This window comes from Vanellus vanellus (assembly GCF_965231255.1).
Source record: "Vanellus vanellus genome assembly, chromosome: 11".
In the NCBI taxonomy this organism is placed as follows: Eukaryota; Metazoa; Chordata; class Aves; order Charadriiformes; family Charadriidae; genus Vanellus; species Vanellus vanellus.
This window is the reverse complement of record NC_138916.1, coordinates 20,477,829-20,622,007: the sequence shown is the minus strand read 5'-3', so window position 1 is coordinate 20,622,007 and position 144,179 is coordinate 20,477,829. Positions and strand designations below refer to the sequence as shown.

The window sequence follows — 144,179 nt, the reverse complement described above, 5'->3', positions numbered from 1 at the left end:
CTGAGTGCAGGGGAAAGATTGAAAAGACGAAAAATATACCATTGTTTATATGTTGCTAATACCTGGTTTTGTACCACTATAAAGATTTTATGCAACTGCTCTAAGTGGCCTTTTCAGTTCTTTGGAGATGACTTGTACCCATATTTCTGTGATCGGAACACGTTACTGCATGTATTTAATATGTGTATTTTCTTATTGCAGCCTTTATTCTGTAGTTAGTTGATTCCAGCCCTGGCCATGAATCACTGGAACTGGATTTTCTGAGTAATGTCTCTCCGGTCTCTCTATTCTCACAGTATACTGGGCAAAAGAAATCAGGTCTTGTATAGGCTGCTTAAGCATTTGAAGTCAGCTGTTTGAAAGACCGTACCAAAGTTCAGACCATTAAAATGCAGTATTTTAAAAATTCTGTCATGTAGAGGGATTAACATTCCAAAAATGACTGTTTTTTTCTGTCTTTGTGGATAAATTTAGACAGCTAATTTTTTCAGTGGTTGGCTGGGGGAAAACACTCCCTTCCTCCTGGGTTCTGTTCAAAACTAAGCTTTTTTCCCCCTTTTCTTTCTGAAACATTATTTTATGTGAAGGATGTTCTAAAAAAGCAGAAACAGTATAAAAAAAAAAAGGAAGGATCGAGTATCGTTTTATAAGGAGAGAAAGAATCTTTAAAAAAAATATTTATCCCACACTTGGCAACCTTTTGCTCGCCCGCATGTGACTGGCGGGGTGCCAGCCTTGGCAGGGGCCAGTGCCTCAGCTTGCCAGAAGCCTTCCTCTTCTGGCTGCGTTTTCACTCCCTGTGACTGTTTATTCACCTGATTTTTCTGTTTCAGCAATGCTGAAGTTATGGCGTCTTGGAGATAAGAACACTTTGTCTGTCCAAACTGTACAATAGCCGTGATGTCAACTCAGAGTGTTTGCAGTGAGCTTTAGCTTTGTGCACACTTCAATAGCAGGAGGTAGGAGATGTCAGACAAACTTACTACCACCTCCTTAGCGTGAGGCTGTCCAAAAAGGAACTGCTGTAAATACAGGGAGATGATTTGTTTCTTGCTTTTTTTGGAGAGTTGTGTTTGAGGATTTCCCAACCTTGCTTTGTGTTTGCAATTTTGGTTTAGCATCTTGGGGATTTTAGTTGAGAATAATGAGTCTCTGAGTCAGATTCTCTTGGAGCTCCTCTTGTTTGTATGATCTTTGCATTTAGTTAAAAGTGATCTCCTTTCTGTGTGTTAGGACTGAATCTGGTCTGCTTAGTAAGTGGGCATCTTGAAATGAAATATTTTGCCTTTTTTGCGAGTGATTATAGTATCTTAATAGCATTTGGAAAAAATTTCTATTTGTTGACAAGGAAAACTTCTCATTTGAAGAAATCAAAGAGAAGATGAAGCATGGATGGTCAAAGAAGCTACTTTGGTTGGTTTTGCTGTTGGTTTTGCTCCTGTAAATTTGATTTGTGGCTACTGGTACTCTTGCAATGTCCTTCTCTGAAGATCTGGTGATTATTCAGGACTTCCACTCCCTAAATGTAGATAGACGCTCCGGTCTAGGCAAGCCTCCATCACCTCTTTAATAAAGTCACGAAACTGCTTAAGGGTCTGCCCTTCTCCAGGTCTTGCTCTGACTTCCTTCTTCCATGGCTGCCCTCCAAAGTCTCTGAAATTTTCCATTATCTTGGTAGCTCCGCGTGATGACAATTAAGCAGTTTTTTCCCTTGTGCTTGTCAGCAAGGATTTGTTTGGGGGTTTGCGTTTTGTTTTTTTTTTTGTATACAGTCATCAGCCTTCAGGATCCAAGGCACTGTTGTACCTGGCTGATCAATTCTGTCCCCAAAGTCAGCCCACTATTTGCTTATATTTGTCTCTCTAATGTTCTTGCAGACTAAAGTCAACAAGTCGTTGAGCGTATTTCAGGGTTGGTTTTGGCAAAAGTATTTTGGAACCTGCATTTTAAATGTTTTGGTACAAATGTAGCAGCCCAGGTAGCACAGTTTGGGAGGGTGGTGGGGAGGATAGATGGGGCTGGATTGTAAGGCCAGCCAGTGTCTTTTAGTAAGATTTTTATAATGGGGATATCTGAGGGAACTAGCATGTGAGACAGATAAGACTTTTTGTAGTTCACAATATATCCCCCCCTACACACAATAGTTCTTGTTCAGCCTCTTCAAAGAAACAGGATACCCGTATTGGCTCCAGGCTGAAAACTCTGCCAACGTTAGCAAGAACACGGAGAAAATAGGACTGAGATAAAAGTGAGGTTGCTGATCTTTTAAAAAATTATCTTTAAAACATTTCAAGAGTTCTTGTTAAAATGGTTGCGATTAAAATATTACTATACTTTTGAAAACCTGTTTCACTGATTGCCTTTTGCATGTGAACTTGCATACCCTTCAGTGCTTCAATTATATTTCTGCAGATGAGAGTCAGCAGATTTACCAGGAGACGCAGGGAATCCTATTTATATAGCAGACTGTTCATGAATGGCAGAGGCATTAAGGGAATACAAAAGTCTTTCCCAAGAATGAAATAAACTCAGTCTTTTTCTACTATATTTTTCTGAATACTTAATGTAGCAGTGTTTGCTTTTTAGCAAATTGTCGAGATGAAAACAAAAAAATCATGCAGTTAATCGGTACATCTGGTAATGAACTTCGTGGAGGCATGGGATGTGTGTAGTTTTTTTCTTAGTAGGGCTTTGAACTGGAAATGCAGCTACCACATGAAATCTGAATTCTGGCACCCGCTCAGAACAGCAGTCCATCTGCTAGCAAAACACATCAATTTTTTATCCTTTTAATCCCTTAGTAGTCACAAATACAAGCAGAATTTTATACCTTAAGGTGAGAGGCAGTTTGTGGTGCATTGCTAAGGTGGCATCTGGGCAGACTTTACTCCTTTTACACTGGTGCAGGTTACCATCAAAAAAAGAATATACATCTGTATGCTTGTTTATTTTTGTGTAAGGGTTTGGTGTGTATGGTTTTCGTCCTTTTCAAGACAAAAAAAAAAATCTAGCATCTTTACGCAGTACATTATTTAGCAGTGATTTCCTCTGCATTCCTGCTCTCAGTAGTCTTACAAGTAACTGGCTCTGCAAAAAATTTCTTAATTGGGCCTGCATGTGTCATTTTTGCTATCTGGGCAGGCATCGGCCACCCCATGCTCCCACCTCCGTCTCCCACCGTGTTCTCAGTCTCCCCCCTCCCCTCCCTTCTACTTTTGTGCCTGGTTTCACTCTGAAAAAATGAGTGTACAGGTATGGAGGCGTGCTGCTGGGTTCTTCTTAGGCAGTTAGTGCCTAAGGAAAGGGTTGTAGGGTTAGATAATGTTTCTCTTCTAATTGGAAAAGACAGATGAACTCTTGGGCAACTTCAGTAGTACCTGCTGCATTCAATTCGGTGTATCCAAGCGATCTTTAATGCTGGCTTGTTGTGTTAGTGGTACAAGTAACAGCACTGTCAGATACGGTAAGGCAGTCCGCTGGTGATACGTCATAGCTGCCTGCTAATACGGGGCAGATCCCATTCAGGCTGTCAGGTTACTTGCGCAGTACCTGCAGGTTGAATTTCTTCCACAAAATCTTTCTTAGCCTTAATTCTGTAAGGAAAACCCAGCTTTGTACACAGATGATTAAACTTGCAAAGTTGACAGTTAGGGCTTAAAAAAAAGTGAATAAAATAAAGCAAGATCAATATAGAACCATTTTGATAAGAAATGAAAAATTATCTGATTACAGTTTTAAAAACCATTTTCAAGGTGAGTGTGCCTTAAAACTGGCAGAGATGGGCTTCTTAAAATCACAACTTGACATAGGATGTCTAGATCATGATGCAGAGCTATGAAGTTTTTCCTTTTTCTGTTTTTTTTATTACTGCTTTATAGCACTGTCATGCTTTTGGTCTCGTGTGGTGACTGTGGTGCTCTGCTCAACAGCATTGCAAAAACTGACTGGAAAGCCTGGAGCTCGTTATGGGAAGAGGAGGGGGTCAAGATTTTAGGGTGTTTAGTCCTGCATTCAAACAACACTGTAGTTAGAAACTGGAAGAGAAATTGCAATGCAGAACTTCTGTGGAACTGTTATGTTTTCTTCAAACATTGTCTTTCTCTGCAGGCTGGGCTCTGCTGCTTCCATGTTCATTTCGGGATATTAACTTCTATGCTGGTTATATGCTTTTTGCTCAAATCATTCGGTTTAAATGTCTTGTGGTGCTTTGCTTGGATCTTGCTGTAGTTGTACTACTGAAATTTTGTTTTATGCTGTTATTATTGGTACTGTGTTTCAGCTAAGTTAGAAAGTGGAAAGCAGTTACTTAATGCAAACCAGATTTCCTATCTGTGTTTGTTTACAGAGCCTCTGGCACACAGCTCACATGGCTAAAAGGCCATACAACGCTGTAATCAAAATGTTGTTGTTACATAAATATAACGCTGCCACTTCTTTTGATGTAACATTGGTGAGCTTGTCTGCTGACGATTCTGCTCTTTGTTCGTGTCTTCCAAGCTGAGATGCTTTCATGTAAAATGAATGTCTCCATAAATTTGCACCCCATTTTTTTTTTTTCCTCCCTTTCATATTTTGTTCTCTGAACCTAGAATTTGGGGATAAGGCAGAATTCTGTTACGCTTTTCAGGGGAAAATAGTAGCTCCGTGATTCCACAGCATTTGATGTGTACCATCTGTACTTTATTAAACCTCATTTTGCAGACATAAGCAACATTGGGATGCTGCATTGGGGTCAACCTAACCATGTGCACTACAGTATAGCAGTGTTTTATTGTACAAGTATAATTAAGTTGTTTAAAGGAAGCTTGTTTTCTTGCCAGTAAAAGACCAATTTGAAGTACAAATAGGAAAGACAAGAAATGCTTAGAAAGACAATAAGTCAGCACTCAAAAAAAAAACAAAAAACCAAACCCAACAAAAAAACCCAAAATACTAGAGCTACGGAATAGCTTCCAGTACTTGGCTGTTTCCATTACCCTTATGTTGATCTTCCTTTCAGCACTTTTCCTTATTATTTAATTGATTCATGTTATAAATTTGATCTGAGAAAAAGATATTTTCAGGCAACTAAAACTGAGAAAAACAGAATTTAATTTGTCAGTTTTGCAGGAGCTGGTTTTGCAGAGATACTCTAGAGCCCAGGGAATGAAAGCATGGAGTTGTATGCATCAGGGTTTTTCCTTTAATGCCATTCACTTTATTTAATAGCTCTTGCTCATGCTGCCTTCCTTTCTGTCTTGCAGTGTGCCCCAGCTCATGTGGCAAGCGAGCCTGTACAGACCAAAATGAGTGTTGCCATCCCGAATGCTTGGGGAGCTGCACAGCACCTGACAACAACACCGCTTGCGTGGCGTGCCGCAATTACTACTACGAAGGAGTCTGCATGCCCACCTGCCCTCCCAACACCTACAAGTTCGAGGGCTGGCGCTGCGTGACTAAAGAGTTTTGCTCCAAAGTCCCTGCCACCGAAACAAGTGAATATGAGAGGTTTGTGATTCACAACGATGAGTGCATGGCAGAATGCCCCTCTGGATTCATACGCAATGGGAGCCAAAGGTAATGCAGCTTTTGGAAAGTCCGTCAGAGTTCTCATGTTTGTGGTTTTCCACCCCCTGTTCTGTGGCAGCTTGTGATGCAAATTACGTTAGATAGAAATGAGAACATAAAATGGGGAATCGCATGACTTCCTGGTACAGGCTTGCTTAGATGGATGCACTGTTGAAAGGTCTGATTGTGTGTGGTCCTGTGTGTTGTCAGTTGCCACTGATTCTTCTGAAGGACTTGAGGAGGTCAGTACAATGCAGAAACAGGTCTTCACGTAGATAGTAACAAAATGAAAGTGAAAGCCCAGGAACACAAGGTTGGAGGTTGGCTGATGACCATTATCACATAGAACAAACCATAAGAGTTGTCTTGCTTGACATATTATTCACTTTATGTGTGCTTGTGTTTCAGACATAGGTATTCTTTAGTGTATTTAATTTTATTTCCCTTTTTTCACTGTTTCCGGAAGATAACGATGGTGTTTTAGAAAGGAGCAATCCTGTAGATGGTGACAAAAATAACGCGACAGCTGATAATATTATACAAAATAATACCTTGCAAGAATGTCACTCACCTGCTCTTACTTAATTCTAACAGTTGCAGTGATGCGTGTTTATGATTTTCTTATTTTGCTAATGGTTTAAGTAAGCAGCCTTAGTTGCCTACTGACCTTTGGAAGTCATGGACTGTGAGTAAAGGATAGTCAGTGTGCTAAAATTCGTAGTGCTTCAGTACTATGCTAAAAAGATGTCTTTGTAGGCTGTTCTAAGATGATGGGTTTTTTTGGAAAGGTGGTTGTAGCGACACCTGTGCATGCGTGTGTGTCATCCATCTGTTTGATCAAATAGTAAGGCAGTCTCCTGTTGACGTTTGGATGTAAGCAACTTAACGCTGCCTTTGCTGGAATCCAGATATTCACCTGAGAAATGTTTCTTTTGTTATCTACTTGAGCTTGTAGTACCAGCTGTTTGAACTGCTTACACTGAAGTGCATGGCCGTCCTATCTTATCTCGGTGTTGTGCTCTGCTGCAAAGATTGAAAGGAGCTGTAACTCAAGGCCAGTCAATGTTTTGTTCCCCAGAGGTGGTGTTAACAAATAGTTGCAAATGGAAAGCATTTCCAGCATTCTTTGTACATTTAGTTGAATGCCTCTTGCTTGTGTCTGCAGCTTTTAGTGGTTTGTGGCATGTTATAGTGCAGGATTTTGAAATAAGAGCTTACTACTAAAAAAAGGAAGCTGCTTTATGCTATTGTTAAAGGGAGGGCAGGGACAGGTGACATTATAGTGGGGGTTTGCAACAGGCCACCCGATGAGGAAGACTGAGCGCATGAGGCCCTCTATAGACAGACAGGAGCAGCCTCACATTCGCAAGCCCTGGTCCTCATGGGAAACCTCAACCACCCTGATATCTGTTGGAGGGACAACACAGCAGGGCATAAGCAGTCCAGGAGGTTCCTGGAATGCATACATGATAACTTCCTTCTCCAAGTTATAGAGGAGTGAATGAGGAGAGGTGCTATGCTGGACCTTGTTCTCATCAACAGGGAGGGGCTGGTGGGGAATGTAGAGCTCAAGGACAGCCTTGGCTGCAGTGACCATGAGATGGAGTACAAGATCCTTAGGGCAGCGAGGAGGGTGCACAGCAAGCTCACTACCCTGGACTTCAAGAGAGCAGACTTTGGCCTCTTCAGGGATCTGCTTGGTAGAGTACCATGGGATAAAGTCCTGGAGGGACAGGGAAGGGGCCCAGGAAAGCTGGTTAATATTCAAGCTCAGAAGGGATGCATCCCAACAAAGAGGAAGTCAGGCAAAAATGCCAGGAAGCCTGCATGGATGAACAAGGAGCTCTTGGACAAACTCAAAACACTAAAAGGAAGCCTACAGAGGGTAGAAGCAAGGACAGGTAGCCTGGGAGGAATACAGAGAAATTGTCTGAGCAGCCAGGGATCAGGTTAGGAAAGCTAAAGCCCTGACAGAATTAAATTGGCCAGGAATGTCAAGGGCAAGAAGAAAAGCTTCTATAGGTACATCAGACTAGGGAAAATGTGGGCCCTCTCTGGAGGGGAACAGGAGACCTGATTACTGGGAATATGGAGAAGGCTGAGGTGCTCAAAGACTTCTTGACCTCAGTCTTCACCAGCAAGTGCTCTAGCCACTCTGCACAAGTTGCAGAAGGCCAAGGCAGGGACAGGGAGAATGAGGAACTGCTCACTGTAGGAGATCAGGTTCAAGACCGTCTAAGGAACCTGAAGGTGCATAAGGTCCATGAGACCTGATGAGATTCATCCGCAGGTCCTGAGGGAACTGGCGGATGAAGTTGCCAAATCACTGTCCATCAGATTTGAGAAGTTGTGACAGTCTGAAGTTCCCACCATCTGGAAAAGGGGAAACATAACTGCCATTTTTAAAAAAGGAAAAAAGGAACATGTGGAGAACTACAGGCTGGTCAGTCTTACCTCTGTGTCCGGCAAGATCATGGAGCGCATCCTCTGGGAAACTACACTAAGGCACATGGGGGAAGAAAAAAAAAAAAAAAAAAAAAAAAGAGAGGTGATTGATCACAGCCAACATGGCTGCACTAAAGGCAAATCATGTCTGACAAATTTGGTGGACTTCTACAACAGCGTTACAGTGTTGGTGAGTGAGGGAAGAGCAACTGACATAATCTACTTGGACTTGTACAAAGCATTTGACACTGTCCAGCACGACATCCTTGCCTCTAAATTGGAGAGACATGGATTTGATGGATGTACCGCTTGGTGGGTAAGGAATTGGCTGGATAATTGCATTCAAAGAGTTGCAGTCAACAGCTCCAAGTGGCGAGCAGTGACAAGTGACGTTCCTCAGGGATCAGTATTGGGACCAGCACCGTTTAACGTCTTTATTGGTGACACGGGCAGTGGGATTGAGTGCACCCTCAGCAAGTTTGCTGATGACACCAAGCTGTGTGGAGCAGTTGAAATGCTGGAGGGAAGGAATGCCATCCAGAGGGACCTTGACAGGCTTGAGAGGTGGGACTGTGCAAACCTCATGATGTTCAACAAGTGCAAGGTCCTGCATGTGGATTGGGGCAATCCCAAGCACAAATACAGGCTGGGCGGAGAATGGATCAAAAGCAGCCCTGAGGAGAAGGACTTGAGGGTGTTGGTGGATGAGAAGCTCGACATGACCTGGCAATGTGCTCTCACAGCCCAGAAAGCCAACCATATCCTGGGTTGCATCGTAAGAAGTGTGGTCAGCACGTCGAGGGAGGACGTTCTGCCCCTCTACTCCGTTCTCATGAGACCCCATCTGGAGTATTGCATCCAGCTCTGGGGCCCCCAATATAAGAAGGGCATGGACCTGTTGGAGTGGGTCCAGAGGAGGGCACAAAGATGATGAGAGGGCTGGAGCACCTCTGCTATGAAGCCAGGCTGAGAGAGTTGGGATTGTTCAGCCTGGAGGAGAGAAGGCTTCAGGGAGACCTTATAGTGGCTTTCCAGTACTTAAAGGCACCTACAGGAAAGATGGGGAGGGACTCTTTTATCGGGGAGTATAGCAATAGGAAGAGAGGTAACCGTTTTAAACTGAAAGAGGGGAGATTTAGATGAAATTGGGAAAGCTTTACTGTGAGGGTGGTGAGGCATTGGAACAGGTTGCCCAGAGAAGTTCATAGAATCATAGAATGGTTTAGGTTGGAAAGGACCTTGAAGATCATAGAGTTCCAACCCCCCTGTCATAGACAGGGACACCTCCCACTAGACCAGGTTGCCCAAGGCCACATCCAGGGATGGGGCCTCAACAACCTCTCTGGGCAACCTGTTCCAGTACCTTACCACCCTCAAAGTGAAAAATTTCTTTCTAATGTTTACTCTAAACCTGCCCTCTTCCAGTTTAAAGCCATTCCCCCTCGTCCTATCACTACATGCCCTAGGAAAAAGTCCTTCCCCAGCTCTCCTGTAGGCCCCCTTTAGGTACTGGAAGGCCGCAATAAGATCTCCCTGGAGCCTTCTCTTCTCCAGGCTGAACAGCCCCAACTCTTTCAGCCTCCCCTCTTAGGGGAGGTGCTCCAGCCCTCAGATCATCCTGGTGGCTCTCCTCTGGACCCGCTCCAGGAGGTCCATGTCCTTCTTATGTTTGGGACTCCAGAGCTGGATGCAGTACTCCAGGTGGGGTCTCACGAGAGTGGAGTAGAGGGGCAGAATCACCTCCTTTGACCTGCTGGTCATACTTTGATGCAGCCCAGGATACAGTTGGCCTTCTGGGCTGCAGTCGCACACTGCTGGCTCATGTTGAGCTTCTCGTCAATCAGCACCCCCAGGTCCTTCTCCTCAAGGCTGCTCTCCAGCCATTCCCTGCTGAGCCTGTATTTGTGCTTGGGATTGCCCCGACCCAGATGTAGGACCTTGCACTTGGCCTTGTTGAACTGCATGAGGTTGGCTTGGGCCCACCTCTCCAGCCTGTCCAGGTCCCTCTGGATGCACTCGACCCCACTGTCCATGTCGCCAACAAAGATGTTGAACAGTACAGGTCCCAGTACCGACCCCTGAGGAATGCCACTCGTCACTGCCCTCCACTTGGACATAGAGCCGTTGACCGCAACTCTTTGAGTGCGACCATCCAGCCAGATCTTTATCCACCAAGCGGTCCATTTGTCGAATCCATCTCTTCAATTTAGAGACCAGCATATCGTGTGGGACAGTGTCAAACGCTTTGTACAAGTCCAAGTAGATGACGTCACTTGATCTTCCCTTATGCACTGCTGCTGTAACCCCTTAGTAGAAGGACACCAGATTTGTCAGGCATGACTTGCCCTTGGTGAAGTGATGCTGGCTGTCACCAGTCACCTCCTTGTTTTCTATGTGCCTCAGCAGAGTTTCCAGAAGGATCTACTTCATGATCTTGCCAGGCACAGGGGTGAGACTGACTGGCCTGTAGTTCCCCGGGTCTTCCTTATTTCCCTTTTTGAAAAAAGGGGTTATGTTTCCCCTTTTCCAGTCAACAGGAACCTCACCAGACTGCTGTGACTTCTCAGATATGATGGCTAGTGGCTTAGTGACTTGATCTGCCATTTCCCTCAGGACCCACGGATGAATCTCATCAGGTCCCATGGACTTGTGCACCTTCAGATTCCTCAGGTGGTCTAGCACTTGATCTTCACCTACAATGGGTGGTTCTCCATTTTCCCAATCCTCACCTTTGCATACTGCATCATGGGCAGTGTGGCTGCAGTCCTTGCCAGTGAAGACTGAGGCAAAAAAGTCACTGAGTACCTCAGCTCTGTCTCTGTCCCAGCTAACCAGTTTTCTTCTGGAGAGGGCCCACATTTTCCCTAGTCTTTCTTTTCTCGCTGACATACTTAAAAAAGGATTTTTTTCTTTATCTTTATGTCCCTGGCCAGATTTAGTTCTATCTGGGCTTTAGCTTGTCTAACCCAATCCCTGGCTGCTTGAACGATTCCTCTGTATTCCTCCCAGGCTACCCACCTCTATTTCCGTAGGCCTCCTTTTTCCTTTTGGTCATGTCCAGGAGCTCCTTATTCATCCATGCAGGCCTCCTGGCTTTTCTGCCTGCCTTCCTCTTTGTAGGGATGCATTGCTCCTGAGCTTGGAGGAGGTGGTCCTTGAATATTAACCAACTTTCTTCCCTCCAGCGCATCATCCCATGGCACCATACCAAGCCATGGGATGGCCCCTCCCTGGAAGTGTTCAAGGCCAGGTTGGATGGGGCTTTTAGTAACCTGGTCTAATGGAAGGTGTCCCTGCCCATGGCAAAGGGAATTGGAACTACATGATCTTTAAGGTCCTTTCCAAACCAAACTATTCTATGATTATTTGATTATTTTTTTTTTTATGCATGAAAAACTGTTGTTACCAATTCACATGTTTCTTTAAGCCTTGAAAGAAAGTGGATTCGGTTTCTTTTAAAAAGAATAAATAGTAAGTCCATGTTCATCAGTGTTGTCATCAGAAGCCTTTGTCTTTGGAACTGGGTTTGTTTTTTTTTTTCTTTTTAATTTTTGCCCTCTAAAACAGTAAGGTGGAGTAAGTAATAATGACATATGAAGGAAAGTGCTAGAATAAACTGAAAAATAAAAATGACCTTGAATCGGGAAGGACATTTACCAGGAGGAGTGATCAGAGGGCATGTTTTTTGCACACATGAAGTGTCCAATTTTGAGATGAGTACACAGACATATAATATGGAGCCTTTAAAAAGCTTCTGTAGCCAAAGGCTAGGCTGCCCAGAGTCGTTGTTCCTTGAGTATGGCCACTAAAAAATGCTTACGAATGCTTGTGATTATAAGAAGCAGAAGTGAGCCTGCACTTCAGCGTTTCCTCCCAGCTTCTGGCAATCCAATTTCTCGGAGTTCGGGGCTGTGTCTGTCCTGGTGTTCTATAGTCAGTGGTGGACCTGTTCTTTCTGCCTAGTCTGTTTTGAACCTGCTTATACTTCTGGCCTGTCTCTCCCAATTCCTGTTGGAAATTAGTTTTGCCTTGCATCAAGGTGCATCCTTCGGTTTGTGTAGACTTGCCGCTTTAATACTTGTTACACCATAAGAAATGGTGAGTAATTCACTGCTTGTTTTCTCCGTGTCACTCATGACTGTGTGTTCCCACAGTTGCTTTTCCTGAGTTAAAACAGGCAGGAGCATGGAATTCCCTAGTGCTGAGCTTCAAATGTTGGTTTAAGGGCATGGAGACAGACACCTTTATAAGAATTTGAACAGTATTTTCCCATCTCCAGTTCCTGGCTGGTCTGGTTTTGGAGGTTGGATTAGCATGAAACTTCACAGCACTCTGAGGCTGCCTTCATCAATGAGAAGGGTGGTCTTTCTGGGTGCAGTTAAGTTAGACTAAATGCACGGGCCTTCCACTTTGGGAGGACCACAAAGCCTTTCAGAAGCTGGCAGGCAGGGAGTGTGGGTCCATTCATTCACTCCCTTGCTGTAATTGGGGATGTGACGATCCAGCCTCTCTGGAGTCCAGCAGGCAAGTCTGCCAAGTTATCTGCAGCCCTCTGCAGAAGTATGGTAACTTTTGTTCTAGCATGAAGGAATTGTCTAAGCTTTAGAGGGAAATGTCTTTCAAATTTAACTCGGAGCAGTCTGTCGACTCAGAGTTGTGTATCGTTGCTTATTTTCAGTCTCCCTTTCTTTCCTGACAGCATGTTCTGCAGCCCTTGTGAGGGGCCTTGCCCCAAAATTTGTGAGGACGGGAAAACAAAGACCATCGACTCTGTCACATCAGCACAAATGTTGCAGGGATGCACAATTCTCAAGGGAAATCTGCTGATTAACATCCGTCGTGGAAGTAAGTGATTGCCCTCTCTTTATGAACCTCTGATAAGGCTGCTTTTAATATTTTTTCCTTTTGTCTGTCAGCATAATGATAAGAACATTAAAAACTCAGCAAACTGCTTTCCAGTCCCGTAGCAGTGCTCCTGTTTGATTTGGCCCACTGTAGCGCCGTTCTCCAACATACAGATGGAATAGGCTGTCAGCTACCAAGTTACAAGGCAGTGAAGCCGGTATTTTTGTTAGCATTTTGGCAGGACAGGGAGCCAGGATTAGGCAGGGAGATGAGCAGTAGTCCCAAAGGAATAATAAAGGCCCAAGGAGGTGGAAAAGTCCAAAAATCCTTGCATCTGAGTAGGTAAATAACTTGTTTGCGAGTAAGGCACGGCACTGTAAGACTGCATATCCTCACTTTTTAAGGCAAGGTGTGGTGTCTTGCTAAAACACGGCATCCAGAGCGCTGAGAGCTCATATAAAGCCTAGCGCTGTGCCTCTGGATGGTCATCATTAGTGAGCTGGCCACCTTTGTCACATGTCTTGAACAAAATCTAGATTAAATTTGTCAGAGCAGTGATTCATCAGGCAGGGAAGTGTTGGCAGTTGGTGGGCTCTTAAATGCAGAGTAAAAATCACTGTTAGTTTTGACTGGAAATGTATCTCCAGTTCTCATGGGAAACGTATCGCCCTATGGAAGGTCCCTTTTGGTTCCATGAATAAGGATGAAAGATTGAGATCTATCCGATTCCCTTCCTCCTGCTGAATGAAAACTCCGGCGTTTAGAAACAGCAGCATGTGGATTATTTCATTCGTGGTCCCACTGCTACAGGTACAATCCTCCCTTATGGGGAGATGTTTGGTTACCTGGGGCAAGTGTGTGGTTTTTTTTTTTTTTTTTATTTTTTAAGTATTACCTTAGAGTGCTGAAGAGCATCTGCTTCCTCCCGGCTTATTTGGTATGGGAACCAACCATTGGTATTTGGTAACAGGGCTTCCCAGCCATCTGTTAGGGCTTCGGGTTTTTTTTTGGCAGCAAACACACCCCATCGCACCTTCTCCCATCCTGTGTGCTTAAAAACTTCCCCTCACAACTGCAGTGCACCTTCACAGGATAATGCCACCAGGCAATGGGCATGGGCCAGGGATCACTGGAGGTAAGGACTGCAAAGCCTGAGCCTGGTGGCCCCCTGGTACCCCTCGGTGGGGTATTGCAGACCTGGGAGGGGGCAGTAGTGAAGGGTAGAGCTTGCTCTGCGGTCATTTTAATAATTTATTATAGAAAATCACCTTTAACAAGCTATATGGAAAATGCTCCATGGCATGAAGACATCCTTACAGTTTTATCTTTGCTGTTTCATCAAGAGTTCTCAGTTTTGTAGCCAAATCTTTTTAGGTCACTGAAAGCAATGCTTTATGCCCCGGAGAAAACCAGTAGTGCGCTACCTCCCACCTTTTCATCTTCAGTCTCATTCTCTGTTTTCCAATGGAGCTTTCTGCCTGACCTTTGCTCCGTAACCGAAGAGCAATTCCAGTCTCATGGACGTGTACATTTACACAAGGGTCTCTTCATCCCTGCCAAAATGCTGGCTCAACATTTGGTGCTGGCTTCAGAGTGCGATGTCCATGGAAAAAGCAAGTATACCAGTTTGGAAGAGCAAGACTGGTTTTCCACTGTTGCTCTGTGGCTTTATTTTGCCCTTCAACCGTCTGTCCACACAGGCAACTGTTACCGGGGGAGGAATACCAGTGTGTCTCATTTTCAAAAGCAACAAATACAAACATTTTCTTTTACTGAGTTAATACTGCATTAGGCACAATAGCAGTTAAAGCTATGAATTCTGCAATAATAAAACTACGTTTTTCTTACTGTAGATAATATCGCCTCAGAACTGGAGAATTTTATGGGTCTGATTGAGACAGTAACAGGGTACGTGAAGATTCGCCATTCCCATGCATTAGTCTCCCTGTCTTTCTTGAAGAACCTGCGGTATATTCTGGGAGAGGAACAGGTGGACGGGTAAGTGTTCAGATATTTGTAGATGCAATTTCACTTTAACAGAAAGCCACAGAGAATAAGTCTCCTACTAAACATTCATGTAAAGAATCCTCTCTTCTACTAATATGCAGTGTTTTTCTCCTAATGAATGCCATTGCACAGTCATCACTCATTTGGATTACTATTCGAATCGGCATATTAAATTGAGTATATTATAGGTATTTTTATGGTAACTTTGCTGTTGCTTTTCACTTTAGGTTTTTCTCGGGTGATTCTTTACTTTGGTAAAGTCTTCATTTGTTCTTTTTGCTCTGTTTTATTGAGAAAAGAGTGTCTTCAGAAACAATAGCATTTCCTTGCAATTCTTTATTGTTGGCTTTTAGCAGAGTTTTATGGAGAATGTCAGCTGGAAGGAAACCTTGAACCTTTGCTAATCAGGGAGTGAAACTGGAAGTGACCCAATTAGTATGAAATTGTTTGCAAGTTGCAATTGTTTGCAACTCCTTGAAATGCTAACATTAAATGAATTATCTATTGGGCAGAAAAAACAGCTGTTCCCCTGAAATATTTGCTGTGGGTTATAGTGCTCCTGTAATGTATATAATTACGCGATGTGTGATGCTTTTTGCTGTATATAACTCCTGTTTTCCTATGATGGTAAGAGATAGCAAAGACAAAAGTTTCTGTCTCCACAGAACTTGCAGTGCTGAGGTGTGGTGATGGTCCTTCAGCAAACTGCTGTGCTCTTTCTCTTCCTGAACCAAGTAGCTGTTCCAAGTTTAAACCAGTGTTCTCTGGGAGAAATAAGTCTTCCTCAGTAATGACAGAGCTATTACATGAAGAATTTTGGGAAATCGTATAAGAAAAGGTGATGAGAGGGTCATGGGAAAGGTTGCTTGTGTCTGATTTATCTGCCCCGACAGGATAAAGTTACAGCACGAGGGTTCTTCACAACCTCCCTCTTTCTCTCAGGCTAGTCTTTGGTCAGCCTTAAATTCTTAAAATTCCACCGTCTGACAGAGTGAGTTAAAGGGCAGCTCTTCATCCTGCACTTGAAAAGCACACTGTCTTTTTCAGTAAGAACATTGGCTCTACGGAAAAGCTTGTTTCTAATTGCAAATCCTAGAGGCTCGTCACTTTGCCGAGCACAAGGCCCATTCAGCCCACTTACGATGTGACGTGCTCTCACAGATACTCCAATTATCAATTTGTCTTTTCTTCTCTCCTCCTCTCTCCCTTGCTCTCTTTAAATTTGAGTTTAGCTTTGTGTTTCAAGTGGTAACTATGTTTGTATGTCAGCAAGAAGAGCTGATATGAAGGGAAATGGCAGGTTTTTAAATCGATTTCCCAAATAGAGGAGTAAAATGGTGCAGCTTTGAAGAGGAAAATGGGGCTGAGTAGGGGAGGGAAAATAGATATATAGTAAAGAGCTACTTGTGCTAAAACTCACCCGTGCTAGGAAATTACTGCAGTTACATACTTTGGGTCAGGGGCAGTCTCTTTGCGTGGAAAACGACGAGCATAATTTAGGCCTTACCACAGTCTAAATAATGTTTCCAAAAATACCAAGGTGGAAATAGGCATCTGGCAAGGAAGAACTGAGCTTGAACTTTGGCAGAGTTATGAACAACAGGGAGTGGGGTCTTAACCTGGGAAGTAGGGAGCTGCTGGAACAATAGCTGTTTATGCCGGCATTGCCTTGGGGGTGAGAGGGAGTTAACTTCAGAGCCGTTGTGACAGTTGTTCATTACAGGACTGACCGCACCATCACCATCCCTTCTTTTTTTTTTTTTTTTTATTTTATTTTATTGACCTGGACTAACAAAACATGTATGTCTGTCTTCCATATTCAGTTGCTGGTGCCTGCCTTGGTTATCACAGAAAATGGAAAGTTTAGAGGGAATTTGTTTTCAGAGTTATTCATTGTCTCTTTTGAACACCATGTCCATGGTGAACATGCTCCCATGGTGAGAAAAAAAAAAAAATAATCTCTCTTTGCAGATAGGGGCACTGAACTGGAGACGTCTTGGTGTCTGTTGCAGGATTTTGATTCTTAGTCTGGCATTCGCTCTGCTGGGCCCCTCTGTCCTCTGCCGGGGTGCTGCGTGTTTGTTGCTGTCACCGACTACAGCTGCCGTGCTGGTGGATGGCATGTGGGCAGCACTTCTCAAAGTGTCTCCAAGTTGGGTACCTGGAAAATGAGCAATTTGTGGCCTTCAGGAGCAAGTGAGGAGACGGTGGCTGAGGTGGTGTTCCTGTTGTGGCACTCGCCAGCTGCTGACGTTGTGTTTCAACTTCTGCATCAAACTGGGGACAGTCTCTAGAAAAGCAAAACAGCCCCCTTCCGTTTACTACATCATTTTGAAGCAGAGGCATGAGTAGCTGTCAGGCTCGTTGGAAGGTGTGAACAGGATCTCTAGCTGTCGTATGGCTCCTCACTGAAGACTTTTTGGTTTGTTTTCCTGGGATCATTATTGTCAGATTATGGTGAATTCAGGCAGTCGGCACAACAGCAGCGAGGTGTGTTCTAGCCAGAGCATTTCAACAAAGCAGATAAACTGTGTGTGAGAGTGTTTTAGGAATGAATAGCATCCTCCAGGCTGGTGTTAAACATGGGTGGTCAGCGTGTTTGCAGTGGCAGGCTCCAGTGGGGAGCTCCTTGGCTTTGTTTTTGTTTAAGAGGAGCCTCTGAAGACACTGTTTTTCAGCTGTCCACATGTAAGTGAAGTTTTCAGAAAGCGGGTTGAGGAGTTTGTTCATTGAAGCGTGCGGCTGGGTTTGGCGGGTTTTTAAGAAGCTCATCAGTTTACCTTTTTGAACTGGATAAGGAAGCACTGGACTCTGGTATTGGTCAGGTGCATTACTTCCAAATCCACGGGTTAGTATAAAAGGCCCTGGTTTCCTACGCATGTATTTGCCTGTGGAGATGCAATTCTTGGCCCATCAGCTAAGTTGCTTACAACTTACCTTAGCAAGATGTGTGCAAGTATTGATTAGAGACAGATACTCTGTTAATAACCTCAGTGGTTCTGTTTGAAGTGCTGGTGGGCACACACAGGCAAAAGAATATTACCAGCGTTGGAAATGTTTTGGAAATTTGATAAAGTTCAGGCTTGTAGAAAAGTGGTGAAGAACAAACTTGTTTAAAGAGAGGCCATCGAGTGGAGTATTTTGTTCAAGCATTGTCCTCCGTATTGTTCCCTGTTGTGGTGTTGTGCTATGTGTGTTTGACTCTGTTGTCAGTTCCTCATCAGGGATCAGGGTCACGCTGCGATACAGGTGTAGAACATATACCATGTTAATAGACAGTTTGTAGCCAACATGGCATGTTTTATTTATGTAAAGTAATGAGGGTTTTCGTTTTCTTCTCTCTCTTACTGGTTGATGTCCCAGCTATCTGGTCTAGGGGGACTTTGTCTTTCTCATCATTGTAGCACTGAGAGATAAACATCTTCTGTTCTGTATGCCCTGCAGGGTTGCTTGTCTTGTCCCAGGGTAGTCAGTCTGCTGTAAACCTCTGCTGCCAGCTCGTCTTCTGTAGCCAGCTCATCCACTGCTCTCATTCACACTCCTCTGCCGGTTCTCACTCCCTTTTTGGTGCAAGTCACTTGCCTTCATGGATCACGCATTGTTCTCTTTCTAACGGTGTACTTACCTGGTCATTACCCTTTTCAGGAGCTTTTTGTGTCCTGTACGCTGTGGAGGGGGATAAAGGATGATTGAAAGCTTGTGGAAACATTTTCATCGCAGCCATCTCCTTTTGGTTTGGACCTCCTGTTCTGCCTCATAGCTTTACGATGGGTGAATGTGCACAGATGTAGCATTGCGTGCACATAACAGTATAAAGCAGGATTTTAATGTGTGCAGTCAATAATTAAGTGGCATTGGGTGCTCTGCAGTTGGGGATGCACATCATGTTGTGGGAATTCTCTCCTGTGGGTGTGCATGGGTTACGCAGGTCGCCTTGAGGCTTTTTATGGCAAGCCTGGGACCAGATGTGCCTCCTGCTTCTGTTCAGAGGTTGAGCCTGTCCTTCAGGCCATAATCTCCAGTCATTCCCATAGTTACTGTCTCCAGGGTTTGATTGGCAGTGCTTTGTTTTCCTACAGTGAATCTTTTGTTCTTTATGTGCTGTCTTCCTTGGCATCCTGATTTTTTTTCCACAGCTGTTAGAGCCAAAGTCTGATATAATCTTCTATAACTTTATTTTTAACGTAAGCCCTAAGTGCGTTCCAGTTGCCCTCTGCACCACCTTTCGAGCCATGCGGCGCTGCACCTCTCCTGTGACTGAGACTGTAGGTAGCCCTCCAAATGTGCTTTCCCTGGTGCTTTGAACGGTGCTAGAATAACTTCCGCTAATTTACATTTTCGGTGTATATATGAACCCTTAGGACCAGTTTGCCTTGCCTCAGATGGCTGCTCTAACTTGTGCAGATGGCTTTAACGTATGAGCCACAGTAACTCCCAGCTCTGGCCCAGTCACTGTGCGCTTGTGGAAAGCACCAGTGTGTGCTTGAGTTGCCTCATTTTTTCACACTCTGGAAAGCTTAGCCACATTGCTTTAATGCAAGAATTATCTCTAGTGTCTAAAGCATAATTGCCACGGTTGTGAGCAGGAGGCAGGCTAGGCTGTTATTAAATATTTAAAATGTTTTCCGTAGTCGTGGAGCCACACCTCTGTTTATTTGTTCAATCTGAGTCCGGCTTTTTGGATCTTTCCTGAAAAGCTTAGTTGCCATCACTTAATCGCGCGGCTAATTATGGTGAAAGTGTCATCTTTTTCAGCAGTGCACAGGGAGCTGCATGAATTTTAGTCATCTGTAACAGAGTAATAGATGTCTCAAATAAACACAGTTTTTGGTGATGCCTGTCAAATCCCACATGCAATTTAGCCTCCTTGTTCTGTCCTAGCAAGATGCGTTTGAAGCGCAAACACGTATGTGCTCCCTTGTCAACTGAGCACATTCCTGTGAGCATCTGTCTGAAGTGGTACCAGGTATATCAACTTCATTAGTAATCAGGTCCTGGATAATTAGGAGACAGTTGGAAATAGGCAAAACCACTTCTCTTTCACATTGTTCTGAAAATACACTCAGGATTTTGGTACGTTACAAGGATCCGCAACTGTGGTCTGCACAGATTGTAACCAGAATGCACAGTTTTCACTTTACATTGGGTGAGGAAGGAATTAATGCTAAATTTTAAATGAAGTAGTTGAAGGAAAACCATAAATGAGTAGTATGTCAGCTTCTTATGAGCCCCATGGTTTGTCTGCCATGTTACCTTCCAGAAACTCTTGACTGTAGCAAAAAGGATTTGCAGAAAGCCTAGTTTATCTATGCTGACGTGGGCTTACCAACGCAAAATGGCTTGCAGAGGTTGCAAGGCTGCATTGTGTTAACAATGGATTTTATGTTGATGTGGTTAACGTTGGTGGGACATTCCATGGAAGAGTATAATACATGCTGCCATGGTGGGTTGGTTTGATTTAGGTTCATCAGCTACACAGACCTTTAACTCATTTCCCAATTGTGCACTCCTGTCCCTACTATCCCCAAACATGTTTTTGCAGGTGTTGTCCTCCTGCAGATGTCGAGCCTATAATCTTGCTTTTGCTGCACCTGTTTCTTTTTTCCAATTCAGCACAATCGAGTGGTAGCAGGAATTTCTTAATATATAATAGGATTTGCACACACAGTTTTGCATTTAGTATCTGTGGAAATAAAGGATGTTATTCCACTGCTGTGCTTAGGGAACGGGCTCAGCACGTTCTGCTGCCTGTGTTGATAGTTCTGTACTTTGAAGTGTGGATCCTGTGCTGCGCAGTCAGTGCAACTGTTTACTGTCAGGTTTTGATGTATAGGCGCAACTCTACTTGGCACAATGTAGGAAATCTTTATTGGGCCAAGAGGTAAAGTGGGACAGAGAGACAAGGGAACCTTACTATGCAAACTCTTGTAGTTTCTTTTGTAAACATAGGCAAGACGTTTGTGTTCATGATTTGGTTTTATCGTCAGAACTGCACTGTGCGTTTCCAACCAAAAGGTATGTAAGGTTATGGCTTCCCATTTGCCACAAAATGGAAAATCCAGTGTAGAAAGCCGCTGTTCAGAGGACATGAATTTATATTCCCCGTAGCAGGTTCTGTACAATTGTTAAAACACATGTTGGAGTGGGCTTTACATGGTGTGGTATCAGCCTTGAGGTCCTGCATTATAGGCATTTCCCTGCCCTCTGACTGAAGCGATCATTCAGGGAAAACTTGCTTCATGCAAGAGAAGAAAATCCATTACTCTGCTGAACGCTAATTTAAAGTAATAAGAAGAAACATAGTGTTTTAAAATACACTATGTTAGTTAAGGTGTTCTTGGTTGGAATTAGATATGAATTAAAAATAATATTTTTCCATCAAAAATTTCTTTCTAGGAATTATTCCTTCTACGTGCTTGACAACCACAATCTTCAGCAGCTGTGGGACTGGAACCATCATAACTTGACGATCAAGGAGGGGAAAATGTACTTTGCATTTAATCCTAAACTGTGCGTTTCTGAGATTTACCGTATGGAGGAAGTTTCAGGAACCAAGGGACGACAGAGCAAAGGAGATATAAATCCAAGGAACAATGGGGAGAGAGCCTCCTGTAAGTTTACAAAGAAAAAAAAAAAAAAAAAATCTTGAGGCAAACTGCATATGAGGGTGTCACCAAAAAAAACCCCAAACCCAACACACTGCCATGTTGTTGACCATTACCATATTTAGGGTTTAGAAATTACAATAGTCTTTCAGTTGTTCTACTTGTTCAGTTTTTAAAATGTAGCTGTGAAAGTATGTTCACGTGCATGGAAAATTATGTCGTTACATAGTCGCTATCTCATCTGTAAAACCTATTTGAATGAAGATGACTGCTTTCCAAATACCCTTTTTTTGTGACAGCAGCATCATATAACAATAGGAACATACCTGGGAAATGAGAAATAAAATCCAGTGGTTTGGTATATCCAATGAGGAGCAGTCTCTCTGATTCATTTGCAAACGTACATCATTATAGGTATTTTCCTCTCTCAGATATCTACTCTTTTTTGATACTAAGGAGACTGCTGTATAGGAATTCCATAGACACCAAAAAAAACTGTTTCTGTTTATGTTCAAGCTGCTTTTTACCTCCTGCCAAATATTGTACCTTGTTGCTAGAAATGCTTATTGTAAACTCAGTTTTCTGTGCTTTATTTTCAAAGTATTTGCTTTTGAGTTGAGAACAGATTTAGTGTTCTACAGTATTCCTAAACTTTAGTGTCTGTACATTTAATTTTGGATTCTGCAATGGTCAGAGTTATTGGAAAGTCCTCTTTCGGCTTCGGTAGTCTTCACATCGGGTTTCCAGGTGTGATCAACGCATTTAAAAGCAATCTCTCATCTAGGAATTGAGACAACAGAAGGCTTACAAATTTCACCTCATACTCAAACTCTTAGAACTGACAATACATGTTTCTTTGGTCTTTTTGTGGTGTTCTTGGAGCTGAGTAAATGAAAATGGATCTTGTGTATTAGTCAAGTCCCCTTGTTCTGGATGGTGTTTACAAAACTAGGGCGCGTACTCTGCTGAATGTCTCTTTAGGCATGATGCATAAATGCAGATGGCATAGATCCTTGTTGTAAGCACACTCCATTCTTTGCACATTCAATAGAGCAAAGTCTTGCAGTCCTGTAGGAGTTACAGACACACAGCCAGTCCTTACTACTACTGAGGCTAGTGCCAGCCGCTGCCTGTTTTTGTTTTTTGTTTTTTTGTTTTTAAAAAACATTACAGAAAGCTTTCTGACTCTGAGAAGGGGAAAAGAATCAACAAAAGCTCCACTGGCTTTGAAAAGATAGCACCAATGGTGCCAGTGTACATGAGGGTGAAAACCCCTTTATTTTCAGAGACTTCTGTGGAGCATTAGAAACTAACTCGCAGTTGACACTTAAAACACAATTTCTCCATCCAAGAATTAAGTTTTTAAAATGCTATTTTGTTTTGGATTGGAAAGCTCAGTGAATTGGTAGTGGGAAGCCATTCATCTCAAAGCTGCCGGCTTCCATCCAGCTCTGTTCAGAAGAGTAGCTGGAAGCTGCTGCCATCAAATGGTTGTGCCGTATATGAACTGAGTTTTGGAGTTCTTGGTCCAGCCTGTCGTGAACAGGGATGTCAACTCCTTTGTCCTTTCCATGTTGTCCATTCCCCAGAAAAAAAACAAATTGTAGTTGTCAGAAGTTGTCCTGGAAAGTGAGAACACAGAGGCCAGTTACTGCTCTGCGTGTGTGTTGGGAGTTGGATGATGAATTTATTGCTTCTAAACCAGTCCTGTCAATAAACAGGAGATCCATTCCTGGCTCAGGGAGTGTCTGAAGTAGTTTTCAAGAGCTTTCTGATGATGCATTAAAAGAAAATCTTCAGAAAAAAAAATAAGTAGCTCCAACATATTCTAAAATGATTACCAGGGTCACTGCTTACCCTTAAGCACTCGTATGTAGCAGGATGAAACAGATAACTCTACGAAGACAAAAGCTGTTGGTATATTGTGGCATCGTGGGCACTACTGGAAAGGCTAATTAGCTAAAATTGATACCTAAGAAACAGCAGAAACTAATAGGTGATGTGGTGCTAACTCTAATGTCTGGTCTTTTTGGATTGCAGGTGAAAGCCACATTCTGCGGTTTGTTTCCAACACTACGCTCAAGAATCGGATTAAACTAACATGGGAACGGTATCGCCCTCCAGATTACAGAGATCTCATTAGCTTCACTGTTTACTACAAAGAGGCGTAAGTAGATGTCATCAGAGACTAATTGGGACAGTCCAAGAGACATTAGACAACTCTCTTCTGACATTTGGGTTACTAGCGAGAGAAGTTAGTCAGCAAAGTCCTTTGGGTAGTTCCTAGTTCATGCAGTTTACGTATCTCATCCAGTTTACGTATTTCATCCTCGAGTCCCAGTTTTGTTCAAATTCTTTTCTTGGTGGAGCACAAGCCCCCTTTAAAAAGGGGAGTGTTTTGATTGAATGGATTCCAAGTGAATTCCAAATCCATCAGGAAGTTTCAAATTTGAAAAGAGAAAAAAAAAAAAAAAAAAGAGATGGATGGCTTGGCTGTTCTCGGGAGTCTAATTTGGAGCTCTTCGTAAATCATGTCATAGTTACCGAGATCTTTTCCTTCCCTAGTCATAGTACTGACTAAAGAGCATCACTGATCAGGAATTTGCCCTATCACCTTGATGACCTGTCTACTCAGGGTTTGGGGCTATTTAGATTATCTAGGTTTGGTAGTTTTCTTCATTAGTATCTCTTGAAAATGAAGGAGTGGGACAGTTGCTGGAGAGATCCTAGTTTCTTGGGATGTGCCTCTACCATTGCACGTCTTTGTAGTGTCTCAGATTTAAAATAGTCCAAAGTGCAAATGAGTACACTAATAACTGTCCCAAGCAATTTGGAGGAGTGAAAGGGAGGTTCAGAATGCCGGTGGTGACATACAGAGCAAGGCTGCAAGACACAGAAGCACAAATTCTTAATGTCCAGCATTCCTTGAAAAAGAATATCACTGTGACTGTGTACTATGATGCAATAAACTTAATGCTGATGGGTCTGTAGTAATTAATAACAAGAATAGTACTTTATGCTCTTGCACCAGTGTTGCAACTTATGAAAATTAGAACTATATAACTATATTAGTGTGTGTGTATTGCGTGGAAATAAAAGGGGGGAAAAAAGCCTGTTGGGACTGGTCAAGGCCAGTCATGAAAGTTTAGGTTCTTTATGGTAAAAAAGCTCAGCCACCTCTTTTGAGTTGCTTCTGTTTCGTATACGGTTAGCTAAAGTCTAAATGTGTCTGAAGCATTTCACTATCTGTTTTGGATTAAAAAAAATATAAATGTAGTGTTTTCTTGGAGAACCTTACCTTACTGCTAATGACTGAAGATGAGACCTGCAGCTAAAGCTGAACTCTGAATTTTGTTGTGCTTGGAAATAAATAGGAATTTTATTCTGTTATATTCTGCCATGGAAAACAACTAATCTTTGCTTGTTTCATTGAGCAACATTGAAGTGAGGCACTCTGATAAAAATATGACAATTTTTAGGAGAAAATAAATATTTTGTACTGATTTTTTATTTTAATGTTCCAGACCATTCAAAAATGTGACAGAGTACGATGGGCAAGATGCTTGTGGCTCCAATAGCTGGAACATGGTCGATGTTGACTTGCCACCGAACAAAGAGAACAATCCTGGAATTCTACTGCAGGGATTGAAACCTTGGACTCAATATGCCATTTATGTCAAGGCTGTTACCCTCACAATGATGGAAAACCATCATATTCATGGAGCAAAAAGTGAAATCGTATATATACGAACCAATGCTGCAGGTGAGACCTGGGCTCTCGGGTAGGAGGTTGATAACGCTGCAGGTATGCTTGTTATATTATTATGCAAGTTCTGTTGTTAATGCAGAAATTGAATATATGTGCAGATGACGTGCATAATGCAAGAAAGTCTCAGTAATTATGAAAGCAGCATTAAGACTTGAATCAAAACTCTGGGGTTGTTCAGACATTATTTTCATTGAGAACTATGAGAGTTTTTGAGTTAGGATTTGGACTTTGTTCCATTGGTGAAGGTAAATTTAACTGCCAGTTTGGATTGGGACCATAAGTGGTTGTGGTTGAACCCTTAATAACTATTGGTAGTGGGGCATAAGTAGGAAATCTCTTCTTTGAAATAGGATGCTGTATTTTCTTGCAGTATAGAAATGGATTGGGCTTCACTTTGAAAGCTTACATCGAAATACGTTGTAGAATGCTCTAGACTTAAATGCCGCCATTTTCTTTTTTCCCCTCCAGTGCCATCCATTCCCTTGGATGTTATTTCAGCATCCAACTCTTCATCCCAACTGATTGTGAAATGGAATCCTCCCTCTCTTCCCAATGGCAACCTCTCATACTACATTGTACGGTGGCAGCAGCAACCTCAGGACAGTTACCTTTATAGACACAATTACTGCTCCAAAGGTAGGAAAACGAAACGTGGTTATGTTGAAATGTCTGTGATTCTTACCTGGCAATGCACTTCATTTACAAGAGCTAAAGCCTGTGCCCTGCCTCACAACTTTCCTGTGAATAACAGCAAATAGAAGGGAGTGGGTAAACATGGATTGTTGCTGTATTCATGATACGGAGAGAAAAGAAACAAGCCGGCTCTGTTCTTTTCTTTTAAGACAAAGTCCCAATTCGAAGGTACGCTGATGGGACCATTGATACAGAAGAAGCTACTGAACCCACCAAGCCAGAGGGCTGTGGGGGAGAAAAAGGACCTTGTTGTGCTTGTCCCAAGACAGAGGCAGAAAAGCAAGCTGAGAAGGAGGAAGCAGAGTACCGGAAAGTCTTTGAGAACTTCCTTCACAACTCCATCTTTGTCCCCAGGTAATGGACTTTGGACACTTTCTCTTTGCAAGTGGGGCTAAAAATTCAATTTTTTTAACATTTCTTAGCTCAAGCTTCTTGGACATGTCGGTAACACCTGAAACGCATAAACATCGCCTTTCCTTTTGTGAGACAGTCTGCAGCCTTACTTTGCCGTTTCTCTTATTCACTAATTTTTGTCTCTTTCTCTCAATTTTGTCTAATAGTAAGGGTTCTTACCTATATTGTTCAAGGACTTTAGTGATGGTTTCTTTTCAGAGTCAAGAGACACTTGAGGAGCTCTTTGTCTATAAGGGTTTTAGAGATGAGCAACATGTGGCAAAGGGTTTCAGATGTGATCTTTTTCTAAATAGCCATTTAAGTGCTTGTGTTCCTAATCTGAAGATTTATTTGCCTTTGAAATGGAGGGCATAGTCACCTTGCAGAACTGAAACTGGTCTTCCTTTCTCACTGTACTAATTGCAAAGGGCATATTGGTTTCCTGGGTCTGTGCTGCAGGGAAGTATTAGATATGCCCACACTTCCATGATAAACACTACTGCTTACACATTAAGTGGAATAGTAACGATTTTATGCTGCAACATAGAGTAGATACTACTAAATTAATTGGTGATTTTGATCCTTGAGTTTCCAATTTATCCTTCACGTAAGCTGTTCTTACTTTAGATAATTGGATCCTGGGGCCTAGTACACAGTGTATAGCTGTTATGGTACTGTCTATAAGCAATCAGATTTCAATCGTGCATGTTATCTCATTGTCTTTGGCAGGTGAAATTTATGGCGAAGTCCTGTGCTTGAGAATTCTAAACTGTGGCTTTGCTGTACATTAAAACTGGTTCATTTCACTCTCTATTATGATTTTTGGACCTTTATTCAAGGATTTGTTGGATTGACTTGTTTGGGGTTGGGACTGTGATGAGAGCAGAGTTTCTTCGCTTTGTCCAAAAAATAAGGAACTAAACACTGCCTCTCTTTGGAAGTGCCAAGTATTGTGTCTGAGCTGTGTTTGAGTCATGTTTAGCACTTGTGGTTGAACTGGTGCAGTGTTTCCCTGCTGGTGATGAGAGCCAGCAGCAAAGATGAGGTACAGAGAAGTAACAGCCACCATGACTGGCTGGGATGTAATTCCTGAGCAATGCGAAATCTTGTAAATGTGATCTGATTTTGGACTTCATGAAACAGCACAGCGGGGAGTTTGAAAGGGGTGTGTCAGATCTAAACTACTTGAAAATCTATCACAAAGGAATTTTTTTATTTCACCAAAGCTTTGTCATGTGTTTCAAGATACGTTCTCTTCTCCCAGATTTTCTTGCATTCCCCCCGACCCAAAGGAAACCCGTGGAACCTTGAACTCGGACAGTAACAAAGAAACTGACCGGTCCACAAAGAATTTCCCGAAAGCTTGTCCATTTCCCTTTTTTCTTAACTTACTGTCATAGGGGTGTGTTTTGTAACAGCAAGGGCAGATAAGGTACAATGCTCAGAAATAGCTGCATAGCTATGCAACTTTAAAGAGACTGTATGTCAGAGAAATTAAAGATCATGAGCTAGTGAGACATTTACATGGGACAAATCTAAGCTCGTTACCTGCCGTTTCTCTTTCCCAAGGGAGAAGTTAATTAATGCATTAATGCAAGCCTCAATAGTAGTATTTACTTCCAGCGTTCTACCTGTCTCCAGGATATTATGAAAGACATGCAGCATGTAATAAAGCGTGAAAATATTTGACTGGGTGGTTTTAAGGTTGTTTAAAAAGCCTGTTGATCTAATCTTGTGTGCAACTTCTGGATGACCCCATGTGTGTTACTGCAGTGGTGAGGTGGACTTCAAACACAAGGACTCTGGTTAGTCTTGAAGAGACAGTCACAACCACAGGAGGATGAGTTATTCTTCAAGTTTTTTGGTCCTCTAATGATAGGATGAGACGGGCTCTGTGTGTAGTAGAAGATGTCTGAGAAATAACATTATATCTGCCATAAGGTATGAGAACAGTTAGCTTTTATGTTAAATGACCCATGGTTTTTTTCTTATTTTTAATTTCACAGACTCATAGAATCATAGAATCAGTGAGGTTGGAAGGGACCTTTAAGATCATCAAGTCCAACCATTAACCTACCCTGATAAAAACACCACCACTTCTAAACCATGTCCCTAAGCACCTCATCTACCCTTTTCTTAAACACCTCCAGGGATGGTGAATCCACCACCTCTCTGGGCAGCTTATTCCAATGTTTAATAACCCTTTCAGTGAAAAAGTGCTTCCTAATATCCAATCTAAACCTGCCCTGACATAACTTGAACCCGTTTCCTCTTGTCCTATCACTTGTCACCAGGGAGAAGAGGTCAGCTCCCATCTCTCTAAAACCTCCTTTCAGGTAGTTGTAGAGGGTGATAAGGTCTCCCCTCAGCCTCCTCTTCTCCGGGCTAAACAACCCCAGATCCCTCAGTCGTTCCTCATAAGGTTTGTCCTCCAGACCCTTCACCAGCTTTGTAGCCCTTCTCTGGACACGCTCCAACACCTCAATGTCCTCCTTGTAGTGAGGGGCCCAAAACTGAACACAGTACTCGAGGTGAGGCCTCACCAGTGCCGAGTACAGGGGGATGATTACTTCCCTAGTCCGGCTCACCACACTATTCCTGATGCAGGCCAGGATGGTGTTGGCCTTCTTCAATTTGATTTAATTTTTATCGTGTTGTTTTTCTTTTTTCTTTTCCTTCCTCTCCTTTAACAGAATAGATGAATGTTCATATTTTTATCACTAGACTTATTTCCTTGGATGCTTGCATTTTGTCTTTATCTGTGCCTTTCACGAAAGCAGGAAGCTGCTTGACCAAAAAGCAATGGTGTCGGATCTCTTGATGTTTTAATCATGTTTGCCTTGTGGCTACCCTGCAGGTTTTTTTTCTCTTCCTGGTATGACTGTAGGTTTCACCAACAAGTTTTGTGTCGCTTTCTCGTTATCTTTTTCCCCAAAGGCAAAGTAGCACTGCAGTCATCCCCCCCATCCCTCCAGATACCACCAAAGAGTTGAAACTTAATGCATCCCACAAAAGCAGTGAAAGATAGTGTCATGTGTTTTGGGTTCTTGCATTGGCACGTACTTTTGTGGTGGATTGAAAATGAACTTTTTATTTTCACTGTTTTTATCACAAAATCTGTACAAATGTTCATCAGTTCAGTGCTAGGCATCATGCGTGTTTTTAGTGGTTCAAAAGTTTGTTCTTTCCACTGAGTTAACGCAGTAAATGAATCCTAAGCAAGGTGAAGAAGCTTAGTAACCTTCCATAAATACCAGTGTAGAGGAGGTGCAAGTGCTTACATCTCCTATGAAATTCCCTCATACCCCACTGACAAGTTAAGACATTCGCTTGTGTGTTGCTTAAACCAATTTCTTGATAACTTAAGAAGTTTTTTCCTTGTCTTCATTTATTTCTGTGCTGTGGATTACATGGCATCTGAGAGTGTGAAAACGACTACTCAAGACATAGTAAAAGGATTTTGGAAATTTTTGTAATGAACTCCTTAATAAAAAATTCATCCAACCTCTGCCAGAAAATTTCAAAACCACGTGGGCCTGGTTTTGGCGCTCTCTGCAGCATGCTGTTTTGTGGCTGAATGTACTAAGAGAGGGTATTTGACAGTGAAATTAACTTCTCCCGAGTCATCTTTCTTCCTGTTGTGCTTTTGAGGGAGGCCTTATCTGCCCGATTTGTAACTCGCTGCCTGATAGAAATGTGTTAGACTTCACCGTTGTCCTCGATAACCGTTGCACTGACCAGCTGCTGAATGGGCACTGGCTAAGGGGTTTCGGGCAGGATAGGATTCGAGCCAAAACTGTTTTTGTCGTGGAACTTGTTACCTTCCTCTTTAACTCCCCTGGTGCGTTGCTTTCCAGGTATGAGCAGTCCTGCAAATGTCGGAGAGGAGGAGGGCAGGAGCTGGAAAAGCCAGCTTGCCCTCTGTCATTAGTGCTTCTGTGGAAAACGGCCTCGGATCTGACACAAGACCAAGTGACAAGTCTCGTGTGGCAGTCGTGTGTTGGTTAACTAATACCGTCCACATGTCTATAAGAGTATTTTCACCTTGACACTTGTACTGGTGCTCAGGCCTGTTCGCTACAACGGTGCCTTAGACTTGAGAAAGTATTAGTGTTGCTGAAATCCCTCAAGTTTTTAACTCTGCATAAATTTCATACAGATGCCTGTAAGGCAAAGCAAAGTTGCTAGGTGAACTCTTGCCACACACAATATTAGTGCTGTGTTTTCTCATATAGGAAGATTGTTCCTTTGCAGAGCTTTTGTTTGGGTGAGAGAAGTAGAGATACATAAATTACCACGCAGTAGTGGTGGTTAACGTTCATGGTTTTCACCTGCCTCCCAAGGTTTCTTTTCTCAGTGCGCTACATTCAAAGTTCTGTAATTTCATTGCAACTGAAGAGGAAGTTAAGCCTACTGAGAGTTAGCTTTGCTAATCCAGCAAACTTCAAAACAGTTTTTTCTCTAACCTTTTCAACCTTTAACGTCTGATTTTTATATTAAGCATCAACATCGCTGTCATTAAATACAAATCTAGGTTGCTTATTGAATAACAGCAAAGCCATTTTTGCTATTCAGTTTATTGGGTGAGGTCAGAAGTCTGTACGTTTATCTTGGGGCACAGCGTGAGCTTCAGAGTTTTGATTGGTTTCTGACCAAAAGAGAGTAATAGGATGTGCTGACATGTTGCAGGTTCAGATTCAGAGAAAGCCTTTGTCTTGTTTTGCAGTTTCCTTTATTTAGCTTTTTTAATAGCAGAGTTACATATTCTACTGTTTGGGTTTGTTGGTGGTGTTTGTTTTGGTGTTTTGTTTTGTTTTGTTTTTTCCACAGAGCTGGAGGAAAAGTGGTGTTTCTCTAAAGAGACTTTTTCTATATCTGTCTGTTTGTTCCACAGACCCGATCGGAAACGGAGGGACGTGTTCCGAATCGCAAATGCCACTTTGGCAACTCGAAACAGGAACGCTACTGGGACAGATCACTTCACCAATGTTTCTGACACCGAGGAGAGTGAGGTGGAATACCCGTTCTTTGAGACCAAAGTGGATGGCAAGGAGAGAACTGTGATCTCCCATCTCCAGCCTTTTACTCTTTACCGCATTGATATTCACAGCTGCAACCATGAAGCTGACACACTTGGGTGTAGCGCTTCCAACTTTGTCTTTGCAAGAACCATGCCTTCAGGTATGCTCCCACAATTATACAGCTTTGTTTTATTTCCTGGAGCGAGAGCAATCGCAGGAAGAACGAACCCTCCAAAAACAGCTAGAAAAACATTGGGGTGTAATAAAAAAATTTCGTGCGAGAAAATGAGTTGGAACTATACTTTGTTACGATAGTTTAATGTCCTTGACCGGTCTCTTATGTGTACTGAGTGACACATATTGAGTCTGTCCTGTGATCTGGAGAAAGGTAGAAGTGTGTGTATTGACTACCGAGATAATTATGAGAGAATCTCTTTCCCAGTGATATTGGTGAGACCCACATACATGGTGGATTAAAAGGTTTTATTCTTCAGTTCCCTGTGTGCTGAATGGAGACCGGGGAACACTTCTCTGCTAATGTTTAGTTTTGCTGTGTTCGCTCTGAACTGTTTGCAGATGTGAAGAGTTTTGCTGGTGGGAATGTTTGCCAAATGTTTCTTCTGTCACAGAATGACCATGCGTTTGTCCAGCCTGGAAACAGGAGGAGTACTGTGTTGCTTTGTGCCCAGTCGCCGGCATCTAGAGTACTTCAAATAGGAAGCATTGAATGCTGTACTCATGTTTGGGACTTTTACAGATTGTACTTCTTCTGAGAAGAATAGAGATGATTTTAGTGTAAGCTCATATGCATCCAGCAAAGTGCTTCTGACTCCGGCAGATGTCTGGAAATATTTCATGCAGAATGGTAGCAATTTTGTTTTGTTTCTGGAAGGAAAGACTATCATAATCCAGATCCAGCTGTGCCAGTAAAAAAGCAAAAAGTATTGCTTATTTCAAGGAAATAAGGAAAACTGTGAGATCAGGGAAAAGGAAATAAGTGTTCTCAGATTTTTAGTGCATGGCTCTGAAAATTAAAGGCTAAACAATTCTGTTTTCTTCTAAACCTAACAACTGTATTTTTAAAAAGTGGCCTCGCCTCTCTTCTTTGACTGAAAGGGTCTTTATATTCCTGTTAAGGTTTGAATAAAACACATAAAATCATCAAGAACGACAGAGAGAGAAAGCAACTTCTGAATTGCTGGTGAGGCTCTGTTCGAAACTGTGACGGAGTTTCTAAGACTGGATGTGTTGGGAAGGGCATGTCAGTGGGTCAGATTGTACGTGTTCACAGCCATTTGCAGACAGGTCGCTGCTCCTTTTGGTGGGAACAGCTGTGTCTGCACTGTTTTGGTGTAGCGAGAAGTTTGGAAGGAAGAGCCAGATGCTGATAAACAGGTTCTTAGGCACGCAGGTAGAGCACAGTGACTAACACAGAGACCGTAGCTGGTAAAGCTGTATACGCCATACTGTTTTTCTGGCAATCAACAGTTCTGACTCTCCTCATCTCTCCAGCAGCTCCCTGGCCAGTGCATTTTGTTCTCTGCGTCTTTGAGTAGCCCTTACTGCAATGCTTTGATACCTAAAGAATAGGATGAACCTTTTCTTTTCCTCTGTTGCGTAAGTTCCTGTTTCAGTAATAGATGTTCTTCTCCCATCACTTGTAAATATTTTACAGAGGGAGCAGATAACATTCCAGGAACGGTAGCATGGGAAGCAAAAGAAGAAAATACTGTCTACTTGAAGTGGTTAGAGCCTACAAATCCAAATGGGCTGATACTAATGTATGAAATCAAATATGGACAGCATGGAGAGGTGAGGATGTGACATTTCTCTGTTAAGAGTTATTGCTTGTAACTCTAATTTATACACAAAACAGGATCTTTCTTAACATGCTTCTGTGCAGTGCTGTAGACCAAAGATAGAAATTGTGATTTCAAACACCCGGCACCAACCAGCACGCCATTCTTTTGTTTTGTTTGGCAGTTTTTGAATTCCACATAATCTCCTTAAGGTGTTTGAAGAAACACTGATCAGATGGGGCTTTTAGTTAGAAAAATTAGCTTATTCTGCAGCCATATTGTTTTCTTAAGAATGAAGGAATGTAAAGGTATTAACATGAACTGTAAATCGCCTTTTTCTTTTAGGAGAAGCGGGAATGTGTTTCCAGACAGGAATACAAGAAGCTTGGAGGAGCTAAACTAACTCACCTGAACCCCGGCAACTATTCTGCTAGAGTTCAGGCCACTTCGTTAGCTGGAAATGGGTCGTGGACTGAGCCAGTCTCTTTCTATGTGCAACCCAAATGTAAGATGAATGTTGTTTGGCTGTGTCAGACTGGGGAACTATTGTCTTTTTAATAATTCCTGATGGTTATGTATGTAACTGGGTGTATGAGCTTCTTGCCTGTACTCTGAATACTCCTCCTATTTGCTGATGCTTCTTTGGGAACTCTTCTTAGTTCCATTTTTTGGCAGTCGTTGACAACCAGAAGGTGTATCTGAGGTGTGGTCCTTTTCTTGCATGCATTCTGTGTATATGAGAGGTGCACCCAGGTGGTGTGTTGCTTCTGATGATGTACAACTCTTGTTGGGAATGTAATTCTAGCCATAACAACGTGGAGTTGGATTGTAAAAAACTTGTGGCAATAAGGCAAACCTGCTTTAAATTGCAAAATAATATGAGAAAAAAATAATTTCTTTAGAGGCTGGCAGGTCTTTTTAGATATCAAGATGTTTTGTCACATGACCTCTTCTGAGTGACATTTGATAAAGATAATATCCTGATGAAAGGGTGATACTGGTCCTGATGATGGGAGTAATTTATATTTTGGAAGAACACCACCATAGTGTCCACAAAGACCCTCTCAAGAACTTCTGTATTTAGTTGTAGAGCGGATGCATCCACAGAAAGCTGGAACTCCATCTTTTATTCCTTTTTGGGTTTCTAACTTCTGGACTTTGAAGAACTTGAAATAAAAGAGCAGTGTGTGCATATTCTGAATATAAGTACAGGCAATTGCAAGGTGAACAAAAAGGGGAAAAAAGGTGAATGTGCAAGTGTACAATTACATATTGTTCACTGAGGAATGCAAGTCCTTAAGCATAACTTGTGAAAACAAACCCCAGACAGACACTGTTCTGTACAAAATTAATACTTCTCGCTGTCTGTTTTCTTGTTCCGCTCATCTGCAGTCAGGGAGTGTTTCTGAGCACATTTTTCCACATCAGACAAGAAAATGAGTACTTTGATTTCTTCCCTGTATGGAAATATACTGAGTGGGTTTTGAATGTTTCTTTGTTAATGGAGATTTTATAGAAACCCTGATACAATTGTTTTCTTGTTGGTTGCAGCAGCAAACTATGGAAACTTCCTGCACTTGATAATTGTGCTCCCTATTGCTTTCCTGCTCATCATTGGGGGATTACTGATAATGCTGTACGTCTTTAACAAAAAGAGGTGCGTTGTATATGCTTGTGGTTAAAACTTCAGGAGGGGAATGTTTATTTTCAAATCTGTGCCCGTGGAGCAAGTTAGAAATTAAAAAGGGAAATGGCATTCAGAGGACTCAAGAACCTGAAGCAGATTCTGTCTTGTTGGTGTGTAAAAGGCGGTGGTTTAGAGTTTCCAGCAAGCATCTGGCTGCTGCTTGAGATACGAGGAGGCTTTTTATTACAGCATCATGTTTGAGAGGGAAGAGGTAGGGTTGTCAGGAACACATCCACTGGGACAGTGATGGCAGACACTGAATCTATATAATCAGAAGATTTGACTGAAATATGGGTCAATATAAATCATGAAAACTTAGTTCAATTTAGGTTAATTTGATTTCTGGCAAATTCTAGAGGCTTTTTGAAGTCTTTACATCCACTTAAAAAATTACATCCTGGACAGAGCAGTCTAGGGGGACTGCTCTATTGATTTGTTTTCCTCAGTTTGGGGGGTTTTTTGTAACTGGTGATTTGTTTATTTATTTATTGAAATACATAATGAGAACTTAATAGAAGTCAGTGCAAATGTTCAGCCTTGCAACTTTCTAGATTTGGCAGGGTTTTTATTACACTAATATACATTATGCTCATTGAATATCCCGTTATTTCGAGCTTTAATTCATTTGCATGCGGACAGTAGTACCAGTTCTCCTCAGGCTCTCCAGAAGGGGCTTTGTATCTAGTGAAGCACAATACCTGCTTGGCCTTCCCTTGGGCTCTCCTAGGTGAAATGCCTGATAACTCATCCTTCTTTAAATTGTTGTTCTAGCCCACAAAAATACGTTGTCTTTGATTTTCTGAGGTCTGGTTGATAATTTTATTTCTATCTACAGCCTGCCTCCTGCAAGAGCTCTCACAGTGCCAAATAAATACGTCTTATTCTGAAAATCACCCCAGTAAAATGGGGGGAGGAGGGGGCGGTGTGCGTGTGTTCTTAAAAATAATAGGATAGAAACGCTTCTAAAATGGTTGAATGGAATTCCCCATTAAAAACAATCTTGCCCTTTGCTGGATCACTTCTCTCCCACAGTAGAGCAGGTGATGTTAAGGCACGTTCTCAGCCACGGGTCTCCCGGGTGTATCACCGTACAGCTGTCTGCCTTAGCGGAAGTTTACCCAGCAGCTAAAAGTACCTTGTGTTTATGCTTTTCTGGTGCTGATTTGGTATAGTGAAGACTGCAGGTTTCCTGGGAAAGCTGTTCTGGGCTGTTTTCCCATTGATTATGTGAGGTAGAAAAAGAACTTGGTTTGTCCCCTTTGTCTGAAAAGCTCTCCACATACCGTAAATAATACTCTGTGGTTGAGCAAATGGAAATCCTGTAGAAGAGGTGGTCTGAAATTTACTTAAGTTTAAAGATTAAAAGAGGAAAAAAAATATTTCAACAGGAACAGCGACAGACTGGGCAATGGAGTACTTTACGCTTCTGTGAACCCCGAGTACTTCAGTGCTTCAGACGGTAAGTGTGGCTTTACACCTCTCATGCGTTTACTTTCGTATATTCTGTTTGTGTCTGACTTTGAAAGGTATGAAACTCTAAAAGGGATGTTGTAAAACCGCTTACTCTCTTCATTTTATTCACACAGCCATGGAGTCCATCACTGATCATACGTAAATGTCACTCTGTTGAAACTGGGGAGTTTTTGAAATTTTTCCTGTAGTTGATTGAGCTGAGGTAAATTTGGATGCATTGGTTTCACTTTCAGGTTACCATCTAGTCATCCAGTGATGTTTTCACTGAAATGAAGGAAAAGTCATGAATTCATCATCTTTTATTTTTGCCCTTTTAAGCCCTATTCTGCCCTATCGGAACAAACTCACTGCTTCTTTCTTTCTATGTACTTCTCGTATGGAAAATGGTAACTCTTACAAAAAACAGCACTGTCTCCTCACTTCCCATCCCAGTAAAACTCTCCAGCAACTTTTCACAGTTACAGAAAGAGAAAAGCAATGCTGTGGGCTTCCAGACATACCACATGCAGAAACTTTGTGTTAAAATGAGCGTGGGTGTTTGATGTAATCCATATTTGTTTCTCTTAATATGTAGATAAGCCCATTTTTCACTAGCTGCTGAAGCAGTTTTTTAAAAGTAGTTTCAAAGTGACCTTATATATTTGTGACCGATTTATATATTCAGCGATGACAATATTTAGAGGTATTAGACTGTAGCAGTGTTTAGATCCCAGCTAGCATATTTGTGTTGAGTGCTCTGCTAACAGAGTGAAATAATTGTAGTTCTGAAGTCAGATGTGGGGTTTTGGGGAGCATCTTTAATTTCTTACAATTTTCTGTGGGAGATACAATGTGGATAATAACGCTCAAGTATTTAAAACCATTCAAGAAGTAAAAAAATTAATGAAAACAAAATTGCCGTTTTTAAAATTTGCACCCAACTAGCGTGCTAGTTTTTCATTTTGCTTTCTGTATGTCTGTATTATTTTCCTCTACTTCACTCTTGCAGGAGGTTGTGCCTGCTAATGGTGTACAGGCACTTCTTGCTGGTTCTTGTGTTGGCTGTCCCTGAGCAGCAGCAGGAGCTGAGTGAGCCTGGCAGTCCAGGGATCCTCAACTCTGTATCTGTAGGCAGCCCGTGTGCTGGGATTGCTGTGGAACGGAGAACCCTGGAAATTCAGCCTTCTGGCTAAGTGAAGTGTTTTAAAAAATAATAATAAAATACAAAAAGCAACTAGGTTACCACTGGAACCCTACTTGCTAGATAATTAATTTATTCTCCCCCACAGAGGTGTGGTTGTAATGAACATGTGCCCATACTGTACGGATTATGTACGTGTGGAGCTCTTCAAGTGCAGGAGGAAATCAGAACATCAGATGAATTTCCTTGAGGCATCAGTTCTTCTGTTTATGGTTTAATTTGGTGCTATTGCTGTAGAGTTCTTGCCAGAATAATGTTTCCAAAAGGCCTCAGGAGTCAAATGGGTTTAACCAGAGTGGCAGCGGACTCTTTTACTGGTTGGTTTGTTTGTTTTTTATAGCAGCATCATTAGGGTTAAAGGTCTGTCAGTGTTCATGCTATAAGCCTCTATTTTTGCATCCTGTCATTTCACCCATCCAGAGCATGTGACACAACTGTCCCCTCCTTTGGTGACTGATAGGCAGCAGCATCAGTGACTACTCAGATGTCTTCTTGCCTGAGGCAGTTCTCCCTCCTGGCAGTCACCTTCTGAGATCTCTCTTCTGCCTCAGATCAAAGACTTGCAGCAGCAGCAGCAAGTTCTGCCTTTGTTGGTGCAACAGTGTATGTGGAAGTGATCAGAATAGTTTCATGCAAAGAGCCTACTAGATCAGAGTCTGTTTCCCTCTAGTCATAAAATCGGACTGTTAATAGAGAATACAGCAGACACTAAACTGATACAGATGATCAAGTACGTTTGATTCTGTCTGGAAGAATTAGAAAACCAAGGATCCCAAGAAAAGCTCAAGCTGAAAATATTGATTCGAGCCTCTTCCCACCCTGGTTTTGTGCTCTGAGGTTCCTTATTTCTATCCCATTATGTCAGTACCATAGTGAGGCCACTTCAAGTCCATCTGTACATTTCTTTAAGATTTATTTGTATGCTGAGCATCTGCCTATCTCTGTATGGGTAAGACCATGAACGATTTGCATGCATCGTGCAGGATCTCAGCATTGTGTCTAGTGTTTTTTACAGTAAAACTGTTTGGGCAGTTGGTATCATAAAACGGTGAGTGATCACACTACTTGCAGAAGTGGAACATCATGGCCTGTTCTTTCTCTCGTTAGTGTATGTTCCAGACGAATGGGAGGTGCCCCGTGAGAAGATCACCATGTGTCGGGAGCTTGGGCAAGGCTCCTTTGGAATGGTGTATGAGGGAATAGCCAAGGGAGTGGTGAAGGATGAGCCGGAGACCAGGGTAGCCATCAAGACTGTCAATGAGTCTGCAAGCATGCGTGAGAGGATCGAGTTCTTAAATGAGGCCTCGGTGATGAAGGAGTTCAATTGTCACCATGTGGTAAGTCATGAAAGTGTAACAAGGCTGTGATTCATACAGCTGTGGTGCTTCTTGGCATGAAAGACGGGGTTCGGGGCACATCCTCGCTGACTGAAGCGGGAACTTGGGATTGCGGGAACTTGGGAATTCTGCGCAGCTTTATAATATTACTGTGAAACAGGAGTCAGAGTGGAACCGAGTCTACTTTCAGACCTTTCCCACAGATCCACAGGTGTTTGGGGCTAGATATCGACATGAATAAATGATTACTACATTTCAATTAGCTGTATTCATAATTGAATGTTTGTTTTTCCTCTTCCAGGTTCGGCTGCTTGGTGTTGTTTCTCAGGGCCAGCCTACTCTGGTTATCATGGAGCTGATGACACGTGGTGACCTCAAAAGTTACCTGAGATCATTGAGGCCAGACATGGAGGTGAGTCATGAGTTGCTGGATTTTTTTTTTTTTTTTTTTTTTTTTTATTTCTTCAGTTAGAATCATCTTGTACAAAACAGCGTCACGTTGGAAGCAGCAGGCAATTAGCCTTTCTTCCCCTTCTCCTTTAGCAGTAAGAACAAAACATGAGCTGCTCTGTGATCTGCAACACCTTTTTTCACGAGTTGCTTATTGCAAATAGCCCAGTGTACTGCGTGGAATAGGCCCCTTTTTGTGTCACCGAGTCCTGTTTTCCAGATTTGAATTGTCTCTTGCTAATCTAATTTCTCATCAAGATGTTAAACAAAAATTTGGCTAGTTGAAGCATGCATGTTAGGATAATTGTTTCATGTTGTATATCCTGCATGTTGCTACGGCTGGAAAGTAAAAATCTATTATCGTAGCTAATATACATAGGCTAATATGTAGGCCATCAGTCTTAACAGCTAAACTTGCCACCTCTGATACAGGGTCTGAAGGATGAAGATGACACATAGGTCATTTGCCAATGAAATCATAGTAGACTATGTAGAAAATGAGCTCAGCAGCTTTTGCCCTTGATCTAAAAATTCTGATGTGAATAACTTAAAGGAACAGAACATGAGCACAAGATGTGCACAAGAGAATGAATATGGTATAAAAGGAGGGCATTGCATGTAGCAAGAGCAGATTGCTTAAGTGGTTGCATTCAGAAAATACCAGTAGGGCTATTGACTAATGGCTTGACTAGCATTTATGATTAATAGTGCCTCAGGTTATATTAAACAGTTTTGGTTGAATTCAACAAACTTCATAAAAAGGGACAGTGACATTATATAGAAATTACCAAAATTATGAGCTCTGCATTTGACTTTTCTGTGTTGTATGCTGGTGCTCTCCAAAGCAGTCTGTGATAGGCCTGTGCCTGAATTCCCTGTCTTCCTTGATACGCAATGTAAACAGCTGAGCAAAATCTTCTGAGGACCTGTATGAGGAGGAAAGTGGGATACTTCGATAAGATGTGGATGGAGGGCTTGCCTGATCACTGGCTTTACCAATAATTTAACCTTGCAGCTCCCATACCTGTCTCTTCCTCCTGGGGATTCAACTTGCATTGGTCTTTCTGGGCTTTCTTGGTTATATCTTCTTGGCTCTGATAGGCGATGTTGCATTCGGCTCTTCAGAGCCTGGAAGTAGAGGGTATGGCTCATTATCTCAACACAGATTAGCACAGTTTGAAAGTTATGATGGGACTGGACATGAACGCTTCCTGTGGAAGGTGGGTAAGAGACCGTTTAATCTCTGGATGGGAATGTGATAAAGTTCCGTGACTTGATCTGTGTGCTTTAGGACCATTGTCATTAGTAGAATTCAGTATATGAGACCTTGGTTTTGGTTACTCTGTCAGTGATCATTACCCAAGTAGTACAAAGCTTAGGCAAATTCATACTGGTAAGGGGTGGTGGGACTTAACTGATTGTGTATAAATACCTGAACTACTTCATACACGAGATTGAGAATGGCAGAAGCCATATATCCATGGATGCTAAAGTGTGAATTAGCTTCAGAAGAAATTGTCCCATACGCTTTTTTGCTACTTACAAATAGAAGTAATTCAAGAGACATCTGATTATGGAGAACTGGGGAACAGGAAATGAAATCATTTAACATCTTCCAGTTGATGTGAAGATGGTAAAACAGTAGAAATCTGTAAAATAAGCCCTCTGCTTTGTATCTCAGAACTTGTGTGGCAGAAGGATGGACATTTAAACTCCATAGGTGTAAGGTAACATCCAAAAAGTCTTTCTGGCACGTATTAAATAATATATACATATATATACATAGAATGGCCTGTTTACGAGTTCTGTTTGTAACCCAGCTTGATATGGCCAGTTTTCCCACTAAGCAGATGCTATGGTGTACATAATCATGAGTTTTTGTTTAGCCTGGCTCATGTCAGGCTGAACTGTGATAATGTGATTTAAAAAAAAATTAGTATGTTACAGTTTGATGTCGCGTAGTTACTTTTTTCTTTTCTCCTTAACTGTTTTATCTTAATCTTGCTCAGAGTAATCCTGGCCAGGCACCTCCAACTCTGAAGAAGATGATTCAGATGGCAGGAGAGATTGCTGATGGGATGGCATACCTCAACGCCAACAAATTTGTTCACAGAGACCTTGCTGCGAGAAACTGCATGGTGGCAGAAGACTTCACAGTGAAAATTGGAGGTGAGCTTTTTTGACTTTCAGTCAAACATCACCCTGAAAATTGGCGCCTTGGCTTTTTAATTTTTTGAAAGACCTTTTTGAAACTTAGCTCTAGTTTAAATTTCTGCAGAATGAAACTTGTTTCTTAGGAAGGCTTGTTATGATTTAAGACCTCTGAGCAGTCAACATTGAGTTGAAACTCTTGGAATACCTCTACTTGCTGTTGTTCCAGTGAGGAAATTGTATAGCGTGTGGGTTTAAAAAGAGCTAGTGAAGTGGTGATTCGAGGTGCAGATGCTGCAGACATCTGGGTGGATGGCGTAGTTGCCACTGGTGTGTCATTCGCTTTTCTGTTAATGTGCAGAAATAATTCCACCTCCTGGTTATTGATTCAAGAGTAAGAATTTTAGGATTATTTTAAAGCATATCTGATTTGGAAGTGGAATGCAAGGCTTGACTTCAGCTGGATGCTTTCCAGTTCTGCTTTCCAGACAACAAAAAATGGCTTTTCCTCTGCTCTGCTGTTAGAACACCACATTTTAATTTTTTTCGCTTTGCCTCCAAAATAGTGCCAGATGAGGTTTTTCAGACTTCTCTCCAGAGAGGGTGATTTTAAGCTTTTGGCTGGTTTTGAGTTGTGCATATTAAAATAACATGTATAGCAACAGCTTTCTGCTATAGGAAACTAATTCTTTTTCTCTGAGCTTAACTCAGCTATTTTGATAATTTGTGTAAGTAATCCTGTCATTTGGGAGAAAGAAAAAATGATTTCATTTTGAGTCAGTTAATTAGGAAATAAGATCTTTGGGGGGGATTTTGTGCGTTTTCTGCAGGTTTCGGGGAAGTCAGCCTGAATCCTTCCCATTCCAGTTTTCTCACTCTTCCTCCCCCCACCAGCGTGCTTTACAATTCTTTGAACTGAAGATGGTGCATTTCTTCCCTTTAACACGGTACATGGTTACCCTGAAAGCATTTCGTGAAATATGCTGCACTGCTCTCATTTATTTACCAGTATTGGAAATTCCTTCATGTAGAAACAGTTTAGGAGCATCTTGATGGGAATACGCCAACTCAGATTGTTTAGATCTCAGAGAAAGAGCTTTATGCTACACTGTCTTATGCTTGTTGCGTATCTGTTTCTTATTTGCATTACGTTTTTAAAGAATGTTCTATTCAGCCAGGCTGAAGTCACCCTGTTGTGGTGGGGGTGATGGAATAGCTGCACAGATGGGCCTTTTAGTCATAATCACTGAGGGTACCAGTGTCCATAGCAGACAAGGAACGAGAAGGGTTAGTGGTCGGTCACTCATCAAAGTCATAGACTGGTAATAACAACTGTGAGAACCGGAGGAATTCTGTCATCTTTTCACTCCACTTCCCCTCCCATCCAAAAAAAGGGGGCAACTACAGGTCTGTATTGATAAATTGGATTTTGCCCTAGGTCTGCTGTGTTCACAGCCAGCATTTCATATTAGTAAGAGATTTGATGCCGCCTGATTTATTAGCTTTTTGGTTAGTGTCTGAAAACATAGGAACTGGTTTAAGCAGCCCAGCCCAAGAGCCAGCAGTTTTGTGTGCATCAAGCTTATTGTTCAGAAAAAAACCACCTTCTGGAATAAGTCTTGAGTTAGTCAGGAGATGAACACTGTTAGAGGTATTTACACCTAAAGACGTGTACAATCCAAAATATGTCTTTAATATTGGTCTGTGTTAGTCATAAATGAATAGCTTAATCCTCTGTAGCATTTGAGATGGAATATTGTACAGGAACTGGAAATTACCTTTGGAAAGAGGGGGAAAAAAATTAGAAGCATCTTCCTCAACATGTGAGATTTTTTTAATTAAAGACAATAGTATTAAGTACTAATGGAGCTCTTTTCTTTTTAAAGAGTGTAGAGAAACTCATTGAGTTTGAAAAACAGATTAGTGAATTGCATGACCTTACTGCAAGGTTTGAGCATAAATCCTGTAACTTTTCATATTAATATATTGAAATCATTCAGATTTCTCACGCACTGAAATCAATGGTAAAAATGTCTGTTGGTTTTGTTGGGAGGGATCTGACCAGCCCAAAGGCAGCAGGTAAAGCGCCTGCAAAGTGAAGTGTCATCGTAACAGACTGCAGATTCTTTGCACCAAACTGATTCTCTGCTGGCTACAATGGCTTGTAGTAACGGAAAATGTTCATCATTTTATCATGTAAACTCAAAACATTCATACCTTCTAGATTTTGGCATGACAAGAGATATCTACGAGACAGATTATTATCGTAAAGGAGGGAAAGGTTTGCTGCCAGTCCGCTGGATGTCCCCAGAATCGCTGAAAGATGGAGTCTTCACAACGCACTCCGATGTCTGGTAACAAAAAAGGGGTTCTGAAAAACTGTTTTAGCCTCTCTTTGTAGTCTCTTTTCCTGTTTTAGTAGACTTAACTAAGTATAGTGCTGCTCCTGTCTCTTCAAAGGTTACTTTTTTTCCGCTGTGAAGCACTCTGCGTTGTATTTCATATTTCCATTGCAAAATCAAGAACTCGTGAGGTTAAATTCTGCTCTCGGAGAGAGCAGAATTAAATGGATTTCCAAAACTGGAGGTGGCAGCATGTTTCCTGCTGTGGGTTGTAAAATCAGTTGTGCAGCAAAAAGCATTACTTTCACCTGGAAGAGCAAGTTGTCATTTTTCAAATTGCCCTCCTTCAAGAAAAGCATTAAAAGTTGCCAAGAATATAGAAAGGTTCATAGTGCTGACCTGCTTTTCTATCAAAACCTCCTGTGTCAATAACTTTACTTTCCCGCAGACAGTTTGTGTACACTAGCAGGTTTTTTTCTTGGGAGTTCTCCCTTGTGTATATCCTTCTCCATTTGGAGCTTTGTTTGCTTGTTTTATATACCGCAAGATGCAGAAATAGGTTTTTCTTTAAAAGCACATTGCCTCCTTGCTTTATCTGTGAAGTTATTAATAGAGGCATTCAGGAAATTTCAAAATATATTTCTTAGAAGAAGTATTACTCCGGAACAATTCCCCCCCCCCCCCCCCCCCCAAGACACCCCCTAAACTTCTGGAGATAGGTAGGGAGGATTTGGCAGGAGATGAACACGTTACTGGCAAAACCTCTACTCTGTCTTTTATGGTTTCTCTGCCTTCCTAACAAGATGTTTTTACTGCTGATCTGTTACAGAATTGGCAGCTGATTGCCTCCAAATGTCTAGAAGCCAGTAGAATGGTATTTTAGTAGTAAACTGCGTTTTCTTTAAACAGCTTGAAGGTTTTGGAGTTGGTGGACTGTAGTCCACAGCACCGGCTTTGAGTGAAGTGTTCATAAGAGGAATTATATAGCAAGGGAAAAAAAGCAAAGCACCAGAACGTTGCTTAAATTTTGTTTTGCATATGGCTAGTAACTTATTTATGAATCCAGTAACCCTCAAACTTGGAAACAGATGAGAATAACCACTTGGAGTTGAAGGGGAAGCCCTGTATCAGCCATTTATCTAACGAAACAGCACAGACATGCTTTTGGCAGTCCCCCTGCAGTAAAGAACTTTGGGACTTGTAATGTCTTCACAAAGCAGACAGAAATTTGGAATATATCACTAGAAAATCCCTAGATGTAGAACTGAACGAGCCTGGAGTGAAGAGCTGGCAGACCTGCCTGTTCTTGCCACGCAACAGTAATTTTGAAGTCCAGCCATGGTATCAAAAGCAGGCTACGGCGCATCAGGTGTTCAGCTTTGGTGACGTACGGAACTTGTTCCATACAGGCTTTCCTTGTAACCTATAACTGTTAAGTGACATTATTGTTTAAACATGACTCAAATTCCAAACAAAAAAACCCACAGATGCGACGCCAAATCAGGCGTCAGAAGTAAATTAGTACTTTAGTTGTTGCAGGAAGGACATGAGTTCTCCCTTCAATGTTGTTAACGAGATTCAACATTCATTGGTCATTCAGTCCAAAGCAGCGTTGGGCAAACAATAGTGGAGTTTATCAGCGGGCCAGTCGGAGCCAAATATCGTAGCCAGAAGTCACATCAAGGAAAGTAGCCTACTGACATCAAGGAAAGTAGCCTACTGATTATAAGGTTGGAAAACTTAACAGGAGAAGGAGTAAAATCTGGCAGATTTTTACTTGAAAGCATAGAGAGGAAAAAATTGCTTTATGGAGAGGAGGTGCGCAGCCCTCATCCCTATTCCAGACAGTTCCTGCTTGGGATGGTTTGTCATCTTAATTGCTAGAAGTGACTTATTCTCAAATTTGGGTCACATAGGTACGCTATCCTGAGGTACAAAAAACTGGTTCGACGTGAGGAATGTGCTGTTTGTTTAGAACACGTATACATTTGCATTTGCCACGTGTATCCACAGCTGCAGATTCAGATGTTTCAATCTGAGTTCCCAGTGTAGTGGAACTTGACTTACCACTGTCATGAAATAGCGTCTATTTACTTGATCTGCTTGGGGCTAAAAGAAAGGATCATTGCACTTTACTTCTCAATAACTTTTAGACAAAACGCAATCCATTGAAGGTCTCTTCATGCCAGGAAAAATTACCTGACTCCTTTTATTTGTTCAGATTTTGAAGTTGCTTCGTGGAAACTGTGTAGTTTGGCTGTTCTGGGGGCCGTTTGTTTTCATCAAACAGTAAAAAATGTTGAGATTGTTTTTCCTGCCTTTTTGGTCGGATATTGTGACATCTGGTTCCATGTTCTTCGAGATAAGTTTTAGAAGCCAAAATGTCAAAAAGACAAAACTGTGCCAGTGGTCAGAGTCCAAGATTTATAAGCTGTAAGGTGAAATGGCAAACTGCAAAAAGAGTGTCTGGAGGTTTTGAAGGGTGGAGCTTTATTTTAGCAATTCATTCTTTTATTGCTTTTCGGACTGAAGAATGAGGTAATTAGACAAGACTGTTTTTGTTGTAGTTAGGGAAGGAGAACACTTTAAAATTAATGTAATACTGTTCAGGGTGAGAGTGTATTTCTATAAATAAGTCCTCAGCATCTTGAGTTCTTTCAGAGCTGGTAGTTGCCTTGAAGGAGTGATGTAAGTTTATTTGTTATGATAATATGACTTGTAGGTGCGCAAGACTTGTTCTCCTTATTCCTGCAGTGATCAAAGTAGCTTCAAAGGCACCAAAATGTTGAGTTGACCCTCTGTCCCTGTCTGCCCTCAAAGGCAAACAATTGCAAGTCTGTTTGTGGCTTCTGGCTGCAGATGCAAACCATTTTAGATACAGTGGATAACTGAAAGATAAAACCACTCTACCATAACCATCTAATAATACTGGACTCCTGTTTTCACAACAATACCCTATTGAAACTATGCTTTTTTTTCTCTAAGCTTGACTCAGCATTTTAGCTACAGAAGACAACGCAGCATCTAGATTTTCTTTCTTCCCACAGCAGCTCTAAAAGCAGGTGACTCTTCAGTGCAGGACAGGCAATTTGAGCCATGTCTGCTCAATAAGCTAATTTTAAACAGAGATATTTTTAGAAAGTGTCAATACTTAACGTCCAAACTACCCAATTACATAACTATGCTTATCTTTCATCGCCAGTAATCAATTCCTATTGTTAGACCGACTTCTTCTTTCGCTTCTGCTGTCCTTTGTAGTTAGTTGGAAGGAGCAAGAAACTCTGTTTCAAGAGCATAGTTCCATACACGTTGCAAAAGGGGTAACTGAGTTTCTCCTGGGGGCTTAAATGTTTTGCTGCTGAAGCAGCAAATTGGGGCCTTGGTGCAAGAAGCTGGAGAAACTCGTGTTTCTTTCATGTCTTTTTCAAAAATTGGTTTTGTTGCTTGCTGCAGTATGTTGAATGCCTTGATCCTTACTTTGCACCTTTGACTTAGAATGTGGATGAAACCAAATCAGTGATAAATGGAAAGTATTGCCCAAGAAGTGTTTCTGTGCCTAGAGAATAGAGGTTGGTTTGTTTGCTTGCTTTTAGTGGTAAGGCAGATGAGATGCAGAGGCGTGGTGGAGTGCGTTAGCTGTCTAGCTCTCAGCTTGCTGGAACGGTAAGGGAAAAATGAGGCTTTTAAATCAGATTTGTGTGACTCAAGTACTTCTGATGAAAAGCAGCTTGCACTGGAATGAGAGCGTACAGTTCTGCATTATTGCCATCTCAGCTGCTGTCAGGAGTACCTGAGATATGTTACATGAAGATTTTGAGTTTATCTTTTTAAACGTACAGATTTTTTTTCCTGCTGTCTCTGTGGCTTGGGGGGGAGCTTGTCAAGCTCACTTTAAATAACCAGTCTCTGCAACTTTTCCACCTGCTTAGAAGGTTTGATTCCCTGCACCCAGCCACACACGGATCTTTTTGCAGACTTTAATGATCAGGTGTGTATCCAGGTCCTGTGTACGGGAAATGCAGAGATAGCAACAGAATTTTTGATTTTCCTTACTTGCATCTTTCCTTTTCCCTTCTCCACTGTTCTTCCCACCTCGCAGTGCGCCTAAAGTCTGAACTTAAAGCCGTGGGAAAGGGACATGAGATGCAAGCTGATTCTCCAGGCAAGCTCACAGCCTAAATCTCCTCTGAGTGAGGAGGCTTCTGGTCAATGGGATGACCTTGTGGTGGCTTTTTTACTGATTGACCCGTACAGAACTGGTGTAACCAAATAATGCTGGACCACTGGCTGATCATCATCATGACCAGCTCTGAGCTGTAGATTATGGTGTGAAGAATGGACATGAATATTACCAGTCTTTTCTTACAGAGGCCATTCTGAAGACTCATTCAGAACTGGGGGGCTGTTTCTCACCGTTGACTAGAGGTGTTTGAAGTCAACAGTCCCTCATGCTAGGTGATGTGGCTATCACTGTAGCTGCATACTTTTTGAGCAATTGGAATTTTTTGGTAAAATGCCCATGGACACCTACCTGCTCAGCATCATCTAAGAAAAATATCCTTGTAAAGATTGCTCGGCTTTCTAAAGTTCTGATTTGTTTGTTTTCCAGGTCTTTCGGTGTTGTACTTTGGGAGATTGCAACGTTAGCGGAGCAGCCGTACCAAGGCATGACCAATGAACAAGTGCTCCGCTTTGTGATGGAAGGAGGTTTGCTGGAAAAACCAGATAATTGTCCTGACATGCTGTAAGTGTCCACAGTTACCACTGTTTCAGTGCACAGTTTATTCTTCCTGGTCCCTTCAGTGTCCGCTTCTGCGCTATCTAATACAGGAGGGGCTATTAAAGAGTGATAGTAATGTGAGGTGCTGCATGAACAGTCTCTGTCAATCCAGTATTTGATAGTAGTCAGACATACCAGAAAACAACTTTGCTTGTGGCCAGAATCTCACTGTGGGCTATCTCTTCTAATAAGGAAACAAAACCCAGTCTTTATGTTCCTGAATAAAATTAGACTTAATAAAAGCTCATAGGTGATATTTGCTACAGCAAGACTTTGTGCCTAAATCTTGTCTCTTCTGCTTAAAGTAATTCTGTTGAGCATAAATACAAAAAAAGAGCATAGGCTGAGCTGAAATGTATTGTGCATAAACTCTGTGGAATTCAACTTCGTATTTCGGCATACAGAAAGATGAATGTATCGTTCCTTTGTGTGAAGCAGTGTTGGATCTGCTATTTCAGTCACAGTGCTCATCACATTGAGATAAACAAATCTCCCTTGCTCACAGTTTCCTTTCCTGTAAGCACAGAAAGAAGTAGGCAGCAAAAGCTCTGCCCACCGCTGGAATCAATACAAAGCCCTGCAGCAGCAGAGGGTGTGCAGTGCAGCAGGCTTCAGTTTTTAGCTTTACATTGTTGAAATACTTCTGCTGGTTTTTGTGTACAGCAGTTTCAGTTGTTCAGACGTTATTACTTTGATATACTTCCCAAACTGGCTTTTGGGAAGGAAATACTGCGTCTTGCAGTTATTGAAATTTGTTGGAGGCCCACAGAAGGGATACAATCACTTAAGGGCCTCAGCTGCTTGGGATTCTTGGGAAAAGAGCTTTTTTGGCTGGAGCGCTGGCTTTGGTTTCAGATGACAGGCAGTGTTGTGTTGTTGTTTGAGGGGGGTGGGTGGTATATGCAGGGGGAGGTGTAGCTGCCATGTGATTCCTCAGTTTCACATTCTTTCCCTTCCATGATGCTGTGGAGAATTTCTGGCAGTCGTATTGACTGGAGATTGTTTAACGCGGTCAGAGCTGTGTAATGGAGGGGGGGAAGTGGGCAGAAATGGGGGAAGAACAGGGTGTGTGAAGGGATCAGCTCCCTGAGTTTGCAGGGGGAAAAATTACCTCTGCAGTGCAAACAAACTCGGTAAGCGACTCAGCATTAGAAATTCCCCATTAACCTGGGGCACGTGTGGTATGAACAGGGGGACAGGAGGGGGAGTCATGGCAAGTGACTTGACTTTAGTCTTTTACTTTACTTCAGTCTCTTTACTGCAGCCCACCCGGCCTGTTCTCCTTCCTTCTTCTTCCTCCTCCTCCTCCTCCTCCTCCTCAGAGATACTCCTCTGCTCACTGACTGTTGCTGCTGGATCAATTCATTCTTAGGGTAACTGGCTTGCAAGCTGGGAGAACTTGGTTTGTGTCTGGCAGAGCAAATCTTTGCACCAGTGTGTAACAGCAAAGGCCTTTTTTGTGCTGATTTTAGTGAAGAAGCTGTTCACGTGTTAGTTATGGCCACCAATACTTCAGCCTGATGTTGCAGAGGTGCCAAATAAAAAAAAAAAAAATTCCTTTAAATTTAGCCACATCTCTCCCATCAGAACAAGGAACAGGGCTGAATGTAGAACTAAGGCATATGCAATTTAGTGGTGTCTTTTTTTGGTGATAGTTGTGTATAAAACATCTTGATTCTGTCCAAAATGGAAAAAAAAAAACCAAACTCAAAACAAAACCAAAACTGCATGTATTGACCTTAGAGACTTAGTGTGATATGCTTTAGTTCCCTTTCAGCTTGTTTTGTCTTTTGTATTGGGACAGACACCCAAGTCTGCTGAAATTCAAATAGGCTGTTGTAGGAGTAACAGCAGGGAGCTCCAGGAATAATCTTCACCTTTGTTCCATGCTCATGCATTTTGCATTCAAAGAACCTATTTTGCGTTACTGTGGTGCTTTTTTTTTTTTTCTTCACATGTTTTCGCTTTTTTCCCAGTCTTCCATCCCATTTGCCCAAGATGCTGTGAAGATGCTGTGCAACACTCAGTAACCCGACAACTGCTGCCAGTCTGCAGCCTCGTGTGTGCTGCTGCTGGCAGGCGCAGAGAAGCGGGTCTGTAGGCAGAGTTCCTCTCCCCTCGCCAGCTGTCTGATAACCTGCTTCTCAGCACGGGATGTAACATGAAAATTATACAATGGACAGAAAGGTGCTTGTAAGAGTTGCGAAGAGCCCTGAAATTGCATATGGGTCTTGCCATGCAGCCCCAGTGTGTTTTGGGCAACTGCTTTCTCAAGTGCTTTGTGAAATCCTTCGTAAAATAGGGGTCCTCTTTTTTGTGGAGGTTCCTAAAAGATTCTCTTTAAAGACAGGTCTCTTGGCCTTTCTGTGCCAGCAGAAGGTATTTTTTAGATAGCACAAATTCTTACTGGCATAGACTGACTGGTCTGTGATACTTCAATACTGACTCACAATATTAATTCAAGATGTCCAGAAAACAAAGTCTACCTACTGCAGGGAAGTCAGTATACTTCTTGTGCTTGGTCCGGTGTGAAAGCAAGCGAGAAGGGGAGCCAGGAACTGCACTTCTGTATATCTTATCTGGTAGGCTACAAATGCAGAGATACTTTCTTTAAAATAGTTTGACTTCCAAACAATTAAAGTCATGGGCAGAACACAGATTTACCTTTCTGTAGAGAGAGGGGAGTGTACTGACATACAAAAACCCTCAGAACAGGTGGAAGAGGTGGACTGCTGTGGGGAAGCGTAGATGAGAATAGAGAGAAGAATCTTGCTGCAACTGTCACCAAATCTACTATTTTTAACATTGCAGATGATGTGAGTGTTGACACAGCCGTGCACACTCCAGCAGTGGTTTTCATAAGGGCCTCTCGTTGTCCCCCTGCATGAATGCTCCGTGGTGCGAGCAGGCTTGGACGTTCCATCTCTCCTAAGACCGCAGTGCTCGTAATGCGTGTTAGTGGCTGTGCTTTGCTAACCCCTGGTAGCAGCGAGTCAGTAGCTTTAAGATGGATCAGAGCCCAAGGGCACTTGAAGAACTGGAGAGGTTCTGTTCTGCAGCTTGGTTTTATCGGGTGTTTGTACAAAAGGGGATTTTACAGCGCCGTTGTCTTGTGGTTCAGAGAGGTGGTAAATCCCTGTGAAAGGGCTCAGCACAAAGGGGACGGTATTTCTAGAGGGTTTTTACTCTTACGCAGGGTGAAACAAGACTCAGTTCTGTTTATGCTACACCCTCTTGGCATAGTTTGCATGGTTTTACAGACAGAACCATGCAGTAAGACAGATGGTTCAATAAGATGGTGCCAGGAGGAGCTTTGCTGTTTTTCTCCTCTTCCTGTGTAATAAGTTATGTTTTATGTTTATGCCATTGTTATGGCAGTGTTCATCAGGTGATGGCTGCGTGGCAAGAAGGTTTGTTACAGCTGAAGCTCTCAGACAGTGTGTTCCCATGGGGCTTTTAAAAGTTGTGGAGGCTGGAATTCCACTTGGTTTTTGAAGCAGAATTGCTTTCCCCACATGTATTGTAGATGACTAGACTATTTACGCGTTGCTGATTTTCCTTTTGTTTCTGGCGAGCACTGGGTTAGAAACCAGGGTCTGCTGTGCAGAGGTAGTGTCAGTGTGTAGCAACAGCAGAAACAGAGAGGTCTTTTCCCTTTTCCCCACCAAATCAGGTCTGATGCAAAGCACAGAGGCACAAACTCAAACAGAACGCAGCTTCTATGGAAACTTTCCATTTTCTGTTTTTTACTGTCTCAATGCAGAAAGTAACTGTGTTTCTGCTCAGTTCTTTGAGCAAAAGCTGCATGGGGAAGACACTGGCTCATTCCTCTGTCTCACGACGATGCCTGCAACTTCCTTGAGCTCACTTGCCACTAGTCAGAAACGTACTTTATAAAGCAGCTCAGCTTGTATTAACAGCCTGTAAATTATTCCACTGTCTACTGGAAAGGGTGTTTTTTTTTTTTCTTTAAGATAATGTAAGCAAGGTCTTTGAACCCACAGAGTTAAAAAGAAAAAAAAAATCCTTTTATGGGAACTCTGTAGGGTTTTTAAATCTGGAATGGCTTAAAAGAAACATCACATGTCCTTGTTTGTGCTGATGTCACATGCATTACTCCACTGCTTGTGGTATCTCCTTAGCATTGCCCTTAGGCCTCGGGGCGAAGCGCCAGCGAATATCCAGTGTTCTTGGCTCCAGCCAACGCTTCTATTCAGGGACGCAGCAGTCAGCTGGAAAGGAAACAGCAATGAAGTAACAGAAATGGATTTTATATATTTATGTCTCAAGCTTTCCTCCTCGTTTGTGGGTGAGGGTATAGTGTAGTTTTATAGTTTGGCTTCACTTTCGCTATGAAAGATGTTTTAAAGACTCAAAAACAAGCACTAGTTTAACAGTGTTTCTATGTCTACGTGCCTGTTACAATACAGCATTGAGTACCTGGGGAGTTCTCCCAGCACAGACTGGTTTTGCCTGCTTCTTTTTGGGTGTCACAAGGCCGTGCTCAGGTGAATGACTTTTGTTTATGCGGAGTTGTGCCAGCTGAGCTCCAACAGGAATATTTGTGACTTCAAATGCACTTCAGTTAAGATTGCTTTCGTTTTGCATCCCAAACCCAACGGCTTTCCCACTCTTTGCTGGTTCGCGTCAGCTGAGAACTCTACGAGGACATGCAGCAGTATTTCCCAAGGAGTGAATTTCTAGGGGAGGGGATTTCTTTCCTTGGGTTTTGTTTCAAGCCAGGGTTCCCAGACCCTCTGGACCCCGCTGTGTGCAGCGATGCCCAGAGACAGGCTTCAGAGGCCGGGGTTTGCCAGCTTGGTCACAGTCCTGTTGACAGGTTTGTTCTAGAGCAGGGACTCTGGAGACATTAAGACGTTACTCTGTGCTGGACTTAGGTGCTATTCAAAAAAGGAAAAGGAATGAATTTTTGTTCTGTTTTGTCTCTCTTTTTTTTTTTTTTTCTAATTAAAAAAAAGATTCCACACGCTGCTGCAGAGGTCTTGTAAACTGCTGCCGGGTCATAAGGCAGTGAGATCTAATTAAAGCATAAAATAGAATTGCTTGCTTACTTTCTGAAAATCTGTGGAAGTTAGGAAAATGGTATTGTTTGTTTTATAGAATAAAAATTAAAAGTTTAGGTGACTTGGCTAACCTTACACGGGAAGGCTGGCAGAGGTGGGGAAGTGAGCCCAGGCTGGCTGCTGGCAGGCAGGGACCCGGGGTCTGACTGGAGCCAGGGGTCTGACTGGGACTGCAGGTGATGGTGCTGGAAGGTAAGTCAGAGATGTGAAGGATTCTCCAGTACGTTACCTTAACTGAAAGGTTTTTCTTTGGTGTTCTTTTAGATCCATTCTTACTCTAGCAGAGAAAGCAGTAGCTTTGGCCAGTGGTGACTTCCTACACGCAGCGTGTTCCTCCGAGTACTGTGTACACAGAGCATTGGCTCGAAGAATTAATGTTAATCTTCCTTTTCTTATTTAAATTTGTCCTATTACTTGTGCTGTGTTAACAGAAGACATCCCAATTCCACCTTCACAGGCAGTGAAATCCTTTCTTGTGTTGTGTTTAAAGCTCAGGGCGATCTCTCAGGAATATCCAATTTTGCAGCATCATGAAAATGCTGTTTTCATTATGGATGTATTACTGTTTCATTTTGTGGTTTTGTTTTGCCAGCATGGGACATTGTACAGATCTAATCATGGATGTGCTTAAACAGATGATCTCACACTCCGTAAAATATTAATGCATCCCTGGCTGTAAACGAAAACAACATAATTTAAAAATAAAATATTAGAGAATGTCTTTGAGATTGGCAAATGCCTTTGGGGGATACAATTAATTTTAACGTAATTTTCTTCTTTCAGGGGAAAACAGCGGTGCTTTACCTTGTGTGCCTTTCCGATTTTAATTTTTTCTAAGACAATATTGATAGGGCAGGGACTGGTTGTTCAAAAAAGATACTCCAAGAGGCACTATCACGTAGCTGTGTGTGTGAGTAAGCACAGGATATTTTGGAGGAAAAAGAGAAAAATATCAAGTTAGAATAAAAGTATGAAATGCTTCTGGATGTTGGGTATCCACGGAGCTTTTATGGGCAACAGTGTGAAAGGGAGTGGAGAAGGTTGGGACAAGAGCTACAGATGTAAATCGGTAATTAGAAAGAAGGTTGAAATGTGACATGGGGATCTCGGCATGTAAAAATCCTGGCACTTCGTCTTCCATCAGAATTGAATGATTTTCTGAAAACGCGTGGTCCGAGTCAGTCATGGGTGGTTGGGCTCCAGCCGTGGCTCGTGAAACAGCTCAGTAAATGGTTTTGCTGTGTTTCCTGTGCAGGTTTGAATTGATGCGCATGTGCTGGCAGTACAATCCCAAAATGAGGCCCTCCTTCCTGGAAATAATCGGTAGCATTAAAGACGAGCTGGATCCAGCGTTCAAAGAGGTCTCCTTCTTCTACAGTGAAGAGAACAAGCCTCCGGACACAGAGGAGCTTGACCTGGAGACTGAAAACATGGAGAGCATTCCTTTAGATCCCTCCTCCACCCTCCAACCCACTGACAAGCACTCAGGACACAAAGCTGAGAACGGCCCAGGCGTGGTGGTCCTTCGGGCCAGCTTTGAGGAGAGACAGCCGTACGCACACATGAACGGGGGACGCAAGAATGAGAGGGCCTTACCGCTGCCCCAGTCTTCGGCCTGCTGATCCTTGGAACCAGAATCTCACAGAAATAAAACAGAAAAACACATGCATTGGGGGAAGAAAGAAAGAAAATTACAATATATTCAAAAGCCTACTGTACCTCAGTGGATCTTCAGAACTGCCATAGCTGCACTTGGGAGAACCCTTTTTTCAGTAAACAAGTTATCGTATTTTTCTTTTTTCAATATGCAAGCAGATGTTTGTTTCAGTAAAGGACTCCATTCATGGGGCGCACAGTTGGCCTTTTAAAACTCTAATGTTAACACTTAATAGCAACAGAAAACTTGAGATCTGATGTCTCTCTCTCTCTCTCTCTCTCTCTCCTCTCTCTCTCTCTCTCTTTCTGTCTCTCTCTTTGCTTCATAATGGGAAACATATCTGCGTGCAAGTTCAACCGTACAGCACTTTTATCAGATCAAAGATATCGCAGGCCAGGTGGCTCCCCGGTACCCTTGCAAGCACCTGCCTAACACTGTAGGTCTTTATAAAAAAACAAACAAACAAACGAAAAAAAAAACCAAACAAACAAAAAACCCACAAAAAAAAAAAAAAAAAACACTAAAAAAGACTGGATTTTTAATGTTGCTCTTTAATCTTTTTAGGAACATGTAAAAGAATAAAAAAGGGCCATCATTCGTCCAAGGTTGTTACCATTTTCAACGCTGCCAAATTTTGCCAAAAAACCTGAACTCTTTGTTTTTTGTTTTTTGTTTTTGTTTTTTTTTTGTAGGCATGGAAGGAGCACAGTAATCAACTGCTCTGTTTAAAAGAGATCCTGACCAATACATTCTATTCAATCATACACTGGTATTTAAAAAAAAATTAAAAAAAAATCAAATTGTCTAGATCTTTTTTCAAAACTGGACAAAATGTGATTTTTATTTTTTTTTCTTTTGATGGAGAAGATAAAAGGGATGGGGTACAGAAACAGCCCTCCCTCCACCCCTATCCCATCCCAATGAATTCTGGAAAAACTGGCAGTGGTGAGCTAAACAAACACGTGCATTTTGTACAAAAAAAAAAAAAAAAGTCAACCGCACGCTAAAAATGAAACATGAAAAAAACGGCAGAGATCTCCATCATTGCAGCCTGCCTTCCTTCACAGGCTTGCAAGGAAAAAAACAACTAGAAACATAAATTGGAGAAGACAAAAAAAAGCAGTAACCGGATTCAAGTATACGATGCTTTGTTGACCTTTTCTCTTTATTATTAAGACTTCTCGAAGGGTCTTGCAGTTCTATGTTAGACCATGGATCATTTGCATACACATTGTCTTTTGTGTCACTTTTATAACTTTTTTACGGTTCAGATACTCATCTATATGTCTGTACAGAAAAAAGCTGCTATTTTTTTTGTTCTTTATCTTTGTGGATTTAATCTATGAAAACCTTCAGGTCTGCCCTCCTTCCCTTCCCTCCCCTCCCCTCCCCCTTCAACAAATTTTCTTATGCTTTGTACTATAGTGTGTAACTTTTACTTCCTCCTTCCCAGTAACTGATACCTTTCATATGATTTGCCATGAACTGTTTAATGCCTTTTTATAAATACATTTCCTCTTTTTTCTTTTTTTTTTTTTTTTTTTTCTTTCACCATTAGTTGTTTTGCATCATCTTGGCTGTGTGGGCTACAGGGCTTTTGAGGGGGGACATGGAGAAAGAAGGAACACCCCGCACAGAAACACTCTAGCAGTGCTGTGGTGTGGTGTTTTTAAATCCCGGTTTTCCTTCCTTCCCACTAACCTCTGCCCAGACAGCGTGCGAGTCTCTTACAGTGCAAGGCATGATACAAACTCAGGTCAGAAAAAAAGGTTAAATATTTAGTACATTCTTGTTCAGTGTTTATACTCATTGTTGTACAAGGGTCCTACCCCTCCTTCCCTCCCCGCTTGTTTTGGTTGTGGCACACATCCACCCACCCATCCCCACACACGCTCCCCCCCCCCCCCATATATGTATTACTTTTTTATTTGTTGGGTACAACAGCAGACACCAGGCTTTTGGGTCACTGAGTTTTAAAAAGACTATTCTAACCCTTCCACCCCGTGAACAAGAGCTCCACCAGTTGTGGCTGGTGATGCCAGGCCTTCTTAGAGTGGCCGCTGAACATCTGGCTCCAGCCAGCCCCAGCTCTTCGCCTTCCTCGTGGGGAGACCCTCCTGGAGGGCACCCTGGGCTGCGCTCCGCACCCCTGGAAGTCCACCCGAACCAAACCCACCATGCCATTTCCACGGGGCTGGGTGGAAGGCGTGTAGCTGGGGCCAGTGGCTCGGCTAGCAAACGGTTAAGCGTTGGCAGCTATGGAAACCTGTACAAGTACAAGCTTGTTGCTTAAATCATAGACCAAACCTCAGAACAAAAGAAAATGAGTAAGCTTGTTTGTTCAGTTGCAGAAGCCTTGGTGGGAGGGGAAGGAGGGGCCATCCGAAAGTCTACAACCAAGGAGTCATACCAGTTGCTCATCTTACCTTAGTTACAGCATCTAAGCCTTTGTTTAGCACTGATCCAACCAAACGATGGCAGTGAAGAGGTGGTTCTGGGATGGAAATGTTGAAATCTTTTGAGTAAGAACAAAGAATTAAAATATACTGATTGCTAGTTTTGACTGGAGATTTAAAAAAAAGTTTGTAGTGCTTTTTGCTTGTGTAGTTTAGGTCCCATTATCTTCTCTTGCCTCTGTCCCATAGTTATTTTTCCCTTTTAAAAATGAAAAAGACAAAAAAGTTAATTAAGAAGGTATTCTATGTAGGATTTTTTATTTATTTTTGTGATATCAGTTTAAATCACTGTAGAGATGCCCCAAAATAAATTTAAATACTGAGATAAGGGTTTTTGAGTATGACAGGGGGACAGTTTTTGATTTTTTTTCAAACATTTATCTACCTCACTCTTATTTTTTTATATGTGTGTATATACAAAAAATACATCTCACATTTCTCAGCAGCCAATAAATGCCGTTGATACTGGTAACCTCTCACTCCATATACCACATGCTCTAGGTTCTGGAGGGGAACGGTCACTGCCTGTCACAAAGGGTCACTTCAGAATATTTGCCTCAATTCCAAGCAGTTTCTCTGAATTTTTTGGTTCTGATTTATTATTGTGAGGAGAAATCCAAGAGTTGTCTGACTTAGGGTGACCATTCTTTAAGGAGACACGAGGGCTTTTTAATGTGCTGTCACAGCAGTCCTCGGCTCAGCCACAAAATGCTGCGCGTTCAGATGAGCAGAGACGTAGCTGACCTGATACGAGGACTTCAAATGACAAGTATTTGATGAAACCTGTTACAGAAATCAATTATTTATGATGTTTGAAGGTCCAGAGGAATTAGCTGCTAGAGGAAAGGGAATGGTCTTTCTGTTTGTCCTGTAGAGTGGGCTAAGTCATTCCTGGCAGTTTTCCCTCAGATGCCACAAGCACCAAAAAGACGTATGGCTAAATCAGCACCTAAAAAGAAATTGGCTTGTACAGCAACAGCATTGCTTTCTTGACCAAAAACAACAGTGAAAAAACCTGTCACAGGCTGCCTGATGTTACTACTACATCGAGTTTACAGCTTTGGATCTTTGCTGCTTCTGTTTGAGAGCACTGATTTTTATTTTTTTTTTTTTATTTTTTTTTTCAAAACTAACATTGAATTGATTTCTTTTAATGTGCCAGTAAAAATTCAGTTCCCTTTTCTTCCCCCGTTTATAGGCTTCATAACTGTGGATTCTGATGGACCAGCCATCAAATTTTAACTGCCCTCTGACAGCGTGTAACTGGTTTACAAGCACACAGGACTAACACGAGCTTGCCATCAACTTGATGTATAATGTTTCTCTTTTTCCAGCTCTGGCAGCTGTTCGTGCAGGTGTTGGTTGTGGTATCTGAATAATGTGGTGTTGGCTACTTGGACTCATACACGGCCTCTTGAATACACAGCGCTGTGGTTAAGTACTACAGAGTTTGTCTTTGGAGGGAGCGTTTCTCTCTGGCCCCGAGTAACCAGCAAAATGTCAAGTTTTTACTAGGTTGTTTTGGTTTTTCCACTTTTTATTAGGCTCCAGTGGCCTTTTGGTGCAGTGACCGTTCCCCTCTCTTGCACATATTGATTACCACAACTGGAGATCCTCAGATCTTTCAGCTGGCTAGGAGGGTTTGTTAAAACTGTCCAAGTTACTGGGTTTTATAATTGTATGTAGGTGGTTTTAAAATGCATTAGGAGGAAACACTAATGACGTAGCACCCATCACGATGAACATTTCAAAAAGCACTTCGGTAAAGACAGTCACGTGACATCACGTACGCGTGCGTGGTGACAGTCAGCTCTCCTGGACCAAACCACCTTCATGATACCATTGCGTTCTGTGTTTGCAGTTCAAGCTTAATTCCTTTTCTGTTCTGTTTTGTTTCCATAGCTTTTTTTGTTGTGTTTTGTGCATTTTGAATAGCTTTATTCACATGGGTTTTTCATGCAGACTTCCCTTGGACAGTAAATCAAGTTGTTTGTGCATGTGAACAACTGAGAATTAATGTCGGCTTGATAGAGTCATAATATGGTTTGTAATGTTGTTCTTCCCTGAGACCACTGGCTTGTCTGGTATGGAAAATTTATTTAGAACTTCAGCTATGTTTGAATAAAGTTAAAGTAATCCAATTTGTTTATAAATTAAAACCAAAAGCCCACCCAGCCCTGAAAACCAGCACTTTGACAAATGGTACCAAGATGTTTTAATGCAGTAGGAGAACAAATTGGCATCACTGCAGGGAGCAGGCGGCTTTGGTTTTAGTGTTCGGCCGTTGTTCTCACCTGACTCGCGTTTAAAAGCTGCTCGGTGGCATAGAAGGTGGTTTGGTTGCAAAGGAACGTGGCTCCCACGTGAACACAGGAGTGTCAGCTGCGCGGTACTGAATGAGGTGCTCTTTTGGGGGAGCGATAAGCCAGACGCAGAAGCCGAGCGTGATGGAAAGCGTGAGGCCTGCCTGCATGCACCAAGTCTTTCTCAGCGTGATGCCTCTGCTCTTTAAAGCTGGTTCGAAGCGATGTCTGATTCTAGGCGTGTTCACACTGATGCTCCTGTTGGTCTTTAAAAACAAGCGAAAGAAAGCCCAGTTTGCCCAGGACGACTGGTCACCAGATGGAACTGCTGTCAGGTCCTCTGGGAACTGCTGAGGGGTGTTAAGTACAATCCAAGTGAACGACACTCCTATTGTTGGTGTAACTCCATACATATATATCTATATATACATATATATATCTGCATATGTATATCTGTAATATAGATATATATATATTTAAACCCTTTTCATTCCATTAGTACAAGTAACACTTGTTTCCTGTTATTCTTATTTTGTTTGTCAACTGTGTATTTAATCACTGGGCTGAACAACAGTGGAGGAAGGTGCAAGGGATCCACTCCTTACTAACCAGTGATAAAAGCCAGATATTGCAACTTAACCCGTGAGTAGTTGTGCAGACAAGAATTTAAGAATGATGTGTCGAAACAACCCTAGTGGCCAGGGGTGCTGAAGATACAGAACTATAACCAGGCAGGAGGGCTTCGAAGGATGCCTCAGTTCGGAAACCGGTTGCTCAGAGAGGATGAACAGTGTCTGAAACTGAGCGCAGCCGGCTAAATCAGGATTGAGAAACGTTTGTGGAGAGACGAAGGAAAACAAAAGCAGTGGAAATGGGTATTTACGAAGACACAGGGCTTGGCAGAAGTTTGAGGTAGTTTCCTGAGCTTAATCCGTGGGACGGCATCAGAGCTCAGGTATCACAATTCTGATCATTGGTACTTGTAAATAAACCTCTGGACTTTGCAGCTGGAGCAGTAAATTCATTACCGGGAGTTTAACAGTTGTCATCACCGGTCTGTATGAATCAGTCTCAACTTACAGTTGGTCTGTTTTGCAAGTACCTTAAGACTATCACTAGTTTGTGTGTGTGTGTGCATACGCGTGTGTGTTCATCTCTCCTTTTTTTTTTTTTTGTATGCGTTTCGTTGATTAGTAATCCATTAGCATTTTCAATAGGGCTTTAAGTCCAGTAGATTACGGGTAGTCAGTTGACGAAGATCTGGTTTACAAGAACTAATTAAATGTTTCATTGCATTTTGTAAGTACATAGAATAATTTTATAAAATGTTTGTAGTTTATAAATGCCTAAAATATAATTTAAGGGCACTTTTCTGTGTCTGTTGTATGGGTGTGTCTGTATGTGATCAGTTTTTCTGATGGTACCAGTTTACTAGCTAGCTTTACAATATGCCAAAAAGGATCGTTAACTTGGCCAATTCACGGCGTGTCCCTCTCCCCCCACCCGCCCAAGCTTTGTGTCCCAGTATATAGCGAACGAATAAAGGAGTTGGGGAAATGTTCTGTATCTTCAGTATCCTGGTCTTCCAGAGCCCTCTGGTTGGGGTGGGATCATCTTAACTGGTCATTTCACTTTCCTGTCTAGGGCAGTTAACTTAATGGATTACAAGAACCTCACTGGTCGGGGAAACGGAACGGGTTTTGCTGCTACCCAGTCTCACTTGTGCTGTTCAGTACCTGCTTTACAGTGGCTGTGTGGTTTGAAGGATGCGACTGCATAAGAGAAAGAGGGAAGATGGGTTTCATAATTACTATTGAATAACTATTTGTAGATTTCTTATCACTTTAAAAGTTTGTACGCAGCCTCTAAAGATGCTGAGCACCATGTGAAGCTTTGTTGAAATGAGCAAGGCAGGGTCCCTATTTATTTTTATTTAAGAGTATTGAAGATCCCTTCCCCCTCGCTCCCCCCAGATTTGACGAACCACATTGCTGAAGGGTTACGATGATTTAGATACTGTTTAAAAATCAGCTCTTCTGTTTTCTGAACCAGTGAGGTTTGAGATGAAAGGATTGGCCAGAGTTCGTCTACCTCTGGGACAAAAACAAAACTAGAAAGTGCTAAGGAATGGATGCAGTTGCAAATACACTTTCCAATTTTTCGTGTTTAAATTTTTTTAAGAGAAAATCAAACGATAACATGGCCAATTTATTACATAAAAAGACTTGCTGTGTATAAATTATTCCTAAAGAAATTCCTGTGTTTATATTAAAATGAATCAGTAGATAAAAAAAATTTCAAAATGTTTTTGTATATTCTGTTGTAAGAATTTATTCCTGTTATTGCGATATACTCGGGATTCTTTACATTATGAAAAGAAGAAACTTTGTCTATTTTGAATGGCTGAAGCTAAGGCTCCTTTAGTTTCTCTTACTCTGCTTTTTTCTAGTAGTTTCAGTACTACATGATTTAAGTTAAATAAAAGAATTCTGTATGCATTTGCCTGTTTCTATATTTGTTGCTCCTTATGTGAAGCAAGTACAGGTTAGTAAACTCAGAGGACCCTTTTTGGCTGCCTTTAACTGAGGTACTCTGAATAAATTGTAGTAGAGGTCAGTACTGCCTCTACGTTGTGTTGAAAGCAAAAGTATTTTCATCAGGTGACACTGAGTTTGTGGTCCCTTTCTCAATGGGACTTTGAGACCGGTTTGGAATTAGGTACTTCTCATGAAAAAGGTAAGCATATTTATTTATTTATTTGAAGATACCCCACTTATTTACCCGTGCAGCAATCCACAGATGAGGCATTCAGCCACCCAGCACATAGTTACCAGTTTTCTGTAACGGTCACTGGAAGAGACAATGGCAAGAAAACTGGAATTATCTTGGCATTTCCAGTTCCTCTACTATTGTCATTGAAGTGTTGACTGAAATAAGGCACGATCAAAAAAGCTCCATCAGCTGTCGGTGCTGTTAGGTTTGTCTGTTGTCCTTTTTGCTGACGTGATGCTTGAGGAACAGGCTTTTGTTTCCCTTGAAGAAATCCCAGGTGTCCACATTAAGCTGCTGCTGTCCTGTTCTAGGGACTGTTTTTGAAAAATGTCTGCTAATTTTCTCTCATCGGTGTCTGTCCCGGGACTAGCGAGATTATCAAGGAGAGCCTGCGTTGGCATTCCTGTGTGCTGAAGGGGAAGTGCTGTAAACCTCTGCCGCACCCAGCTTTCATGGCGCGGTTCTGTCTATAACTGTGTTTGAGAGGTGGGGGGGAAGCACAGAAGGGATCTGTCACTGTCCGACTCCCAGGTTTTACAATTTGGGATCTCATGTGGTTCCTGTTTTCTAAGTAACGTAAAGTGCCACAGCACAGCGCTTCAACCATTGCCATTCTTGGGACAAGTTAGCTTTTTGATTTTGATGTATAAGTCCCCAAACAGCCGTGACCTGTTCTACTGAAAGCCTGTTGTCTTTGTGCTGTGCTCTGTCAAAGGACTACAGTGTTCTCCTTTGGGACGGGCACTGAGAATGTGGGGTAGGTGGTGGTTTTAGGCAGTTGAAACCCAAATTACTAAGAGCAGTTAGTTACAGTTCTGGCTGGATTCCAGCTTCTTGTTTACTTTCAAGTCACCCTGGGTTTATAACCCATTTCTGATGTGGAAACCAGCATTTTTGAGCAGGTCACTAAGATAATTGTAAAACTTCACATAGCAGGATCTCTACATGTGTTTTGTTTTCCCCCATATTTACATTTTTTATGTGGGCACTTCGTATGGCTGAGCCATCTCTCTGGATATGGACAGGGGTGAGGGGGGGACCTCTGTTATATCCATCCAGTGCTGAATGTCCTTACGGCTGTAATCATCCAGCTTGGGGCAGCAAGTCTTTATTTCAGAACTAGGATTAAGCATCTAAAATGTTTTAATTCCAGTTTCACGCCTTCTTAAATCTGAAGCAACCTCATTGTTGTTACCAATACAGACTGCCAATGATTTGGTTTTTCTCTCAATCAACCTTTTTACACCAAAGACAAATGTTTGGGTTTTGTGAGGAAATTTCACTGAAAATAACATGGAATATGAAATCCTTTATGTAAGGGTTTCATATTTGCTTCATTTAGGAAGTAAGGAATTGCATTCTAAGAAATCTTTTTTTTTTTTTTTTTCTTATATGATGTTACTCTCATTTGTCCCCACACTGTTTTAACATTTCTAAGATAATTGTCTGTAATGCTTTCCCTAGAAAGTCTGCTGTTGCCGATTCGGATAATGGAGGCACATGGATGAAAGCTGCTCTTCCATTGCCATAATACAGAGAAGCGTAGTAGGTGTAATCACAGATATACCTGCAATATTCAGAACAAAACAAAACCAGGAACCTGAATTAAGGAACAGCAAACTTTGATTAAATTTAAATGTTCTTTAAGTAGCCAAACCAGACCTGGTTTATGAAATCATTAAAAACATATTTGCTTAGTGAACAAAGGAAATGCTGAAATAAACCAAGTTTGAGAAACAAATGTTCCTTATCTGATGGTTTGCTTTCTCAAGACACCCACCCAGAAGGAACTTTAAATAAAAAAATCACAAGCTGTGAATTCTTTTCTAGGCTCTATGAGCTATGGGAGATGGGAAAGGTAACAGCCCACTGGAACTACATCATTTTGTTGTGTAAATCATACAATCTCACTGTCTGGAGGATTTTCCTTACCAACCTGCCTTTTAACTTACAGGTGGAAATCCTGAAATTAAAGGCCAAAACTAGCTGATTTTTATTTTTTAAAAATGAGCCGTTTTCTGTGTTTTCCTTTTAAATGAAGACCAGCATAATAGAAAATTGCTTTAGTACTACTGAAACACATAATGAGATCACAGACATTGTTCAAAAGGTACCTGTAATTGCTCCATTCTTCGGTGTATGTATTTACATTTTGTATCCCTCCCAGTTGGGAAAAATAGATTAAAATCTACTAGTCAGTATTGCTTTCAGACTCACTTAATAGCTCGGGTTTACTGGGGTTGTTAATCACAGGGTGTGCTATGTTGAAACTTGTTTCTTTTGGAATTTACAAATCCATGGAAAAATATCTACTGGCTGTAGTTTTTCACAAAGGCTGCTTTACATAAAATTTAAATTTATCCCAATTTCATACTTGTGCCCTTCTGAAGACTGCTTCAAAGTGATTTTGGTGGGAGGAAAAGTCATTGCAAAGATTCTTCAAGGTTAAATGAGCTGATTGAGTTACTTCTGCTTTTACTGTGAGACCCCGATACGCAATGTTTACCTTCCCGCATCTCTGGAAAAGATTATATCAATCCCTTCCACTGAAATGTTTTTCCAGACAGTCTTCATATTAATTGTAGATTCAATCTTTTCCGGGCCATCTAGCATGCAACAGCCACCTTCGGGGTGAAAACCACAAACATCCATCTCTTGGTAGCCTTTGTTCTTCCCACACTGCTCAAGGATGATGACTGCTTTGGCGGATGAAGCCAGCCCAACGTGAACAATAAGCTGTTTTTTCCCACCAAAGTGAGTAACAGGAAATTAAAAAATGAGACCTGTTTTTTGTTGTTTGTTTTTTTTTTTTTTTTAAAAAAGCATGTTATGCAATAGTGCCAAGCATTATACTAGCTTCAAGGTAGGGAGTCTTGCTGTAGCTCATGCCTGAAGAAAACTTTGATAACAGATTATAAAGGAGACCAAAATTGTGCTTTAGTTTTTGGTGTGTCTAGTCAGCTCAGGACTTCAGAGCTGCGGTACCTTTTTTGCAATTTATGGTGGATTTTATTTTTTCCTTTCTTCAGAGTGCACTTACGCTGTTTAAATGGCACAGGGTTAAACAAAATGCTAATTATTGTGTGCTCAAAATTGGTTTGAAACCTTTATCGCAGTTTTAATAGTCACTTTCCAGAGTTGTCTGATGCACATATTGTGCAATACCCTTTCGGAGATCTTTTTAAAGCTCTAGTCAGAACAATAATATTCATAAATGAAGAGGAAAATTTGAGTAACTTTCAAATTCCTCACCAGTGGCCGAAGAGTTTTCCATATCGTGACGACTTGTTCCTTTGCTTTTTGGTAAACCACTGGCAGCTGCATGATACGCAGATCTATGTTTTTACCAAGGCCTCTCTTGGATAGCTCCTGTGTTTACAAAAAAAACACCATGGACTTGTAAGAGCATTGCATTTCTCAGACTGCAATAAAGAAATCGGGCTGATCCAACTGAGAATGCATATGAAAGAGCTGTGTAATGCTGTCTACGCCTGTGGTTCCTAAACATTGGTCAGCAGTGAGAGTCAGTTGTCTTGTGGTAGCTCTCCCTTTTTTAACTGGAAGAGACTAAAACGCGCGAACCAATTTCCTAATGTTACCTCCATGTGGAGCCATTGTTGTTTTCCAAAGGGATGCTCAGTCTCCAATGGGTGGGAGTGGTTATTGCTTAGGGACTGGTCCATGGGGAACCATGAAATAGAGGATCTCTCAGAAAGGGTCTGCACTTGAAAGCATCTACATAGGCTTTGATACAGGTAAGAGCTGTTCCTCTGAAAAATCTCGTAGATAAACCTGCACTATCAAGAGACACAAATAAGGGAGAATTCGCATCTCAGAATTCATCCACTCAAATGATGTGATCTGCTGGCTTGAACTGGTTCAGGTAAGCTCTGGTCTAGAATATGTTTCTCTAGTAAAAGGAAATGTCACTTCTTGGGATGTTACTTGTGTCATTTACATAGAGTTGAAGTTCCACATGGGACCTCTTCCCAAAGGAAACAAAAATTATCCCCAGAATTGAGGTGAAAGAAAACAAAGGCACCCTTCAAAGCAACAGGTTGTCCAGATGGTTGGAAGATGGCCTGGAGAACAAAGGTCACACGGAAATGACTTAAAATTATTTTGTCAGTGGAATAGGGCTAATGAACAAGGCATAATCTTCTAAGTAGAAGGCAGGCTGCTGCAATGCCAGGATGCAGAAGGAATGCATGTGAGGTAGAAAGCTTTGTCCCAGAAAAGTAAAACAGCGGTTGAAAATCCCTGTTGCATTTGAGTAGACCACTACCCAAGGAGGGTACAGATAAAGATTCGGGGGGGACGGGGGGTGGGGGGGGGGGACATAGGCAAAAAGTCAGCAGCAAAGGTATGTGATTAGCCCAAGAAACCTGTAACTTTTTATTAAATGTCTCTTCAAGCTTTCATTCCTCACTAAGGATACTTGTGTGGATGAGGCCCACAGTTCTAAGCTGTGCTAACTGGGAAATTTGCCCTTCAACACTGGCTTCCTATATAAACTGTTCCAATTTTCTTGTCAGCGGAAACATTGATTAGCTGTGCTCAATAAACTATTTGACACAAGCAAGGAAACAATGCCTGCAGGGAAGTAAACACATTTAGAGAACAGTGCCAGCCTTTTTTCCTCTGGGCGCTGACAGTCTTTGAGAGACCATTGCATCATCTTGCTTAAGAATGCTGTACTGTGTCTTAGCTTCCAAAAAAGAAAAACCCAGCTGGTTGACAATTAGCATTTTGTTTTCTAAAGCATCTTTAATTTTAACATTTAATGAGATTCTTCCTTTTTAACCATAAGGCTTAGAGGACTCGACTACCCGTAACTTTGCTACAGAACGTGGAGACTCAAAGTTGTTAGGCTGTTCTCCTCTCATGCTCTCTGGATCGACGTTCTGTTGTCACCATTTGTCATGGCAGAAACACGAAGAAATACTTTTGTGCAGGACAAAACCGAAAGCTGGCCAATAGCAAAGGGCGGAGAATTTGTGTCAAAGGAAGATAGTTCGCTATGTCCTAAGCAATTTCATCATGTCAATAATCTGTATTACTTTGTCGTCTAAGAATCCTAACCATGGGCTTACACCCCACTAGAACAGATGTTGTACAAACACGGAACAAAAAAAAAAAAGGTTGTTCCTTGTCTCAGCCTTAACCAAAACCATTTTTGCATTTAAGGTGAGAGACTGAAGATGGCTAGAGGAGGATGACTGCATCTGGAAACTAGAGCTCATGCTGGTGAGTTAATTCAGTAAACAAGTGCCCATCTTTTGTAGTTGAAACAGCAAAGGAAACTTCAAAGGAGGACAAAAGTTTTGGAGGCCTTTTTTGTGGGAAAAATGGTTCAAATGAAAGCGTGAAGATTCTCTGTTGGGAAGTTCTTCTAAAAGGGAAATGAAATGCAGCATTATCAGCTGACAACCTTGAGCTGTTGGCGAATTGTGGTCATAGTCCTGGTCCACCGGAGTTCTGGCCCATATTTTTACACAGCCCTCCTCAAAGAGAAGGGATTTGTGCAGAACATGTGAGCTCAGATGCGGTGGTTGTGTGTCACACGGGGTGTTAGAAGCATCTTGAACTTTTAGAAAACTCCAGAAAATTTCATTGAGTTTGCCTGAGTTTTCACTGATTTGGGTTGCCAGGAACGGGCGGGGAGGCAGGGGGCTACACGTGTTAATTTTGTGAACCTCATTCAAAAACGTTTCTGTTGGTGCAGAAAGAAACCCAGAAGTTATCAGTTGAGCCGGACAGTCTGCAAGTATGTTGCAAACAATGTTTTGGTATTTGGGGTTTTTTTTGTTTGTTTGTTTTTAAATCCAGCAGATACCATTTTAAAGCTTTAGGGATTTAAGAAAGTTCCAGAATAGAAGTGAAGGAACTAAATAGCAGTGTTGTCTTAGTTTCATAGATGATGAAACTAAAGCAGAAAAGGAGACAGAGAGATTAAATGACAAATTTCCAAAGACCGCATGGTGAGTGGCAGGATGAAAAACTGCACCCAGAGATCTGATCCTCATCTCCCGATAGCAAACATAATTCCCAGAAGCAGTTGGAAATGCGACCTGTTCTTTGCACTAACAGTTTAATTACTATGAATGTTGTCACTCAACTTACATTTGTGCCCTATTACGTGGGGACTTTGACCTTGATGGTAGACTGACCTAATAGGTTATTTAGCTGCCAAGTGCCAGACCGGAGCTTCTGGAGGAGACACAGAAACAGGGTCAGATCAAGGGTTATCGGGTGGGACCATCAATCTGTAATATGGAATAAATAATTCAGGGGATCTGGGATTCTGAGGGTCCCATGTGGTGCTGAAGATCTAACATCATGATAATTCAATGTGATCTGTCAGGAAACGGGGAGTAAATACTTGGTGGTGTTTTCTTTAGAATGTCCTGCACTTCCAGAGTTAAAAGTGCTGCTGGTGGAGCTTTCGTGCGTATTTTAGGAGGGTATTTCAGGTGAATGGAGTTATGAGAAGCATGAAAATCTTAGTGAGACAGGCTTCTAAAAGAGAAGCTGTCTTTCTAGTGCTAGACGACCATGTTGAGCCATGTGGTAGCGTCTATAAAAGCTCTGAAGCTTTTCTCAATGACCCTGAATTGACAGGTTCACCGGTACTTTCAGATCCATTTGACTATCCTTTTCCCCGAACACGTGAGGGGTACTTGCTGAGGAATGAGAAATCCGCAGGTGCAATGCTGATGAATGCCTTGTGTGCCAGTCATCTTGTGCTGTGATGAGAACCTGGGTTCATGCAAAAGCAACAGGCTACTCCTCACATTCTTGGAAAATTATATTTTCATATTATAAAACAGGCAATGCGGGACAATGCACTGCTATATAGTGTCAATGAGAAATCCAAGAATTCAGAACAAATACCCTTTCTAAACCAGCAGAAAGTAGAGATTTGGAGAGTTTTACTAACCTTTATCATCCGATTCCTGGGGATGTCAGAAAATGGAAATTGGCTTATTCACCGAAAAGGTAGTAGTAAATAGATAATTTGTAAGAGAAACAATATCACAATCATTTTTCCGAGTGCCCAATGAGGGCACAGAAGGGATGCAACTATTGGGATGGGCTGTGTGCTCACTGGATCAATCCCTGATTCTCCCTAGAGCAAGAAATGAGGTTCAGGAAAATGGCTGATCCCATCAGCAAGGCAGAGTGCAACAGCATCTTACAGAGAAGCTGTAGCAGAGATCTTAAGGAAGCAGATGTGTGTAAGAGCAAATATTGCTCAAAAAAAGAGAAGACGTTGCTCTTTGGCAAAGACTCCATGCCAAAAAGCATGGATTATGACGCTATGCTTTGAGAAATTAGAACCCTGGGCCTCCTGTTACCTGTATTTTTACAGGATTTCGGATGGTTTTGGTGTGAGGACCCTTCTGGGATAGTAACTCATACAATGAAATGTATCCATGTTACAACATCACTGAAGGTGCCATGGTACCCAGGCTTTTGATAAGAACCCAGATCATTTTAAGGTAGTAATTCAGATAGTTCTGGATAATGAACAAAGGCATTAAACGTGAGCAATCATGCTTAGTAGCTCAGGTCTGGCTGTTCAGTGCTTTCTTGAGGATGAGTTTGAGTGTACTGTTGCTTGGCTCTCAGCAAAGAGACTCGGCAGGAGGGCTTTATGTCACTTTAGTGATCCATGCTGGAACCCCAAAGCCAAAACAGGATTACTTCCAGATGTAAATACTAAATTTTGCTATCTTTAATATATGCATATAAGCTTCCTAAAGACCATAGGGCTACTCATATGAACAAGGCCAACGGAACAATACCATGAGATTGCTATTTAGCGTGGAGAAGCCTATCAACATTCAAAGTACTTCCAGATTTGCAGCAAATTACCCTGAATTGTTTGGATTAACCACCTTTGCCAGGGAATAGGAAACCAAAGCAGCTTCCCCAGTATGTATACAAATTAATTCCACCCAGAGGGTGTCATATCAGAAGGAAATGGATCTGTTCTCCATACACAAGGACTGACATCTGTTTCATTATGGAATGGTGTAGTCCTTGTTATATAACTTCCTGGAGTAGCCAGTGCATGGCATTGTTACAGAAAACTCATTGGTGCGTTTTCACTTTAGGCTGTTTTGCTTGCAGATAAAGAACATGTTTTATTTTCAGCCAGAAGAGGATGATCTTGCACCCAAAATTAGAACCAATAGGAATCAGGAAATAATGAGCAAGAAATTGTCAACTGACAAATATTTGTGGTTTAGGGCACATGTCAAGTTGGAATTAAGATAATTTATTGGTCTCCTGCGATGACTGAGGTGTGGAAAGGTATCACACAAGTATTTTGTTTCTTGTTAGCCTACAGGGATAACATCCCTCATGACTTTGACTAGGTAATAAATTTAATCTTCCAATCACCAAGTTGCAGTCAGCATTCTTCACCCAACAGAGCTGGAATAGAAAATATGTATAGGTTGGTGGATTTGCTACAACTTTGGGTTTTGGTACTAGCTCCTTGTTTTTCAATCATCTTGGCTTGACTGCTCTTCATTGTCAAGACAGATCTCCAGTAGCTGTCACCAAAACTTCTAATAGGGTTACAGTCCTGTAGAGTCATCATCTTTCTATTGCTGGGTCGTGGTTTCAGTTGGGACAGAGTTAACATTTTTATTAGCAGCCGGTATAGTGCTATGTTTTGGATTTGGGATAAGAAATACTTTTGATAGTGCACTGGTGGTTTTAGTTGTTGCTAGGCAGTAAAGGCCTTTTCTGCTCCTCATATTGCCCTGCCAGCAAGTGGGCTGGGGGTGCACAAGAAGTTGGGAGGGGATGCAGCCAGGACAGCTGACCCCAGCTGACGGAAGGGCTGTTCCATACCATGTGACATCATGCTCAGTATATAAAGCTGGGGGAAGAAGAAGGAAAGGGGAGAACGTTCGGAGTTACGGCATTTGTCTTCCCTAGTAACTGTTACGCATGATGGAGCCCTGCTTTCCTGGAGATGGCTGAAAACCTGTCTGCTGATGGGAAGCAGTGAATTAACTTCTTATTTTGCTTTGAGTGCGTGGCTTTTGCTCTATTAAACTGTCTTTTATCTCAACCCACGAGTTTTTTCTCACTTTTACTCTTCTGATTTTCTCCCCTATCCCAACTGGTAGGGTGAGCAAGTGGCTGCATGATTCTAATTGCCAGCTGAGGTTAAACCACTATACGTTACTAGTACTTTCTTATAGATACCTTTATAATTTCAGTGTCCAGAATTGAAATATTTATGGGCTTATTTCAGTGTCCCCAATAACACATAGTCCCCTCAGTTTGTTTTATGTATCTTGCTTTCCATATTTACCAGTATTATCTGTTATTTCTTGTAGACATTGGACCAATCTTCCAAGTCAGTTTTACTACTTTGACTGTTCTCTAACGGGTTTCAGATTTCATTGTGTTAACCTTTTTTCTACCTTGGAATTGCTAAGAACTTGTATAAGAGACCACCTCAAAATAACTCTGTTCATAAATACCTTATGAGAGTAACTGAACCCAAGGAATGGCCATTGTCTGTGCTAGGGAGAATGAATGAACCTTGCATGTGACTTTTACACATACTCGGCAAATCTCTGCAGCTGTTCCTACTGTTTGAACATATATATTATGACCTTTCACACTTTAGACCGAGCTAGTGTACTAAAGTACCAACCTAGTAAATTATTTCATTGTAGCAGACATACTCTTACATACAGTGGTCGAGTATTTATTTTGTAGGACATATGTAAAGACAGAAGTTACGTTATTGTTAAAACTTAGATAATATTTTAAAAATGAGTAGTCCTGTTCATGAAAAATAATCTATTTGTGGAAATTTTTGGTGTGTCCCAAGAAATGTGCATTCACACAAACAGTAATTAGAAAATAAACAATTGTACAGAAAAGCTTATGCTGAAAGCCAGGTACCCAAACCATGTCTTTTTATCGCCCAGCTAAATTTGTTCTAATACACATACTTAGGCATTCTCAAGACTCCATCTTAGACATGTTGTTACTGCTAGTCAAGGTGTATGGAGGGGGAAGAAATCTGAATGACCTTGTTTTCAATTTCAACTGTAGACTTAACTGTCATTTGAAAGTGGAAGTCCAAGCTGAGATGTGAAAACATACTTAGAATTGGCATGCTTTAGGTTTTATGGTCCTGAAGTAGGCAGTAAGAACTCAACAGGCTACACTTGTATGAAAAGGAAATCACCTCACACACACATGATAAGATGAGTTGTGGTATGAGATGATCTGTTTACTGAAGATAGAGATAACCTGTGGCATATTGCATTAGTTGCAGAGAAGGCACCCTGGGTAAAAAACATCCTTTTTAAAAATTAAGAATAATATTTTGAAAAGTGCTTAAATAGTGTCCGTGCACCCTCACAAAATCCTACAATTAAAGTTTCACTTCTTAATTATCCTCTTTCTTCTGTGTTGGGAGTCTGCTTCATAAGGCACAATTCTGCTTAATAAGTCATGAGAAATAACTTTCTTGAAGGGAATGGAAAGCCTAAACGCAGTTTGTATTGGCATCTCGACAAAATAAAACACCTCCCTCCCTTTTTTTTCATGCTTACCTTCACTGCTTCCCAGCTAGAATTAACCCGGTATTGTCTAAAGGGACCAAAACCTGAAAAGAAAGAAAGGTGCTTTTAACCTGTTTGCTCTGCAATTGTAGATGAGGTGCTGACATGTATGCAGACGCATATTTGTATTTTATCTTCATATTTTTGGTTACGGAGGTTGAGTTTTTTTTAGATAGGATTTCGCCTTCACAACACTTAAGGAAATAGTATTTTCATTCTTTATATGCATTGATACAAGAACTAATCCTGCAATCTTCATTCATGTCAAGGCTTACTTATGAGATAACCTTAACTGAAGCTGGTAAATGTACTGGAGCCAATAGGACAGATCATGTCAATGATTATTTTGGAAAAGGATCACCAACCATAGAAATACCACTGCTAAAGGACCTGGTGTTTAATATTCCCAGGTCACAGTCAACGCACCATTCTCATTGCTAAAGCTCATGAAGATGAAGATATGCATATTTAATAAAAATGTTTGAAAGAGTAAGATTTGATATCATTTATAATTTTTTTTTAATCCCAAGTAATAAGAACTGAAGTGTTCTGTCTGGGAAAGTGTGCTTTTTGTGGTGCTGAACAAAATCTTTTCCTTTACTTTTTCCCCACAGTAAAAGAGGAGGAAGAAAGGGAAGATTCTTCAAATCCTAAGTACAACATTTAACTTTATGCATCCTTTTTTGTGAAAGACTTTTTAAAATACAAAGGAAAAAAAAAAAAACAAAAACATGTTTCTAGCTAGATGGGCATTTTGTCATGAAAAAGTTTGACAGAAAACTCCCACTATCTTCATTAATCTCAATTACTTTTCTCAGTCCAGGGTGTTGCCAAGCGTTAGATATCGGGTGGCAGGAAAATGAGTCTGTGAAATGGTTTTAATGCTAGAACTCTTAGATATCTAAAAACACTTAAATGGGCAAATAAACACTTGGCAGCATATGATTGCTATTTTGCACAGAGAAAAGTACTTGTACGTGGGGACAATTAAGCCTAAGTGAAGGCTTATGACAGCTGAATTAATGCTAGACTTTATTTTGTAACTGCTCAATCTTTTCTCTTTAATATTATGAAAAGCTGGATGGCACTGATATTTTTGACAATGTTTTCCCCAGGTTTAAGTTTGTACTATGGGGAGAGAACAGGGGAAATAGTACTCATTTCACATTAACAGGGAACATAAAACCTCACTAGTCCCACTCCGCTTTCAGAGCAAAACTAGGGTGCCACTTACTCCATTTTGAAGCTGTAATTGTGCATGTTTGTGTACCTGTGTGTGCAGAAATGTAGAATTATAGTAAAGTTATTAAATAGCTTACAATGAAATACATGCATCTCAGTGGTGGCCATAAGAAAACTACTGCTTAGGATAAAATTGTTCTATGAAAAGAAACGACTAAATGTAAGAGTTTTACAGTACTGAAATACCTGCAACAACTTGGAGAGCTAACTGGCTGAATATTATTAGGCGCTATATAATAAACTGGGCTCACTGCCAGCAGGTTTATATTATGAGCAGGTGAAAATGTGACAGAGGCATGCTGTGATAATCCCTGTAATAGCTTAAAGATGCACCGGTGTCTTTAATGGGACACACTAGTCTAAAACTATTTGAAGAAGTAGGTTTCTGCACCTACATGGCTATCTAAGGGGAGGAAAAAACTAATAAGGTGCTAAGAAGTGTGCCCATCAGGGGTATGTGCCATAAATATCATTGGAGAGAACCAGACTGTCAGGGTTTTAAGAGGATAGCAAATACATCATGCTCTATTCTGCACTCCCATTCAGTTCAACTGTAGTTACGTCTAGAGCAAGCCAAACTAGTTCTGCCCATCTTGCAGCTAGTTAAAAAAGAAAAAAAATGAAAGTAGTGTTTAATTGAAAACAGCAAGATGCAAATCTCTTTGTAGCTTCAACCTCATTCCTATGTCCTCATATGACCTGCAGTGGAAAATTATCCAGCAACTCGCATGTCAAGATATGTGTAATGATCGCCTTTAGATGAGCCAGTGGCAACAAGAGGAGTAGCAAGTAGCAGCATTCCTTAGGAGCTTTAACCTTTTAAAGCTCGGAAGTGTCTAGCTGATGGTTCTGCCACTGTGATTCAGCAGTAGTTACAGCCAGCAAGAGAAACTCCAAATTTGGTCCCTTGTGCTGCATGTTCAGGCATGCTCCTTTGGTATATTTAAATTTAATGGTCTAGTTTAGCAGTGATGAGGCAGCATCTCTGGTTTAAATCTCTTTTCCCTTGCCATGAAACTGAGACCCTGCAACTTGCCATGTGTTGCTCTAATTCTGGACACTGACTATGTGACGTTGTGATGCAACCTGGTTTCTTGCTTCAGAGATCCTTTTGGGTAAGCTTTATCTAATACTAGCCTGCACTGCCTTGAGCTATGTGGTTTGGATCAGAGAAAATGTCAACAAAGATTAAAACATGGAGAGAATGAACAACAAACCAAACTGGATGGCAGCAAAGAGGGCAGACTGCAGTCTGTTGCCTCTGACATGCATCTGATTTTCTTAGCAAGGCACAACAGCAAGTTATTTTCCATTAGGAATTGTTAGTATGACCATTTGCTACTGTTTTTCCCTCCAGGGAACTGTTTACGACAAAGATCAAGCATGTGTGCATACCGTCTCTAGCTAAAAGAAGAATAAAATAAAAATCTTACCAGTTACAACCACCACGTTGGAGTTTGAATCCATGAAATCTACTCTTCAGAATTTGCAATCTTGTTGTTTTTCAGTTCCAAACAGTATTACAGTTCATGTATCTGTGGCAAACTTCATTTGGGGTACCTTCTTTTCTTCAAACTGTGATGTATCTGGATTCACATGACAAGGGCGATTTGTGATTCGTTTAACTTTCAAAGCAAAAATTGTTGTGTCTCTGTATTAAAGATAGAAGTCTGACTGACCAGCTGACTGACTGGGACTGCCCCAAACTACTTTTCCTTTCTTCAAGCATGCAATAGTATTTAGGAAGAGAAAAGGCTTAAAGAAGCTTCTTGCAAAATATCCAGCAATATTTTTCTTCAGAAACCTGTTTATGCACAAGTAAACAGAAAATATAGTGAATCAACTTTATTATATCTCTGTGGATATTCTATTTATAGCACAGTTTAATTCACTTCAATTGTGAGGAATGACTTAACTATAAAAACATATCTGTCCACTTCCACTGTTCTTAGACTTTTTCTTACTGACTTAAAAATCTCAGGGGTAACTTTGCTGTTCCTCTTCATAGCAGTTATGTAATTTACTAATCTTGAGCTTTATCTTCTGCTCTTTGTAAAAGAGTCCCAGCAGCTTACACTTTTAAAACCAAACACCAATAGGAAAATGTATTTGCTAAACCAAAACAGTTACTCAGTAATATCCCTGAATAGGCAACATGTTAAAAAAAATCTCATTCCAACTTGCAAGGTCAAAGGAATTCTAGAAGCTGAGTTATATCTTGCCAAAACTGGAGAGTTTAATAGCCGGTCTGTCTTCATTAAACCGAAGCACGAGAACCAATAGGGGGCCTGAAATCAAAACATATGCACATTGTCACTGCCCAAAACAAAAGCATATGAAAGTTCTCTTGGGAATTATAACTATGTGGGCAGAGGGTTTCGCTGGGTCTTGTTTTGAGTAGGATGTGTGTATGTGTGTGTGTGTGTGTGCGAGAGAGAGAGGAATATGCTAAGAATAGAAAGCCACTATATAATCTCAAGAGAGATGGTAATTGTGAGACCTTAAGAAAAAATCTCTGAAGAAATCTCTTGGATTGGGTGGTGGCTGAATGAGGTTTGGAGCTATGAGCTGTGTGTCATTTAAATCTTCCTGTGCTGAGACAGAAATAAATTTGTGGATTCTCTTAAATAAAAGACCCTGATTCTACCATCCGTTTCTTCCCCTGACTAATAAAACTTGCAAAACTAACTTTTGCTAACCACTGAGGCTGAAGAAGTAGCTAACACAGTAAACACAGAACTCTGCAGCTTTAAATAAGGCAAAATCTGCCATTAACATCAGTGAACTACATCTATAATTCTACAGTCTTTCATTCTCCTATGTCAATTAAGATTTTTATTAATTAATTTTTCTTTGGGACCAGTTAGTAAAACTCTTCCTATGATATGGAACAGGACAATGACATACCAATCTTCTCATAGTTATTTCTGATTTAAAAAAAAAAGAGCTTGATAGATATTATCAATTTTAAAAAAGCTGAATACCGGGTGGTCTAATGAACAAAGCATACGCAAGGAATAAAGCAAGATTTAAGGTCTATAGTTGCTTAATTAACTTCCTGCATGAGAAATTATATAAGTGCTTTGTTTGGGACATTATAGGTGCCTTATAGATATACATGAAGAGTATTGCTTGAATGCCGTAAAATACTAGATATTTTAATAGATGTTTTTCATAGCATAGCTATAAGTCTGTGAGATCCATGCACTCTGAAACAACTAATATTATCTGTTCAGACTGAAGTACTTGTGTTCAAAGTGTTCACAACTGGCAAAAGAGAGTAGAAAAAATATAGTCCAAGGAAGATTAATTATTTCACTAATCCTTTATGAAGAAGCTGAAAGAAGGTTTTTTTGGGGAAAAAAACAAAGACACTTTTTAACGCCTTTTTAATTTTTTTTCCCGTTAAGTATTGTCTTCAGTGTTAAGTTAGTCTCTTTCTAGTAGAGGTTTGCTGACTTGGTAGTGAAGATTCTGAGACCTTTCCAGTGTTATATGCTTGTGCAAATGTGGGAGGAATGCTAGTGGTTTCAATAAAACAGGAATCTGAAATTCACTGAAATCAATTTTTGCACTGATTTAATTGATTGCTTCTGTTCCCAGGTTTTACGTGCATGGTAAAATGCATGTGGCATACTTGGAGGAATAATGCATGTATTGCAGCTGCACTACATTTCTGTAACAAGCAAAATATGAAGGATATGGTTGCTTTAAAAAAGAATAATAAAATCTTCTGGTTAGGCCTAAGTTCTACTGAGAATTTTATTCAGAAAATGAAACCTTTTCTTTCCTCTACCATTTCTTCAGCTGAAGTTGAAACTACTCTTGAAATTTCTGTGAAAGCACGATTGTAGCTTTAATATTAGCACTCACGTGTGTACGTGCCCATAACAATAAATACCCAAGTCACGGGATATTTGAGGTCTGTGCAGATGAATCTCCCCATCCATAATTAAGAAACCAAGCCCTGGATATTTGAAGGCAAGTCACAGACACAGCTGACTCAGCTAAACACTGGTTGTTTTTCTTCTTGCCTACGCAAATGTGATTGGCATGGCACTCATCTTGAGGTAAAGAAGAAATGGAAGCAACTCATGAAAGCCCTGGTTATCACCTTGAATATTTTTCTATACAGTTGTCTGATACATTTAAAAATTATTTGAACTGCTGAGTAAGAGAAAAATCTATTTTCTGCAAATGCATTCTGTTCACATTGCAGAACTGCAAGAACACTGCTCGAATAGCTTTTTAGTACTGATGGTAACAAGAACTGAATATGGCCCTTCATTTAGAAACAGCTCTTTAATTTTTATCTCTTTTATTATTACTTACATATAGATTTTTTATTTCTTGTTATTGGCAGGCACTGACCAATGTTTGAAACTGTTAAGTGGAAGTGTTTAATATATTCCAATTTTTATCTCAGCTGTTCAACATTTAATGAGAGGAGGGAGAAATCAAGCTGTTATGCTATTTAACACTAAACTATCATGGGACTTTAAATAGAAATTTCAGGATTTAACATTCTGTATTTCTTTTTCATTCTAATAAAAATAAATGATCCTCGGGAAAGACCGAAGCTGGTCTTTAGGTAGATGGAATGCAATGTCACAAAAAGAAAGGAGACAAACATTTCAGTGTAAAGCTTACTATTCCCTGTGGACCAATGCCTTTTCTATAACAAACTCCATAGAAATGGTAAATGGAGAAATGTAACAGCCATTTCACCTACCTTTTTTTAGACAGAAAACGTTATATATTTTATGTTGTCTTATTTTTATTAGTACTTCTGCAACTGGTACCATTGATGTACACCCAGTGCTTAGCAACAATGAAAAACATTGAAATTGTATATAATTTTAACGTAACCAAGCGGTTGGGTGGCTGTTATAATTTCAGTTCTGGTCTTCTTTCAGTATTAGCAAAATACTGCTGTGTATGGACAGATTTTTATTTTCTTTTTAATTGTTTATAATAGTTTAATGCAGGGAGAAAATACTTTAGCAGTAGAGCATGCAACTCATAATCAATGGGTTGCTTTTGTTCAGGAGTCGTTTACCATGCACAAAGAGACTCTGCAAGCAGGATACACACAGTTTAAGTAATTATTTATCAGCTAATATGCAAAATAGATAGCTAGGACTAACAGCTTGCTAGGCTAAACAGTAATATGCTTACTGTTCCTGATAAGAAAACCGATGAGTTTCCTGGCCAGGAAGTTTCCAATACACTGGGTAAAGTTGGCCTTTGCCATTTGTTGGTACGGGCTGACTGAGTTATCTTCATGTTTTCTGCTTTTCTTTCCTTCTACATCTTTTCTCTTGAATCTTTCAACAGCTAACTATTGTCACTCAACAACATTTCCATGATTTTACCTTCTTGTCCTTTCTCATAGCTTGATTTTCTCAGTAAAACTCAGGCAAGGTCACACGGCAATGCTGCATCAAAGTAGGCCTTGGATCATGGTACAGCCAAACCTCTGGGCTGAGCGTAACATGGGGAGTGGAGGCAGATACAAAGCTTGAAGTGATCACAAGACTGTGCTGAAACCTACTGATGCGCTGTAAAGCACGGTTGTGTGACAGCTGCTTTTTTGACAGCATCAGTGTATGGGCTGAGATAGTTTTGTCCTGTTGGGGAACAAAAATACAAATCTACTTTAGTATGTGTTTTAAACCATTTAAAAGGAGTAGCAACCTTATGGAGTTTTCTGTCACTGTGCTGACAGGCAATGGCGTACCTAACAATGGTGTGAAGCACTCAAGATGCGTTCTTGAAACCTTGCCTCCAGGTCACAGCAGCATTCCTGGATTGTGTAAATGCAAAGGTTAAGTTTGTTTCTGTGCAAATGTTAGGTTATTTCCATGTACTTTTCTCATGTCTTTTACTTTGTGTCTGCTATTTTAGAAATAATTAAACGATCGAACACCCGCGGTAGGAAGGCTCCCAGGAGTCAACACCTGGATTCTGCTTTCTGACAACCGTGTGTTCATTTCGATCTCCATACCTCCATTTTATGGTTTGTAATAATCAACAGCAGGCTGCTTGCCCAGCTTTTCCAAAAGCCTCTTCTGCGCCGACAACTATCACTGCAGTACATTGCTAAAGAATGCTATAAAAAGTATTAATTTTGTACTTCTTTTCCCTCATAAACCTTCTGCTTTTGCCACCCGAGTTTAAAGAAACTGGTGTTAGCGCTATGGTTTGTCATCCTGGGCCTTTTAAATAAGGAATTTGTAACTTTTGTTGGGAGTTTTAGAAGTTAAGGCGCAGTCCTGGGCTGGCGCTAGCTGAGGGCCGGGCCCTGCCGGCGGCAGGCGAGTGCCGCCTCCTCAGCCTGCGGCCACCTTGTCGGGGGGCTCGCAACCCGCGTCCCCCTCGCCTCTCCAGCCTTCCCCCCCGCAGAAACTCGGCTAGACTGTTTACCGCCACCTCCCCCGCCCTTTTGTTTCCCCAGCCGATCCCCGGCCGCTTTTCCTGTCAGCCCAGCCCCGGCCCGCCCCCCTGGGCCCGCCCGCCCGCGCGGGACCGGGCCGCACCGCCACCCCGTCCGGGGCGGGGGCGGGCCGGGGCGGTGGCAGCCCGCCTCAGAGGAAGTGATGGAGGCCGAGGGAGGAGGAAGAGCCGCCGCTGGTAAGAGGGGAGGGAGAGCGATCGGGAGCTCCCCCGCGGCCTGGCCTCCTCCCCTGCCCCGTCTCTCCCCTCACGCCGCCTCCTCACGGCGGTCGCCCCCGCTCGCCTCGTCTCCCTCCTGCCGGGCCGTCTGCCCACCCGCAGAGGCTGGACGCGGTGCCTGGCTGTGGCACAGCCCGCCCGGGTTCTCCGGGGGCGCAGCCGGCGCCAGCCCCCGCCTCCTGTGAGGAGACCATGGCTTCCCCCCCCTCCCCTCGCCCCCGCCGCCGCCCCGAAATGGCGGGCTCCCCGCGGCACCGCGGCCAGGCTTTCCAGAAGCGGCCGAAACGCCGCAAAACACTAGGGCCTTTCCAGGAAAACTTTGCTCAGCCGCCAGCGGTCATGACCGGGCGAGCCCCGGCTCTTCATTGCCGTGCTCCCAGCGCCCTGTTTTCCACAGGATTGCTCGAGGGGAGATGGTCCAGTCTAACTCCCGCCTTGCACAAAGCAGGGTCAACCAGAGCAGGCCGCTGCAGGGTTCTGTGCCTGTTTCCTAAGTGTACCGGTAACTTTTCCAGGTTTTAGGGTAGTCTAAACCTGTCCTGAAGCAGAGAGGACTCGGTCTGAGGATTTGTGTAGCTTCGGTTCAGCAGGTGATGCTGGTAAAAAGCTCGTCTCCAAAGGCCAGTTTCCAGTGTGTGTTTGGAGGTCTCACTGCACAGGTGCATGAGTTTGCAACTTCAATGGCTAAGGAGTTGAGAGCTGCTAAAGAGCAGAGGGAATACTGTGTAAAAATACTATATTTTTAAGGCCAAATCTCAGGCAGCATCAGCTAGCATTTACCCAAACTGAGCAAAAACACGGTTTAACAAAAGATATGTGGTTTAACAGGGACAAAAAGACCAGTAAACATGTTGCTTCTTGACCACAGAAGAATAATTAGTTGGATTATTTTGGTGTAGAGGTGAGGTAGAAAAGGTTTTCTACATTGCACGTTACTTACATTTTCTTTAGAAAGTATTCAGTAAATACTTTCTTTGCTGATCATGAACTGACTGTAGAACAAGAAATACATGGTCTCTAATGTTGATTTTATTGGGAAAAAAGTCACTCGCCACTCATCTTCTTTCAGCACAAGTTAATGTACTGGCGCTTCTGACAGTAGGCAAAGAGTTGCTCTGCCCAGCAGAGGCCAACAGAGAGAACTCGACTATTCAGTATGTGGTGGACTTACACTGCTTTGAACTGGACAGACATTATGTTAGTTCCCAAATAGCAGTGCTCCTAGTACTTGGTAAAGGAGCTGATTTTAGGACAGGTGGATCTTCTGTACATGCTCCACCATGGATTTCCAAGGGAGTCTGGCGTGTGTAGTGTTCCTGGTTTATATTTGACTAGGAGCACTTCCAAGAATCTCTGTTCACGCACTTGTTTGGATGAGGGCCCATTGCATCACCTCAGTTAGCTTTTGCACTGCTTTCCCGCCTGCTCTGTTTTTATACACTTCTTTCTTAATTTGTCACGCTAGCAGGTAAATGGAGAGAAAGTGAATTTATCTTCTGAAACGCATTTTAAGTTGCTGCCATTTATCTAAAGCACCTACTTCATCCCCTTCAGTAAAATAATGATGTTGTTCATTAGTTCCTCTAGCTGCTCATGGCTAAATGCGCTGTAGTCAGATTGCTCTGGTTTTTTTCCTTCCTATCAGCCACTTACGAAAGTCAAACATTTGTAATAATGCTATTGGGTTGGGGTGGTTTTTTTTTTGGAAGTCTCTCAGTTCCGCCCATGTTTTTAAATAAAATATCTCTAGAAGAATGGGATTTGGTTTTCTATGTCCAAGCATATATTGTACTGTTGGGCACTTGAGTTAATGTCTGCTCAGGTTAATGTCTGCAGGTTTTCCCCTGACTTTTTCTTGACTCTCAGATGGAATGTTTAGAATAGTTCTTCCATCCCCTTCCTCTTTTAGAACAGATGCCATTGTTTCTAGCTGTCATGCCAGTTTTGGCTTAGTTATTTAATTTGATACAGCTATGTTTAAAATAATGATGGAATGATTGGCAATAGGTTGAGTATACAGCACACTTTAAGAACATATTGGAGTCAGCCATTAGCTCTTCTGCAAAAGGTCCTTCTCAGTTTATGTTGTGCTGTAATTGAGATGCTACAACTGCATATTCTTGAGGTCTGTTCCTGTAACTTTTTCACAGAGCAAGATTGCTTATGCTTCCAAGTTTCTAAGCCCCTTTATAGGTCCTAGGCAAACCTTACCATTGAGAAGCAGGACAGCTGTTGACCTAGAACTTGAGGTTCTTGTTTTAAATTCAGCCTTGTCACAAGTTCTTTTTGATTTTAGAACACTTTGAAAGTCATATTTGTATGTGTTAACCATCTAACAGCAAAGCTAGGAAATATATTCAGTGAGTAGCAACATACAATGACTTTGTAGCCTGAGAAATAGTTACGGGATGAGAAACCTGTACCTCTAGTTTAACAATTGCACTAATGAATCCCTAAACTTTCATCTGGCTCTGTAGGAAGACGGAAATCTTCCTGCCCTCCATGAAATCCATGTTAATCGGACCTCCTCAGGCAGGAGGTCAGCAGCCTGGAAGGTGGAACCACAAAATTCGGGTAGTGTATAGGCACTATATGTCATACAATCATAGAATAGTTTGTGTTGGAAGGGACCTTTAAAGATCGTCTAGTCCAACTCCCCCTGCAATAAGCAGGGACATCTTCAACTAGATCACGTTGCTCAAAGCCCCGTCCAACCTGACCTTGAATGTTTCCAGGAATGGGGCATCTCCCGCCTCTCTGGGCAACCTGGGCCAGTGTTTCACCACCCTCAGTGTAAAAAATTTCTTCCTTATATCTAGTCTAAATCTACCCTCTTTTAGTTTAAAACCATTATTGCTTCTTGTCCTATCGCAACAGGCCCTGCTAAAAAGTATGGCCCCATCTTTCTCATAACCCCCCCTTAAGTATTGAAAGGCCAAAGTGAGGTCTTCCGTGAGCCTTCTCTTCTCCAGGCTGAACAACCCCAACTCTCTCAGCCTGTCCTCCAACCCTCTGATTGTTTATGTGGCCCATATATCATGAACATGGCCCCCACATCTAGAAAAGCTACTCAAAGCTCTAAGATGAGACCGATCAACAATATACTCCTTCAGTATTAATTAAATCTCAGGTATGGAACAGGTGGAACTTGAGGAGTGTGTGTATCTGAGAGGTAAGGGCTGTCATAACTTTGCTTTCCATGCCACAGGTAAGGCAAGTTACTGAAACCTTGCTGTCTTTAACATAAATATGTAGTTATGGTCTAGAAGGAAAGAAGTCAGGAAACAAAATCCTAACTGTTTCCCTCAAAGAAAAATACAGTCCAAACCCCAGCAAACAAATCTGAGTCCATTTTCATAATAGCATTGCAGTGAATACACTCCTTCCCTTGGGGGAAAGTATGAGAAAACAAACACCACAAGAGAAAGTCTAGCCGGTTTAAATTTGCAAGTGGGAGGTGTATGGACATTATGGTTGTGAATATGTTAGAAGAACCTACGGAGAACAGGCTGGTATGTATTTTCCGCATTGTATAATGGTGGCGTACTGAGAAACTCCCAAACACTTTGTGTGGCAATTCACAGCTCTGGTGTGTTGTCTTTGCAAAATGATTGGCAGATCATCAGGTCGCACATATCTGAAGTAAACTGTGTCCTGCTCAGTTACTGAGAGGTCTGTGGATGCTTAAAAATGTTGTGTTTGTAACCTTTCAAACTGCTGTCTGGTGGCTGGTCTTTATAGTATTGCTGACAACAGATGGCAAATGGCTCCGCTGATGTAATTCTTGCTAGTGTTTCATTCCTGTGAAGTTGTACAGTTTCAAAATCTCAGAAAGTGCCTCCATATTTTTTCTGCTTAATGATTTCAAGCCAAACTAAATAAAAACATTTTATATTAGTCAAATTCCCATGGTGTCATGTGACATTTTTGTAATGATTGCCTTGCAGCAGTTTCAGATAAGTGCGTGTTTGGTAGCAATTTAAGGCCTGTGTCCTTTAAGTAATGCTTATTAGTACGTAACAGATGCCGTTTAGAAACATTATGCCTTTTAATAGGCTCTGCTTTTAGACTACATGTTCTCATTCCAGGCAGACTGTGGATCAGGCAAGCTTGGAGGTATGCTGTCATTTATGCAAAGCCTAAGTCAATTTTCTGGTCTGAAGTCAAGCCATGTGTTTTTCCTTGTTTCTTCCATTCTGGTCATAGCTGCCTTGCTGTGTTTCCCCCCCCCAGTCATATCTTTGGCTGATTGTCAAGCCATTACAATCAAAACCTTTTGCATTTTTAACCACCAGCAGTGGTTTCTTTTGTCCTTACAGAACAGCCTGTGTAAACTGAATTTAAACAATCTCAGCCTTACTGTCAAGAGCACAGCAAGCACAGAGTAAGCCCTCTGTTGCCAGCCTGTCCTTCCTTCTCTGCTTCTTCCTCCTCCCAAAAGGAGAAAAAGGGAAAAGCAGAGCCATGCTGATTTTGGAGCACCTTCAAAGACATGTAGAATAGCTGACACAATGGCACAGAGAAACAAGAGAGATGTTTGCATTTTTCCTCCACTACATGCAGCTGTTTATTAAAGCAAGTTCTGAGACAGGCCAAAAGGCTTGTTTGTGATTGCTAGTGCAGGTGACGTATTAATTTGTAGCCGCATAATAAATTTAGCAAAGTGTAAATTACTGGGGGAAGGGATTTTTTTGTTTCTTTCCTTTTTTTTTTTTCCTCAAATTAATTGCTTTATTTTGAGATTAGTCTGGCTGTACAAATTGCTCCTTGCAAGGCATTGGGAGAAAGGCTGTTGGGCTTTCTTAGGCAGACTTGTGCACTCTGCTGGTGGGAGCAGTAGGTTTGTCAGATGTGTAAAGCATTTGCAACTCCAATTATGCAGTATCTGAAACTGGTATCCCTGTTGTCTCATATTTTCATTGCTACATCATTTGTGTGGGGGAAATTGTCCTTTCTGATAACAAGCCAGGGCTTTCAGGTACTTTTGGTGTGCCACGCATACTGCCACAGTTTGTATGAAATGAAGACAGGGGCCATGCGTAGTGCAGCATTACGTTTCTCACACCTGCTTTGTGTGATGGTGGTAACAGGGAAATGGATTTAATGCAGTACTTAAGTACTAGCCCTGGTGCCAGGCTGTGACAGTGGGCGTTTCAATAATAATTTTAAATGCTCCTCGGTCTTAAAATACAGCTATTTTCTGAAACCGTCGTAACTGGCAGTCTGGCTGGCTTCTCCCTACAGCATGAAATCATGTTCACGCTAGACCATTTGCCAAACTCAGTTGTCATTTCCTGCCATTTCGCTGTCCCTTGTTTATCACTATGGGAGACATTGTCTTCCTCTTTTCCCTTAAGTTATAGGATGACTTTTGACCAATACATCCTTCTTTCTATCTTCCATCTTTGTACAGGATTGAATTGCCACTGTCAACATTTGAACTTGTGATTCATAAAAGCTCTACTGCTATTCATGGAATCTTTTCTATCGTTTTCCTTTCAAATCAGCCTCTTTGAATAATGAAGATACTTCAGTGATATATTTCAGTGTCATTCAGGACCTCACATTTCTTTGCTTAGATTTTGAGAGTCGGACTGTAATTTGAGGTCAGGCCTGGACTATGAACTTCTGCTCGCGTAGCTATTTTGGCTATGGCTATGATGAAGTGAGATGTAGCACTGATGTAGTTGTGCTGGAAAAAGCCCTTGGTATGGACAAAAACTTGTATATTTTTCTTGTATATTTTATTTTGTTTAGGGGTAGACGAATAATTAAGTTGACAAATTTAGATGTTTTTTCCTTACATATGCAAGAAAATCCATACCACTGCCTTCGCTAGTTGAGGTTAGGCTTTTCCAGGAACATTTCTGCCCATTTCTTGGTTGTATGGAAAACGGTACTTAAGAACTCAATTCTTATGTTCACAGGTTCAGAGGTATTAGCAGCAATCCTCCTGAATCAGTGGAATTTCCTTGAGGAAAACCTGATGTGAACATGAACCTTAAAGCCTTAATTAATCACAATCCTAAATGTCCCTTTTCTTCAGGACTACATATTCTCTGCGTTATTCTGTAAACTCCCTCCTTTTTTACATCTAAGCACTGTGAAAAAGAGAGTTAAATGTGCAGAAGTATGAATTCCTGATATGTCATAGTTACAGCTGGTAGCACTTCCATGGTTTAACAGTATGCTACAGTTTTTATTTTTAAAGGCTGTTTCTGGGCCATAATACCTCAGCTTTTTTGAATTACATTAGGTTAGAACTTAGTGCAAAACATGCCAGTCCAGATGTGCATTCTGTGTATAATAGGACAGGGGGTTGCCTGTTTATGCAGATGTATTTTAATTTATCTGTACTATGAGTTGGATGTGGCTTTATTTTTGTAAGTGTAACACTGCTAAAGATCCATCTGAGGAAAAACAGATATCGTTGGAACCTGTTCACTCAAACTTTCAGTATGGGAGTGCTGCAGGTTAGAGGTGATTAATGCCACTATGTGATTTCTTCAGTATGCGCTTGCTTTTCTAGATTTGAAAACATTTTAAATAATGTGGTTTCATCTAGGTATTTTTCTAAAAAGAGCTAAATAATTAAATCAATTATTTTGTCTATTTTTTTTTCTCCATTTCATAAGTTGCAGATTACTTTAAGTTTATGGAAAATAACACATGCAGCTTATAGACCCTGGTGGTACAATGTTCTAAGGGCCTTCAGTGCTCACTGAAGTGAGTAGCAATTTAAGGTGTTTGACAGTTTTCAGAGTTAGGCTCGTCTAGTCTCTGCCCTTGCTCATCTACGTTCTGCTAAATAGATGTGTATACATAAAGCTTTTTTCTTCCCTGTGCTGAAATCAGTAGTAAAAATGCGTTGGCAGGAATGGGATGGCTAATATGATAGCATCCTGCATTTGGGATGCCTAACATTTGGTCTGCCCTCCATTTGAGTGACAGAATTTGCAGTAATGACGTGTATAGCTACAGCTGAACTCATCTGTTTAATGTTTGGTTTCTTCATTGGGAATGGGATTAGGATTATTTATTTTCCTGCTACCTTCATTTATTGATTCCACGGCAGAAAATTATTTACTGACAGAAATTTATATTTAGTTTGTCTTCTGAAGCCCTTCTCACCATTTGAATTGTGACAGAACAGTAAGTAATATATAAATGGCATTTTTGGATCGAAACATAGAAACCTGTTAATGCCAATGCATTATGTTTTTTTTCATCCTTTGTGTTCCAAGAGTGATTGCTCTGTTAGTAATGGTGAAAAGCAATGCAGCGGGGAAGAACATTGTTTTCATTAATGATGTACAGCATGTGGTTAAGAGCTGCCTTGCCATGTTGGACAGATAGCACACCACAATGTTTGCCCACTAGCTCTGTTGCCACCACACGTTGTTATGATACTGTAGGTTCACTTACACTAGAACTTGGATTTTTGACATGTACTTGCTCAATTAAATTCAGGATGTGAGAGTCAGGTTCTGCATGTACTCCCGGGAACGTGCCAAAGACCTCTTCCTTCCTTTTAAAGGTTAAACAAATATGGTTGTCTGATGATAACCACATGCATAGAGCTGTTCAAGCTCATTGGAAGGAATGGAGAGGAGTTGATGCTAAGCACTGCTGTTCAACACAGAGGTCCCACTCCTGTGACAGGGTAATAGAAACCACTTTTATTCTATGTGCATGATTTAGAAGGGAAAAAAAAGTTATCTTTAGATCCTAGACACTATCGTGGTTGTGCTGCCATAGTGTGGCAGTGACAGTGCACAAGAGAACAGAGAACAAGTTATGTTATATTACTTCTTTGTCTTTTTACTTTGGGACTTCAGAGGCACTGATAAGGGAAATGTCACACACCCGTTTGAAGTGGTAGATAAGACATACACTTAACTGATAAGAAACCAGACAGAAGATGAAGTGATTTGTTGGGGGCCACAAAACCACACCTGTGTTAAGAATAAATCTTAGGAGTTCTGGTCTCAGTTGCCTGGTTTAATTCCAAGAACATTACCTCCTAAATATTGACATGATAGACAGTGTTTGTGTAGCTGCACTTAAGTTTGTCTCATATTGCAAAGTGTTTTCTGATTAAAAAAAAAAAAAAGGGAAAATACTCGGACAAAAAAACTCACAATAATGTCAGAAAAACTTAGAATCTACTGAAGTGTTTTTTTTTTTTTTTTTTTTATTGTGAAATGTATTGGCATTAAAATAATGGCAATAGTAAAGCCAATAAATAAAACCAGTACTGCTATTGCAAGCATTAGAAAAGGCAAAACTGAATAAAAAATAATTACACTTGAAAGTTAGAAATGTTAGGTTCTTTTTGTCTGTCTTGTTTTTACACCACTAAGAATCACACTTCAGTATTTTTCATACTTTTACATGTAAAAGAATGCACAAATTTGCACAAATGTACAAAGATGCACAGCCCAGATACAAATCCTGTGGTGACTGATGGCTCTTCTGTAAACATTCTTAATGGATGCATGTAGTATCATTCTCTGTGTTTGTAAAACATGAAAAACTAGTTGTAGGATAAATGATTAATTCACTTCAGACATAACACTTTTCATGCTTCATCTACAGTGAGGTTGATGTATTTTGCTTTACAATCTGGCTGCATCCTAAATGCTCTTACAAATTTCTGAAATGGGCTTTTCAACAAGTAAGTCTTTCCTGGGAGTACCAGCAATAACTTAATGCATCTTAATCAACCCAATGGTGTGTCTAGTCTGGAATAACTGCACCACCAACTTGTTGGCTTAAGGAAACAGAATTAAGAAGCTGCATATGAACACAGGAATAGAAAATTTTTAACAATGAAAGCAAAAACCTCTTGTTTAATAATTGTGTATTGGGTTCATTATCAAAAAGGACTTAAGGATATTGGCAGTACATACTAATTTGAAACATTAATTAGTATTTAAAACACATTAAAGAGACCGAGTTGATTGTCCCAAGTTGTAACTGATTTGTTAGATAATGGCAAAATAGTAAAATTAATACATAGGTACTAAAATGACTAGTGTGAAAGAGAGCTTGAAGAATATAATAGTGATTTGAATTGCTGTAGGATTATATTCATGAGATAAGTCTGTGCTTATGTATATTCTAGTTAAATTAATTCTATTATGGCACTGGGTTTAGCTGCAGAGGATAAAGAAGGATCATCAAAAAGAATCCAGAATAGCTGATTAGATCGAAACATGTTATTTGCCTTCGGGCGTTACAGAAGTCTGTAGTTTCACTTGTGGAATTTCACATACAAGTGTGTACACCATGTGTTTTCTGTTGTATTGAGAATAAATTCTTTTGCCCATGGAAAAATATTTCCTGCTTACTTTAACTGATAGAATGAAATTCTTGCTGAATCTGTAATGATGGGAGTCTGTCTCTAATCTATAAAAATTAATTTCTAGCTTAAGGTAGAATATCGTCTTCTGTTTTGTGATTGCATTTGTTATTTATCTACCTGATGCAGAACATAAGCATGTTAATCAGATTTATCTGGATTCCCACATACGGATCCTAAGTGAAGTGGACTTTGCCTGACTTTTACCTCTCAAGAAGGATATTTGTCCACTTCACAAAACTACCATACAATTAAGTTCTCTATTCTGGAGAAAATCAGAGGTGGAATAGCAGTGGGTTTAGACAAAGCTGAGTTTAGGGATCACGTCTGAAACGGGGGCCTTGGTTTATGCCTTATTGGCAGAGTTGCGTAGGTGCTGGAGGGCAGTATTGTATCAAAATGACTGAGTTGTATGAGCAGTGCCTGCTTGTTTGTATAGCTGGTTTTAGCTGTAGCTTTGCACTTCAAAAATCAGATTCTTAGTGCAAATTGATGACAGATCACTAGAGTGAGAGGAGATGCATTTACACATCCTCACTTGAGAATGTGGCCCAGACTGCTCCATGGAAACAAAAGAGAGGAGAAACAGAAGCAGTGTTAGTATTTGCTTTAAAATCTATTCTGTATGCTTGAAATGGAAATGTGCCCATTCAGATTTCTCATTTATTTATCTCTAGATTTTTCAGTGGAATTGCGTACACTTCCTCCTCCTTTGCCCTGAATACCGTATCCCTGTAAAAGACAAAGTCTGGTACCTCTCTGTAAACCCTTTGTTGTCACTGCTGCTGTAGAATCCGCCTAGATGATGTCTTGACCTTGTTTACCAGCTTTGGCTATTTAAGATGGCAGCCACTTCAGCACGAATGTCAGGAATCCCTCTAATGCAGTAGGCCTCCCGTTCTAAATTTACTCTCCTTATGGTTTATGGTCCCTCCTCTGTGGCTGCAGCAAGAGGCCCCCTTTTTATGACTCACCCCTCCTGCCCCCCTTCGCTCCCCCCTTTCCTCGCTCCCTCCCTCCCCCAGATGGTAACCCTTTGTGCACATCGCCTGTTTGAAAGAAGTGCTCGCTGGGTGTCTAGCAGATTGGCCGCCACAATGTGCTCTTTTGTTGCTGCTAGGTAAGATCAAATTCGAATGAAATCCTGTAATTCAAATTAGGTTAAAAGGCTGTCCTTGGAACTTTGCAATTTTGGTATCCCAAGATGCTGATAGGGGCCTCAGACTGAAGCACTCACAGGAGAATAGCGCTGCTTTTCTTTTAAAGTGAAGTTAACATTATTTTGCATTTGATTTTGGAACCTTTTTAACATCCTGTTAGCCAGCAATAATTATTGTTGTAGTCAAAAGCCTAATAACAATAGTTGAAGTTAGACTTTGTCGAGGCTTTTTGTTTGTTTCTGTATAGAAAAAAGCATACAAGGGACATATACAGGAGGGCAAATATTATTTCTTCACTTTGTACTGGGGAAACTGGGAAACACATTAGATAATGTAAAAAAAATTCAAACTGGTGATTTTTCTCCTGCTTATGGCAGCTGAACAGTAGTAGTGGTATGTGCACGTGTGTGAAAGTTTAGGGGGGACGTTCACAAAAGCCACCCTTAGCACAACTGACTTTCTGAGGACTCTCCAGGGTACCTGGAGTTAGACTTCTCTGCGTTGTCCCTGAAGGAACCTCACTATCTCTCTCTCCCCCCTGCATTATATAGAGAAGCTGAGACAGATTTGTTTTCTTCCTGAAAAATTTCTGGATTTCCCCTTTATTGGAGTATGTGCTGTTAATACACTTGGGTGTTTTCAGAGTACTGCACTGGAAAGACAAGTTAACTGGAAGCCTGAAAGTGTTTTTTAGCGAAGAAAATTACTTCTGTGGAAAGTGGTATTAATGGAAAGTGGATCAGAAGTTTTCTCTAATGCCTCATTATTTAATCTGTGGCATTATTTCATCCACCAAGTGGTCACTCTTACCTTAGAATACAAGCATATTATGTACCAGAAAGATGGTGTAATTTTGAAGGTACTAGTTGTTTTGTTCAGTGAGGAGAAAATGATTGTGCTTGTTAAGTTGCTTTTGCTTAACAATGGCAGGATAGTAGCCTTGTAAGCAGCATCTCATGAATAGTATTTATTAGCATGGACAATATTTTTCTTTGTGCGAAACTAAAGACTTACGTGCTGCTCTTTTGCAAAGAATTAGTTTACTAGTAAACTTACTTCAGTGAATTACTAACGTTTTTAATAATAATCTTTAGTTTCTTTCCCTTATATGGCTTCTTTGCTTGATGGTGTTACGCAGTACACTGGGGAAGGCTGCTGCAGAAGAAAACTGCCACTGCTAAGTACTGGCTGGGGTTTTATAATGTGACTCAACTTGCCAGTGTTGCAATGCTGTTTTCTCTCCCATTTTGTCACATACAAACATACTATGAAAACCATTTACAGAGTAGCTTCTGTTCAGCATTCTGAATCCATAACTTTGCTGTCAAGCCTCAGGATGTAAGCTAATTGCCTGCAAAGGGCAGGAAAATAGTGTTTAAAGCATTTTAAACAGTGCTGGGTGGTGGTGAATTCTCAGTTGTAGTTTCTTACCCTTTTGCTGAGGAATCAAGATACTGATCACTGCCAGAGGGAGGATGGTGGGACTGTGGGTGAATAGTCTGACCTGGTACTGCAAATCCCATGCTCCTACTGGTACATGGAAAGGTATCATTTTCAATGCGGTACTTTTATGATTCATAGTTTCTGAATCCTAATATAGGCTTAATATAGTTTAATATGGCCCTTGTAAGACTCCTCATTGTCTCAGCCATTTACTTTGCACTTACTATCAGTGCAGTTATTTCACATTAAACTTGGGTCATAGGAGCTGCCATATGAAAGTAAACCGTGATTAAAAATGGAGGATTTAGAACTGAGATTCCAGCTATAGCAGTGTGGTAGATTTTGTCCTCAGTTTGGGGCTTAGAAGAGTTGCAGATGTAGCTTGTTGATTGAAAGCTCCTTAAATTGAAAATATTTCCTTCCTGTGATAGAAGACTGGCAGAATACTATTTGGACTGATGTCTGGACATTTATTCTGATGTTCTTTATCTTGAGCTGGTGGTGAGCCACCAATCAGTATGGTTTCTTATATTAGAAATAGGTTGCTTGGTTCTTCATGAGCACCGAGTTGGACGTTGCATTTAGGTAACAGGCATCAGATGTATGTAATTTTTGCTTGCATGCAGTTAACAAATACCTTGCGTGAGTACCCTTCAGCAATGAGTCACATGGATTAAGTTATGTTGCATAAAAGATGGTGGTTACTATTTTGGGAACTCTTATGTAGGTAAATATTTTAATATTTGACATTATTTTGTTGTTGTGAAAGTGTCCAATTGAAGTTACTCACAAAGAGAAAGAGAAAACTAATGATACACAACAGATTGTGGACTGACCCATAAAGGGGCGGTCTTCCAAGAAAGAGTGGAAGCTTTGGAATTCTTTTCCTGTTATATTTTTGGACAGTACTGAAACTCAGGCTGTGTTTTGAAGACTTTTTTTTACTATTCCAGCTTTGAAGCAATTTACTTACACCTAGAGAGATTTGAGACTATGCTTGTTGAATTCAAAGGAGGCAAATGTGATTTGATGCTGTCATGGTTCTACTTTGTAGAATTGCATGTTGAGAGGTAAATAACATATAGATAGGTTTTACGAGCCGTACTATTTTAGACTAGGATTATACAAGAAGCTCTAATGGGAACAATAAGGGCCCAGCTACACCAAGCAGCTGCTGGGGAAACTGAGGCTTTAAAACTCATGTTTTTAGTTCATTTAAAAAGTAAAAATATTTTGTGTTTTATTTTAACTACAGGTCGCCTTTACTTGGTAGATACACTAGCGGGAGATCCAGAGGTTCTGCAGGTGGATGCTGAAACATGCTATGAAAAACTCTTGAAGAAGTCATCATCCGCTCCTGATGTTTTTTCGATCCCTGGAGAAGAAGAGGTAGTAGGCTGATGTTTTTCATACTGCCAGTTAGATGCTTGCAAACTAGTTTGTTGGTTGTGCTCATAGTCTGTCTGCAGACAGGGGTAAACTGGTGTGGTCAGATTACAAATCTCTTAAAATCAGCAAATTCTGCATTATTTTGAGTAGTTTGCATGCTGCAAATGAGAGATAAGCTTAAACTACAAGTCTAAAACCCTCCGAGTGTGGATGAGGGTTTGAAGTACTTAGCTGAACTTTGCATCTTGACCTGCCTTCTTACAGGACTGAATCAAAAGTGGATTTGGTAGACGTTTATACCACAGTACAGTTCTGTATTCTGCCTCTATGATGCAGTTTACACGGGTATTGTGATATAGTCTCTCTTTTGTTTCCATTCTTTTCAATACTTATATTGATAATTTGGAATATAGGTTCTCCCAAAGCAATTCTGATCAGATATGACTGATAGATGCTATAAATACTGTAGCTGCCAATGCTTTAGGGTCGATTCCTGAGCCACCTGGGGAGTAGATTGGAGGTGACTGAACAGGCCAATTAATAATTCTGACTTCGGTCAACATATGAAACCTTTCATTCTGGGCGTTTCCTAGATCATGTGCTGGACTGTTACTGCACTATCAAACTAGTAAGTGGATGAATTGAAATAAATATTTGGAATGCGGTGGCTTTTTTACAGTTTAGGAAAATAATATGCAGTAGTTTCCAGAAAAATGCTGCTTCGGGTGGGTAGCTTCATCTGTGAGCTATAAATGTAACTAGCTTTAGATGCTCTTTCAATGCCCTCTAGTGGACCATGTGGGGTTAAATACAAACAAACCTGAAAATGTAAAGATCCTCCAGTTCATGGCTTCTCTGTTCTTACGTCAGCCTTTCATGCCTGGTTGTACTTTTAGAGGCTCATTTGCTTTTCCATTAGAAGGGAGGGTAAGCTAAAGTCCCAAGCATGCTGTGTGTATTTCTGCAATATCTAGACATAGTGAGATCAGTTAAAGGTAGACTACTGGCTTTTGATTCAGAACTGTCTTGATTTTGTGGCTTGTCATCAGACCTTAAATATATCACATGACTGATTTGAGTCTCATAGCAACACATTTCTCTTTGCATTCATTTAATTCAGGTCTAATCTAATCTGCAGTCAGACAGCTAGTCAAGGGCATAAGTAATGGTAGTGTTCTTGCTGTATTTTTTTTCCTGATACTCTATAATAAAATAGTTCAATGAATGTTGATAATTTGTAATTAAAAATAAATTTAATGTAACAAGGTAAAGCCCCCATCCCCAGTGAACAGCTGAGCTAACAATCTGTGTTATATACCTACAACCTGAAGGATGAGGGTTTTGGTGTTTGAATAATGACTGCAGTTAGTGGGCTTTTTTTCTCTTCTCTCTGCATCTAAATTAAAGCAGGTTTCAAGTTGATGGACCGCAACCATGAATAATTATTTAGCAAGTGTTAAGTGTCTGTCAGCCTACTTGCTTGGGTCACAGAACTTCTTTTTGGTATGGCATGGTCTTTGGTCAAGCATTCAGTACACAAATAGCAAGGATTATTGCAAGTCAGGATGGAAGTGCATTGGCAGCATTCATACACAGAAAGCTATTCTTGTCTCATGCTGATGTTGTTAGCACCTGTGAAAGTGCACGTTACCTTATAAAACAAAAAACCAATCATAACAGTATAGGAAGTAGTACTGGCTTTTTCATTATAGTAATGCTCCCAGGTGCCATAATGATATCGATGCTGTTATATTTGAAGCAGGCAAAGAACGACTGAATCCTCAGAACATAGTGAGATTTCAGGAAGCTGGAGTCCAGTGTTTACACAGATGATCCCAGGATTCTAGCACTCATAAACTAGTGATCACTGGTTTCAACTTAAAGTTGTTAACTTGAATAATCCATATTCATACTACTCCTTCCATGCACCAAGAAATATTAAATGTATCACGTGACTGATTTGAGTTTCATAGCAAACTGACAAATGGGTGCAATTAGAGAGAGAGGCACACCCACACATACACAATGGACCAGATTTTTGAAAGTACAGTACATACTGTGCTACATTATGCACGCTCTTTGCCTGTACCTAAACTTACATGAGAGCATTTGCAATATTCATATGGAAATCGTCATCTCTATGCATACAGAACTGTTTGAGCACAGTAATTTTGTGTTTATGTGTCACATCATTTAGAAGTTTAGTCTAAGACTGAGAGCTTGAGAGCTGCATTTTGATTTTAGCTTTGCCTTCCACATAACCACCTTGTGCCAATTATCTACCCTCCCTGTGCCTCACAGATAAACTGCCCAGGCACTGCTCTAATGCTTTGATACTCCCTGTACCCTGAGGCTTAATTCATTGTTTGCAAAACACCACAAGTACTCAGCTGGACCATGCTGTAAGAAGTGCAAGTTGTATTTGTTTTTATTTGATGTGTCTGGTCTTTCATAACACCATTTGTCTGCACCTAACTGTGTTCAAAGCCAGGTTATGTACTAATCGTAGTAAGTCAGCATTAAGGTCTCGACTAACTTCGGTAGCTTGATTTCTTTTAAATTAACATTACTTACTGATAATATTGGACTATTATGTGTGTTTCAGTGCCTTGAAGTTCAGGATTGAGAGGGTGTTGTGCTAATCTTATATCATGTGTGTTAGTGAAACATATCCTAAGTGCATCTAATGCATGAAATACTTCTCACGAGCTTTGCAGTACAAAAAGCTACAGGGCTTGTTTGTTTTTTAGGTTAAACTTGAAGATTCCTCTGTGTGTTTTGTCCCTCTCTACCGAAATAATCCTACTTGCAAAATGTTGCTGTTAACTGATCCAAAGGATAAAGAGACAGGTTAGAATTGGTAAAAATATTTTGAAATTTGAGTAGATGTACTTTCTTTACTTTTAAGATGGTCTGCTTGCTTATATATTTAAATATTTTGGGGTTTATTTTGAATACGAAGTGGATTCAGTTTACCTGTCAGGGATTTGTGTTGGTGCGCTACTAATTAGAAGGGAGGATTGACAGTCAGGGCTTTTAAATTCTGTACGTAGGTCTGCTAGTAGCTGAAAAATCATCTTGCGTAAATCTGTTACTCTTTCTGAGTTTGTTCAATATTTTTGTAGTTCAGGATGATGTGAAATTTAATGCATTATAGTTTGAATAGAATTCTGAAATCCTTAAACAAGAGCAAATTGTATTAGGTCTTACTGATGCTTCTTCATATTACTTTATGATATCTTCTTCAGTTCTAGGTTTAATTGCCTCCTATTTCCAGTACTGGTGTGTGAGGGGTAAATTTGGAGTGCAACCATGCTCAATAATTGAGTTAAATCCATTTTATTTGGCAGTTCTCCCAAGATAGTCTTTAAACTCTACCAGCTTTGCCTTGCTTACTGCTAGTAATGCTGTTGTTTCCCTATTACAGCCATGCGTCAGCCTGACAGGGATACACTACAATTGTGTTACACGCAGTAGAAGTCAGCATGTGCTTCCTGGTGTTTCTGTTCCACGAGTCACTGCTTAGAGTATCAACAGGTTATTAAGATGTGATCAATAATTGTATCTAAGTTTTATCTTCCTGCTATCAGGATCGCAGTATCTTCAGACACAGCCTGATTTCTTTATACTTAATCTCTCGGGCAAGTGTCTTTGACTATGGAATGTGAAAAAGTGCAAATGTAAAATAGGTAACAGCTCTTGATACCACTGTCATTAACAGGAAACTTGCAAGTTGCGTAATACCAGAAGCCCAAGTTGCAACCCAGTTAGATTAAATTAGGAGTGTTGGAGCTGTTGTGAAGCAATAGGCTATAGAATTTTTGGAACATCTACAACAACAACATAAACCTATGCATTGACTCATAGTGTCACTTAGGGAATACAGAATACATGAAACCTCTTAGACTTTCAGCCTTCAAATATGGCAGCAAAATAATGGCATCTGTCGTTAAAAGCATGTGTGGTTTTTTTTAAAGGTTAAACTATAAATTATGCCTTAAAGGCTTTATTAGCCAGTATTCTTAATAATACAACAAAGGCAAGGCAAAGTTTAGCACTCTATGTTCAGTTCTAAAGTGTGTCAGGTAATGATCCTAGAACAGGTACTATTAGTGTAACTAAGTGTTCATTGTTCAGTCCAAACCCTGTAACCAGGACATTTCTTCATAAGAACAAAAAACAGATTAAAATCATATGTGGTTAGAGGTGAACTCTGCAAAGTTTTCCAGCTCCTTTTACGTACAATTTCAATTGGACTTTTGCTAATGGGTTGTGATATACAAAGTTGAAGTTAGGAGGCCTTTCCAAGTTAGAAGTGTAGTCAAAAGACTTTCTGGTCTCTCTAAAACTATTGATATAGAATTACTTTCCTGACACTGATTTATATAGTCCATTAATATTTTTCTGAAGAGAGATAGGCACTGGTGTGGTAAAGGAGAGAAGCATCCAAACCGGAGGCCAAACTTGCTCTATGAGTGCAGTTAAGCATATCTACTGACTCATGTTCAAAGGAATGTAGTAGAAAACAGCATTGTTAGTTTAGTCTGCACAAGAGGAATGGGGATCTGTAACAACTACTATGCAAAAATAAAGAATTATTAAATAAACGCAGGTGAAAGCAGTGCATTCAGCACAAATCTTCAGTTAAATCATCTAATAGTAGTAGGAACAACAAGTATTAATTAGATACATGTAGACAAGGAAGAAATTATTTCCCACAGGAACAAGTCAAACAAGTCCACATTGGAGCCTAAATTATATGATAACTGTCTACATTAAAAGCTTAAACCTAGCAGAATAAACACCTTATTATATTATAAACAACAGACTGACGACTGTGACCCCCTTGCAAAACTTTAGTGTGAGTCACCAGCCCATAGTGACAGAAACAGTCTCACGGAGATCAGTAAGTCTAGTTATTTAAGTAAGGCCTACATCATCTGGCTTTTAACATTTCCTTTTAAAAGTATGATTTCAAGCATTTTACTGGAAGTTCTTTGTTTCTGGATTTTGTATGCTATAAACATGTGGCCGGCCTTCCTACACACATCAAATTTGACTGACGTGATTTTTTTATTTAGATGAGTTTTAGTAAATTTTCGTTAGTTCTCTAAAGTCTGCTGGGGTGTGTGTGTATATGTGTGTGCATACCTATACATATTGGTATATACATTTGAGGTATTTTGTCCAAATATTTTTCCCACTGTTTAACAGATTTGGAATTGACTTAAAGCAGCAGATTGTGTTAATGTGGCAACTCCATCTGGATTTGCTTACCTATATGACCTTTTGTTCTGATCAGTGAACAGATCAAATTGTTTCAAAAGCAGTATTTATTAACTCACTGTTATTTAAGGACATTGGTAGAAAGTTAAAACACTAAACAGGTTGAATGATTTTTGTTCCTCCCTTGAGCTTTATGCTTTTCTTTGGAACTCGAGTTTCATCGAGATGGGACAGGTATGCAATCTGGCTGTAGGTCATCTCTTCTTTTTCTCATGTGCTGTCCGGTGCCTCTGCATTTTAGTTCTACTTCACACCAGCAGTGCTCTTAGAAGTAAATTTCCTGGTTGTCCCCACATATTGTGCTTCAGTTCATATAAAGGAGCAGTCTCGGAGTGCATGAACTGGATTACTTTTGGCGAAATGAAATTAGAGGATGCATTCTAGAAGCACACTGATATGCCCCAACCCCTAACGGGCTTTTAGTTTTCAGCACCAGGCTAGAATTGGTGAAAATCAGGTTCTCTGCACCAAATATTTTGCTCTGTGAATTCAGTTTTGTTTGTGTTAGTCTTGCTAATGCATAAACTGATTTTTCCTCTTGCAATTCATTTGATGTTTCTGAAGTTCAGTGGGGGAAAACAGTCAAGCAGTCAAGGATGTCCTAAGATACACTGGGGTAGAGGTGCTTTACTGAGAAGCAATTGGAAACAGGGTAGAAGATGCTGCTAGTAAGTGTGTAGGGCATGTGTAGTTGTGTACTTCTCAGGTTCTGGTGTGGATAGTGAAGCAACAAGAAGCGTTAGAATGCTCATTGCTTGGTTCTGATGCAGCTCACGTGATGCTCTGAGACCATATCATATTGCTCCTAAGAGCCACAACCTTCCCCTGCTCTGGTGGTTCTACTGATTGGTGACGACTGCCTTTTCATTTTAGTTCTGTTCTCCAGCTCTATCCCTAACACCATCAGTACCTTCAGCTTCACTCCAACATTTCAACCTTTGCTCCTGGTGGCTTCCCAACACCCTTCACCCCCTAAAATTAACTTTGTACAAAGCCTTGACAATTGCTTGGGTTAACCACTACCTGGGCAGTACCTTACTCTCAATGAGTAAGCTGTATACCTTGTATGTCTTATGTTCATATGTGATGGGATTTCCCCTTTCAGCTTCATTTGCGTTTACATCTATAATGGTGAAGTATTGCATAGATAAAATGCTGTGTATAATACTTATGAAATTATATCCACTGTAATATAAGTATTTTCCCACATTTCCCAAAGAAAATATTGTCAATCTAATAATTTGTGTTTGAAATTCTAACAATTTAGACTCTGGAAAAATTTAGCAGCCTAGCTACAAGTTTGCCTGTGAAGAGCTTTAACGTTTCGTGGCATTTAATTCTTGAACATAGGTTAAAGGGGGGTTGATTCCAACACTAAGATTTATATCTTATCATCTTAATCACATGGGTTCTCCAGAAGTGATGCGTACCTTGTGGTCTGAAATGACCTGGATATTTCAAAGAGAAAATGGATATGGTAGCTTTTCCATAGGATTTGGTCTTGGTTGGGAGCATTTTTAATCTATTTTTGATGGGCTGAGTGTTCTGTTATGTTAGTATGTCTGTACAGATATTTTTATGAGAATGTGAATTGTGTTCTAAGGGCTTACAGAGCATAGCATGGGTGATTAACATCTTTATAACACTAAATAAACATACCCTATTGTGGCATTTTCTGTATGCTGTATATAATAATTTACAATAAGTGTTAGGTGCTATGGAACATTTATCACAGGACATTTGCAACAAATCACTGGGTAAAACTCAAATTGTAGAAGAAAATGTAATTGGTTGCAGGAAAGATATCTATCTTAGATACTTGAATGGCTGCCATTACTGGAGCATCTGCATGCCTCCCAAGCTTTAATGTATTTATTTCAGCAAGACTCTTAGGAGAGAGAGAGAGAAATGCTCTTATTCCATTTTAAAGATAGGGAACTGGGGGACACAGCTATTCAGGGTATGTCAACGTTGCAGAACACAGTTTAATGTCGGATCTCTGAGATTGCTCCATTATCATGGCTGACCTAGGGTCAGTTGCATAGAACTACTTGTTGGGGTAATTTACTATTCTCCTTCCAAGGTGGAAATTTGGCAAAAGCAGCCTCTGTAAGTGTGCCATCAATCTGAAATACTGCCAAAATTAAGGTAAAGATAACTTCATCTAAGGTAAAGAACTGGTACATTCTGTATTTATTAAACAAATTCAAATCACATCTCTTGTATATAGCATTGCCTTTAATTTAGATGGTGACCGAGGGATGTGTTTCAGCAATTCAGATGAAGGCTGGGAAAAAGAAGTACCAAGTTGGATATTGCTTTAATTTTTCTGCTTAACTCTGTGTGTAGAATCCTGAAGTGCACATTTCATTCAAATAGTTGCACACCTTTGTGGGAACATTTGGCCAGCATATCCTAGAAAGTAAAAATATGATCCAGACCTGGGTTGGGAAGGGTTCCATGTTTGCCTAGCAAAAGGAGACATTTCATAATCACAATTGCATTATGCTAAGTGCCTAATTCAACTCAGTGTTTTTCAGTACCATATTCCAGACACCCGTAGTGGTATGGAATCGTGTGCTTCACAGGCTCTCAGCTTCTTGCAACACTCTGAATATGTTTGTCTGACTGCAAGTGATCGAAGTACTGAGTTTAGCAAGCTAGTGCTTATAGGGCAAGCCACCCAACTGAGCATGTATATGCTCCATTAATTGTGAACTGAAAAGTATTTGGCTTAATACATTTCACCTAGTCTTGCATTTGCAAGATCAAGCGTATCAAGTCTTGCAATTGCAAGATCATTTTAATCATGTACATCATGATTCAGAGGGTTCAGGTGATGTGTGTAACCTACTGCTGGCATTAACCTGATCTCTTATGATCAGGTGAACATAACTGAATGTCTTGGAAAGAACAACAAGGCAGGGAGAGTGAAGGAATACATGGTCCCACAAAGCATGTTTGCATTTGAAATAGTGTTCCTCAAAGTTGATTATAAAATGAAAATGAGAATATGGGGAAGCATGGATGGATTTAACTGTGGACCAGATGTTGGCTTGAAAAATTATAACAAAAAGCAAAGTACATATGTTTGTGTGAAATCTGGAGAAATGTTTTTCCTTCAAGGCAGGCATCCATATAGATAAGGTTGCTCAAGTAATGTGATGTGACAGTTGCTATGTCAACTAGTGTTCCCTTCCACACATTTAAATTATTGAATAGCACAGTAAATGTTCTATAAAAGTAGCTCCTTAGACCATGGTTATGCATCTTCCTATTTTCCTCAAAGATTTTAAAAACTTTTCTGACCATTACTATGTGCGTTGTGTGTATCTGAACTATGTGCCAAACCTCTCTGCAGCTCCCATTAAGTCAACATTTGGTCCATTATGTCCCCTTTGACTCAGCTCCCTTTGTAGCTGCATGTTTCATGGATGTGTAATGGAGCAGTGGCTGCTTGCATTTGAAAGCAGAGTGAAGGGATTGAGGGAACAGATTGAATGCATCACAGAAAGAGTATGAAAATCCCATGCAAGTAAGTGCATAACATTTAATGAATTGAATCTGGTCTTATAAACAAGGATCTGCCCTTGCGTGCAATACTTTCTTCATTGTTAACCCAGTACACAAAGTGTAATGCTTTTTGACACATGCTTTAATAATTTATTTGAAATATAAGTTAGCTAAGTGGCATCTCCAGCCGTAAAGCCAGGGGGAGCTGGTAGAGGCTGAAGCAAAAAGGGAAACTAACCTGTGCCCATCAGCGACATTTGTATAACCTGAGGCTAAAACAGGTAAATGATGAATCCTGTTAAAGCCATTTCACTTCCTCGTGTGTGAATTTGTCTCTAACTCGTAGGTGATTTTTAACTTTCTTATGTTTGTCCCTAGTTGGGTAGCTTAGAAAACCAGTAGACAGTGCACTCTCTTAGGACTCGAGGTGTGAACTCCATGCTGTACTTTGCAACATATTTCCTATATTAAATTTTATATTTTTGTCTAAAAATGGGGATGCTTGCTGCCCTATTTGAAAATAGTAAAGATATCGGTGTTCTTGAGCACTCCTGAAATTGTGGCTGTGTACTTTCGTGAGGTGGATGTCACAGCTGTATGGATAATAGAAGTTCTTTTTGCTGAAATATTTGCAGCTTGATGTGTTTGTGGTCATAAGTGATCAAATTTCTGTGTTTATTCTAAAACCTAATCTAAACCCTTAAAATCTATTCTATATCCTTTGAAATGACCCTGTGTTAAGACTTATTTCTGAACAGGGCTAGGGAGCAATTTCAGTGTCACTGCTGCTGCTTCAGTCTTTCTCTTACAAATGTAGTGGCAGGCAATGAATTCTGTAGGTGACCATGTAGGGGTAGGGTTTAAGTACTTGTTTCTGCATATGTGAAAAATTCAGGAAGGATGGGAAGAAGTGGGGTGCAAGTTTTGCATAGCACCTACACAAAGACCTGACTTACGTGTAGGTTGATCATACACTTTTGCTTCAGGGCAAAGTGTATCTTAAGTATGCGTGCATATGTCTGTCTTTTGTTGATAGAAACCTCTCCGTATGCACTTGAACTTCCGTGAATAGCCGTCCATGCAGAGATTTAGGAGTCTGTACTGTAAAGACATAGATACATAGAAATTCAATCACATAGGCAGCCAAAAAGCTATTTGATAAAGTGCATTTGAAAACTTTTGTGTTTGACTTGCTTGGGTGCAAATTCGGGCACGTATGCATGTGGACAGGGGAAAGTCTGGAATAAACTTCAAAAATGTAACCTTTAGCTAGGTAGCAATCTTTGTGCCATGTGCCACTCAAGTTTACTGTGCTACTGAGCAGATATTATGCAGGAAGTGCTTTATTCATATGGCACACAGGTTGTCACACCAAAGTCACATCAAATTCCTGAGAAAAATTACCTTCACTTGATGCCTCATGTGGTACTGAAAATTGGATATCAAGGGACACGGAAGTTAAATTGGAATACTATCATTGTTCTGCTGTCTCACAGCAGATCAAACTGGAGTCAGCAGGAGGGAACAGTAGATCTGAGGCTGCTTGTGGAAAGGTTCGGAACCAACTTTGTATTTATTTGCAAGTAATATGGTCCCCTGTCTTTTTCTTTTTGTAGTTTTGGCAGTTTATTTGAACCGGTGTTGGTGGCCTGTTGAAGATGTAGTAAAGACAGCTGATCCTTCTAGAGATGGGCTAATTTTGGTAAGGATGCTATTTTAAACAGTTGCCCTTAACCTGGAACTTTCCAGCTAGAACAATCGTGTAATTGTCTCTGGTCTCCTATAGCTCATGCTTTATATAACCTGTGGGATCTGGGCTATGTGGCTCACAAAGTACTTCACATGTCTCCTGCTGCCCAGTGACATGCACATTAACCCCCTCTAAACAGTTTTGTACATGCAGGTCATAATTCATCTGTGGGATTTATCGGGTTTTGGTTTTAGTTTACCTCCACTGCCTACTAAAGAAATAATCAGATAAACCCAATTACTGCATTAGCAAGAACTCTTCACTTTATAGTGTTGCTTGACTGACTGTCTGATGGGAGGTGTTACTAACCTTTGGAACAATATCTTACCTAGCTAGTCATGATTTTTTTTTACTTGAATAATGTTTATATTGTGTTCATTTTATGAAATGCTTGTTATTTAATAGCTTCAATACCGGAAATTCTTTTTCCAAATAAATTGCCATACAACTACTTTTTTGTAATTTCAGAGATTTGGGTAACCTGTAGTCTGTTTTCAACTAAGAAGTCAAAGGCATACTGCATGTGAGCTTTGCGTTGCCGTGAGGCTATTAAGTCAGTTCTGTTTCCTACCCAACCCTCTGTGTCCAGCTTTGGTCCTCAATGATTCTGTTCCTTTATCATCTTTCACTAATATCTGCCATACATAGAGTTTAGTTATTGACTGAATTAAGTAGGCTTTTTGTGGGTAACTGAACTGGAGGGATTTTGAAATACAAATCCTTGCAAGATAGAACTTGGAGCAGAAACACAGACTTTCAGGCATTCAAGCACCTGCTCTATCAGCAGAGAATGAAAAAGTACCTGAAAATAGAAAACTTGCCCCTTCTAGCTCATTGCTATGAGGTAAGTTGTTGTGATTTGTGGAAACTCATTTTCTTTTTCAGCATTCATATAAAGCTTGTCGGCACTGCTTTTTACCTTGATGACCAATATGATCTTGTTCCTTTATATTTTTCCATCCCCCTGTCCTATTGGTTGTCTAGTAAGAACCAAGGCATAAAAACTAAATGTTACACCTAGGTTATAAGCTGTTTGGGACGTACTGTGTTTATTCTCTGTTTTGTATAGTGTCTGCCTCAATAAGGTCCTGGCCCACTGGAGGTCTTTGATGCTGTGGCAAGACAGGTAATAAGGGAGAGGTGGCCAGGATAACACAGTGAATCCTGTCTTTATTTCACTTTTGGGTAGGATTAGATTGCCTTGATCCTGTTTCCAAATCTGTGACTAGTTCGTTGTGACTAAAATCAAGATACTTCTTTTCTTGCTGCTTTAGAATTCCTCTCTGTGACAACAGGAGATATGTCAAGCTTTATAAATTGTTACTTAATTATTCTATGCCCTCTGGATAGAGGGTGGAACACTGGGAAAAAACTGTTTTTGTTATTCTATCTGAACCAATTCATGAGGTATTTTCCCCAAATTAAGTGTACATGTTTCTTGACCTCCTCCTCCCCAGCCTTTTTTAATTTTGAAGCCTTTTATGAAATGCAAAATACTATTCTCTGCTTCATTTTTCTTTGGTCTGTTTTTGTTTGTTCTCTAAGGTCCAGACATTTGGAGAAAGGATTGTCCTCTTTGTTCTGAACTACATTATTTTTGGAATGCTGGAAAGGAGTTCAGCTAATGATGCCATCTTTCTACCTCACTCTGCCACCGAGTGTGCCAAGATACTCTGGAGAAATGGCGAGGCTGTTGCCTTTTACTCGGTCAAGATGAAAGGTAAGGTCATTTTAGAGACACATTTCCATTGGTTCCTAATAGCTAGAAACGTAATCCTTTTGTTTACCTTTCCGTATAAATAATCCTGGCTCTTATTTACATTTTTATATCAAATCTCTCTCAGAATGAATCTGGGGAACAAACCTTCCCAGAATTTGGAAGCCATCCATATTACTTTCATTTAAACATGATGGCTCCGAACTCTATTCTCAGTTACACTGAGTGATCTGAGGTACTGGCTTATTCCAATAAAATATGCTTTAATGCAGCCAAGTAGAATGTCATACATCTAGGAACAAAGAATGCAGGGCCTTCCCACAGAATGGAGGACTACATCCTGGAAAGAATGATATCTGATAAAAGGAGTGCAGTGGAAGTTCACAGTGGAAAACCAGTGTATCAAGGAGTGGCTGGTGGTGAGAAGTGGCAATACCCTTGGATGCATAAGGAGCAGTGGCTGGGTTGTGTAGAGGAAGGTGGATGCACTAGATCAGTCCTGGAATGCTTTGTGCAGTTTAAAGGATGATGACTAATTGATTTCATCATTAATTGATTAACTAGCATAGAAAAGAAACAATGCATTTGATTCTTTAGGGCTACTTGCACCCGTATAAGCTTTAGTGAAGGCTTTTTGTTAAATGGAGAGTTTGTATTAATGCAGGTACATTGCTGTTAAATCGTCTAGAGTGGAAAAGGCTTCATTAGAGTAACTCCAGGTATGCAGTTGACTACGTACCCCCATGTAGGAGCTGGTTACCACTCTGTGTTAAGATTCATGGGTGTCATCTTGACACCAGCAGCTTAAATGTAGAGAAGTTGGTATCTTTTGAGGTAAATGTATTGATCAAGTCAGCAATCAGTAGCCATCTGTCCAAAAGGGGAGAATAAGAAACAGCTTGAGAGCTGCACAGATACTGATTGCTTTGGGTTCCAGAGGACAGTCTGAAGGTGCCTTCTGTGATAGAATCTCAAAGGCCAGCGACAATAAGAGATGGTCTGCTCTTCTGCTGCCTTGGGATGTGCAAAATCCTTATTCGCCCTGAGGTGCAGCTTGTACACCACTGTGCTGGTACAGTGTTACTGTACTATCAATGATGAATCAAGTCTCAGCCTATGATAAACGAATCTTGTATATATCTATGAATATGTTGATGAACTGGTTTGTAATTGGCAAACACTTCAATTGCCATAGTACATTTTCCTTTAAGTCCATAAATATTTCTGAGCAAAGCTTTTGGAAAGAAACACTTGTACGGGCTGTAATGATTCATGCTTCAGTAAAATAAATTTGCACAGTAGTCTGTTATGGGTGGAGTATTAGCCAAGTTGAAACTGTTTCTGAGTAAGTTGAGAGTCACAGTTTGGTTTTAAACCAGGTCCACATAAAATACAAATTCTTCAAGTCCAGCTTTGTCAGCATCTGTCTTTTGTTGCCAGTGTTTTTTTTATTCTGGGCAGCTATATTTGTTAGTTTTTGGCCTGTGTCACAAATTACTGCAGTCTTTTGCCAAAGCCTTTTCGGGAAGCTTGAAACTGATTGTTTTTGCTCCCTTTTGATATTTGCTGTATGCATTTAGAAAATAATTCCTCTTTCTGAAGTTCTGTGATTTCAATTTCATACCAGCCATGCTCTGGCTGATCCTATTCTCTCTACTTTCTGGATGAATCATGGATTTATCCCATGGATTTATCAGGCCCAACACAGGCTAAGATAAATATCTTCTCTTAGAAGTTGTATTTCACATGGTTGTTTTAGATTTTTTTTAAAACTTTTTTTCATCATAATGTAAGTTCTTTTTCCTTTTACTATCCTGGGCAGGACACATAGTAGGGGCAGCTTTAAATACAGGACTTTATACTGTGCTGGACTTCTGTTACAGCTTCTGGTCCTAGGAAGAAATAATTCTCCTCTGTGCCCACCAGCTGATTCTGATTCCCTTTACTTCCATGCTCTGCAATTACTTGGCCATTCTTTATAGTTTTATTTTCTTCACTAGGTAATTGAGACTCTCATGCTGATGTTGTATTCAACTGTATTTCTCATCTGTGAATTTTCCATTACCTACAGTATGACAAAAACACGCTTCAGTGGAGCCAAATAAGTCAGAACAGATCTGTGGAACGTGGCTATTTCAAACATAAGTCATCTGGGTGAATCATAGAAACGGTGACCAAGGAGGAGAGACTCTGTTCTGTCTTTGCTACAGATTTAGTGTGCTGTTATGCAAACTAAATTTTCAATGGACTTCAGTGATTTCAATTAACTATCTTGGCAATATTGTAAAGTCATTTCCATTTGCCATTTCCTAGGTGGCCTGTACAAAGTGAACTTGGTAGTTTTGGTCCAGTTCCACACATCCATCCATCTTATGAACATCCTTAACTGGATCTCTTTTGGTAGTCTGGCTAAAGAGGGACAGATGGTCTTGAGCACCCACCTTGCTCAGAGACTCATAACTGCAAGTCAAGGTTTTGAGACAATTTGGCAACTACTGACACTGGCCATCCTCCTGCACCTGTTGTGTAGATAAACAGAAGACTCGTTCTTCAAGGCTATCACTTTTCGTAAGCATTAGACACCTTTATTAAAACAAAATTTATTCATGACTACACAGATCATCACCCTAGCCTCTCTGGTATGTGCCTATTCCTGTCCGATGACAGGCATGCAGCATTTACCACTGGGTATACTAAAGATTGATGAGATGTACTGAGCCACTAATGAGGCTGATAAGACACTTTGTCACGTGCCAAGATAAATGTCTCCAATTTTATCTATGTCAGCAGCTTCCATATTAGACAGCTGAGGAGTTAGACCTCATTGAATGTAGCTACTTAAAGGTACAACAGGAAATGACAGTTCCCTGTCCCTGTCCCTTTCTTTGCAGACAGGAGCCTGAAAATGAAATATTTTGCAGAAAGGATTCATATAGATACTTTGGCTTAGAGATCTGGTTTATATTCAAAGCAAAGCAACCCTGGCCCAGTCTCTGCTTTTTGCTACCCCAGAGCCTTAGAGATGGTCTTTGGAAGTGGCTACCCAAGCTAAAATCCATTTCACACCTTTCTTCGTACAAGCCTGCATAAATTTCTTTCAATACTTTGGTGGCCAAGGTGGTATTCTCTAGAAATAGATCCCTAAAAAGATAACAGGATTTTATTTTTCACTGATTACATACATTTTTTTTAGAAAAAAAATTAAATCAGAATTGAAGTTAACCTGACAGATAATTAGGTGAAATCTTGTTGGATAATTGCTTTTCTCTACCTCTGTTTTCTAGCAATAATATTTTTAATGTGCATTTCTGAGGCAGACTGAAGGTTCTGGCCGTAATAAAAATTAAATGACTACATACCAGTCAAAACATGAATTCATTTAATTTTATTGAAGCCAGAACCTTTGTTCCCCTTCTCCCATAGAAACTCACACAATGGGTTGACCTTGGGTTCTATTCAGCAGAAATATTCCCCACCCTTTACACAAGCACTCAGCCTGCTTAAGGCCTGTCCAAACATGTGTGTGCCAAGCCAACTTGTTCAGCAGGGAAATAGTCAGTATGCACAACCTTGTTTTGTTTGCGTCTGTTGGATGTGGGGACTGAGTTGTTTTTTTTTCTGGTTTGTGGCTCTTTGGGAATGCTAATGGCTGTCTGCTTTCCTGCCCTTGTAATATCTGTTTACCATTTTGCTGGCTCATAAGTTGGTCATTTGGCACTGGTGACCTAACCAAACAGATCAAAGGCTTTCAAAGGGCAGACTGAATACTTCCATGTCCATCGCCAGTGCTCTTATTTTCCCTGTCTCTTCCCTCACCTCAAAACATAGTCTGTTTGTGTGTTTCAACAATGAAATAAACCTCTGAACCAAATGTGTAAGAGCCTAGTGGTCACCTCTGGGCCACCATTAGTTTACAGTAACCTCTTTGGTATTGGATGGGAACTAGAGACAAAGTGCCCTTTGTTCCAAAGGTTGGTTTGTTTGTTTATTTTATTTCAAATGGCTGTGGGCTATGACTCTTCTAATATGTTTCCCAGGGACAAGGTGAAGAATGGCTTCATGGTTTCTTTATTTACACTGCCTTTAGACATTACAAGTTTTTGTCATCTTCTCAACGCAAAATTAGGAGCACAGACATAAATCACTCAGCTCCTGGGATTGCTGCACAGCAGTCTCATCAGAATTTATAGGAGACAGACTATATGAGATAATAATAAACTTGTAAGGACACTTGCAACATGCAGGAGTTCTTAAAGCTATTGACTTCATGAGGAAAAGTTTATCCCTTTCTTAGAATGTATGATGCAACACTGCTGGAATCCAACATCTCTGTTGGGCTGGCAGCTAACAATGGGACTGGGGATATACTCAATTTTTTGGCTCCTAAAGAAAAGAGTAACTACCCATCATGTGTTACAAATATTGAAAGGTTATAAGCACCACAACAAACCATCTTTTTCCAACAATGTGCTTGAACATGTGTTTGAAGTTAAGCATGCACTTTGATTAAGCAGGGGTGGACCAGCCCTGGATGTGAATTGAGTGGTTATGTAGCTACATACTCTTGTATAGCTGAGTATGTGTGATGTGGATTCTTGCTAAATGGAAAGCTACAGCCTTGACAAATCAGGGTCTAGAATTATAGTCATGTATGCTTTGCTGAATTGGCATCCTAGAAAAGTGAGTAATCAAAGTCAGGCCTGGTGACTACCAGCAAAAGGTACTAGACACCAACTCAAGGAACAGAAGTAGACCTCAGTTTAAGATAGCTATGGGGATGTGATAAAGAAAAAATGGATTTATTAGGTAAAAGTCTTATACTGGAATTTAGCAACAGCCATTCAATAGGAGACCTGTGAAATAGGTCTTAGTGAAAGGATGAGAGTTTCATGTCTCAAGATACTGAAAACTAGACAGAGTGGTACGCTAGTAAGCAGTAAGAAAGAAAACTGAGAAGGTCTTGGTGACATTTAAGCAACAAAATAAGAAAATGTAATCTTTTTCTGTTAGAAAGGCCTGGATATCCATTTCTGTTTAAACTGCCATGTACCCAGATAGAAGCAGCATTAAATCTTTATAAATATTTTCTAAAAATAAAAATAAATCAGATGTTTCTATGGTGACTTATCCTATGTGTAGTTAGTTGGTGAGCTGATGTTGGTCATTCATTTCAGGGTTGAATGCTTATGCTGTCAAATAGTTTGAAGTTCTGTTTTTATGGTATTCTGCACTGAGTGGAAGTTGTACAGTGAATTGTTAATGAACCTCCTGCAATAGGACCATAAGTTGTTTAGGATGAACGTTAAAATTTTGGACGCTGAATATCTGTTCTTAATCAACTTTCTCTTGACTCCAGTTTAAGTTTGCCATACATGATTGCAATATAAATCCCTTGGTTCTAATTTTTTTTGACAGTTTTCACTGACAACTGAGTTTTAATAGTTTGGAGGCTTATATTTGAATCTGTATTTTGTGCACATGTAGAGCATTATATCATGTCCCCATGATTTCAGGTGACTGTCGTAATGAGTTTGTTAGCAAGGACCATCTGTCCTGCTACTGGTGGGGATAGTGTTAATTTTCACAAGGAGCTGGGACGGGACACAGCTGGGATGGCTGATCCAAACTAGCCCAAGGGGTGTTCAATACTCAGTATATAGCTGGGGGAGCTGGCTGAGGTGGGGGCAGGAATTGCAGCTTGGGAGTGGGCTGGGTTTTCCAGGTTCTGGTCAGAGTGGTTGTATGTTAATTGTGTTTTGTATATTCTGTTATCAGTCTTACTGTTGTTGTTTTTCTCTTTCCTTTGCTGTTCTGTTAAGCTGCCTTTATCTCAACCCATGAGTTCTGCCTTTTTCTTCCAATTCTCCCCCCTTCCCACCAGAGAGGGGTGTGTGAGCAAACAACCATGTGGTTCTTTGTTGCTGGCTGGAGCAAAACCACAAGAGTCCTTTTTGGCACCCAACATGGGACGTGAAGGGTTGAGATAATGACAGATCTGACCAGAGCATGTTAAAATGAATTTGTTATATGAGTTTATTATATTAGTTAGATAGTTGCTGGTCACAACGTTGCTTTGTTTGTTCACATGGTTGTGTTATGTGAATTGTCATATGCACTATGTACTCCCTGCAATGCTGTTTATCGCCTCTGAGAGAGGGATCAGGATTATCATTTTGCTGTCCTGTGTAATATCAATTTACAATATGATAACAACACTGTTCACGTGGTTATGTTGGCACATTTATGTGGCACTGCTGTCCTGCCCGTACATTGGGTGCTATCTGTCAGAATTTATTAATATTTGCACCCAATCTAGGGGGGAAATGGGGGGGGATACTTTCCACAGCTCTTTTGCCTCCCTTTTCTCCTTTGGGCCAGGTACAACAGCCTTTAGGAATTTTGAATATCCTTGGGATGTTTACACCAGCGTGTTCCTATTGCTATGTCTCCTGAATGTTTTTCAGGTCTTGTTTAGGTTTAAACAACTATTTAAGAATACCACCCAGAGATCTGCCCCGAGGCTGGGTAGTCATGGGTGGCATGGCATGTGGGAGAATATGGGCAGGTATCTAGAGAACTTCTCACCTCCAATGGTTTGAAAGTTTACTCTTGAACAACTACAGCACCCTGATGAAATGATAGAATATTTGAAAGGAAAATGCTGTGGTTATTCCAGAGAGGCACAACTCACTGTGCTGCTGGGCCCTGGCTGGTATCTACTAAACACTGCTTGACGTTATGCAGCAGCCTTGGGTGCAAGAGAGGGAGAATGGACTGACAGGCACTACTGCTACTCCAGCCTCTGTGACAGGCACTGCAGCTGAACCAGAAAACCAACCCATGCTGGTATCAGTCGCCCCTATACAGAAGAAGAAATACACAAAGAAATCAGTTGGCTTAGTAAGGGATGATGATGAACCAGGGCCATCACAAGAACAGGAGGAAGAGACAGAGCCAGAGATAATCACCCGATCCCTATCCCTGAGTGAGCTGCGAGATATGCAAAAAGATTTCAGCTGCTATCCAGGCAAGCACATTGTCACCTGGCTGCTTCAATGCCAGGACACCAGGCCAGCAGTCTGGAATTAGAGGGTGGGGAAGCCAAGCAGCTGGGATCCCTGTCTAGGGAAGGGGGCATTGGCAAGGTGATTGGAAAAAGGCACAAGCCCTCAGCCTCTGGAGGAGACTTCTATCAGGTGTAAGGGAAAGGTAGCCCTTCAGTGAAGGTGATGTATTTCGTTGTTAGGGTTTGAGAAACCCATAACAATTTGTTGCAGTTTAGGCAATCGTTCTATCACCTGATGACGCTTCCCTGCCCAGGAAAGGTAATCAGGAAAAACAAGGAAACCCGGGAGTCAAAGTATAGACAGGTTTAATAGAGTAAGATTAGATAATTAACATTAATAACACTAAAGAACATATATTGATCCCGATACCAATACAGAATATGCAAAGATTATACTCGGCCAATTATATCAGTAGGGGATGGGACACAGTGGGGATCACAGAATCACAGAATTTTCAGAGTTGGAAGGGACCTCTAGAGATCATCTAGTCCAACTCTCCTGCCAAAGCAGGATTGCCCAGAGCACATTACTCAGGACTGCATCCAGGCGGGTCTTGAAAATCTCCAGGGAAGGGGACTCCACAACCTCCCTGGGCAGCCTGTTCCAGTGCTCTGTCACCCTCACCATAAAGAAGTGTTTCCGTGTATTTGAACGGAACTTCCTATGTTCTAACTTGTGCCCATTACCCCTCGTCCTGTTACTTGGAACCATTGAAAAGAGCTTGGCTCCATCCTCCTTCAACCCACCCTTTAGATACTTGTACGCCCTTTAGATACTTGTACTTTGGCTGACCCAAACTAGCCAAAGGTGTGTTCAATACCACGCGACCGTCATGCTCGGTGTATAGATGGGGAGAGGGCTGAGGGAGGCAGGAATCGCCGCTCAGGAGCGGGCTGGGCTTTCTGGGCTCCAGTCACTGAGCGGTTGTACATTGATCATATTTTGTATGTTCCTTTATTAGTCGTCTTGTTGTTTGCGCCTTTCCTTTGCCGTTCTGTTAAACGCCCTTTATCTCAACCTATGAGTTTTGTCTTTTTCTTCCAATTCTCCCCTCATGCTCCATGGGAGGGTGTGAGCAAACGGCCATGTGGTTCTTTGTTGCCAGCAACACCGTCCTTGAGTGAAAACCCTAGTTTAACACTGATCATAGTAGTTCAAGTGGTGGACTAGAAGCACATACATGTGTGATCCGTTACCACTCCATGGAAGTCGAGTGACTTGCAGAGAATTACTTACTGTACTTTCTTAAAATGCACCACTCAGTAGTTTATGGCTTTATACCCAAAAGCCTTAATTAATGTCTATACTCATCTTCCTACAGAGGTGTGACTTGTGTGTGTTGCATTGTAAGGTTGAACCTAACCTGCTGCTGTGAGTTTAGTTATTGCTTGGATTCTACTTGGTGCTTTCTCAGACACGGTTCTTCTTCTTTGGATAATCATTTGCCTCCCTGTTATGTGTTGGGTTGTTGGGGCTGCCCAGCTTCTGCTCTGTTTTCTGAAGGAGGCGAGTGATGGACTTCCCTTCCTCTGGCCCAGAGTCACCGTGAGCATGAGCAGTTAGGGGTCTGTTTCCAGTTTCAGGTGGAGCAACCCCAAAGCTTTTCGTGTGGTTCTCTTCTCTTACCAACAAAGGTTTGAAGGTGGCTCCTGGGTATGTGTTGACAGATAACTGAAAGACAGAAATATTCTTTTTTACAGTTGTCTATGGAATTTACTGAACTAGGAGATCAAAGACTGAATATGCAGTAAAAGGATTGTATAACATTCTGACCAGTAAAAGTCAGAAAGGAGGTGCAAACGAGAGGGCCAGTCAAGTTTCATTCTTAAGAGTATTATCATACCATTTGCAAAGGCACAACAGCAATGTATGCAGAGGCCGAGAGCGCCTCTCTTCTATCCCTGCAGTCATTCTGAAATTGTTATCTTAAATAGTTGTCCTGGTTCCGGCAAGGATGGGGTTAATTTCCCCAAGGAGCCGGCAGGGAGGCAAGTATTCCATCCCACGTGACCCATGCCCCGCTATAAGAGGCGCTAGCCGGGGAGGGGGAGGCAGTCGCCACTCGCGGGTGGGCCGCTGCTGTGCGGGTCGGTGCGCTGCGCGGCGGTACTGTAATCGCGTTCTTGTATTCCTTTATCGGTGTTATTGTTTTTCTTTCTTCTTCCCTTTGTCTGTTCTGTTAAATTATAATATTTCAACCCACGAGTTTTGCCCTTTTCTGCTGACTTTTCCCACGGCTGTGGGAGTTGAGCGAGCGGCTGCGTGGTTCTCTGTTGCTGGCTGAGGCCAAACCACAATAGTATTGGGAGTTTTCTCTGGAAGCCTTCTCCACTGTCCAGCTGCATCAGGCAGTACAGACCTTCTGAGCATTTAGATCTTACTGTGTTGTGTGGTTCAGTGTATTTCACAAAAAGAGTTTGTGGGGTGATTTACCAGAATAGCCAAAAGCTAAAGGAATATACTGAGATTACATTCAGGATGTTTATGCTTCTCTGGCTATAGCCCAGTTATATCTTTTCAGTGAACTTTCCTATGTATGTTGGCTGTGTACCTAGATGGTCTGATTATGAAGAATCAGAGTCTGAAAAATACTATGGTGAGACCTGTCAACCTCATCTTAAGCAGGTCCTCCGAGTTTGATGGCACAAATCTTCTTCCTGGAAAGTGTCTTACTGTCTATGCAAATGCACTTCAGTTGGGGTCACCCTCATAGCCTGTGGAAAGGTATCAGGGCAGTATTTGTGGCTAGAATCACACAGCAGTTAGTGGAGCAATACCAATTTTGTTTTCAAGTTCATGTATTTTTTACTGTCTGCTTTCAGGGAGCCTATGTGATGGTACAACCAGTCAATGTTACTTGCTGCCAGTTTTGGATACTATATTTGTCCGGAGAAAGTACAGAAGAGGTGGCCTAGGGATGGAAATGCTGCATGATTTCTGTCAGTCTTTCATGGCTGAGGATGCCTTGGGGATCAGCTGCCCTATTTCTGCTGCAATGTATCAAGGTAAATCGTTTGATGTGGGAACGTTAGGTAAGGGTCATGTATAATGTATAAATTTCAATATGGTCTTGGTAGGATTTTCTTAACTGTGTAAGAGTAAAGTACGCTTGTCTGAACTGAACTGTTGTTAGCATGCAGCTGGTTACTTTTCTTGAGACATCTGGAATTTCCTGTAGAAAGGTAGGCCAATTTTTATTTAAGACAGTGAGAAGCACAAAACTCATACTGTCTGTTTGACATTTTGCATTCTTACCTCACTCTCTCTTAGAAATAGAACTATGTCATTGCCCTAGACAGTGACTTACCCATTTTATTTGACACCAGAGGGAAAAGAATCATAAGATGTTGTCAGGCCTACACGCTGCACATAATGGTCTTGTAGATACTGCATTTGTAAGAAATTAGATTTAATAAGCTGTATACCTAGGCTCTGCTCATTCATCCAGTTACATTAGTGCTTGTTTCATATTGACCGTCTTTGAACATTTGGCACTTTTAAAAGATCACTATGAAGTTATATATCTTCTCTGTGTTCTGGTTTTGCTAGTAGAATTTACAGAAAGTATCTGTGCTCACATTATTTATAAAACTGTTTTCTTTAGAAAACAGTTTTTTCCTAAAGTTGCTCTCTGTATGGTATACAGTCTTTACTGTCATTTTTCCAGAGATATTTCTATTGACTTACAACTTCAGAGCTGTTTCCTAATAAGTGTCAACAAAATTTTTGCTGTATCTGTTCTTTCTCTTGTTCAGGATGTGCCATTGAATGTATACAAATATACCCCAATGTATACAAATAAACTCCAAGAGTTTCTAAGGTACTGCTACTTCTAAATTCAGGAAGGAATAGTATTGACAACATTCTTTCTCTTCTCCCAATAATATCCATTTTTCCTATGGCAAGCATCAATGGTTTAGACACTATGGATCAGAAAGCTGCATTGTTTATGTGTTCACGCTACCTATATATTGCAAGACTATGCTTTCATCTCAATTAAGTTTAGAGCTAATAGTGAATAAATTTGACTTGTATCATGTTCTCATTAGGTTTTCTGGGTCCTACTTTTATAAAAATACTAATACTGTAAGTTAAATGTTGAGTATATTGAAGTCAGTGCCTGTTTTTAATTTCATTGGAACCACAATCTTATACTTTGATAAAAGAACATGCCCTTTTACTCTACATCTCTACTGAATGTGCACAGTTTTCACTTGCGTGTTGTTTAATGTGCTATAGAGGCCTAAAAGGAAGTAAAAAGCCATTTAGCAGATATCTCTATTTTGGTTATGTTACTTTCAGTAGCTTTTATTGAAATAGTTAATTTAGTTTGGATATCCTTGGATAAAATTAATAACAGCGATCTGCTCAGTATTGTAATACGAATGTTTACATACCAGAATTAGGGTTTTTGTTTTGACATCCCATTGTTAAACTCAACTGAATATTGAAGATAAATTACCTTTTCTGTAGTATGATGAACTACAATGGACAGAGGAGAGCCTGAAAATAATTTTGTTGTTTACAGTTTACTGTCTTAGTACAGTTGATGGAACTGGTAAAATGGTGGTTAAGGGACATTTAAAAATCCCCTTTAAATTTTTTGAACTGTTTGTCCTACAACGAATGCTTTCTCTTGACTCTGCAGACATCCTAAGGAAACCTCTAAATAAGACAGATTTCAGTTCGAGAACATAAGCAAACTACGTTTGATTGTTTATCCAAATTATATTAATGTTCAGTGTGTACTGACAGTGATAGGAGTTTGTGGGAATATGGTTTTTAAAGGCGATCATACATCTGACACAGGCACCCCTCTTATTCTTCTGTTAGTTCTTCCTATTTCCTGTTTTCCACCCCCAAAGAAGTAAATGAACCCCAGCAACGGATTGTAGGCTAGCAGTAGTAAAATGGAGGGTGGTATTGGCCTAAGAATTAACTGATACCAAGGTTTTGTTGATAACTACAAATCAGAGTAGCATTCTTAATGGTTAAAGCTGGAAGGTACTGAAACACCTTTCATTTCAGAGTAGTGAGGGTGAAAAAACCCGCACGGCTGTTAGTCTAAAACCTGCTAAGTGTCTGGAGATAGTTCTGTGATGCAGTGCCAGAAGAAGGTGGCTCAGTAAGTCATTTCAAGTCCTGCATTTCTGCGCTTACAAGGAAGTAAGCTAAACTGGAGAAGATAGACAGGATTCACTCGTGCCTGTTTAGGTCGTTCCACATAGACTTTTCCTAAAAGCCCCAGCTAAAAGGAGAAAAAGGAAGATGAGAAGAGAGAAGAAAAGATTTCCAAAGGAACTAATGAAAGTAGGTCTGAGAGCATTTCTGGGGTAGAATACGTTCCCTCTTTCACTGCACTTTTCACTCATTCATGCTTTTACCCCTTGGTTTCTCCTATTCAGTTTGCCAGAAATTCTTGCAGACTTATCCTGAGGAGCAGAAGCGACTGTGGGAGGTGGAAGCACCAGGAGATTGGAGCCAGCGAGTGAATATCTGGTTAAAAATTCAGATGGAGTTATCCCCTTCAGGAAGTGAGTTAAAATAAACAGTGTGAACTTAGCCATAGTTATATAAAGATAAGAAATAAAATCAAGCATTAAGTAGTGATAATAAATAGGTGGTTTATCTGTTGTTTGCACATAGAGAAACTATTGAGTGTAGAGTCCAGTTCACTGGTCTGGTCACTTTCCCAGTAAGCAGGACAATTCTTAGAAATCATGAGGTAATGAAATTGAACTACAGAGCATCTGAGAGATACTGAACAAAGCACAGTTTTGGCATAAAGTGGCTGTAACTCCCATTGCAGTGCACTTACAGCAGGGTAGAAGTTAGCCCGAAAAATTCCTGTTGCACAACACAATGTCTGGGTTATAGAGAGGGGTTTGTTTCTCTGAAATTATTACAAAGAAGAAATTTGTATGGCCAATGGGCAACGTGTTTAATTACCTTCAATTTGCTGCCAATACCATTCTTGGATGGAAACACAAACATTTTCATTATGGTTTTTTTGGAAGATTCAAAGTACTCCCCTACAGGGTAAATCCTTCTTGCTGGGAGCATTTTCTGCCTACTTCACAAAAGATAGCGACAGAGTAGGAAAACCTTCTGACGGTTCATATGGGGATCGTGTTGATGTAATCTGTTCAGCTGGCTTGGGGACCCAGACGGGCCTCTCTGCTGCATGCACACAAGCTGTGATAAGCATTAGGTTCCAAAAGAAGGGCACACATTGTCTCTTTCTGGAAATGCAGCAAGGAGTGTTGCAGAGCAAATTGCTCCCATGCCTTCCCACATCTATCCTGCTTTGTATTGGCTTGGGGACCTTCAGTTGAGACATTGCTTTTCATCTTGTCTGCAGCACCCCACAGGAGAGTTAAGCCAGAATTTAGCCCTAGGCTGGCTTCCTCTGAAGCCATTATATTTATGTTCCTCATGCTTTAAACCAACAAAAACTGGTGTTGCTCTTTCCTTTAATCTGTCTTGCTAAGTTCAGTTTATTAATGGCAATTGAAGAGAACTATGATCAGATCAGCAAACAGCGGATCCTGGAGGAGAGTATACTTTCTTTTTTCTTTTGTCTTTTTGCTATCTTCTACGAAAACAAGCAAACAAAGAAAAACAATCCAAAATACGGGTAAATATAATTCCACCAGAGTGGCTGTCAGTAAAACATACACGTGAGGCCTGGGAACTGCCTTGACCAGTTCTGCACGTAAATGAGATATCTCATATCTACAAAAAGAGGAAGGAGGGAAAGTATATACCAGAAATGGGGGGGGGGTGTTTATATATATTTATATGGTCTGTGAATTGCAATTTGATCTTTATAGTGGAAGGGATCAGAAGCACGAGAATTTTGCACTAAAATATGTAATAAAAATCTGTTTTTTAAATTATATTCTCCACTTTGGTGTGCAGCTCACTGGGCATCACTTTCCTTTACACTGAATGTGCTGAACAGGCTTTATTTCATCCATCTTCAGTGGAAAATCAACCCTCTATAAAACCAGTATTTAAAACTGTGTGTAATACCTTTATTATATCTGTTTTACATATGGAATCTACTTGAATGCTTCTTGTGCTTTTATTATCCCAGTACCGCGCATGCTATGCACCCAGGGAAGTACCAAGGGAGAATACAGAACAGATAACACCTGCTAAAACTAGGGGAGAGTTTCTGTCGTTTTGCTTTGTCCTAAAGGCAGCATTACTCCTGCATGGCTGTCTGATAGCCAGTGAGGAAATAACAAAGAGAATTTTCCGGAGCTTCATGCTATCTGTTGATAGTAGATAAAGCAGAAATATTTTCTGAGTGCAGAAATCCTTTATCATCTGACCTAGTGTGCTGCTTACCATACATGTAAAACGAAGCTTGTGTTTCCAGAGTTGTGGTATAGGTACACGGAGAGGAAAATGGTGTGGCACAGAATGGAAACCACTGGAGTTGTATGCTTACGGTGTGCCATATGTGCACAGTCATTTAGATCTTCTGCAAGTTTGCAGATGACACCAAGCTGAGTAGTGTGGTTGACACACCTGAGGGATGAGATGCCATCCAGAGGGACCTGGTCAAGCTTCATAAGTGGGCCCGTGTGAACCTCATGAGGTTCAACAAGGCCAAGTGCAGGGTTCTGCACCTGGGTCGAGGCAACGCCTGGTATCAATATAGGCTGGGAGATGAAGAGATTGAGAGCAGCCTTTTGGAGAAGGACTTGGGTGTACTGGTGGATGAAAAGCCGGACATGAGCCAGCAATGTGCACTTGCAGCCCAGAAGGCCAACTGTATCCTGGGCTGCATCAAAAGAAGTGTGGCCAGCAGATCAAGGGAGGTGATTCTGCCCCTGTACGCCACTCTCATGAGACCCCACCCGGAGCACTGCATCCAGCCCTGGAGTCCTCAGCACAGGAAGGACACGGACCAGTTGGAGAGGGTCCAGAGGAGGGCTGCAAAAATGATTAGAGCGCTGGAGCACCTCTCCTATGAGGACAGGCTGAGAGAGTTGGGGTTGTTCAGCCTGGAGAAGAGAAGGCTCCAGGGAGACCTCACTGCAGCCTTTCAGTACGGAAAGGGGGCCTATAAGAAAGTTGGGGCCAAACTTTTTAGCAGGGCCTGTTGTGATAGGACAAGGAGTAATAACGGTTTTAAACTAAAAGAGGGTAGATTTAGACTAGATATAAGGAAGAAATTTTTTACACAGAGGGTGGTGAAACACTGGCCCAGGTTGCTCAGAGAAGTGGGAGATGCCCCATCCCTGGAAACATTCAAGGTCAGGTTGGACGGGGCTTTGAGCAACTTGATCTAGTTGAAGATGTCCCTGCTTATTGCAGGGGGAGTTGGACTAGACGATCTTTAAAGGTCCATCCCAAACTATTATACGATTCTGTCTTTAGGGGCTCACTCGGGAATATAGTGCTTCATTCCTACTTACTCCGTTATGTAGAAAGCAAAACACAATGTAATTCAATATTGTCAGCTCCAGTCTGGATCTATGGCAACAACCATGAAAACAGACAAGTCTTATTCTGCTCTTATTTTGTAGATCCCCATTGACATTTGCAATGCTATGTTTTGGAACAAAATTATCGAGAAGAAAGATTGAAAATTCTGTTCGTATTACATTTTTTTTTCTCCAGTACTCAGGATTGAATACTATCAATGTCGTTGTAAGAATTCTGCTATCATAGATATTCCAAAAAAGGTTTCTATAACCCTGAGGTCAGAATTTTAAATTTTGCAAGGTTATGTGGCTGCATCTAGTGGCAGTACAGATAAACTGCAGCACTCTGTTTACTTCAACTGATACTTCAATTTGGATGTGCATGGATGCATAGACATATATACACACACATATTTCTGTCTGCATGAACACGTACATGTGTATATATACATGTATAGATACATGTATAGATACCGGTATCTATAAAAATAAAGCTCCTTTGCGTGTTGTCAGACATAGTTCCAATTGTTCATTCTGAATTAATTCTTATTGTTTGAAAAATGGAGAGATTTATTTACAGCAAATAGTCTCAGTAACAGGAACACAGTGACATTTCTATTCTGGGGCTGATTGGAGGAACAGAAATAATTTAAGGTGATTTGATCCTAGTTGCTAAATCTACCAGGCAGCGAACTGAGCTGTTTTGAAGTAGTTTAGTAATATACATAAAGCATGTAAATATGAAGCTAATGCAAAAGATAACCAGATTGAGCAAGAATTAAAATCAATTTCAAATGATTGCTTATAATCCTTTATCTGAATTGGTCAGGGTATTTGCATTTTCTGGAAAGGAGAAAGGATATGGGTTTTCTGGGTGTAAGAGGTGAACGGATTATCTATTCAGCAGATCTTTCAAGCCAAGAAAGACCCAGAGACATTTTGTTTCTAGTATACTTGTTCGCCTTAGTCTTTTGTGGTAGTGTCATCAGGCCACCCTGGTTTGGTTAATTAACAAAAGCAAAGCAAGAGGGGTTGAAGGTGGCATTCAGGTGGCATTTTCTGGCATGTTTTAAGGTGAAAATTGCCATGGAATTAGTCTTCTAATATTTTTTTCTTTTTAATCTCTTTCTGGGGCAAAACTGTTCACCCCATTTCTCCAGAGGCTGAAGTGGGCTCTCACATGGAGAATGCTCAAACCAGTAAACCCAGACAATCAGATGTGGATCAGATGAATAAGGTACAGTGACTAATTTGCTATTTTGTGACTTTTTTTTTAATCGGTGGCCTTTTTCCTTTTTAGTGAAGTAGTAAGGTTTAAATATGAGACAACTATAGGTGTTTTTTACTACTGACCCATAGGTTTATGTAGGTAATCATAGCTGTATAATAAACATACATACACATATAATTGATTCATATAGCTAATTTATATAGCTGTGGTAGTTTGAGAAGCTAAAGACTACAGGATAGTTTTCACTGAATGTCTTGGTTTGATCTTTACTGAGATACAGAAACTGTAAAATGCTGGAAAACATCAAATTCCAAAGTTGGTGTATGCAATGGCTTTCTGAATTGAACTGTGATTTTTTTTTTTTCCTGTGCCTAAACAGGAGCTTGAGTGTGACACCTTTAGAATGAGTAAGCCAAGCTCTTTACAGTCCTAATTATTTTATCCCACTACTGAGCTGCGAATCTGACTGTGCTTAGCTTCTTGCAGGATGGAGGCCTAAAACAGACTGAGAGGTTTGAATGAAGCCTAAACCTAGTTAGGGGAACATGTATCTGAGAAAATAAATCACAGTAATTAAGCTTTTCCAAGTAATTAGAAAAAAGGAGAGACGAGTAGAAGCAAAACAAAGAGCTGTAGGGGTTGTTTCCCCAGCACATTTTGGTTGCCGCACAATTAAATCAGTTTGTTTTCTTCAGACATGGGTCTCCTGGGGAGCTATGACAGCACTGGCCCCTGTGGTGCACGCTCTTGCGTTATGCGCTGTGGTCATGGCTTCAGAGCCCACCCAGCCAGATCAAGGCTCTGTGTACTCCCAGTTTTCTTTATGCTGACACTTCTGGGAACTCAGGCACAGCAGCAGGAATTAAGCTGTTCTATACAAAGAATGCAGCTAAGTTTCTTGCCTTGCATGTTTATGGTTGCCCAGGTTAGCAGAAGCATTTTATATTAGGATCAAGTCACTGTTTATGTTGTTTGTGTGTAATTTGGTGTTCCCTCTGTCTTGGTTCTAATTTCAGGGCGTTGAATATATTCCTGACATTGGGAAAGTGGTAGGAGATTGCACAGAAGAAAAAGATGACACAGCAGCAGCAGGGACTCTAAACTCACAGGGTCCTGAACAAGAGGACTTGGAACAAGGTGCAGGCAATACTCGGCAATGCAAAGGATTCAGAAAAAGAGCAGGCCCTGGGGGCTTAGTTGGAGACAAGGCGACCAAAAAATTTAGAATTATACCATAATTGCACTTTCAGAAATTGGCAAAATCTCAGCGTGGTCTTAAAAATTGTAATTGACTGTTCATAATTTGTAATACTGGAGAGATTTCTTCAGGTAAGATACAATGTTTTTTGCAAGGCACATGTTCTCCATCTTGTGATTTGTTTTAAATAAAGCTTTTGTTTGCTAATTGTCCTTTTCTTCTTCTTTTCACCGAGTACTTAAGTAGTAGTTGAGCCTGATTATTTCCCTGCTCTGAAAAGATTTTATTGGATTGCATGAGATGTCCAAAAGGGAATACTTGGAGGGCTTGTAGATACTGAAGTAAGAAGATATTTCTATGGAAACCACATCCTGCATTATGGAAGAGAGATACCGCAACACACATCGGTATCAGAATGACAGCTGTAACCTTCCTTTCAAAGAGAACAACTGATCTTGAATTGCTTTTGGTTGAGTTTTTCTAGCAGAAAAAAAAAAATCTGCCTCAAACCCCGTGGTGGACAGGATGGCATACAAACTGCATCAACACAGAAAAAGTTTGATGCACAGAAGAGTGAGCAAGCTACAGGCCTTAAACTGGCTTCAAATTCAGGCACTGTGACCATGTTATGTGTAAGTTCAGGGCGCAGAACTTTGTGTAGATTACATATTGTATGTTTTATTTCCTGTAGGCTCTTTGTAACATTTTGCATTTAATTAACTTGGAAGTATAATATATTTCACCAGATTACTAATGTTATGGCTTGGTAAAGGAATTTTGTTCTTTCACCACAAGCTGGTCCTGTACTAGAATTTTATATTTTTTTTAGTGGGGAATTTCTAAATCTTGAATGTTGTATTAATGATTACAGGTGAAACTCTTAAGGATCAGATCTTTAGTCCAGTGGCAGAGAAGGCTTTGCAAAGAGGTAGGCTGAGTGGTGAACAGCAGAATGGTCTTGAACCTGAATAGATCCCCCAGCCTGTAATTCCTTAAGTGGATTCCTTGGAACAAGGAGAAGTAGCTATTTCTTTCCAGAACCTAATCCAACATTTCCAGGGACACACTTCTGTAGGTAGGCATTGTAGATACACTGTAGGGATGTATATTTCTTCCCCTGCATGGGATAATTGCTCACACATAGCCCTGTCACCCTGTTTTTGTTTAAGGTTGTGATTTAACATAGCATTTATTCATGTATCCAAGTAACTCCTTCCCTGTTGAGTTGCTCAGTAAACCATATGCCTGAGACACATAAAATCAGACCTTTCTAGGCATCTCTTTAAAAAAAATAAAAATGCTATAATTGGAACCTAGAAGTTTTTGCCAAGAGAATTAAAACACTGAATTGTGTGCCAGCCTTAATCACGTTGCTATGGTTCTCTTGTCTCAAAGAGAATGTATTTAGGGCTAACTTTATAATCAGTTGATCTTCATGTTGTTGATTCAGCAAGTCACAAAGGGCATGCTGTAAAGACTGCTAGAAACTGTGTGTCCTCCTGTGCAGCAGCCTACATTCTTACTTAACTTATGGTTAAATCCATACCTTTTTAAAAAAATAGAATACTTGTGAAGAGTTACAATAGCAGTTGCTCCTAAGTATGATAGAAAATGATTGTGTCTCTCCTCATGAAAGCTGGTTCTGGAGTTGCAGTAGCCTAGCAGACTATCCTTATGTCTAGTTGCACCTAACAGCCTATATTGTAATTGTCAAGGTAAGGTAAACTGGAGTTGTTCCAACAAGTGGGGAATATTAAGTTTGATCTGATTTAAGTCTTTCAAGAAAATTTTACCTAAGAAGGCCCCAGGAAACTCTATATGAATTTGTAGTAGAATAAAGAAGATGGATAAGGTACTGCATGTGGAATGGGCAGACACCTAATTTGATTAAATTCATTCTATATCTAGGGACGCTTTGAGTCAGAGGAAAAAACAGCAATTTTTCAATATCCCCAAACTGAATTTCTGTTTCATCTCTCTGTTATCCAGTGATCCACAGCTACTTTACTGACTGTTCTCACAGAAAAGTTGCTTCTTTCCTCTGTGTAAGAATTGTCTTCCTTGATTATGTTTAGCTTTTCTGTTTTCTAAGTCACGCATTTTCATCAAAAATGCTTATGATGGCAACTGGGCATATTACAGAAGTAAGTAAAGGTGCATGTGATGAGATGGTGTTGGCAGATGGCTTGGTACTTTCTAATCAAAGAAAGTGATCACATCATCCTACTAATCAAAACTTATGACAATTAGGGATGTTCTATGTTCAGTTCATCTGCCCTGCCTGGCAAATGAAACACGCTGAGCAGAAACAGTAGAATAAGAGGATACAGACATTTGCCTATTATCTATATCCAGTAAAGAACCGGAGCCAGGAGTTGTGAGGTCCTACTTAACAGTACTAAACTCCTGGACTACAGGTTGCAGGAAGACACAGGCTTGCTCCATATTATTTCTGAAATGCTGACTTACAGAACAATTAGTCTGAATATTGATTTTCTTTCTTTTTTTTTTTTTTTTTGTGTGTGTGTGTGTTTTATATTAGTGCTTTAAGGTATCTGATTAGTTTAGAAGCTTGGACCTGCAACTCGTTCTTGGCAGTCTGAATTGCTTCTTAGTGAGATCACAAGAATCCTAAGAGGGTCTGAAGCAGAAACAGATCCAATATCTTCACTGTCTTAATAGAACATATCAGGAAAAAAAACCAACCCACCAACAGCACAAACATCTTTTCTCCCAGTGGAAGTTCTTTCTTTTATTTAAAGGAAATCTGCATTTACTCAAGGATAGGATTGTTTCAGAGTGCTGGAAAAGTTGGCAAAGGCTTGAAAGGCATTCTGATTTTTAGAGTTAAGTTTTCAAAACTTTGGATTTAATCGCTCTCTGAATCCACACTCTGGTGGTTGTGGCTTGACACATTGGTATTTCTGCTTAGGAGACAAGGGGGTAAGTATGTGTGCCTGAGAGATGGAAGACCTGATGAAAGGAAATTTGTACCTATTGTTCCTATAAGCACAGACACTTAAGTCTGGCCTACAAGTGAGATGTTAGACATCAACATTAGCGTTAGCAGTGATCTGGGTGGGTGGGTGCCAACTAAATAAAGTTTTTGAATCGTCTCAAGAAAAGTAAACATATGGATTTTAAGGCTAGAAATTTCATTACATTAATCTGTCATGATGTTTCACATAATGTAAGCCAGACAATTTCATGCATGGCTGCTATATCAAAAATCATTGGTTTTGGTTGAAACAACCCATTTTTTAGAAAGATTGTTTTGATGTGACAGTTTTGATTTTCAGATGTTGGGCGGTGGGAAATCTGCCATATTCCTTGGCAAGTTGTTCTAAAGTTTTGTGTTTACAAGTGCACCTGATTTTTTTTAGTCTGAATTCATTTTTTCTTCTATGGTGGATTTTGCTTTTCTGTTTAATGCTGAGCTGTGGCTCTGGTGCTATCAAGATTCTTTCAGTGCGGGGATGCTATAACCTGTGGTTGTAAATCATCATGGGGTCATTTTGTACTTGTGGGTGTCTTAATGGTGAACATGCACTGTAGAACTTAAACGATATGGATGAATTAAGAGGTATCTGTTTTAATGTGTTGTCTTTAATGGCCACAGTGGCTGCAGTGTACTATTGAAAATGTGCAGTTGATCCACCGTCATCTTTATTATTACCACGAGATGGCACCATTACATAGCTTAACATTGTCATCATCTCTTGGGTGCTTGAGACGGTGCCCAAGCTTTTAATACCTCCCTGGTTGGCTTCACTTCTTCAGAGGAAGGTTATCAGGTCAGAGAAAGGAGCATGAGGTGCGATAAAGCTTGTCTTGTGTTTGCCATTCAGTTTCATTGTATCCCTGGAGTTTACCTCGCGTAGGCCCGGGATTGAGGTTTTCAAATATTTGTGAAGCCAAGATGAAGTCATAAAGTAGCATGAAATGCAGACTGCACCCACACTGTGTCCCTTCATCCTCTTGTCTCATCAGGAAGCCTGGGTGGGATTTTTCCCTGTTGTATTTCATGGTTTCCCAGCACTAGATGTTTCTCTGCTCAGATATCTTGAACATCTAATTTTCTGGTTTTGACCCTTCTCTTGTCTACTACATACTTTGCTTCAGAGTACTACTGATCACTTTTCTTCGTGTAATAGCAGCAGCCATATAATATGGTGTTAATATTCTCAGCGTAAGAAAAGCAAGGATGTTCTATATTTGCTCCAAAGGCTGAGTTCCTTCCTTTGCTACTATGTTTTGAAGGAGAGAAGAGCAGATTAAGTAAGCAGATGATTTAATTTAATTTTTATTTAAAAATTTTTTTGAAATGTTTAACATTTAGTTTAATTGATATAGTAAAACTTCAGTACAAACATAAAGTTGTATGTTAAAGGCAGTTCTCCGTGCTAATCAAAGACTGTAATGCAAACATTTCAAAGCATTCTCAGTTCTTTCACTTGCTCATTGTAAGCTCAATGCTAACTCTCTTTTTGTGGTGATTTCCCAGTCCTTCAGGCTTGCAATATCACACTCCAGTCGTGCGGCATGATACACGTGTCTGCTAAATGGTAGGAGCTCTGTGCAAGTCTTAGTTTATCACTTCGGTAACTTGGGCTAATATCCTTCCCTCCCATCTCTGTGATGACATGAATGTATTTTGGGATCTCTTCAGACACTCATGCACTGCTCTTGAAGGATCTGCTAGAAATCACCTTACAGAAACTTCTGATGCCTTCTTTCTGCTATGGTTTTTGTGTTAAAGCTTTACAGGTTTAGAAATACAAATTAAATACTCCTAAATAACCACTTTTCACCTGTATTACTTGATTATGAAAAGTGAGCCGTCCAAAAGACTGCCTTATAAGTAGGTGCCAAAGCAGGAAAAACAGCTAACTTGTCTGAACTCGTTAGTCTGAAAAACAGACTAACTTGGCACCTTTGCATTGACTGTGTCCAAACAAAGGCCCAGTGACATCCTTAGAGCTGAGTGCCTAGCTGACGTAATTGGGATTGATTCGGTCTAACTGACCCATGTTCCTCAAGAAAACCTTGGCAGATCAGTAAAACACAGCAGCTGATTTGCAGTTGTGTAGGGGTGTATCCTTCCCTATGGATGAAAAAGGGAGGGAACAGTTTAAACTTCATTATCTAACTTGATCCTTCTTAACATTTGCGTATTGAGGATGTTGCAGAAACAGACAAAATTAAGATGTTTAAATAGAATTTCTGCTTTGTCAAATCTATTGCTCAACTGCATAAACAAAGAATACATCCAGCTGTAGTTGGTTGTTTGCTATTGACTTAGGCCTTCCTTTATATATTTCTTAGTACAGATGAACACGCAATAAAATCTAAGTACACAGGAGACAAAATTAGGAGTTTGTAATTAGCCTGTTTCAGTTTGTTTCCTCTTGCAATCCAACTTGATGGTAAGGTCTCAGTTTAATCTTCTCTGTTTGCCTTAGACTTTATCCTTGCTTTATTGAATTTTTCTGTCTTTAAGGTTGTTGGGTTGGGGTTTTTTTTGTGTGGTTTTTTTTTGAAGAAATGTTTTTTGTTTTAATTTAAACTGAAAGCTCCATTTTTTGAAGATCAATAAACTCTATCTGGAAGAATTCTTTTCTCTCAGCCACCTGACACTTAGATGAAGTTGAACTTTTTTGTAGTTCTTAGGAGATCAGAGGTTGCATTCACAATGATGAGCATATTTGGGGATGTTGGTATTCATTCATTGACATCTGATTTGTAAATTAATAGCTCAGCCTCTCTGGACTGTGGGATGTTAAGGGTCAGTGACCATGAGAGGAGAAACACTTCGGAGCTATGTGTGCCCTCTGGTCAACAGGAGTGGCCTCCACATAATGGCATTAATTTCATGCTGCTTTTAGAAGATACAGCTGTGCAGCATACCTTCAATCCTCCTACCTGGAACCAGTAATCCCCTCCCAGCTTTCTGCAAGGAGGGGAAGAGAAAAACCCTGACTAAAAGGATTAGTCCAACTGACTCATTTTCTGTGTTTCTTCTTGCTTGGCATGTCCCCTCTCTTCTAAGCCTTTGATAAGTATCTTAACTAAGATGCATTTTAGGTAAATGCTGTCTTCGAGCCACATGATATGAAAGAGCCTTCTGATTCCCTCACCCTCATCAGATCTTGGGGCTGGCTCAGTCTTTTTTAAAGCTCTTTCTCTTGTGCTGCATGCGGAGCTCATCTGCTGTAATACAGACTGAAATGCTGCTTTTATCCTTGTTTGCGTAGAAGGTTGGTGGGTAAATCAATTTGAGTGAAAGACATATTGTCCCTCTTTGCTCTATGTCACAAGCACAAATATCTTCCTTTTAAAGCATCTCTTGGTAGAAGCCAAAGCCTTTGGTACAAGCCACCTCTGCTAGTTTGACCCCTTTTGTGCATCTGGAATGGAGGAGCAGCTCCGAGAAGCACAGAACAAAACCAGCAAAATAGCAAGAGAAAAGGTCAAGAAGGGGTCTTGCTCCCTGTAGACATCAGAAGTTTCTGCAAGATGATATTTAGCATGTCCTGCCTGAACAGTTAAGGCATCAAAGACACTAGCGCTTCGATAGGTAATATCCGTGTGAGTTGTCAAATAGATCGCAAAGCACATTGCTCTGCCATGCTGGGGATGGGAGGGAGGGACCTTATGTCTTTCTACTCATTGAGGTAACTGAGACTGAGAGCTTCAGAGAGCCTTTGGCTTCCAACAGATGGATGTACCATGCTGTGCTCTGTCCTTGCCTGGCTTCTGACTTACAGGCTTAAGCTTACATAGTGGTGCTGTGGTCCTACAGAGGAAGGGGAAGGCAGGTTTCTACCAAAGCCAGACCTGACATCACTTAAAAGCAATAGAAATGCTTGATTTTCGCCTCTGTATTTTTGCCTGGTCAGAGCCTCGCAGCGTCTTAGTCTCAGATCAGCCAGTCTCTGATGCAGCATAATTACAATAACAGAGATGATTCCCTGTCCCCTCCCATTCTAGCAATGGGATTTGAAGGGAGGTAAGATGTATTCTGATAATTCACCTTTCAACTTTGTGGGGTCAGGACAAACAATATCGCCTGCCCTAGCCGAGGGAAAAAAGCCACTAGTATTAGAAATCCAGGAGGCAGCCAGTATTCTGCTGCTCAGGCAGGACCCAGAACTGCTGGGAAGTACAATCCTGGCAGCTTTGATGCTAGATTATTCAGTATATTTGTAGCAGTGGATTGGTGTAGCTTTGATCAGAAAGAATCATCTTTGCCAAATCCTGTGGTTGAACCCCTGCCCAGGACAATAAGCTCATATGGTGATGACACGGGCTGAGTTGTGTTCTTTATTGTTGTTATAGATTTTTCACAGTCCCCTGGTTTCATCTGCAATTTTTCATGCACAGGCGCAGTTCTGCTTATCTCCTCTTGTATCCTGCCCAGGAGTAGCGTGGAGCCTCAGACAAGTCTGCTTTCCCTCACAAAACCCTGCCAGTATCTCCAATCGATTCAAAATTACTTACCCTGGATTCACTTGTCCTTACTTAAATGTGAATATGGACTGCCAGGTTTTATATATAATGCCTGGGAAAAAAAAAAAAAAGGAAAAAGAAAAAAAGAAAACAATCAAGCACAGAACAGAATTCAATTGATACAGAGGCACACGGTATAATGCCACTTTGGCCAAAATCTTTGTTGAACACTGGAACTCATCCAGTGTGAAACTCATGGTGTTGCTGCTTTCTGATGCTAACCTTGCTCATTTAAACAGCCATATCGGTGCGCGTCAGTCCTGCCTTTCTGGCTGCAGCCTCCAGGTAGTTTGAGCCCAAATGTGTCCCGATGGTGAGTGTTCATGGGATCCAGAATCTCATGTTGTGCACTGCTGCTAAGGGGTCAGTTTGAACCCAGGGATGCTCAGGCTAAAGTCAGTAGCCGACTAATAGCACCACTTGTTAAGAAATGCCATTTGAATCTGTGGCTTCTGGTGCTGAGGACTGAATGCGTTGTGAGTAAATATTAGGCAGCATATATTTTGGGCTTTATTAAATTCCTTTAAAACTTTCCAAGTCATTTGCAAAGGCGCGGATGAGAGCTTTAGTGAGATGGTAGGTTAAGGAAGAGAAGGAGACTGTTGGCTTGGAGAAAAGGGGGTAATGAATTAAAGCGCCTTTGTGGAAGTAAGTCTCTTTCTGCATCAAACTGTAGTTTCAACCTTCCTAATTAATGCTGTTGTTTTTCTTCTTACTGTAGTGCAAGCTGTCCTAGCCTGACCTATTGGCTCACAAGATAAAAGGGGTTAGCTAATCAGAATGGAGATCCCCTCTACTGTCTTATCCAAATCTTTACTAGAAGTGTGATACCCATGAATACAAATAGAACAACACATCTAAGAATTATGTATCTGGGAGTTTAAAGGAGGAGGGGCGTTTAAAACAAGAAAAAAGTCCATATTCCATTGACGTTATTTTAAAACTGAAACTGAATAGGTCAATACCCCTTAAGCTTTTTGGTCTTTAATTCTCTTAATGGTATGGCAGAAATCGTTAATTGTATTATTAAAAAAGCTTTGAAGACTGTATTAATGTAATGTGACCTCGGATCAGTCAAGATCACATTTTCATTATGATTAAAAGATTCCTTGTCCTGAAACATTGATCTCATCTTCAGTGGAATGTGTCAGACAGAGAGGGGAAGTTTCCACGTCTGGGCAGTAGATGGCAATATTGCATTTCCTTCTGCAGCGTGCTCTGCTAGACATGCTCACCTCAGAAAGGGGCCATGAACTTTTTCCCTCAGCCTCCAAGAGCTGGTTTGCACTTACATAGTGTATTAAATATTCCAGAAGCAAAATACTGGAAGTTACATTTTGAATCCAAATTTCTTCAGTGACTGTTGTCAGGTGCCTGAGTTACAAATTGCGCCACCCAAACAGTCCTGATCCTGCGGGTCAGCTCTGAGAATGGGCATTTGCCTGTCAGGGACCATCAGCATTATTTGACTTATAGCAGGGATTCAGTGAGGCAGTGTATGACCCCCGGAAGTAACGTCTCCCACTTGGTTACTGTGATTTTTCTGGCTTTTTGGTGGATTTTCCACCTTTGCATCAAGGGAGTGAAAACTGTCAACTAGTTTAGTTTATATCATGGTTGGGGAAGTCAGAAAGGTACCTAGCTAACATGTCTTCCTTTGTACTGTAGTATTTGGACAGACCTTATGGCAGGTACTGGAGAGGATGAGAAGAGCCACTTTGCAAAGAGCTAGGAATCGGGAAGGTGTGTGTTACAGGGTCTTACGCACATTGACTGTGCTGTGCCCTAATGTGCTATGCTGCTGAGGAGGCGGACAAGGATTTTGGCATGAAAGTGACATTTGGGGTCAGCAATTTATGAAAATGAAATATGCTGTGGCAGCTTGAAGATACAGTGTATGTAAAGTGCTACTCCTTCATTGTCCTGTAGGCATATGCCACGTGTGTCCACAGTTTGTGAGGTACCGAGGTAATTGTCTTGAAACTCCTTGCTACGCAGGGTGTTGCGGGATGCTCGTGCACACACACTAAGCGATGGGAAGCAGAGGGGTGCGCTGGCTGGTGTTAAAGCTTCAGTGCCGCTGACTTTTCTATAAATAACTGCTGTCTGCTGTAATTGGTTCGCATCAGAGTCCATGGTGATCTTTTATATTATTGCTGGCTGCTGGAAAACTCCCAGAGGCGTAAAATAGATACCAGGAAGATCCTGCACCCAGCAGTGTGTTTCCCCATGCGGCACAACAGGGTAAAACAGAAATAGTGTTTACCAGGAGCTGGTGAAGAATTTTCTGCAGCAGGAAGGATGAAAAAAAAAAAGAGATTGCAGCGCTGAAATGATAGCAGCAGGGCATCTCTCATGCAGGATATTGCTGGGTCTTGTGGGAAGAGAAAATCTTCATAGCGTTTCTAGTGGTGAACTGAATGGGTCTTATTATTTGCCTCTGACTTACTTATGGCTATTTTTCGGCTCTCCATAAAATAACAGTGTCTTGCAATAAATGAAAGCTAGAGAAAAAAAAAAGTAGGTAGTTGGCTTGTGGTGTATGGTGTGTGAGGGTAAAATGTGTAGTGTTCTCTATCCTGAAGGATTCAGAACACTTCACAGACCAGGAATGCTGAATGCTACCTGCCACCCTCCCTTAAATGCAGCCAGCTTGGAGTGGAGCACAACACTGAGGTGAAGCTGCCCAGCGTCAGGAATCGATGTTTTTATCAAGGGAGGGCAGAAAAGCACAGGAGTTAAATGTTCAAGAACGGATTTGAGTGGAAAGGGTTCAATTGCCAAACTTTGCTCAGTAGTGAGCATTTGAAATAGTTACTATCCTGAAAACTGAGAGCCACAATGAACCGCTGTAGAGCTGTAATGTCTCTAAGGCCACCAGGTGAGTGTGGGTTGTGTGTCGTCGTCCCCCCCCCGCTTCATTTCTACCTCTGTCTTAAGCTGCAATTGCCCCTCTACAACACACAGTGTGGTACGCTACATGCGTTAGAGAATACATCCTTCACTGGCCTAATAAAAGCTTTGCTCATGTCGACAAAGAATTTATTAGAACTGAAATCTTTCCAGCATTACACAGAAGCTGGCACAGAAAACAGGACCGTGGAGGGACTTGTCAACAGCCTCTCAATTGACTTTTGCTGACTGATGTTTCAAGATTAGGTGCTATTGTACAGCATTTCATGTAAGAAAGGATTGCTGTGAGATCTTAGCTTCTGTCCTGCTTGTTTGCTATTGGTGGGAACTCTTTGGTTCCAGCAGTTTGGTTCTTTGTGATTTGGAAGAAGCATTGAAAGTCAACGTAGCTTTGTGTCGGAAACATACTCTCCTTCAAAATATGCCAGGAAAGCGTCAATGTGATGGAAATGGGGTAAAAAGTCTACGGGGAAGAAAACAGCAGGATGCCTTCTGCGGCCTCAGACAGCCCTACCAAGTGATTCCTGGAGCCTGGCTTGAAAGCAAGCTATATTGCTTGCTGTAAAAAGGCAGATACTGTACAAAAGCCATTGCTCACTTATGAAAAAGTCTATGCTATTCTGGCACAGATTTGCTCATCCAGGAAAGAATTAACTTGCTGTGATTGGGCAGGGTGCCTAGTTGTGTAAGACATTATCTGCTCTATATAATGAAGTCTCCAAAGCAATGAAATCTGGCCCTTATGCAGCAGAGCACTCCGCTAACATGAGACTGGACCAAGACTTATGCCTGCTGATCTTCAGCCTTGGTGTCAGCCCTGCTATATGGCAGTATCAGTTTATGTGGGTGAAGATGCGTACCCAGAGCCATATTTGGACCACCTGATCATGTTTAACTTTCCTTGTTTCTGGTCTTCTTCCAGCCAGGATCCACTATACTACATAGTGAGTGTTCTTGAGTGTTCATTGTGCTCATGAAGTGACATGCCTGCATCTGTCTTCGGTGCCATCATAAGCAGTCTGCATATGGCCTATGTGTATGGGCTGGTCTTAAAATATTGCAACAACAATGTAATGGTGTAATGATTAATTTATAGTAATTTCCCCTGAAACAGTTAAAAACCAAACAAACTAGAAAAAACTGTGGAGGTAATTGGCAGTAGACTGGAGAAACGGGAGGAAGAACTTTAGTAATACCTGAAAATCCAGATGTAGGATTTCAGATGTTTGCCTTCATTCGAAGACTGCATAGGTAGGAATTCAGCACTGAGACTCCTCAAACTAAAAGTGAAAAATGTTGAGAGAAGACAATACCTGTTAAGAAACAGCAAAGATAGTGACCCGTGAGAAGAAAGAAGGCTCTGGGAGTGTAAAATCCTAGCTAAAAACAATTTTGCAGTCAAGGAAACGAGCACATCTGGTGTAGCTCCTTGAGATCCAGCAGCAATCCTGCATGACCGGTTTGTATTGGGATAAGACAACAACGAAACAAAGAATTATGTTTGGCAAAGTTCGTGATCTGCAAACTGCACTACAAAAGCTTTTCTTACCATCTACCTTTGAGGACTGTGCACCAGAAAAGAGCTGCTCCAACCTTCTGAAGTCAAACTGGTGCTTTCCACCCTAGTCTGTGCCACTCTGGTACCTTGCAGAAAGATAAAGGTAAGCTGGTGAAACACCTTCTGCCTCCTTCTCTTATTCAAGCAAGTCTTTATCCTTCAGATGATTATTTCACATTGCAAGTAACTGAATTCGGGAGGGAAGGGGAGTTTCAGCTCATAGATTGCTGATGTAGAGTTAGATTTTTGTTTCACTAACAGTTGTTTTTTTCGCTCAAGTCTTCAGGTACCGGGAGAAGAAATGAGCAAACCCCTCTGACACCAGTTTTCACCATGACAGTAATTTGAGTAGAAACAGCTTTGCCTGCAAATAAATAAATAAATATTATATGAAAAGCTTCGGATGGAGCTGCCATGTTCATTCTTGTTTCTAAAGCCCCCACAGGCCATGTCACATATGTGGGTCATGAGGTCCATCGATTATGTGTCAGACCCTTAGGTGTCAGTAATCAATAACACTAACCTGCAGAAAATGCGGCAGAGATTTGCTAAACCAAGTCTTCTCATTGTTCTTTTGCTTCTATTTAAGTTTTTGGTGCCTCGCTAAAAATAACAGAATGCATACCAGCAAAGGCAGAGGAGACATCATTTGGCTGCCAACTCATTTACTGTCCGTTTTCATCTGATTCTGCGTGATTCGTGGTGAGAAGGCAGGATGAGGAGGGGCAAGACAGGAAAGGGTATTTCCAATTGAATGGCTTCTGAGAAGTAGAAATGAAAGTGATTGAGTTGGGAGGACCTAAACATTTTGACCCCGACAGCTTATTAATATTTAACAAGGTGCCAGATTTTTCTTTGACACTGGAAATTGTTGCGACTGTCTGTCTCCAGCAGGCTGAATCTGCTTTCTCAGTCCACCATATCTAATGTACCTGCTTCCAGTCCTGAATAGTTCTTATTCACAAATGCTTTCTTTTATTTGCTATTTCTGAGAATAAAGAAGGTAGTTTGTCAGATTAAGTTGCAAATTTTTTCATTCAAACTTCATATCTCTTTATGTTCCCAATTGGTCACTGAGCAGACTGTGGTTTTCTTGTGTTGATTGTGGTTTTTAGAATCATTCCTCAAATAACTTTTAACAAAACATTTGTTTGCCTTTTGAGTTTGCAGACTGCTTGTGAGCTCTTCACTGTGACAGTTACATCTTTTAAATGTAAGCAGCTCTGATGAGATAAATATAACAATTTGGAATTTGTATTCTTATTTTTATTTGTATTAATGCAATACTTCAAGATGGTGTGTGAAATTGGGATCCTATTGGGGGTGGAGGATGGGGTGGGAAAGAAAAGTCTACACCATAAAGATAATGCAGCATCGAACGAGCAATACTCAATAGAGGAGATGAAAGTAGGAGAAAATATCTTTATGTATTATTTAGGTGGTCTGCGTCCCCACTCTTTTGGTGCCTGTCTCTGCCTCTCTGCATTATCTGGTGGATTAGCTTCCTAATGTAGATCGGTAGACCTAAATGACTCTTCCAAGGTCACAAAGAAAGTTTGTGGCAGAGCTGGATATTCAACCAGTTTACCAAATCTGAATATGTTTAAAAAAAAAAAAAAAAAGACTGTCAGACATCTGTAAACATTTATCTTTTTGTACTCCAGTTACATCAATGAGAAATTAAAATAATCCATTTGATTAAGAATTAGTTTTGTGTTAAAGTGACAGAGAGGACCCCTACATCAGAGAGCTGTTTGGTTCAGCTTTAGAAATTTCCAGTCAAGACCATGAATTCTCACTGCTATTTTTGTGAATTCTCCACAACATGGGTGTAAACTTTGAGATCTCAAAGTGTAAGTATTTAGGGTTTTCTTTTGGAGATAATTATCCATCTACTTTGGCAGTTTTTTCATTACACCCGAAGACCAATGTCAAGGAACTTCTGTCTGTTTTGCTTGTTCGAAGAGTAGTCCAGAACATCTTTTAAATTTATTTTTTTTTTGTTACTGCTCCAGCTGCTCTGTAACGTCTGATTCTGATAATTCATCTGTTCCCCTTAATAGAGCTAGCAAACATTTGGTTACTTGAGTTTACAGTGTGTATTTATGCCTTGCCATTGGGGAATTGACTTCCATTTTTGCATTTAGAAAGTTTTAAAATGAAACCTGAAAATAGTTTCCCTCTCTTTACAATGTTGAAATTGCAAAGCGCCCTGTTGCTGCCTTGAGCTTCCGGCATTGTGTAAAATCAGTCATTTCAATGATAATCCACTTACAACTGTGCTCAATTACACACTTGTGCTGCGAGTTGCCAAGTATTTGCCTAGTTGCAGAGGATAAAACCCATTTGGAAAACTGGGGAAAAAGTGAAAGCCAAGAGGGGTAAACCTGGAGGGAAAGGCCACCAGAGGAGAAAGAATGCTCGAAGCTGAGAACAGCGGCACTGGAAGAGAGGGACATAAAGAAGAAACATTGTAAATGATGAAAAGGTGGAGAAGCATGAAAGAAAAACAATTGAGAAGAGAAAATGTGAAAGCAGTGTGGCTTGGTGGGTGAGGTCTGGTCCAGCAGATGGAAGAAAAGATTTATGCCCAGCTTTGCACGTGAACTTCTAGGTGACTGTGGACCATTTGTATCACCTCCTTGTCCTCAGTTTCACCTTCTGTGAAATAGGTCCTGTGGTACTTACCCTCCTCTGAGATGCATGGATGGGAAAGGCTAGACAGGAACTACAGTAATACTGGTTATTCTGATTTATTGTTTTTCTTTTGCTAAGCCAGCATTTAGCCAATGGCACTCTGCCCTTTCACTTGTAGGAGAACTAAAAACCTAAAGAAAGAAAAGCACACTGCTCCTCAGCTCTCTTTCGGGAAAGGAGGGAGGCTTTTAATTATTTAAGCATCTCCTTTTCATGTTGCTTCTGGTTTTTGAATCGTTGTCGTTATAGTTGTTAAGGCTATAGGCTCTACATAAATCATTTAAATAAATAATAAATAAGTCATATCATTAAGTAATACACTGGTATTATTTATGGCTGTGGGGAGAGAGTAAGAATACTGTGGATAAGATTGTGTTTAAAAGGAAAAGAAGCCTTTGTTAGGCTCATCATTTTAAACACCGCCTTCTGGAGTTAAGGCATTAGCTTTTGGAAACTGTCCTGGGAGGTGGATTTGCTGTGAAAGAATTAGCCGCCACGTCGACTGTTTGTGATTCTGCTTTCCATTGGGCACATCACATGTCCCATGGCGTGGCCCCTGCTGAACGCTGTCCTGTCTCACAGACCTCTTGATCCTCTTGTTCTTGATTTCTCTCTCGAGAAGGACCAAAGGTTCTGCACAAGGCAGCACTCAGCATTGTGGTGTTTTGAATGGCAGTGCTGTCCTGGGCAGGCACTACAGCCTTGTCAGCCTTTGCAACTGCTCGGGTCCTGCGGCGGCACACGAAGAGCATTGCCTCCAAGTTATTCCTTTGCTTAAGAGAATGAAGACCTGATATTTGCTTAAGAGAATGAAGACCTGGGCTGCTCTGAAAGTCTCGTCTCACAGCTTTATTGCCGAAATCTTCTCTCCCTCAGTAAAAGCAGAACCAGTCATTTCAAGTTGGAAAATCTATATATATTTATAATACATAATTGTAAGTAAAGTTAGGACGGTATCACTTCAAAATCTTATTTCTGAAGAGTTGTTGTTTTTTAATATATTGTAGTTAGAGAGTGTTCTACTTGATTTTTATTTGTGCTCTGAATTTTTGTTTGCCCGATTATTTTTCCTTGGCTGAATTTTCCACACAATTTGAGTATTTGAAAGAAAAATATTGTCCCGGCTAGTCTTGCTTGTGGCTTATCATTGCCAAGTGGCTGGGGACACATCAGTTCTGTAATTTGATGAAAATAAGCAAGACAATTATATAAGAATTATCAGTGGGTGATGAGGAGAAGTGTAATTTTATTGATAATTATGTATCCATGCAGGGTGATAAGCATCTTTACTGAACTGGTACCTATAAACGCCTAACTGTTTTTCAGGAGCGCTTCTTAAGTCCAGATGAGTCACGTAGTCCTTGGGGCCTGCCCTGAACGTGGCCATGCTGCCGTGCGTGGGAAGACCAGTGCGGGGTGATACTGCCATTCCACACCACACCACAGGGCACGGTCTGCAGGGAAACCTTGCAATGCTTTGTGTGCAGCAGGACAAGATGCAGAGCTGGACAGCATCCCTTCGAGGCTGCTCTGCTGCATAGGTAAAATTTTGGGTGCCTTTTAGTCTTGAGAGACAAGACCAGGGGAAGGAGCTGGGCCAGGTACTGGTTGCTCTGAAGGGTTTGAGATAGAAGTGGAGCAGAAGCAGAAAGGACAGCAGGAGGAGGCTTTTGCCACTGTGGGGTGAGGTGGGACAGAGCATGGCTCCTGTTGTTGGGAGACATTTTCCTGCTTCTCTAAGATGTTACAGCCTTACATTTTCACCTTCTCCTCAACCCCAAAAGTCACAATTGCAGGTGGTTCCCATGCTGTTGACTGCTTTTCCTGCACCTTGGGCAAGCTTTGGTGGGAACCATGCCAGTTCTTCTCCGGAAACAATTGGTTTTCTCTTCCTAGGGGCATGCTAACTTGCAGAGACTGGATTTTCGTGGTATAGAGAGACTCAGAGATACAGACCATGAAAATATTTGCGGCTGGCTTGCATGTTGTCTCCACCCTCAAGAGAAACACGTGGGTGTCCTGGATGAGCAGGAAGGGAGGAGCAATTGTTACTACGTAGGTACTTGCTACCAAGCTGGTAGTTAGCCGTATGATCTGTGAGTCCTTTATCCTTAAGCAGGTCCTTTATCCTTAAGCACACACATGGAGTTTTACTTTCTGAGGTGCTATGTTCCGCAAGTGGTTATTTGCCTGTGTCCTGAATGCCTTGCAGAGTTTGGGATAGAATGCATGATGCATTATTGTCGTAACTTCACGGAACTTGTTGATCTTGTTTATGCCTCATTTATTGCTGTGCATGCCATTTTCATAGGAATCTTAAAAAAAAAAAGAATTAAAAAATTGCATATCAGATTCAACTTCCAAGCACCTGCTTGAAGTTCTAGAATAAGTATGTTGTAGGACTTACCTGCTATATAACTGAGGAGTATAGTTTTCCGCTGGCAAGCCCTGTCTTTAGGATGTATAAACACAATTTCCTGGCCTTTGCTTTTGAATCAGCTAGGTGGACCTGGCTCCAGTGAGGTGAAAAAACTCTAAAGTTTCTTTTTCCCTGGGGCAGGATCCATCCAACTCATTGCCAGTGCGAAATACCACCAAGTCAGCATGAGTAACATTCGGGAACTTACTGCTGTCCTTACCCTTAGTGCAAGTCCCCAGCTGGGACTTCAGCTCACTGCACTTAAAGGCAGAGGTTCAGTGCACTAAAGCAGTTAGTGCATTTAGTCAGCACACTTTGTCATCCCCTCACCCAGTCCCACCAATCACTGATGTAGTTTCCTCCTGCTTATTCTAAATTGGCTTTAATTTTCTTTTAAATAATTCTTAAGTGTGACTTTTTCAGTACAAGACTGGGAACTATAACTAATTATAAAATCATTACATGATTAAACTCAATTAACTTCAAATAACCCTTGAAATTTGCTTAATGTCAGCCCTTGGCCCTGCTTGAACCAATAAATATTGCTCACCTTTTGTAATGGGTACGAAAAGAGGTGGTGGCAGAGCATGATTGTTCAGAGTCAGCTGAGCCAGAGAACAGCCTTACAGAACAGGGTTAAACTGGTCCCAAAGAGTTGAATGCTGCCACAACAAGAAGGGGAACATAGTCTTCTGCTGCTAGCTGGGATATTTTTTCCCCCAATATTTTTCTCTCAAGTAATAAAGCCTTGAAAATAATTTTCAGCCTTCCATTAACGGTCCCAATCTGCTTTGCAAATGTTAATAAGGGTTAAACCTCACAAAACCACCAAGGCATGGGAAGGTACTGTCATCCCCCTTTAGACCAGGGATACTGAGGCATAGATGAGTGAAGTGACTTGCGCAAGGATCAGTGGCAGGAGCAAAATCCTAAGCGTTCCGATGTCCTATTTTATATTTTAGCTAAAGCTCTTCCTTGCATAATGCTGCAGGTTTCATATAGCTGTATGAAAGAGCCTCTTTTCTCAATTATTGGGCACATCTGGTCATTAGAGGGTGTTGTGGTTTTAGTGTTTTGGTTTGGGGTTTTTTTTCACTTTATGAAGCCATCTCTGGATGCAGTCTGTCTTACAGATAGATCTTGGCAACAGAACTGGCAAAAGTGTGCAGAAGAATCCCAGCAGCTATGTTTCTGTTATTTCTGTTTTCAGTTCCTGTGAGGACAGAAGGGGATGTCATTATTGCTACTGTTCCTGGCAGTCTGCTCTGACTGGGAAACTGGAGCGGACAGTAGCATTGTTCTCACTGAAGGTAGACAGTAGATGATGGATAGAATTTTTCCAATAGGTAATTAGATGGGCACGGTAACTAGACAGTCATAAAGATGCCTGATCATCTACTCACAAACGTCCCTCGTATGGTGTGCTGGCCTTGAAATGTTCTCAGAATTTTATTGACTTCCAGCCCTTCTCCATGAAAAATCTCAGCATTCTAGCATTCTGGCTGGGTCCTGCCTGAAAATGGATTTAGACACCCCTTGGGAAAAAGATTTCAGGTGTCGTCTGTCGTGTCCCGTTCCCCCCCCCCGCCCCCCCCCCCTTTTTTTTTTTTTTTCTTTTTCCTGGAGACAGCACATAGCTCTGCAGTTGCTATTGAAATAATAGTATTTGGGAACTGGCTCATAAGGAAGCAGGAAAACAGTTGATTAATGCACCTGTGTGCAATAAAGCAGTGTGTTTGGTTTTTGGATTTTTGGAGACTCAATTTTTTTATTCCATTTACAATGGATGTGAGTGGATCGTTGGTGTGGGCTATTAAGAGTCTCCTTTTTCTTTTGATTGCTAGAACTTGTGTAGTTCTTTATAGACTCTTGAAGAACATCATATGAGATCTCAACCCATCTATTAAACAATAGAACTAGTGAGACAGGATGTAAACACTCATCCCTAAGCATAAGTGTTTATATCCCCAGCTTGCTGTTTGAGTCTGGTTTCATGGCTTGGAGTGCCCTAGGGTCATCATTGAGCAGATTGTTCGACTGTGACTTCTGAATGATGAATGTCTCCACTTAAATTACAGATCACTACCCCATAACAAAAATCACCACTATTATTGGCCTCTGCAGGGGCACCAAAGGGTGACGGGACAGTGGTGGAGGGCTTCACCTGCTGTGACACTGCTCTCTCCCTGACAATAAATGAAAAT

The 144,179-nt window shown here is 41.0% G+C and overlaps 3 protein-coding genes and 1 long non-coding RNA gene across 5 annotated transcripts; 3 read left to right on the top strand and 1 right to left on the bottom strand.

The window, feature by feature from the left end:
* Positions 1-34,740: 34,740 nt before the first annotated feature.
* On the top strand, positions 34,741-38,715 carry LOC309676055. Its single transcript, XR_014269561.1, has 3 exons — positions 34,741-34,781; positions 36,200-36,270; positions 38,572-38,715. It is a non-coding gene; the product is annotated as an uncharacterized lncRNA (long non-coding RNA).
* Positions 38,716-40,355: 1,640 nt separating this feature from the next.
* On the top strand, positions 40,356-56,530 carry LOC309676426 (insulin-like growth factor 1 receptor; the record flags this gene model as incomplete). The annotated part of the gene is made up of 5 exons (XM_082488965.1): positions 40,356-40,385; positions 41,261-41,420; positions 43,627-43,756; positions 48,354-48,488; positions 54,864-56,530. The coding sequence occupies 5 exons, from the start codon at positions 40,356-40,358 to the stop codon at positions 55,228-55,230; spliced, it is 822 nt and encodes a 273-aa protein (XP_082345091.1). The 3' UTR covers positions 55,231-56,530.
* Positions 56,531-64,157: 7,627 nt separating this feature from the next.
* PGPEP1L (pyroglutamyl-peptidase I like) lies at positions 64,158-76,112 on the bottom strand (the record flags this gene model as incomplete). The annotated part of the gene is made up of 5 exons (XM_082488631.1): positions 64,158-64,363; positions 65,303-65,532; positions 66,049-66,165; positions 73,395-73,447; positions 76,079-76,112. 5 exons carry the CDS (start codon positions 76,110-76,112, stop codon positions 64,201-64,203), a joined length of 597 nt encoding a protein of 198 aa, XP_082344757.1. The 3' UTR covers positions 64,158-64,200.
* A 5,047-nt stretch (positions 76,113-81,159) lies between these two features.
* LOC309676447 (protein FAM169B-like) lies at positions 81,160-125,080 on the top strand. 2 transcript variants are annotated; one of them, XM_082488991.1, is made up of 9 exons: positions 81,160-81,278; positions 94,543-94,676; positions 97,427-97,526; positions 105,092-105,177; positions 106,771-106,945; positions 116,832-117,014; positions 119,415-119,543; positions 123,611-123,687; positions 124,698-125,080. In XM_082488991.1, exons 1-9 carry the CDS (start codon positions 81,245-81,247, stop codon positions 124,917-124,919), a joined length of 1,140 nt encoding a protein of 379 aa, XP_082345117.1. In that variant the 5' UTR covers positions 81,160-81,244; the 3' UTR covers positions 124,920-125,080. The 2 variants fall into 2 exon arrangements, with proteins under 2 accessions (XP_082345117.1, XP_082345118.1); XM_082488992.1 differs by lacking the exons at positions 97,427-97,526; positions 105,092-105,177.
* The last annotated feature ends 19,099 nt before the right edge of the window (positions 125,081-144,179 follow it).

Excerpts from the sequence above, each read along its gene's own strand:
- LOC309676447 (XM_082488991.1), top strand. The coding sequence starts at position 81,245 with ATGGAGGCCGAGGGAGGAGGAAGAGCCGCCGCTG. Across the intron at positions 94,677-97,426 it reads CGATCCCTGGAGAAGAAGAG|GTTAAACTTGAAGATTCCTC; the intron begins GTAGTAGGCTGA and ends TTTGTTTTTTAG. Across the intron at positions 106,946-116,831 it reads TTACTCGGTCAAGATGAAAG|GGAGCCTATGTGATGGTACA; the intron begins GTAAGGTCATTT and ends GTCTGCTTTCAG.